At 44.4% G+C, this 121,896-nt stretch overlaps 13 protein-coding genes and 7 long non-coding RNA genes across 60 annotated transcripts; 10 read left to right on the forward strand and 10 right to left on the reverse strand.

Moving 5' to 3' along the window:
- Nucleotides 1-8,645: 8,645 nt before the first annotated feature.
- LOC117184815 (uncharacterized) lies at nt 8,646-11,101 on the forward strand. The gene is made up of 3 exons (XR_004470287.1): nt 8,646-8,831; nt 8,885-9,036; nt 10,814-11,101. It is a non-coding gene; the product is annotated as an uncharacterized lncRNA (long non-coding RNA).
- Nucleotides 11,102-27,961: 16,860 nt separating this feature from the next.
- On the forward strand, nt 27,962-34,356 carry LOC6901887 (uncharacterized). Of its 3 annotated transcripts, XR_004470412.1 has the most exons (5): nt 27,962-28,346; nt 30,167-30,384; nt 30,446-30,511; nt 33,509-33,688; nt 33,752-34,356. It is a non-coding gene; the product is annotated as an uncharacterized lncRNA (long non-coding RNA). The 3 variants fall into 3 exon arrangements; XR_004470411.1 differs by having other exon boundaries at nt 30,167-30,511; XR_004470413.1 differs by lacking the exons at nt 30,167-30,384; nt 30,446-30,511 and having other exon boundaries at nt 27,966-28,346.
- Nucleotides 34,357-34,758: 402 nt separating this feature from the next.
- LOC117184434 (uncharacterized) lies at nt 34,759-36,752 on the forward strand. Its single transcript, XR_004469787.1, has 3 exons — nt 34,759-35,588; nt 35,645-36,182; nt 36,244-36,752. It is a non-coding gene; the product is annotated as an uncharacterized lncRNA (long non-coding RNA).
- A 15-nt stretch (nt 36,753-36,767) lies between these two features.
- On the reverse strand, nt 36,768-40,621 carry GCS2alpha (glucosidase 2 subunit alpha). Of its 4 annotated transcripts, none has more exons than XM_015185468.2 (5): nt 40,501-40,621; nt 39,862-40,038; nt 39,054-39,797; nt 37,514-38,999; nt 36,768-37,439 (listed from the first exon to the last, which is right to left on the reverse strand). In XM_015185468.2, the coding sequence occupies exons 2-5, from the start codon at nt 39,966-39,968 to the stop codon at nt 37,008-37,010; spliced, it is 2,769 nt and encodes a 922-aa protein (XP_015040954.1). In that variant the 5' UTR covers nt 39,969-40,038; nt 40,501-40,621; the 3' UTR covers nt 36,768-37,007. The 4 variants fall into 4 exon arrangements, with proteins under 4 accessions (XP_015040954.1, XP_015040955.1, XP_033237685.1 ...); XM_015185469.2 differs by having other exon boundaries at nt 40,528-40,605; XM_033381794.1 differs by having other exon boundaries at nt 40,451-40,579.
- LOC117184433 (uncharacterized) lies at nt 40,255-40,969 on the forward strand. 2 transcript variants are annotated; one of them, XR_004469785.1, is made up of 2 exons: nt 40,255-40,396; nt 40,486-40,969. It is a non-coding gene; the product is annotated as an uncharacterized lncRNA (long non-coding RNA). The 2 variants fall into 2 exon arrangements; XR_004469786.1 differs by having other exon boundaries at nt 40,309-40,396; nt 40,467-40,969.
- LOC6901886 (tektin-3) lies at nt 40,886-43,414 on the reverse strand. The gene is made up of 5 exons (XM_033381796.1): nt 43,091-43,414; nt 42,308-42,660; nt 41,647-42,234; nt 41,276-41,584; nt 40,886-41,216 (listed from the first exon to the last, which is right to left on the reverse strand). Exons 1-5 carry the CDS (start codon nt 43,397-43,399, stop codon nt 40,988-40,990), a joined length of 1,788 nt encoding a protein of 595 aa, XP_033237687.1. The 5' UTR covers nt 43,400-43,414; the 3' UTR covers nt 40,886-40,987.
- A 440-nt stretch (nt 43,415-43,854) lies between these two features.
- On the reverse strand, nt 43,855-45,154 carry LOC6901885 (NFU1 iron-sulfur cluster scaffold homolog, mitochondrial). Its single transcript, XM_002133384.3, has 3 exons — nt 44,846-45,154; nt 44,528-44,784; nt 43,855-44,460 (listed from the first exon to the last, which is right to left on the reverse strand). Exons 1-3 carry the CDS (start codon nt 44,911-44,913, stop codon nt 43,925-43,927), a joined length of 861 nt encoding a protein of 286 aa, XP_002133420.1. The 5' UTR covers nt 44,914-45,154; the 3' UTR covers nt 43,855-43,924.
- A 1,498-nt stretch (nt 45,155-46,652) lies between these two features.
- DIP1 (DISCO Interacting Protein 1) lies at nt 46,653-50,704 on the reverse strand. Of its 2 annotated transcripts, XM_015185467.2 has the most exons (5): nt 50,539-50,673; nt 48,443-49,121; nt 47,905-48,232; nt 47,230-47,822; nt 46,653-47,154 (listed from the first exon to the last, which is right to left on the reverse strand). In XM_015185467.2, exons 3-5 carry the CDS (start codon nt 48,032-48,034, stop codon nt 46,960-46,962), a joined length of 918 nt encoding a protein of 305 aa, XP_015040953.1. In that variant the 5' UTR covers nt 48,035-48,232; nt 48,443-49,121; nt 50,539-50,673; the 3' UTR covers nt 46,653-46,959. The 2 variants fall into 2 exon arrangements, with proteins under 2 accessions (XP_015040953.1, XP_001355294.2); XM_001355258.4 differs by lacking the exon at nt 48,443-49,121 and having other exon boundaries at nt 50,539-50,704.
- A 1,418-nt stretch (nt 50,705-52,122) lies between these two features.
- LOC4815926 (solute carrier family 35 member E1 homolog) lies at nt 52,123-54,354 on the forward strand. Its single transcript, XM_001355257.4, has 4 exons — nt 52,123-52,706; nt 52,834-53,042; nt 53,101-53,226; nt 53,519-54,354. Exons 1-4 carry the CDS (start codon nt 52,376-52,378, stop codon nt 53,987-53,989), a joined length of 1,137 nt encoding a protein of 378 aa, XP_001355293.2. The 5' UTR covers nt 52,123-52,375; the 3' UTR covers nt 53,990-54,354.
- On the reverse strand, nt 54,162-55,608 carry LOC4815633 (uncharacterized). Its single transcript, XM_001355256.4, has 2 exons — nt 54,818-55,608; nt 54,162-54,752 (listed from the first exon to the last, which is right to left on the reverse strand). The coding sequence occupies exons 1-2, from the start codon at nt 55,525-55,527 to the stop codon at nt 54,545-54,547; spliced, it is 918 nt and encodes a 305-aa protein (XP_001355292.3). The 5' UTR covers nt 55,528-55,608; the 3' UTR covers nt 54,162-54,544.
- Nucleotides 55,538-57,199, forward strand: LOC26533412 (uncharacterized). 2 transcript variants are annotated; one of them, XR_001452481.2, is made up of 3 exons: nt 55,538-55,651; nt 55,708-56,276; nt 56,330-57,199. It is a non-coding gene; the product is annotated as an uncharacterized lncRNA (long non-coding RNA). The 2 variants fall into 2 exon arrangements; XR_004470622.1 differs by having other exon boundaries at nt 55,708-57,122.
- Nucleotides 57,200-57,426: 227 nt separating this feature from the next.
- Nucleotides 57,427-61,958, reverse strand: wap (DDB1 and CUL4 associated factor wap). 2 transcript variants are annotated; one of them, XM_033385017.1, is made up of 7 exons: nt 61,858-61,958; nt 61,390-61,528; nt 61,030-61,291; nt 60,751-60,943; nt 60,230-60,689; nt 59,978-60,159; nt 57,427-59,885 (listed from the first exon to the last, which is right to left on the reverse strand). In XM_033385017.1, the coding sequence occupies exons 4-7, from the start codon at nt 60,939-60,941 to the stop codon at nt 59,687-59,689; spliced, it is 1,032 nt and encodes a 343-aa protein (XP_033240908.1). In that variant the 5' UTR covers nt 60,942-60,943; nt 61,030-61,291; nt 61,390-61,528; nt 61,858-61,958; the 3' UTR covers nt 57,427-59,686. The 2 variants fall into 2 exon arrangements, with proteins under 2 accessions (XP_033240908.1, XP_001355291.3); XM_001355255.4 differs by having other exon boundaries at nt 61,743-61,938.
- Nucleotides 61,959-63,063: 1,105 nt separating this feature from the next.
- Nucleotides 63,064-77,888, forward strand: Usp2 (Ubiquitin specific protease 2). Of its 8 annotated transcripts, none has more exons than XM_033385013.1 (11): nt 63,064-63,155; nt 65,572-65,846; nt 65,912-66,508; nt 69,814-70,800; nt 74,879-75,077; nt 75,535-75,681; nt 75,758-75,971; nt 76,043-76,365; nt 76,432-76,581; nt 76,649-76,727; nt 76,800-77,888. In XM_033385013.1, exons 3-11 carry the CDS (start codon nt 66,062-66,064, stop codon nt 76,870-76,872), a joined length of 2,619 nt encoding a protein of 872 aa, XP_033240904.1. In that variant the 5' UTR covers nt 63,064-63,155; nt 65,572-65,846; nt 65,912-66,061; the 3' UTR covers nt 76,873-77,888. The 8 variants fall into 8 exon arrangements, with proteins under 8 accessions (XP_033240904.1, XP_015040945.1, XP_001355290.3 ...); XM_001355254.4 differs by lacking the exon at nt 63,064-63,155 and adding an exon at nt 63,174-63,259; XM_015185459.2 differs by lacking the exon at nt 69,814-70,800 and having other exon boundaries at nt 63,069-63,155.
- Nucleotides 63,324-65,438, reverse strand: LOC26533878 (uncharacterized). Its single transcript, XR_001452480.2, has 2 exons — nt 64,905-65,438; nt 63,324-64,833 (listed from the first exon to the last, which is right to left on the reverse strand). It is a non-coding gene; the product is annotated as an uncharacterized lncRNA (long non-coding RNA).
- Nucleotides 77,889-79,747: 1,859 nt separating the features above from the next.
- On the reverse strand, nt 79,748-81,494 carry LOC6901883 (uncharacterized protein C18orf19 homolog A). The gene is made up of 3 exons (XM_002133382.3): nt 80,773-81,494; nt 80,553-80,698; nt 79,748-80,491 (listed from the first exon to the last, which is right to left on the reverse strand). Exons 1-3 carry the CDS (start codon nt 81,219-81,221, stop codon nt 80,340-80,342), a joined length of 747 nt encoding a protein of 248 aa, XP_002133418.2. The 5' UTR covers nt 81,222-81,494; the 3' UTR covers nt 79,748-80,339.
- A 102-nt stretch (nt 81,495-81,596) lies between these two features.
- On the forward strand, nt 81,597-83,096 carry LOC4816017 (tRNA methyltransferase 10 homolog A). The gene is made up of 2 exons (XM_001355253.3): nt 81,597-82,620; nt 82,689-83,096. Exons 1-2 carry the CDS (start codon nt 81,879-81,881, stop codon nt 82,859-82,861), a joined length of 915 nt encoding a protein of 304 aa, XP_001355289.1. The 5' UTR covers nt 81,597-81,878; the 3' UTR covers nt 82,862-83,096.
- A 718-nt stretch (nt 83,097-83,814) lies between these two features.
- LOC4815952 (uncharacterized) lies at nt 83,815-93,543 on the reverse strand. Of its 3 annotated transcripts, none has more exons than XM_001355252.4 (4): nt 93,357-93,543; nt 91,602-92,045; nt 86,847-87,157; nt 83,815-86,784 (listed from the first exon to the last, which is right to left on the reverse strand). In XM_001355252.4, exons 2-4 carry the CDS (start codon nt 91,679-91,681, stop codon nt 86,024-86,026), a joined length of 1,152 nt encoding a protein of 383 aa, XP_001355288.2. In that variant the 5' UTR covers nt 91,682-92,045; nt 93,357-93,543; the 3' UTR covers nt 83,815-86,023. The 3 variants fall into 3 exon arrangements, with proteins under 3 accessions (XP_001355288.2, XP_015040944.1, XP_033240907.1); XM_015185458.2 differs by having other exon boundaries at nt 91,602-92,048; XM_033385016.1 differs by lacking the exon at nt 93,357-93,543 and adding an exon at nt 92,270-92,614 and having other exon boundaries at nt 91,602-92,048.
- A 528-nt stretch (nt 93,544-94,071) lies between these two features.
- Cp110 (Centriolar coiled coil protein 110kDa) lies at nt 94,072-97,703 on the forward strand. 2 transcript variants are annotated; one of them, XM_001355251.4, is made up of 6 exons: nt 94,072-94,245; nt 94,322-94,538; nt 94,602-96,419; nt 96,803-97,021; nt 97,083-97,218; nt 97,304-97,703. In XM_001355251.4, exons 1-5 carry the CDS (start codon nt 94,232-94,234, stop codon nt 97,212-97,214), a joined length of 2,400 nt encoding a protein of 799 aa, XP_001355287.4. In that variant the 5' UTR covers nt 94,072-94,231; the 3' UTR covers nt 97,215-97,218; nt 97,304-97,703. The 2 variants fall into 2 exon arrangements, with proteins under 2 accessions (XP_001355287.4, XP_015040943.2); XM_015185457.2 differs by lacking the exons at nt 96,803-97,021; nt 97,083-97,218; nt 97,304-97,703 and adding an exon at nt 96,566-96,727 and having other exon boundaries at nt 94,073-94,245.
- A 263-nt stretch (nt 97,704-97,966) lies between these two features.
- On the forward strand, nt 97,967-118,991 carry l(1)G0196 (inositol hexakisphosphate and diphosphoinositol-pentakisphosphate kinase). 22 transcript variants are annotated; one of them, XM_033384999.1, is made up of 14 exons: nt 97,967-98,373; nt 105,181-105,613; nt 105,688-105,930; nt 106,331-106,829; nt 106,907-107,178; nt 107,236-107,416; nt 107,477-107,674; nt 107,953-108,970; nt 109,446-109,827; nt 112,896-114,590; nt 115,497-115,952; nt 117,357-117,444; nt 117,503-117,773; nt 117,831-118,991. In XM_033384999.1, exons 1-14 carry the CDS (start codon nt 98,152-98,154, stop codon nt 118,836-118,838), a joined length of 6,966 nt encoding a protein of 2,321 aa, XP_033240890.1. In that variant the 5' UTR covers nt 97,967-98,151; the 3' UTR covers nt 118,839-118,991. The 22 variants fall into 22 exon arrangements, with proteins under 22 accessions (XP_033240890.1, XP_033240901.1, XP_033240891.1 ...); XM_033385010.1 differs by having other exon boundaries at nt 114,357-114,590; XM_033385000.1 differs by having other exon boundaries at nt 106,343-106,829.
- LOC117185110 (uncharacterized) lies at nt 100,579-101,093 on the reverse strand. Its single transcript, XR_004470623.1, has 2 exons — nt 100,985-101,093; nt 100,579-100,915 (listed from the first exon to the last, which is right to left on the reverse strand). It is a non-coding gene; the product is annotated as an uncharacterized lncRNA (long non-coding RNA).
- Nucleotides 118,992-121,896: the final 2,905 nt, after the last annotated feature.

Below are 121,896 nucleotides of genomic sequence, written 5' to 3' on the forward strand. Positions count from 1 at the left end.
TTATTCTTCGTCGCGTTTTAAGATGAATCGCAAACGTAATTGTATTCCGCGTGATTTTTTTACATTCCACGCGGAAAGTAATGTTTCTGAGTGTAAAATTTGCAAATTGACTTTGAGTGGAAATTTTGTGTGCAATCTAAAGCGGCACTTAGAAAAGAAGCAGGCGAATATGAAACCTTGGCCGAAAACAAAAAAACCGAAGTGCCCGAAAAGAAAAAGAAGTTTTCGGGGGTAATGGGGCAAGATGATGTCAAGAATGCCTGAATTGACCTGGTGTATTGACAATACACAAAAAAGGGTATCAGAGGTCATAGATGGTCTCTCCTCTTGATTGACTTTTCCCTGCGTGTCTCGTCTATCACACCGTTTCTTTTGTGGATCGCTATGCCCAGCTGGGTCTCGCATTACATTTTTAATTTGCTTTCAATTTTTTTAGTTTATCTCTTCATATATATATATATGTATGTACATATATCTAAGCCTTAGCCTCTTACTTAATTATTTTACCTTACTCTACTTGTTTAGAATTAAGTCTTATTTAATACCCGGGGGGAAAAACTCATGAATACTTTGCATAATGAATAATATGCTCGAGTGATTTTATATTAGTGGACTGTGTTTATAATGTTCTTGTCCGGTTCGATGTCTATTTGGTACTAAAAATGCCGTCGCAGCGGCGAAAAGAATTTGTGTGTATACAGATTTGGCGTCTCTTCCATTTTCTTCTCGCGATTGGCGTCTCTTCCATGTTCTTCTCGCTCCCTTTTCGTGATTGATTCTTCGCCTAGCGATGGACCTTTTTCTAAATATGGGAAGTCAAGAATATCGTCTGCGTTCCTCAATAATTGGGAACCTGAAATATTAGTCATAAGGAATTAATCAATGTTTATAATGTTTGAGTATATGTTTTTTTGTCAATTCTTGAACGGACATCGTGTTATGAAACTGACAAACGATGGGGGCTGAACTGGGGCTGTATTTCTTCCAAAGGTGTTGGAGAGCTGCGCATTTTTACGGATATTATGACCAAAGAGTTTTATTTGCTTACTTTAAAGAATAAACTGACAAAAATTGCGCAGAATTTTGGCTTTGTTGATCCACAAAACACCAGCAAACTAAAATACAAGTTCTACCAGGACAATGATCCAATGCACAAATCTTTCCTGTGCCGCACTGCTGCTTTATAATTGCAGGAAAGTGATCGACACGATACAGACATACTGTATGTACATCAAGCCCAAAAACGTTTTAACTTCCCTAATAGTTGTCGCAAAGGAACCACTTTGGTTTTATTCCATCACCGATTCGGGGTCGTTTTAGTTCACGGCCACGACCACTAATTGTTGGTGCTTTCGCTATATCATCTTCATTGTCTACTCCTGCCAAGGGCATGCATTTCTTTGTTCCCTTCATTGTACACGAACTCGATCTCGTATTGCCTTTCAATTTATAGCGTTTGTTGTTTTAATGATGACGTCAGAAGCGCACGAAGTCGAGAGAGAGCGCCAGCAAGAGCACCGTCTTCTGATCCAGCAGCAGCCGAGCGAATATCGAACAAAGCGCAGATCGAAAAATATTGTTTTGTTGTTGTGACGAAGAGGATTGCTAAAAATACAACAACGGGCTGTTGCTCATAGCAAAAAGGCGAAAAAGTGCGGGCAGAATATGCTGTGGAGAAGCGGCGATTATAAAACCAGATGCGCCGCTCACTGGGTGTTTTTTGAAGTGGATGGAACTGGAGCTTTCTGAGTAGCATTAAATGTCATCACTGTGGCACATTACAAAAACATACAAAAAATTCGAAACAGAATAAACAAGCTCAGCTTGCAACATCGAGCCACGGGTTCGCGTTCATGATGAGCTCGGTTTTATACTCGATCGGACACGGACGCTACAGACGTTACTGGCTGCGCGTTCTCCGAGGCGATAAGTTCGGTTACCGAATCTGCATCACTAGCAGCTGTCGTTGCCCTTGGAGCGACCAACGAGATCAACTGCTGCACACTTGGAGTGGTCGGAGTCAATTTTCCGGCAACCAGCGACTGAGTGAGGTTGGCACTTGCAGATCCCGCGGAGTACCATTTTTCGAATCGGGAACTCATTAAGCAGTTTCAAACGGCTAAACTGAGACTCCATGGCTACGAGCCGATCGTACTGCTTTTTAATGCTTTTAATGTCAGATCCTTAAAGCCCTACCACGCAGAGCCAGCACGGGATACTCGGCTGATCATGGGTGATATTTTTCCTACAAGTTTTTTTGGCACAAAACACAGTAAACTCCATAAAATCAAACAAAATCAAAACAAATAGATATCAGACCAGTGTGCCAAACAATCGCTAATATCGGAATCGGTATGAATTGAGAGAGGAGAGAAGCGCAGTTGCAACCGCAGCTAATGAGAGAGAGCGCTACTGAGCAGAAAGTTTCGAGAGCGAGAGAGGGAGAACAGTTATTTAAGTTTCGGTGATAGGGAGAGAGTGATAAAGCAAAAAAAAAGCTGCATGATGAGAGGGGGCTGTACAAGCAACAACCCAAACACGGCTAACCGACGCACAAAAATAAATATGTAGCTAAATTATGTACATAAGTTTTTACCAGGCACCGTAAATAATGATTTTTATTGTTTTTTACATAAAAAAAGTCTTACTTTTAATGGACCTAGAAAAAACATTATTTACACCAAAATCTATATTTATGTACAATCTCTGCATTGCCGCTATGATTTGTATGTTTTGATTTTGATTTTTTACGTTTTTCTACACTGATAATCATTATGTTTGAGTAATTTGATAAAACTTAGATTTCATAATCTTACTTGATAAGAAAATAAAACTGAAAAATAATGATTATTGATGATTTATATTTTGTTCGCTTAAAATAAAACTCAACCGGAATTCACGGCTTACCACAAAACTACCCACTGCACTAAAAAGTTCTTTTTGAGTATACATACCTATGTACATTACATATTTTTTTATTTTTGTTTTTGTTTTCGGAAATACGTTTAATTAATAAATATTCTTTAATTTTACAAAAAGTTATTTCGACAATGATTCGTCCGCGAGGTTTTGAGTGCCGAAAATTGTCACTCAACACTAACTTGAGTCGCAGGAACTGAGTGCTCTACTTTGGCCAGCTGGTATAAGTTATGGAAAAGGTATCATTGCTCCTCCCAATACTCCATAATATTGGAGGTCAAGCAAATTGGCTTTGGGGCATAGTCGTCAATTTCGGCATATCCTTTCTTGATGAGGTCTGCTCGCTCTCCATCCTCAGTTTCGTCTTCTGAAGTTACCTCAATACTATGCAAAACCTCGTTCAATAGCGAGTGCTATTGCAATAGTCTGAAATATTAATTTTTAATGTGTTATGTTATATGTATATAAATGATATAAATACTTACGGGCTCTTTCAAATTAAAAATTTGCAAGAAAAGCTGCTTTAACTGAGCTCTGGCGAGCATCAGGCTTATTGGTTTCTGCAGCAATACTCGTCTTATCCGTGGATCCAAGTAAATACTGCAAACGATTGCATCGCACCCCAAAAGGCTCTCCTCCCTGTCACGGATGCACTGGCTCAAAGCTTGGCTTTCACTAGTACTTGCTGCTGCCACAGTGAGCTTGAGCTCCAGCCATAGCTTGTAGAAGTCACCCATGAATAATTGAGTGCTTTGTAATTTTACTGTTGCAAGGTATGCCGGTTCCAGGGTATTAACAGGCCTTTTCAAGTCACTCCACTCAGCTGCAGTTAATTTTAATGAGCTTTTTAGGCGCCTTTCGCAAAAATCTTCGAATTATTGCAGCTTGCTCAGCATATTGTATTGTGAACTCCAACGAGTCGCAACATCTAGCACTGGTTGTGGCAATGACTCCTCAGTTATTAAATACCTACATACATCGCAGTAAAAAATTACATAGTATAAATACATTTTTTGGTTTTTCTCTGAGCTTATATGTTAATAATAGGTCAAGAAAGTTATCTGCATACCGGCGTTCTTAAAAGCTTAGCAATTCGTCGTGCCTTGTCAATAAACTCAACCGATTCCAGGCGAGGTAAAGAATCCTTTGAAGGATTGAAGGGTGTGTGCTGCACATTTCATGGACTTAATGGAATGGATTTCAAAATTCTTGAGCAGCTCTTCTTCATCCAAATCCTCAGCACCTTCTTGTTCGTCATCATCTTCATTCTCGCAAACATTTAGTAGCTCCACTGCCATGATCATGTTTCGACCATTATCTGTGGTGATGCTATAAATTTGTTGTTTCGCTATGCTAAAATCATGCAATATGGACTGTATTTCAGTACAGAGGTTTTGGGTTGTGTGCGATGTTTTGAGCTCTATCAGGCCTAAAGTTTGTACAAATATTGCACAGTGATCGATGAACTGGACATTAACACCAAGAATTCCGCGATTGCATCTTGTGGCCGTGTCCATTTTGAATGTTTTGACCATGTCGCATTTAATTTGGCTGTACTTTTCCTCGACTAAGCTCATAATATTTCTGGAAGTTACAGTGGGCATATCCAAGCCGCTAAATATGTGAGCTGTTAACGCCTTAAAGCCCTTTGAGTCTAGTACAGCAAACGGAACTTTTGCGGCAGTCACCAGGTCAATTCAGGCATTCTTGACATCATCTTGCCCCATTAGCCCCGAAAACTTCTTTTTATTTTCGGTCACTTCGGTTTTTTTGTTTTCGGCCAAGGTTTCATATTCGCCTTTGTGCTTCTCTTCTAAGTGCCGCTTTAGATTGCACACAAAATTTCCACTCAAAGTCAATTTGCAAATTTTACACTCAGAAACATTACTTTCCGCGTGGAATGTAAAAAAATCACGCGGAATACAAATACGCTTGCGATTCATCTTAAAACGCGACCTAGAATGATCACCAAAAACTAAGTATCAATGCATCAACACTCGCGGCTTAAGATAAGCAATTCTAAAAATAGATAAAACAATGGCATAAGCGTAGTCAAGCGCAAGAAAGTCTTCGTAGGTCTTCTTCCCCCCTCAGGTACGACTTTGAGTAACTAGCTTTCCATATCTTTTATTTGGTATTATTATACCAATTAAAATATTATATTATTTATTTGGTGGCATCGAACATCTTTCGGAATTTGTTTTTGTACTGTAATTGTGCTTCGGAACGTGTGGAAATGCCGAGAAAACGTTGCACAGTGGATCCAAAGTGTTTTTGTTACGTTTGTGGCTTTTATATGCTCCGAAAACGTGGGAAAATCGAACGACGAGCAAGGAGAGCGGCCACATCAAGATATAGCGAAAATCGAAAGGCGATACCAAAGATTTTGGACGAATGCTCGAAGAGCGACTACTGTTGGACCCTTACGGGTGAAAAAGATCCCAAGAAATTTAAAAGACTCTGTTAATTTCTGATTTATACTTTTTAATTCAATAAATGGCCCTTAATGGCCAAGAATACTAAAATAATCAATTTATTGAATATTTCGAAACCTGGAACCAATTTTAAAAAACGGGCTGCTGATTTGGATTCAGCCTCCGAATCTACATTATAAACAGCTTTTGATTGCTCAGGTCAAAAACCGTGTAAACTTGATAAACTGATAATTATCAGTGAAGAAAAATGTTAAAAATTGAAATATAGAATGTAGTCATTAGTCATAACTAAGTAATTTTTATTATATAGCTTATAATGATTACGGTCCCTGTTGTAAATAATAAATTTTGATTTTTAAATGATTTATTTGTTTATTTTTACAGAAAATAACTTTTTGCATCGACTTCGATGAGAGGTTGCCTCTCAAAAATGTACTAATTTCAGTGAATCGTGAATGCACACTTGTGAAAAAAGTATATTTTGAGTTTTAAATATACATACGAACAACTGGACTATATGCAAAAATATCGGGCTTTTGACCTCAATGCACTGGGTGGAAATGGGTGTCTTTCACTCCCACAAAATCAATCTCCTCGATATTGAAAACGAGAAGGATTCTTGGGAATGGCCCACCATGTTGGCCCCACAGCTGACACTGCTTGGCCTGACTCCTGTGCTTCTCTGTTTGTGCTCTCTTTCTCGCTCTGATGGCGGCACCATCTTTCCCGGCCCTTTCCAATGCGAAAGTGAAAACAATCGAAAGGCCAAGTGTGTGTCCCCGCACACACACACACACACACACACACACACACGCACACACACAAACTTTGACAATGCCAATTGGTTTCCTAGCCACCGTTGTTCTTTTTTATAATTTTATTGCTTGTTTACGAGCTTCTTTTCGGCTTTGGCCAGCTCTTTCCTCCCTCTTTGCCACATCTGTATCACTCCAATACAAACACCGCCGACAAACACCCAAAATGAGAGGTTTAGCTTCCCATTCGAAGCTGTTGTTGTCGATGTGCGGCTAAATTGCGGTTCGGTCTTGCCCCACCACGACGGCAGGCGGCTGACGGCTGCTGCAAGGGAGTGGTTGCTCAAACACCGAAAAATGTTCGCAAATCGAAAAAGTTTCTCCTTTTTGGGGTACAAAATCTTAGGTGGCCCATGTTTGTTGTTGTTAGTTGTTGTCAGTTGTAGTGTTTGTCGAAAACCGAGTGTTGACATCGACAGTCGCACCGCACGGATCCATGCAGGTAGAGCTGCAAGTCAATGCAAATGGTTCTGTCTTCTAGTTGATTCTATCCGATAGTTGTAAAATCGTGAATCGTGGTAGATGCAAATATTATCAATACAATTATAAATGTCCCACGTGGCCTCGAAGCTAATATTGCGGATGGTATCCACTGCCTTGTTCGTTTTCAGGGCAAACTTTGCAGACATCAGACAGATGTTCCGTTGTTAATATATTTACTTAGAACCTGTCCTTCAATGTAATATTACGAGCTCCGTACAGGTAGCTGCAGCCAAACATCGCGATGACATAGGTGCTCCCAGATATTTCGGCCCCAAGGGTGATTGTTTCAGACTGAGTTGAGTAAAATTGTCTCAGATAAAGACAGTTTAAAATGTTGCGTTGTTATGCCACTTGGATCATAGTAACCAATTAAGTCGTTAATGACTAGGATTTATGAAAATTATCTGCAACCAATGAATAAATTAATTTCCTAAGAGCGGCTGAAGTTTTGCTTTTGAAGCTGCTTTAGCGTGAGGAAATCCGGCTCTAGTGTTCGTTTTGGCTGGAGTGCTGGCACAGCATCAGAATGTTGCCAATTAAGTGACCGCAGGCTGAAGAGGTGGCAATGATGATGATGCTAATGGCATCCAATTTACAGCTAATTAAATCAAGGGGCTTAGAGTCGAGAGTCAAGTCGAGTCGAGTGGATGAAACCCAGCGGATGACCTGCAACGAAACCATTTGGGAGTAGAAGTACGTTGCCGCAGAGCTTAATGCATTTTCTCACTCCAAATAGACCAAATACTCTCAGCCCGCACTGGCTCTGTTCTACTCCTGCAGAAGAAGTAAGGAAAAACTTGGCACATCCTTTGACTTAATATTTATTGCAGTTGACTGCATGTTGCTCTACACAAGCAAACTAGACTAAAACAGCATCAACAAATGCAACTGCAGCAGACGGGCCATTTCAAAGATGAGAATACCATACATACCCTAAAAATTTCAGTGAGAGGGTTGAGCAGGTGTAAACAAGTGTTTTTTCAAAAAAGAATCTAGAATATTCCATACAAATACCAACAAATAGACCAGTCAAGAGATACTGTAATAAAAAATGATCACTGAAGACAGGTAAGGCAGAACCCACAAAGAAGATAGATGCCAAAATACTGAATCAGTAAGAATAGGATTTCCAAAAAAAGCCTGGCTCTAATTAAGGAATTCGATGCTCTTATCTTGACTTAGGATCCCATCTTTGACCACATATGTATGTATGTATGTACGTGCAAATGCAGGATGTCATCTTTCCACGCCATACACTCGTATTCGAGAATGTCCAACTTCATCCGTTAGCTATAGGACCCGGCCTACGTGGAACTAAACGAGCTATAAATGCAGGCAAATACACATATTAATGTGTGTGTGTGTGCGTGCTTTTGTGTGTGTGTGTGTGTGTGTTGCCAACTGAAATGACAAATTACTTTTGCTTTTGTTTTGGCTTCTTGTCGGTTGTTGGTGTTGTTGTAGTTGCCCCAAGTTAAGTTAAGCCAACAAGAAAGTTAAACACTGACAATGAGATTTATGATGGAGCTCGCCCACACACAGGGAGGGGCAGAGGGGCGGACTCGGGGGGAGGGGGGACTGTCCTGCCTGGCTGCACGTATGTTGATATGCATTAAAGCATGACTAACCTAATTCAATTGTGCCCCAGGATATGCACACTGATGTGATGTGCTTGCACATACCCACAACTGCCCGTGGTTGCATTGGCATCGTTTAAATAATGTCTTACCGCAATCATGGGTGGCTGCTGGGCTCCAGGGGGGCTCCAACCTGCCAGGGGCTACCTGCCAACTATCAGCTCTTTGCCGACACTGGAACTAACCTCAAATTCCCAAATCAAGATGGAGTGTCTTTAGTCTTGAGTATCTTTACGAGTATGTTCATCAAATTTGGATATTTGTTATATCGAACTGCTCATGTTTCATCCCTCTCCAGGTGGGTCTCTGACCCTTTCAATCATTCAAACAGAGCTAACAGCTCCAGTATGCCAGTATTAAAGTTTCAAGTCTTCACCAAAGATTCAAGTCCAACTTACAGTAAATTATGAAATCCGATCAAAGTGTTTTCCTTGATCGAAAAATTACTTAACTTAAGCCCATAAATAGTTGGCAACTTGGCGCATTTGTTCAATATTTTTCTAAATTTTTCTCTGTTTCTTTCTCCCACCCCATATCTATATGTAAGCGCTCTACATTTTCTGGCATTCAATCATTTGTTCAATCATATTTCCAGCCATCCCAGAGGCGCTCAAATAATCGACTTCATTTAACTGAAAAACACTGCTCTGGGCTACAGCTGAACGTAAACCATTACAAAGGGGACTGAGGCGGATTGGAGGAGATTGCCGGAGTGGATGTGGAGGCATGCTTGGTGAATGGTGAATGGTATTACGATGTAATATTGCATTAGATGATAGATTTATTCCCAGCACAATTTTAACTGCCACTTTTGCTGTTTTCCGTTATTTCCGATTCCCCTGACCCCTGTCCCTGTCCGCTGTCCCTGTCCCTGTCCGTGTCCGCTGTCCGCCCGCCCTGTACCGACCGAACCCCAACCTCTTGTTCTTCCATCTAGTTCCTTCGGTTTCCTCCTTTGGCCGGTTTACAACGTCCGCACAGTTTTTGGCCCAATGGCCGATTATGTCCTTTGGGTGCATTTTGCCATTATTCCCCTATCCCCTATCCCACCGATTCCGGATCCCACCACATCACTATTTGCGAGAATCCTCGTTTGGCTAACGCTTTCCTCTTCCCTTCGCCAGTTGGTTATTTCTTTCGGTTTATTTTTTTATTATTTCTCTTTTTAACACTCGTTTCATGGGCAGCAGAAGGGCATGCTGTGCTATTCCAAATGTATAGCGAGTGATATTACTTATTAAATATTTATATGTGTTGTGGGCAGTATTACAAAATCACGAGGAACAGTGCACCTTTAATCGGTGATTTCATTGACTACTGGTGCCATTTCATACGGTTCTCTTAGGGATATGCTGTAATCCAACTACTGGGTATATTCTAGCTGAAATTCATTTTGTTCCGCTTCCACTCTCGTTCCATTTCGCTACTTCATTTCTGTTGCTGCTTCTGATTCTACCACTTTATCTACTTGCGAAATCTGTATGCAGAAAATATTTTGTCCATCACCCTCGACGACATCCACTCTTCGAGCCAGCTGTCCCCCGCTGGAAAAACTTTCCGAGTGAAAATGATAAACATCTTTGTGAAAATTCTGTGATTTTTCGTTTCATTTCGTTCGTTCTGCTTCTGCTTCAGAGGGTATTATTATTTTTTCCAGATGCTTGCAACGTATAGAAGAAATAATTTCCAGTTCTATAAATACTCGTAGAGAAAAATTAACAGTCGATTTATTATTTCTGACATCTAGTGAAATCCTTGAATAGAATATAAGTTTTGCATCCACTAGCACTAGCATAACTAATATGTGAAATATTTTCATTTTCCTTATTTAAATATTCTAATCGATCCCAGAAAATGTCTGTTAAAAATGCATTTACCCAATATCTATGAAATATATCCTGTAGATGCCATAGGAAAAACCAATCGAAAATCAAATTAAGATTTCTTTATATCAAAAAATGCAATAACAAAATATACTTACACCTATACATACATGTGCATGTACGAGTATGTGTGGATTACATGGATACCAGCGAAATTTTTGATTTGCAAGGGTAGCTGTGGGTTCGGCCTCAGAACCTATCCATCCTTCCTTTCCCATTTTTCTGAGACTTTTCCACCAGCTGACGTAGTTTTTCCACACACACAGACATACACACTCGCTAACACATACAAAACTTATAACCATCTCGCTCTAACCATCAAGTGCCTGTCCATTCTGTGGCTTGTTTCTCCCCCAGTTCTTGGGCCCCTCCTTCAGGGTCGCTTCATCAATGGTCTGGTGTGAAATGTAACAGCCACTTATTGTGATTGTGTGGGTGGGAGGGAGATAGCGCATCAGGCGTATCTGATGGGAGCAGTCTTCCTCCAGCCTCCTACCTCCCCCCCCCCCCTTCGTCCACTCCCATGGTGATGCTTCAGTTCGACTGGCTTGTAATTTTTGGTGTCCCTTTCTTCGATTGCAACATCATTTACACGCTCTGCCGTATTTATCAATCAAATTGAAATCTGTTTGTTGTTACAGCACCGCCTCATACTCCAGCTCCCAATGTGTGTGCCATAAAATAATTGAAAAAGAAGGAAAAATAAGAGGAAAGGCAAAAGGCAAAAGGCAGAAAGAAGGGAAAGGAACACGATTGAAAGGATATGTGGGGCATCAGAATGAAACACGGAAATGGAGTTACCACTGTGATGCCTATTTTTAAGGCTCGTGCGAATACATGTTGTGGAACTTTTCTAGTTTTTATTAACCTTCGATGTCCTCTCAACTTCAGAGATAAAAATTTCATGCTTGATTTTCAAGTGATCGAAACTGAATATGATATTTAATGCACATATGTAGGTACATATAGTATATATGAAAAAGTGAACATAGCTAGAAAGTTGAAGCTTGGAAAATTTCAGTTCATTAATTAGTCAATTTTGCATTGATTATCTGACAGGTTATATATTTTTTGGAAGACTCTTCTTGGGGATTCACCGGAAAGTACGTTCCCCCTTCCTTGCATTTTTGATTTTTCTACCCTAGCACTAAAATCATATTACTTACTTCAAATTGGGGCGCTAGTCACAGCATTTGAGCTTGCACGAGAACATGGTGCTACAATGTCCAGAAGCTTCGCAATACATGGTAAAAGTTGGTCTTAAAAATTAAAGTTGCTAAATTGTATTTAATTTGATTTTGTGTCGATATATGTACGTATGAGCTCTAAGGTGGGGTACAGCCGAGGTATAAATGCGATATAACAGATACATTTTTAGACTCGGGATAGGGGTCTTACTTACTTACTAATCCCATTTAATATACTATTTAATATCTTGAAGCTGAGGTATGCTGGGTGTGTACTCATGTATGTGAGATCACAGGATTTATCTGGAGGCACAAATTTCACAATCGATAAGTTATCGATAAATACTTTAAAGCTTGAAAAAAGCATTCCGTCACCTCAACACTGATTCGGCTCGTCTTTCAGATCCCAAATTTAATAGTATATTTAGAATTTATAATAAAAGCTTTTAAAATCAACAATCAACAAAACTCATCGTATCTCTTTTTATTCTATCGAAGTACAGAAGCCGTGGGTTCCAGCTCCCAGTGTATAAGAAATTATTTTAAAATAAAATTAGAGAATTCACCTTGAGTAAATAAAAACATTGCTGGTTCGCTTTTTGTCTCGAAAGGATTTTGTGATCCCCACAAAACTTCTTGCATTCGGCGCCGTTATGCAGTATTTTAATATGCAGTTTCATTCAGCTACTGTTCTTTTTCAGGCATTAAAATATTTTTTTTCCTACCGGCTCTCAATGCAAATCTCTATTTAGTACCTGTCCCATTTCGAGTACCGACTGACTACAAAATAATTTCCTCTTTTCATAATAAATACCTTTAAAAACGTGTCCTGGAAACCAAAAACTTTCTTGCTATATTAACAATGAATAAATCTATGCAAAAACAATTGTTTCATATAAATCGGTAAGTTGGTTAAAAAGATTTTGACTTTGGAAAATTGTTGAACCTATTTAGTTGAGCAGCACTGTATGTACATATGTACATATTTTAACCGAACGTGTCGGTATGGGTTGTTTCTCCCCGTATCTTTGTAGGCCAGCACCTCTGCCCAAAACTTAATATTATTGTCGGTATTTTCCCAATTTGAAAAAATGCATTTTATCGTACGACTTTATACTATCAATCAATACTATCATCCATAATATCGCTGGTATTTTGTGCCGCAGCACGTTGCCAACGGAAAATATATTGAGTTTCTTAAGAACTTCAAAATTATAGGGTAGTTGGAAATTGAGCACAACCAAAATCTTGCTCTTATGACCAAGCTAGTCCTCCTTTTAAAAATGCTAGATCTAGCCTGAAACGGGATGAACTGGCAACACTGGACCGTACCAGAAAAATGTCTAAGCATGCTTTGCCTCTATCGAAAAGGGTTTAATTCTTTAATGACATTTTCTTTGGAAGCCATTAATTTCTCTCAGCTGATATATCTGTAAATATAATAACATGGTTTTCCCACATAATTTATCTATTTGATTATTAGGTTTTTTCTATTTATTTATGCCTTGGACCATTTGAATTCCGTTACTGACTTTTCTGTGTGTGCTACCGTTACCGTTACCGTTACCATTACCTTTACCGTACTCCACATCCGAGGGGAGTGGGGAGTGGGTAGCTGTTGGGGTGTGTGTGCTTTCATTTGATTTTCCAAGCTGGCGCTTTCAGTTTTCATTTCTTTGTCAAACACGTTACGCAAATATTGTTCCAGTTCCACGGCGACGGCCGTGCAAACATTTGGCGCTTGTGCGGTTGCCACTACGGGAAATGAATGAAATCGGCGAGTTCCAGGGACCGGGACTACGATTGGGACTTTGCCTACGCCATTTGTTTGCACGCTGTCCATCCTCTGCTTTGTACCTCAGGTACCCATACCATACCCACATCGTCCCACAAAGATTGCACAGTCAATTGCCGGCGTGGGCGGGGCAGCGCGTTTATCGGATAGGTGACAGTTTTTTGAGCTCGTTTCCAGCTACATTGTTCCCCCTCAGGGTGCGAGTAGTCTAATTCCCCTGCGTTTAATTTCCATAATTCTTTCACAACTGGTCCATTGTCATCTGGGGCTAAATAGTGCAAAATGTTTCTTATGTTTCTTTTATAATGAGCACATATGTACATATGTATGTATTATCGTCAATGCTCTTCTCCATATTCCCAATTGAGTAATGCATGCATCTAAGTACTGTTCCACTCCATTAAAGAAGCTTTTCCTATTAATTTCTTGTTTACGCCACTGAAAACTGAAAACAAGTTAATTTGATGGCATCGTCCTTCGGCAAAAGCCTTTTTTAGATGGTTTCTTCCTGTTTTCCATTCCATTTCCCACTCTATGCCACACCGTTTTGTGGCCTCACCCAACCGAGCTGTTTTGGTTGACCCTGTTCATCCCAATTTAATCATTTCCCGGGTACATTTGCAGCATTCGATGTAGGCAAATTACACAGATGCCTTCTCATTGGATTGGCTTAGCCTCTCATCCTCCCATCGATGCACTCCTCATTCAGGGCAGCCAGCCATTGTCCGGGCACTCCACATCCGCCACACCCTCCCCATCTCTGATCATTTGCAATGCATGCCACAGCGCGGTTTTTCAGCACGTTCCGCTTCCACTCGTTCCAGGCGTTGCGTAGAAATGCCCCATGGCATTTGTTCTGTTCTGTTCTCTCGCCACTCGTTGCTCTCCGCCACAGTTCCTCTCGTCTCTGATCCCTCCATAAATTATTCCAGTGCTGCAAATTAAGCGTACGTCATCGCCTTTTGATGGCCGAGGGTTCTCGGCGCGTCGTCCCCCTCACAGTCGATTTCTGTTCAACTTCGCTTTTTTCGTTTCTTTCTATTTTTTTTGTTTTGTGTGTGTGTGTGTGTTTTTTTTATCTTGCTTGCGGTATACGTGTGTGTGTGTTTTTGGCTCCATGGACATTCAACAATTTGGTTTTTCTCCTCCCTCCGACCAAGCCCTGGACCTAGCCCTGTTTCTGTTTCTGTTCCTGTTCCTGGATCAGATGCGGATGCTGGTCCTGTGGCTCGGCCCACTTCATGTTGTCCATTGATTTTACATGTTGTGAATAAATAATGAATGGCCATGATGTGGTAAATTGAATATGGCGTGAAATTAGCTTAAGTAAATGGAATTAAGTGGATTTCACAGCCGACTGACTGTGACACTCCCAACCCCCATCCACCAGCCACCCATCGTTCTCTCTAGATTCCGGTAAAAAGAAAAATCTGTAGAGTGGACAGGGGAACCACTGATTTAGTGGCCTATAAACTGGGGAAACTTCGCTGCGCAAGAGCCCAAAACCCAACTTTAGAATTTTCGATAGACAATCCTCTTGCAACCATAAAACTTGCTCGAAAAAGTCGCAAAAGGAAGCCAAAAGGAGATGGGTGTATAGTCTGAGTTGTCGTGTCATGTCATGACCTCCTGAAACATTTTATGGCCCAAAGGGAGTGGGTTCCAGGCTCCAGGTTCTGGGCTCTGGGCTCGGGCTCGGGCTCGGGCTCTGGGCTTTGAAGAGTCTTAAAATCCACTCAGCAAATCGCATCGTATTAACCTTCAACATTTTCATTTTCAGCATTTTCAGAGACAGGAATTCATTTCCGCCCAGGCAATTCCCTTTTCATCCGTCCCCCTCCAACATCTATCCACTTGATCCGCATTTGATTTGTCAAATGTTCGGCTTGGCCCAGTCGTCAGAGGTTTTGGTATGCAAAGAGCAAAAAATGTTGAGAGAAAAAAGGGGTCTCCACATCGGGCTCACGAGCAATGTAGCCGACAGAATCCGAGTCGTGTGTCTTTGGTTTAAACACTCTAACATATGCAAATTTATTTGACTTCAAGATACCCCATCAAATTAGCATAGAATAACTCTCTATAGTTCTTCGGACCAAAGCAAATATTTCGAGGTTTAGAGAAGTAAAAGGAACCTATTTAATTCTGGCAAGACACACGGGCTTCAATCACAGCCCGGAAATCTGAATCTGCGAAAACTGTCTAGAAATGGACTCACATCGAAAGGTCAGCTTATGGCAACACCAGATAGATACTCGGTCAAGTATCACACCCCTCGTAGAGCATCGGGTCTTCGTTGTGCCCAGAGCTCATCCGATTGTTTCAGTTTGAAAATTTCCAGGCATGTGGGCTCGTCAGGGATGTGGAGATAGAGCCGAAGGATGCGGGACCTTGGGAATCAAGTGTCTGGATTTTGACTTTGCCTGCGACTCCGACTCCGACTCCGACTCTGACTCTGGCTCTAGAGCTAAAATGACATTCACTGACACTGAGCACTCGTCGCCAGGGAGTATTTGCAATAAAAATAAAACGTTTTTCAAATAAGCGCTCCGGGAGTTTTGCCACTGGAGCGGAGCTGTCCTTTCACTGCCACAGCTCGCATATCTTGTCAGCTTTTCGCCAAGCGATAGCTTTATATACTCGTACCTGGATACATAAGACATACGACATACGACATACGATATACGACCTACGAATATGCAGATCGAGAGGGTGTGTTTGGGACGAAGTGTGCCACAAGGAGATGATTGCGTCGAGAGCCTTTTAAAGTTCCTCAAGTGCTGGAGCGTATATGCAGAGTCTGCTCCGATCCAGCTTTAACCTAATATCGCCTAATCCCAGGCTCTTTGTCTCAATCCTCTATCCAACCCATGTGAGGACGGGCATTCACTTGGCTCGCTTAAAATGCTAATTATGAAAACAATTTTCAGCTGATGGCAGGCTATGACGCCGGATCTCGTTGCTATGCATGCGCTTTTCCACTCTTAACAAGTTTCTTTTGCTAATTTGTCAAACACTTTGCATAATTTGGCATGAACCCCCATCCTCTCTCTCATGGCTAGTGCGTGTTGATGGGGATAATGATGTGGCAGAAGGATCCGGAACAGGAACGGGAACGGGAACGGGATCCGGAGCGAGGACGGAGGTCGGAGGTCGGACGTCGGAGGTCGGAGGACGTAGGACGGAGGAGAAGCCGACGTAGCAGCTGGGCTGCTGCGTGTTTGTTAATTATTAATTTTTTCAACCCAGTTTGAAGTTGGCTTCAACCCGTCGCATACTTCCATCTACCGTCGCTTCTCCTTCTCCATCTCAAAAGGAAAATTTCAATTTCCAAAACTGTTTGGCCCTTTAGCTTTAGGAGCTCTCCACCAGATAAAAGCCAGCGCTAAAGCCATCGATCCATTGTAAAATCGAAAAAATGCAAATAGAACTCGGATACATTTGTAGTGAATATATTAGTTATTTTGGTTAACATTTTTAAAGGGGTTTCGGTTAGTATTACATGTTTTGCTGCTGTTCACTGTCCTTCCCTCCTCCTCGCCCTGTTTCTGTACAAAGTTCCCATTTCATGTTACCATCAGTAACAGATCATATTTCAAACTTTGTCTCAGTGTTGCCCCGAAATTCGGTTGAATTTTTAATGAGTTTTCTGTCAATGCCGACAGGGTCCAGCTCCCTTAAATCAATTAGCAATGCCTATACGAGTATACTATCCATTTCTATCCACGCAAATCCTTCAAGAAAGTGTTGCATTTTTCAAAACCTCCCACTTCTTCAAAAATGAGTTATGCCTCAAACATGCGGTAAACGAAAGTTTTTCCTTTCGGAGTTCGTGGTGGTGTGGGGTGTGGGGTGTGGGGTGTGGGGTGTGGGGTGTGTGGGGTCTGGGGGATACGTGTTAATGTGTGCACTGCGAGAGCATTTTCCACTCATAAATTAACGTGCGCGCGAACATTTATTTTGTTATTAAATTTAACAATTGCCGCCCCAGAACCCCTTCCCGCACCCATCTAGCTCCCCTCTTTTATCTTCTCCTTCCCCTAGCACACACACACACACACGCATATAGAGAGAGAGAGAGAGAGAGAGAGAGAGTCTGTTATTAATTTGCCGTTGCTCAGTTGGGGGTCGCCTTTTGTACCCTTCCAGCAGGTACCCCGGAGAAGCAAGCAGTTTCAACCATAACCATAGAGTACAATATTGATAACTATAGATGTATGTAGCTATGTTCGGGATCGGTTCAATATATACGAATATGTATGATAGAATATAAATACCTATAAATTTATCCATCATTATTTGCTGTTGTTAATAGTTAATTCAATTCATTCGTTCGAATGGATTGGCTAAATAAATGATTGAGTACGTCGGAAACTAGGCGGATACTTTCTTTTCGTTTGATTACCGACCGTGGAGCTGCGTTTCAATGGATCCGGAAGGGTATCTAAAGCCTCGGCCTCGAAGGGGGCCTTCCTGTTGTGTTGGCATCTTGGCCAAAGCCAAAGCTCCAAACTTTTTGTCTTAAATTGCTCAATTTCGTTTCGTTACATTTCGCACTTGAATACAAAGTTGCCAGACGCCTCAACACCTTCCCCCTTACAAAAAGGGTAATTGCCAGTGAATGTGTGTGTGTGTGTGTGTGTGTGTGGGTGTGTGTGTGGGTGTGGGTGTGGGTGTATGTCTACGCGTGTATTGGGTGGAAGGCACTGTCGGAGGAAGATGGCATCAGAGGTAGTCCCTTTGGCGTTATTAAGCAATTTACAAGATACTTAAACAAGAATTATGTGAAACATTTCCAACAAAATGATTCGAGGAGCTGAATTTTAAAATAAACAAAACTGACTTCTGAAAATGAGATCCCACCCCCACATTCCGCGTGTGTGGCCTTCGTTGGGTGAAAGAAAATTAAAAATAAATGCCTTCTTCCTTCCGCCTCTCGGCCGACCTTCTTGAGGTTTCTGGTCACGTGGGTGCCCAGACAAGGACAGCTCCAAATAAATCTCCAAATTTTTCATTCTTTAATCCTTTTTAATGCTTCTTTTTAAGCATGCATTTAATATTTCTGCTTATAGACAATCAAGGTATTCAAAACATTTAAATTATTGCATATGCAAAGTCAAAGGCCAAATCGTTATGTACATTGCACATACGCACTTATGTATGTGCATATGCATATGCATATGTACATATATGTACATATGTCTTACTACAAGTCAGTAGTAATCCGCTCCAAACTCCACATGTCGTTGTATTGCGTTATCAGGTATAATATTTTTTCTTGGTTTCGAATAGGTTACTCATTAGTTCCTTTTTCCGAAGTCGAACTCTTACTATCTTACTACCACTATCGATATATCGACTATCCATAACGACAGATCGGTACTCATCAGGTGGTTAAAGGGCTGCCAACCCTACATATATTTGTATGTGTAGTGGGTACACAGAGAACATCTAGCTCCTAAGTTATTGAATATAACTTAAATCTGGTCTTACAGAAAGATGTAGAAGTTTTTTGAAAAACAAGAAGAATTTAAAAACAAAATGTTTTTTGATAAGTTTTTCAATAAATCCACAGCTAAGTAATACCAAAAAATATGTAAAGATTAATTATTGTCACTGTGCAGACCAGGATACCGCATTGGGGTATCACTTGTTCGAATTGCCTGCTTTTCCTGGTCCTTAAATTTACTTAAATGACGACGCTTACCAAAATATATGTCTTTAACGGGGAACAATTATGTAGTCTATGTTCTCTCTATACGGAAAATTAAATTCAATTTAATCCAATTCAAGGTTAGCAGCCATAGGGAAAAGGTTTTGTGTATCAATAGTCACAAAAAGCGAAACTAATAGGATATACATTCGAATATGTGTCTCGCGTCTAAAGCTTTCTAAAGGTGCAGATCACAATCGACAAATAATTACTATTCGATATTACATACCTCGGATAATACAGAAAACTTTTTCCTGCCACCTGCGAAAAACCAAAATCTCTTGGAGGAATTCTGAATTCATTCCGCCAAAAAAGATTTCGAAACTTGGCACTTCACAAAATATGTTTTCCTCTACTAGATTGGTCATTTCTCTGTACAATACAATTTAATAAATTCCATAGTAATGACACATTAATTCCTAATCCATTTTACAGCATTCTTAAAGACCCTGAATATAAATAAATAAATATATATATACTCTATAAATAGAGTTAATTGTATTGAATAAAGTCAGTATCGGAATAAGTACCGCCACTGCCTGTCACTCATCTTCCATCGCAATGACCAGAGGCTGGCGCCGAGTCCTTGCGCACTGTGCACTCATGCACTCATGAGTCCTCATGCAGGAATAAACGGCGTACCACAACACCGCTTCTGTTGCTGTAATACGGCCAGGCTGGATTGGAAACTTCCTTGAAGGATCCGGATAAGCACAAGGCTGACGCCTCATTTATTAAAAGGGGAAACGATAAGGTAACTGACATTTACATATGTATCATACATTATACTATATATAATTATAATTATTCCACTTAAGACATGTCCAAGGTGTCAAATCTACCAATTGTAGATTTTTTTCCAGGGAATCTTCAAAGCTTACCAATTCTTCAGCAACTACTTCACTCATCTCGATGTCCTTATGGGTACTGCCAGGTCAAAGCTCTGCCTTTGGAGAGCTTTCGAGTGCGTTCCACTATTTTCATCGCTGCACAATGAATCAATTAAATGACTTCAGTCCAGGCAGACCAACTGCTATGGGGTGTACACTGCACAGGGTATACCTATAAATATTACATATCATATATGTACACACGTGTGTATGTATGTTCTGAGTTGGACCACAAAAACTGCGTGACAAAGGCATAAAAGTCGGCCCTTGGCTCCACTATCAAACTTCAGACCAATTGAAAATTCAACAGCCCGTATTTTTCATATTAAATGAAAGAAAGACGATCCCCTGCCAGTACTCCTGCCCTGCCCTGCCCTGCCCCGTGAACTACTTCAGCCCCTACATGCTCTGTGCCTCTGCCTCTGCCTGTGTCTGTGTCTGTGCCTCTGCCGGTGCCGGTGCCGGTGTCGGACTTTACAGCGGCAATAAACAAACAATTGCGACGCGAGTGCCATACGAGTGCCGGGCAGGTGGATGATAAGAAATGGGACAATCAGTGGGTGGCATCAGGACCAACCAAGCAAAGTGTTGAAAAACTTCGAATATTACCCTGCCTCATATGACAGCGGTACCCTGTAACTGGGGACCTGGACTAGAGAGTCCAGATAGAAACAGAGCTAGATGTCTGTACATAGATGGAAGTATGGAGGGGCTTTATAGTGAAGCCGCTAAGGATCTGTCGCAGAGCAGCTCTTTTAAGAGATCGAAAGTATCGAAATCTGTAATATGCATTATATGAAAGCCGATTACCTTTGTTAGAATTTAGCTGTAAGAATACATTAGCAATAAATGGACAGACACAACGCAACACGCAGCATCATGAGAAACTAACACGCAACATTTATTTGCATGGCTGTACGAATGTTCTGCATACATATCTCCAATTGGATTTCCCTCTGCAGGGACAGCCCCAACAAACTTTCAAAGTCTGCCAATATTCGTGGCTTATTTCCGATACATTCATTCAGCTGATTTTAAATTTGCAGTGGATATAGACAGTTTTATAAAATAAACATATTTTGGCCTTTAATAGTATATATCGGGTGCTTCAATATCATAGTGCTTTAATATATAATTGACGTTCAGTACTGTGCTGTACCGTTTCCCTTTCTCAAGATATCTTTTGGTAGAAAAATCCGCGAAACTTGCAACAACAAAAGAATACAGAAAGTCACAGAAAAATGGGACAATCCCTCCCATATCATACGGAATATCAAATGTACATATGTACATTCGCGTGTTCATATACTGTTGTCTGACAACTTAAAGTTTCCCCGTCTTTGGCCATGGCCCGGGCAGCTACCCACGATCCCATCGCTTCCCTTGTAACCCCCACTGTCTTACCACGCACTTTGACAAAGTGCAGTAAAATGTGCAAATTCAATTTTCTGTCAATTTCGTTGCCACGTCCGCCACGAGTGGGGAGAGGCTTGAGGCTTGGAGCTTGAGGGTGGGCAGTGGTGGGGCTTGCGAGGAGAGGTCTTTAAGGTGCAGACTTTGATGCCATAACAAAGTCAAACAAAGCTGGCAGCAACAGCGCGAGATCCGGCTCCAACTCCAGCCATCGCTCCAGCCATCGCCTCGTCTCCGACTCCAGCCGGGCCATAACTCACATGAAATCTGTAAGGGCACACGCATCCTGCAGCGCTCGGGCAGCATTAACATTAACCCGAAATGAACTCCTGCTCGCCCCGACTCCTCCACTCCTGGCTGCTTCGATTCCCTCTCCGAGCAACTCAAAATCACGCGAAACATCTTTTGGCTGACTTAGCCGGCTGGATAAACATTATGCTCCAGGACCAGGACATCACCCGAGACAGAGATAGGAGCGGGAGGAGCAGCCTGGCAGGGGAGGTCTGGCATCGACTTGACATGTTTGCTTATGCATAAAACGATGCCAGGCAGCGGCAGCGGCAGCGGCAGCAGGCGAAACGCGATGCTGCCACTTTCCACTTGAGGCAGCGCCGCAGCCCGAGAGCGACCGACCAAGTTATCATTTGGCGCCCAGGCATCGGCATCCCAGGGCATTTTCGGGAGCTTGGAGCACATCTGGGAGGAGCCGTGAGTAGCCAGTTTATTGCATGTCGCCCCGTTGTTTGGCTTTCAATTTTTATTTTAGTTTTATTTATACATTATTTTTTTACTGACACAACGCAACCGAAACGCGGCAGTGTCGCCGAGATAAGGGAAGCGCCAGGCATGCGGCACCGCCACAAGGCATAGGGAGGGAGAGGGCTTCGAGGCGAGCAATGGGTTGCGCAGGCTCTATCTCTATGTGGCTAGTTCAACACTCTTAAAATTCCACCGATTTGCTTCCTAGGTATAGGTTATTGGAAAAGATCGAATACACATAAGTACATAAATATGTGCCACGTACATACATATATATTAAGACATATGTACATATGTATATGGCGATAGCTTACTCTAATAAATTAAATGCATCCAATTTTAAAGAAATTCCTTCGATTGAAGACTTAACTCATATGGAGTTGAAATCGACCGATCGGGCCAAGTGAAAAGTACTTCCACACGGGGCAGTGTATCAATTTCAATATTTTCAACCAAATAGACTTCAGCAGAACAGCCCGGTCCCAAAGAAATGCAATCCAATTCCCGATAAGGCCACGCTCTTCTCCGCTCCGCGCGGATTGCAATTAATTAGATGGCCGCATCGGAAGCGGTGCCAGGCACACAGATACGGGCATGGCATCAATAAATATTATTGCAGCGTTCGACTTTGGCTTTGGCCGTCAAAGTGCAAGCTAAACAAAAGCCAAAAGCTGGATAAACACGGCGGATCTAAGGCCAAAGGAGTGCGCTGGAATGAGCCCATTTCCCAGCCACGTCCCACAACCGCCATTCCCACGACCAGTCCGCAGCCATCCCCCGTTCCCCGTCCTCTCTCTTTAGTCCCCGCACTGCATGCAGTTGCGGACAAACGCGACCGCAGTAGTTCGGAGAGAGACAACTAGAGAACTTACTTGTATGTATGTCGTAGCGATGTTTACGACTCTTGTCTCGCTTTCCGTCTCGCTTCGGTCTACCTTTGGCCTGCCCACCGATCGGCTTGATTCCTCATGTGCTCTCTTTCGCTGGCAGGGCAGCGTCGAAGTCGCGCAAGGCGAAGTCGACAACAGAAATGCTGAAGTAGAAGACAAAGAAAGAGAGAGAAAGTTCCAGCCGGGCCAGGAAATCGGGAGATCGAGAGGAATTGGAATGGGGACTTTTTGAACATAATACATAACAACGTGGCGCCCTTCGATGCATTCGCCAATGCGAAACCAAAGGATGACCTCGGCGGTGTTGGGTGGGCTTAACCAGTGCTTCACGAACGGTAGGGTTCCAGTTTTAGCACCCTTCTTATCAGTATAGCCAATGCTCTGACGAATTGAGAGAGCTGGTGCTGGTGGCGTGTCTCAAGAAAACATCGACAAGGCTGAGGCCTTGCCTGAACAAGAAGCCTGCTTACAAGTCCCGATCCCTTTGGAGCTGTACTCGCCATATTTTCGTGTAATCAAGTCAATGCGCGCTGAAGCCTCACTTCAGTACACTTAATATAGCAGAGCTCTCTTCACAAAGCAAACCACAGGAGGTGAACTTGAGCAAATATCATTCAAGTTAGTGCTCATCACGCAACAGCAGTGGGGCCTGTAGATGGGGAGGAGAGGGGATTCAGACGAGAGAGAGAGAGAGAGAGAGAGAGAGATACCTTCAATTAAAATAAATGCAACAAAATGTGTTAGCCGAGGAAAATAGCACAAAAGAAAATAGGAAGGGGGGAAAGAAGGAAAGAAGGAGAGGAAAAATGAAACAATAAACTTTGACTTGCTGACGCTGGCATTTGTGTGATGCCCTCTTGTGTCCCATGTCGCCCGCCGCCCGTCCACCATCCACCGTCCACCGCCCGCCGTCCGCCGCTCTTCGTTCTCTCTCCCATCTGGTGTGCTATCCTAGTCTGCCGCTGTGTCTATTTGCACCTGCATCACAGATCAAAGTGACGCAGCATGACCCACTCTCTCGCACACCCCTCTCGTCCTGGTCAAGTGCTGCACTCGTATGCGTGGACCCGTGATGAAAAAGCGGGACGCGTATGCTTGAGAGCGGGCATCGTGGTAGAAGGGGGAAAGAGACAGAGTGATAGTGAGAGGGTGGGAGAGGGTACTATGTGACTTTTCTTTTCCTTTATTTTTCCTGCTCCTGTTGCCACAATTTCATTTTCAATTTCAATTGCTAATCCACCCTCCACCCCCCGCTCTCCAGCCACTACTGCTATCCCTGAAGCAAGTCCTAGTCCTGGTCCAGGTCATCATGTATAATATTTGTATTGTATGGTCAAGCGCTGACCAAGCGGACCATTCGCCTCCGCATCCGCGAGCTGAATCCTCTTTGACAAATTGGAATGCAATTTGTTGGGTTTGTTCTAATGCAAATAAAGAAAAAGTCGCTTACACTTATTTACCCAGCCATTCCAATCCAATTTACGATGGGAAAAGTCTGTCGCCACGACACTTATCGGATAGATTGGGTTTATATTTAACCGGTCGCTTCACGCAGAGGGGATTTCGAAGGCCTCACTGATCCAATACGATTAATGTAGAGGTGTGTACTGCATGACGGCACCATCGGAATGACTTCGCATGCAAGACAGTGAGAGGTATTAATAAGAGAGAAAGAGAGACGGGGACAGATTTTTCAGAAGATAACCTGACAGAACCTGTACAGAAGACTTCCGCCTTCCACCACGTTGGCGGCCCCTTTCAAAATGTTAGCACATCAGCAGGGGAAGCATCGACGGATGACCCTTAGATTATCAATACGGATATACCGCATAAGAAAAAACCACCGCAGGAACCACTTATGTCGAAAGCGAGCGAAACTTTGTTAACTAGTACTCCCTCAGCTCTTAATTTATGTCACCTATAGAAAATATTGTAGACGATATTATAGGTAAGCGCTTTAATAGGTATCGCAACTGATTATTGCCGCATGCGCTCTCTTTATCCCTCTTTTTCTTTTGGTATCGCCCTTCGACAAAGTCTGGCACAAGGGACTTTTATATAAATTAAAGATGCTACTACCCGCCCCCCAGTATTCAGTCATAAAGTCATTTTTGGGAGAAAGAACGTTTATTGTCACAATCAAGGACGCTATTTCAGACATAAAAATTATCAGAGCTGGAGTTCCACAAGGCAGCGTCCTTGGGCCAATCCTGTACACATTGTTTACACGCGACATGCCGCTACCGCACGTCAACCCAAGCAACTTCCTGGTCGCCACTTACGCTGACGATACTGCTATTCTTTCGTCATCCACCTGCTACAGAGCCGTTGCTGAACAACTTCAAATCTACCTCGAATCCGTGGAAAAATGGGCAAAAAAATGGAACATCACAATTAACGAAACAAAGTCAGTTAACGTAAATTTTACTCTAAGAAGCAAGCACCCACCAGACCTAACCCTCAACGGAAATATAATTCCGCGCAAGAGCAGTCACTGCTACCTCGGTGTCCACTTCGATAAAAGCCTAACTTGGGGACCGCATATCAGAGCTACAGTCATCAAATGTCAAAACAAACTCAAAAAGTTGCACTGGCTCATGAACTCAAAAAGTAAGCTTCCCCTACGCAATAAAGTCATATTGTACAAGGCAACTATAATCCCTATATGGACATATGCCATTCAAGTCTGGGGATGTGCAGCGAAGACGCATCTGAATAAAATCAGAGTCATGCAAGCGAAGGCTCTAAGGGCGATGACAGGTGCCCCGTGGTTTGTTCGGACCACAATGCTGGAAAGAGATCTCCTCATCCCAAAAATTGGAGATCAAATAAACCATCATAGCAGTCGATACAACGATAGGCTCATTAACCATCCAAATGAAACAGCTAGAGGATTACTGCACCCCCAAATCCCACGCAGACTCAAACGTCTCCACCCACTGAACATAAAAAATAGAAAAATTTCCTGAATAACACATCATTAAAATGTATATATAAACCTAATCATTAAACTCTTATAATATGTAGTAAGCCAATGTAAATATCACTAAAATTAGATCATAGTTTAAGTAAAGCTGATTTCTAATAAAATAAAAAAAAAAAAAAAAAAAAAAAAAGGTATCGCCCTGCCACCGCCCCCTCGAATAACCAAAGAAACTTAAACATTTTGCGGCTGCTTTCACTCTCCATTGGGCGGAATTCTTCCATACATTTCTTATCCACGCAGCTGGAGAGGGAAAAGGGAGTTAAACAATTTCCAACAATTTGCTCGAATCTTTGCTCAACACCGCGCGGCTTATCCTTTTCTTTCTTTCCTTCTTTCTTTTTCTTTCTCTGGTCATGCGGGGCGTATGAGTAATTTGCAATGACCGTTTTGATCTCTACTGCTGCTCCGATATCTACCAATCTCCAACATCCAATCTGCATAATTAGCTAAACAATTGTCTGCGCTGGCGCATTTACCATGAGATTAATGAACATCCATCAGAATAGGATGAAAACTGGGCGTTCCATCTCTCACTCTCGGAAAATACGTCCATATAAACCTGTATACATACGTATATCCATAGTTATAGCTGTGGACAGCGTCCTCTGGTTTTCGAAAAATTAAAACCAATTACCTGCAGCCCCGTCAACGACAGCGGCTATCATCACCCATCACAGCCCCATCGACGAATCGGGGTCCCAGACCAGACCAGACGACAGCCACAGAAGAAAGAAAGATGAAAAAACGCTCTACCAAGTTGTACCTTATATTTAATGCACTAGGCACAAGAAAGATTAATTTATATTGATTAATATATTAAATATTTCCTATATTCCTATAATTTTGGTTCTAATATTTAGGTTCTTTTTTGGTTTTCATTTTGCACAAAAAGTGAATCCATTTTGTTAATCTTATCTCTAAAATTCTGTTTTCGCTTACAACTTCTATTGCAGTTTGCAAATAACTCAACTCCATGGAAAAGTGTTGGTACTCGTATTAAGATTGTTTTAGAAAAAAAATTGTATCATGTTTAATGTTCTTGGCAAACCATAGTTTCTACATACGACTTGGATGACAATCGTTCCAATTAAGCAAGTGGAAGAGCTGTTGAAGAGTAGACCCAGCACTTTTGCTTTTGTTGTGGATGTAATGGTGCTGTGATTCATTTTTTTTCTGGTATGTTAGTAATTACTACCTTCTTTTTTAATACAACTGGGAATTTGGGTTGGCTTGGGTTTGTCCCTAGTCCGTTGGTAATTGTTTGTGCAATTGTTTATGTTTGTTAATTCTCTATTTTTTAATATTGCACACTCATTTATTTTACTTATGGGACGGCACATTTGGACGTCATCAGCATGCAAATGGACTTCACAGTCAGAAACTCAGAATAATGGTCCAAGGATAGATCCTTGTGGAACTCCTCGCGTGGGAGAAAAAATAACGCAGACCCAAATTTCGTTATTACGGATTGTATTCGATCTGTCAAATAGGAATGAATCAGTCCGATTGCAGTACAAGCCGGTTGCACAAGCCATACAATCTTTAAAGTTTTGAACACAGAACTTCAAGACTGACGGTATCAAATGCTTTGCAATTAGACTATAGTCTAATAATGACAAGAATCCAACCTGGCCTTCGTCATTGTTTTTACGAATGTCTTCAGTGACTTTATGAACCACTAAGAACTCCACTTTAAGAACTCCTGGTTTTTTTTTTAGCAGTTTATTACTATTCATATCGTTGTAAATTTGCGTGGATAACAATCGTTCAATAACTTTTGAAAGGAAATGCAAAATAGAAATTGGTCTGAAATCACTATTTGATTTCGATATTAGGAAATATTGAGATCATTATTGCACTATTGATGGCATGTGGTATGTATAGTATAATCTTTGGTAATAGTAGCTTGAGAAGCTTAGGATTTATATCATCTGCTCCTGTTGCATTTGATTTAATTTTAAGAATCGATTCAACAACATCACATTGGGATACTCATGCGAAACTAAATCCATTATCACAGTAAAAATCACAGTCAAGGTTATTTATCACTCTAGGTGCAGTAGATTGCATACTTTTTTTTCAGATCGGCCTTAAGTGCCATTTTTGGTTTGTTCACCAAAACTTCCCCCGACCGAGCCGAAGGATAAAAACAAAGACGCCTTCTATTTTTTAATCATCTCCCTATTTCCCAAATTATAAAAGTATAAAGAAATTGTTTTTCCTGAAAGATTAAATTAAATCGTATAACGCTTTCCAAGTAAATCATGCCACCAAAATCAAGAAAGACCAAGGCTTCACAACAACTTCGAAAAGGAGCTAGTGGTGCTGCCAACCAGAATGACTTACTTATTATCCAGGCTCTTATACTTAGATCTCAATAAACCTTCGAACCTGATTGAGATTACTATCTAGAACAACAGAAAAGGCGGTAACATGTGGATTTATTCAGATCATAAACAAAGGCTTTTACCTCTTTCCCACAACCGCAACTGAATCTATAAAAACTGAAATATTTAATGATAGCTTGCGTCAAGATATTGCCAGGTACTTACGTTCTTTTTTTATTAAACCCAGGCACACATAATAATATGAGGTAAATAGTGTTCGCATTCATGTGTTTTTATTTGGGAGCAACACAACTCGTGACAACTATGGGATAAGGATGTAGCCTGTAGTTAGACATGCCGAGTATATGGCGGAAAGCCATGTGGTAATCACCTCTTTGGTCACCTGCATCATGTCTGGGAATATTCCGTCCAGTCCAGGTGTTTTTATGCCCGCGAAGGAATCTATAGCCCAATGGATTCCCTTCGAGGTTATCAGATCTGTTGGGGGTTATTGTTCCTCGGTTGCTTGGTCCTGATGCTCTTTGGCAACAGTGCTTTCGGTACATCCAGGGAAAGGCGTCTTCATTAGTGCTGTTAGGGCTTCTTTACTGTCCTCTGCCGTCTGTCCACTGTCCGTCATCTAGCTTTAATTGACTTTGTAAGATGGGCTGCTTTGAAAACAGCTTTCGGAGTCTTGATGTTTCATGTTTTTTCTCGATGTTGGAGCAGAAGTTTCTCAACGAGTTTCGTTGTTACGTGTTTCCTTCTTGTAGCTCCTAAGTGGGAGTTTGTGTTCCTCATAAACGATCTCTTCGTTCGCTTGTTTGGCGATCTTAAAGGATTCCTTGAGGTTTTTCCTTTGGAGAGAACTATCCCGGTTCCACCAGAGTGGCTTCTACCTCTTCTTTATTCGTGAGGGGATTCCTTGGATTGGGTCTCTAGGGACTTCTCTATATCCTCCGCAGATTTCACTGAGCCCGGTTTCGCGAGCTTCGAAGTAACTTTCTTTTGAAACTTTTCCCAGTTTTTATTCCGGGGGTTTCTGTAGACTTTTATCTTCGACGATTGCTTTAGAAGCAATGTCCACCACTCTACCAACGGCGTCGATCGTAGATGTAGCCTTGCGGTAAGAGGTCGCCAGCCTCCGCGATGGATCAATCCTTTCTTGAGGATACCACTTTCTCAAACAGTTTGCCCGCCTTGTCGAGCATGCAGATTGGCCTATACGACGACGCTGTCCCCGGCGGCGACGTTGCTGACGAATGTGATGTCAACGATCGATTCGACTCCTGCTCTGGAGAAAGTATGTTGCACACCCTTATTGAGAAGCAAGATGTCCAGAGGTATATGCCCACGCGTCAAAATCGCCTCCTCTGGGCTACCACTCTCAGAGCTGTATCCTGGACAAGACGATGGTCCACGTCGTTATCCTTTTGACCAGCTAATTTTCCCGAGTACCCAAGTTTTTTGGCAGCTCTAGTGGTTCAGAGTGCGGTCGCTCCTTCTCCTTGCCATCAGGTCCGAGCTGGAACATGCTTTCGCTGGTACAGACGGTGGTGGGGATCTAGTAGGGGTAAGGATCTATCTATCTATTAAGGATCTCGAGTCGAGCTCGTTGTTCCTGACCGCAGTGCGTAGTCACTGTCGCGATCCCATGGGTGGCTTTCCGTCGAGTGAGGTCCATGCGAGGGTTGACCTTGGGCCTTATGAGACCCAGGGTTCAAAGCCAGATCGGTGCTAGTTGGGATATGGATTAACCAAGCCAACGCATCCACCTGGGACGACCAGGTAGACTATGAGATAGTCTACCTACCATGGCGCTCGTTTCCATCTGGGCTTATGGCACCAATGGTCCACTATTTTAGCTTATCTTGGGCGTCCAGCGATGGCCGGGAATTTATTCCGGACCGTAGTCGCGGGGAGTTATAGGAGGCAGGAGGTCAGATCCGGGTCCGTAGTGTGCCCGATTACTCCAGAAAACGCCGTTGTGGATTTTTTGGCTCTAATGTTCTGCATCAATTCTGTTTCATTCTATAGGACCGTGATGTAGATATAGGAGATCGAGAGGTCGTGGCCTACTTCTGGGATGTTTGAATTCGCGACTTGTAGCCCTAGTTGGCAGCTGATGCCCTGGCTAGGAAAATAAACAGGCAACAAGAACGCGCGGTGCTGGCAACTCAGTTGCGAGGCCCGGCATACTCGTCGCCAACCATCTTGAGTCGAAGAGAGGAGGAAAAACTATCCCCGGGAGCTTCGTGAGTGCGGCGAGTTTTGAACGTTTGAGTGACAAACCACAAATGAATTTATCCATACCAGATTGCTTTTCAATCCTGTTTGTCGAATTCCTTGGCTTTTGGAGGCACTGGAGATCGCGCCCACAGGGTAAGAATGGGTGGACGTACACTCGCTTTCCCGTGCTCCACGACAGACCGGCCCCTGTTTCACCCGCGGCAGCTTTCGCTGACCCACGGAACGCAGCGCAATAACAGGAGCCACGGAGCGCTCCACCGACCCGTATCTGCACTCAACTCAACTCAGTCATACGTACATATGTATGTATGTGAGTGTACACATGTGTACAGATAGCTGACAGAAACGATCGATATCCCACGGTATCGAAAATTTAGGCTCCAACTTTAACTTTTTCTCATTGCCCTGCATTTTACTGGTTGTTTGCTTTTAATTACAATTTATTTAGAGGTTATTTTACGTAATTTTTTCAACCCTAATGCAGTGTTTAAAACTGTCAGTGGCTTTCAATATCACACATTCTTCTCTCCCTAAGCTCATGTGTGAGTGCGACATTGAATGCAATGTCAGCAATAGGACAAACGTCAGCAGCAATGTCCCGTCCCCCCTATTTCCCAGTCAGCGTTCCCGTTTCTAATACCCTTTCCGCCCTGTTCCCCGTTGATAGTCCATTCGTTGACGCCACACGCATCCCATTCTGGCGAGGCACAGTGGGGCCGTTTCGTTTACCGCGGAATACCGTTCAGTACCTTGGAAATACAACATTTCTATATTTCATAGACGGTAGGTAAACTTAAGCTTTAACGTTTTCAGGGCCGATTGATAGTTTTTCCTGTCATACTCAAGTTAAGTTGCAATAATCAAGCTTACCTCTGATAAAAAACTTTGCAAAAAACACCGTTTAAAAAAAACCTTAAGATAAAATAAACATGATTATGTAACAATTTTAGAGTCTCAAGCCTATCAGAAAATGTCGGGTTTGATGACAGGGGTATTTTTTTTTTTGTCTATTGCAAAATGGTAAATATAGATAAGAATATATTTAAGTCCATGATTGAAGCAAAACAAAAGTGATTTTTGCCTTACTCTGGTCGCGTACCCATTGTACAATGTACAATCGTGTTCATGGTTTTGTCACCAGCAATATCTATTGCTATAGTTGATTATTTCTTTAAAATATATAGTAGTATTTCAATAGATTTCAACAAACTTTGGTAGCTGACAACTCTGAATGCACCATTTTACCATAGAGGGAAACATTTGAAGAAAAATGTTGTCAAAATTTTCCAAATTGTCCTTGAGATTGTGCTACTTAACGAGCTTATACTGTGGCTTCGTTACTTCCTTTAAAACAACCCAACAAGAATTGGCCCTTAGCAGCACATAAGATTCTTACCCTTGCTGATTAAGTGGAAAATCTGCCCCTCTTATATCGGCTATCTTCTTTGCCAGTCACTTGTAAACGTAAACGATTGTGCCAAGTGGGACCAGTGTCATTCGCGAATGCGGATGACGTGTCAAAGGAATCAGGAGGCTTTGCACCGCTGCATTAGCTTTTTTCATTTCCCATGTCCATAGGAACAGGGTACATAGTTTTGGTAGTCACTGTGCGCCAAAACCAACTGGGAGCAGAGTGACGGAAGTGAGACAGGGATAAAGGGAGCAGCGAAGTCACTGACTGGCTGACTGAATGACGACAGCATTTGGCTTACTTGCTGACTGTCAAGTTAAGTGCGGAACATGCACACACGTACCAGAAGGTTTTCAAACAAAACGTCCGCCAACGCCCCCTGTCGCTTGCATTGGTAGAGTGGGGTTTTCGGGGGTGCACCACCCGGGTGGTGGCGCAGCGTTAGTTTCGGGAGGATACGGCATGGGTTAGGCGGCCGCAAAACACAGTAGAACGCGCAAATATTTATAACGCAATGCTCAATTTAAATTCCCATCAATCTTGGTCAAATGCCACACGCACTCACACACATCAAGAAAGAGAGATAGACACTTTCACGCACACAGACACCTACAATCGGGCTCAACATAATAGCACTGATTGCCATACTTTTGTGTCTTCCGAAGCCTAAAATACTGAATACAATCTCTTCCGAAACGTTGAAAAGCTTCTTAGCAAAAAAATATGGAATATGGAAAATTTCATCATCAAACTTAATAACACATACCAGTGCAATCGTAAAATATATACTCATTCGTTTATAAAATATGTTTAAAATAAGTATGTAATATACTTTTATGAAAAAAAAAATCCAAAAAATCCAAGATATCACCGGAAATGCCGCTAGATTCATGTGTGATCCCTATGAAAACGAGCAGGAACATTTTGTATGTAGGCTTATGATTTATGTAACTTATACTTTCCGTCCCCATAGTGTACATATACATATTCCTGATCAGCATCAACAGCCGAGTCGATAAGCCATGTCTGTTTATCCAGCCGACTTGTTTGGGACTCATTTTTACAGAAATATGTATGTACGGATGGACGAACTGCAAGAATTAAAATTCGCTGTTTATCACTATTTTTACACCAATCATGACAGTTGCAAGAAAAATTGAGAGAGATTACCGCGCATTAGTAGATCGACTAGTTACGTACATAAAGTATACTATAAAATTAGTTAATAGCTTATTATTCAGAAATTAAATATTAATGTGGAGCACAGAATATTATTTAATTTATTTAAGTATCCCAATCGGTTCAATACCTCTTACGTGTTTATTTGTATAATGCTGTTTAATTTTCGTATGAGTATTAAATATTAAACTGCTTTTAGTCTGCTCGCTTTAGTAATCGCATAAATCAATGTGTAGTGTTAACACACTGTACAAATTTCAGTGGATATGGCTCCTATTTATCATGAATATATGTGATGAAACATAATAATACCTGATTTTAATACGAATAAATGTTTTTATATTACATATTTCAGTGTTAGAAATAGGGCGTATTAAACAGGTCCACGGTAGCTGTCCTCACTATCCGTGTTTCGTTTCCAGTCCACTGCTGCGACCGCCGCACGTACCGACTCGTTACTCGCTACACTTAACTACACTCTCGACTATTAACACACGCTGCTTACTCTTATCAAATTTCGTTCTTTCTCCATACTTCAGAGACTACGATCCCGCTAGGTCCAAACGAATCCGGCGCAAGCTCCCGAACACCGGCACCACTATTGCGGGCCTTACGATCCGTGATGGCGTCATCATTGCCACCCACATCAGGGAGACAAGCGGCTCCATGATTCGCACAGGTCGTTCAAAGAAAATATTTCGCCTGCACGATAACATCTAGTGAGTATTTCTTGGGTCTGTTATTTAATTGAATTGCCCCAGAATTCCTTTGTGACTTTATAGTGCAGCTGGAGCTGGCACCGCCGATGATATATGTAGATGCCGTTGCACGTCTTCTTCGGGCACAGCTTAACCATATTCGGATGACAATGTGCACAGAGGTGCCAGTTGTGCGCGCTAAACATATAATTAAAAGGCTGATTTACCGCTTTAAGCACGTAAACAGGATGAACTGGATAATCGCCGCCGTAGACAGGGGTCGAGCCTCGATTTATAGTATCCGTTTTAGCGGCGCCAGTAATCCTGTCCCCTACGTATTGCTGGGACTCTGCTACGCTAGAGTCGCGCTGGAAAGAAAACCTGGACGAAAAGGAAGCGACGCGCTTGATTATTGATGCGGTTCGCGCTGCCATCCAGACCGATCGTGGCACACAGAGACAAGACCGTCCGGGTCTACCGTCCATTTCTGCGTCATCCGAAATGACTACGTGGTAAGGCAGGGATACAACGTCGTCGTCGAGATTTCCCACCGTATACGGTACAAGAGGGTGTCTGGGAAGTAGTTCACAAACAATGGACAAAAAAAAACAAAATGAACAAAATGCAGTTTCAGCCGAATTCGGTTAACTAATAAAATTTGGGAAACTTCAGTGGTTCATTTGTATGTATTTTATTTGTTTATTTTTATTTTTCCTCAAAACTCAAAACTTATTATTATTATTCAGATCTTACCAAAAACAAATTTATTTTATAATCTGGTTTGAAAAAAACATAACTATCATTTTAGTTTCCAGATAAAGCGGGTTTCCAATCGAAATTTTTTTTAAGTACTACTCGTGGACGGCTTTGTTCAGTTTTTAAATGGGATGGTTTGGATTGTTGTTCCAAAAGTTTTAGTTTTTAATTGTAATGCTTTCTTTTGCTCGATTAGCATACCCTTTCAAAGGTTATTCTGATTTTTATTGGGTGTTAGAAATCCAATAATGTTCTGGCCAGTCGATATAGCACCTTCCTGTCCTCTGATTCTATGCAAAATATTCCCAAAGATAGTCTTACTTTCTTGTTGTAGTCTTACACAGGGCCCACGATATAACCAGGGGCGAAGAAGGAAGATTAACTAAATGCCGGCTAATTTTCTAAATTTCGCAATGTAATGTGGTTGGGTCCTGTTTGGGCACAGGGAGGAATGGAATTGAAAGTGGCAGGAAAAGAGCTCAAGGCTTCCGAGGATGTGTCTGTTCTTTTTATTGCTTTAGGCCGTCTCCCTTTCCCTGATTCCCTCTTACTGTTTCTGGCTCAAATTCTTGCAGAGCGCATTAAAAATAATTATGCTTATGCTGCTGGAAAATGTGCTGACTTACATACAAGTATTCATATGACCAAATGGGTTACCCACCCATAAAGGAGTACGTTGTATGTTACATATACCCACCCATATACATACATATGAGGGCAGTCAAATGACCACACGAGAGGACGAAAGCGGGAGGAACCGAGCTGCAAAAATATTTGTACAACATTCTTAAGCTCAACCGAAACGAAAAGTTATGAAAAATGTTATGAAAATTTATCTTTGGCTGTCCTCTCCCACACTACTCAGCGGACACTGGACTGGTCCTGACTGTACTGGACTGGGAACTGGGAACGAACAGCTTCGCTTTCGCCTTGGAAGCTCCTTGGCCTGGGCTAGGGTATCTAGCTGGCCTGCGGTTTATGTGGCCACATTTTAATTGAAATAACTTTGATAATGTTGCCAGCAGCTGAGAAAACAGCAAAAATAAATGCAATGAAAATAGCCAACAAATTTAAAATGGTTTTCCGTCGAAATTAACTTTTCGTCAATGCACACGCAATCGAATGACGTAACAGAGCTAAAAATTCTGTACTACTGTGTGGGCAGGTAAGTATTTACATATGTACATACATATATTCAATTCAACTTTCAATAATTAACAGAAACTGACAGAATATGAATCTGCAACAGAATCTGATCGAGATATGGGTCGTTCTATGTCCGTATGGTGTCCATACAGGGTTCGATAGGACCTCAATGATTTGTCCCACTACCAAATATTTATTGTGTATGTGAAAAAATATATATTAATATTCTCCAGTTGAAACTGAGCCCAGCCTAGAGCAGTCTCTTGGTTGACGAACTCCAAAAGATCGAAGCAACCCATGTGGTTTTTAGCGTTGGTCCAGCACAGATATTGCATGTGACGCTGCGTCGCTGATACCGACGTTCGTACTTTCGCCCATGATCCTAGCGATCAAATCTTCAGTCAGGTGCCAGTCAGGAATCCATCAGCTGTGTGGTGATGTCGACGTGGCCTTTGGGATTGTTTAGCGATAATCGTAACCAGATGAAAATGTTCCCGGAGTCCACGTTCAACTGCTGCATGTAGCTGAGGCTCACAAAAACGGTGCCGGCCCGGAAGCAAGTTAGCTTTCATCGCCGGACCAGCCTCGTCGGACGTACCAGCTCACAGACCAGGTTGGCGCTTACAATTGCGAATCCCAAGTTGAGTTAAACACATCCATCTCTGTCCCCACAGGGGGTTGCCCATCGCCAGTTCAATCTGATCTTGTTCCACAACCTCCATTTTTTCCACGTCTTCGACGAGCTCTATGGCCTCAGTATCCCCATGCGGAGTGTTCTTAATATTAAAAATATCTTGACCAGACATTTTTCGAATATTGGTCGCGTTCACCAGCACAACTTATCCATTACTGGATTGCATACGATACTGGCGACTATTAGTGATTTTCATATATCCATCATATCGATATATGTCCTCCTTTGGATGTGAATTTATGGAGATAAATCATGTTTCACAAGGTAGTGTAGCATCTGTAGTGCAGTTTTGGCGCCTCCTAGAATGTGGCAAAGCAAACTGACGCAAATCTTAGTGCGTAATATTATTAAAAATTCCAAGACGCATCATTTTTTTTCTCAACCTTTTTTTCACTATGTTTCTGCAGTGTGGGCTTAGAACATGCTATCTGTGTGCTAGTCGTACTAATCGTATGTACTTAAATTTAATTATTTTGGTCTAAAAGTACATCGGAGAACAAAATGTCTTCTTAAAAACCTGTTTTTATTATCGAACATTGGATTTCGAGCTGAGTCGCAGAACAGAACAGTCTAATCGTAATCCGATTAGATATAAAAAAAAGGACCGGAAATCTTCAAATTTATTCTACATGGAATAATACTGCTAGGCAGATGGGACTGACTTGCAGTTTGGGTTACTTAAATCGTTTAACAGAAATATCAGATTTGTGTAGCTTATACAGTTAATACTAGTCTGAAGACAAACTATTCATAGTTCAGGGTGAGGACGAAGTCAATGTCCATTTTAACGGCCGGTTTGCGCACGACCACGGCACCCCCTTGACGCGTCACCTCAAGCGCCTGTTGTACTCCGTTGACGGTGATCTTGGCACCGCTGGGCACACGCTCAAGTCCGGCAATGACGATGCGCTCAATCCAGGCATCGGACTTGTACTTGGGCTTGCCAATGAAGTTGTTGGTTAGCTGATTGTCGGCGAATTCGTAGCTCACATAGATGTATTGGCCCTCACGATAGGCGTAGGATTTCTCATCGTCCAGGTAGAGTGTGCCGACAGCTTTTCTCTCGCGATCCAGGCAAATGATCAAAGTGTAGGGGTCGTGTAGCATCAGAGTAGATGCCCGACGCTGGCGCTCCTTCTTGGCCAGAATGCTGCCACCGCGTTGCCAAACTGGAATCTAAAATGAAGAAAAGTTAAGAGAATGGTGGAGATGTGTATACAGAAAGATGCAATGTGATAAAAAAATATTACCTTGTATTCAGTAACAGGAACAGTCACATAACCGACACGGTCCTGACGCTCATACGTTTCCACATCGTACCACAAGTCTCCGTTTTTCTTATCATCGATGGCCGGAAAGTATACATCTACCTTGCTGACACCCTGCTGCATGACCGGTTTGACCAGTAGGCGATCCTGTACCAGCAGTTGGTTGTCGATGCCAAAGGTCTCCTTATCGAACGGATAGTGTGTGAGCAATGGGCGTATCACCGGCGCCCCAGTCTGCTCTAGCTCGAAGAATGCGGTGTACCAGAGCGACAGGTATGAGTAGCGCTTCCTGATCGCGTTTTGAATGACAAGACGAGTGCGCTCGGGGTAGAGCCATGGCTCCCGGCGCTTGGTGTCGATATGAGCATGGGCACGGAAGAAGGGTAGAAAGGCACCGGTCTGATACCAGCGCTCCAGCAGCTCGCTATCGGGATTGCCGAAAAATCCCCCGACATCGGCACCGCAGAAAGAAAATCCGGCCACGGCCTCTGTCAGGCACATCTTGATCGAATGCTGCAGATGCGTCCAGTCGGCCAGGTTGTCACCCGTCCAGATGGCCGCATAACGCTGGGAGCCAGCAAAGTGGGCCCGAGTGAGAATAAAGGGACGCTGGTTCGGATCGCGCTGCTGGAGGCCGGCAAAGGTGCCCATCAAATGCATGTGGCCGTAGAGATTGTGGACATCGCGGTGCTCCCAGTTCCCATAATGAATTAGATCCTTAGGTGCCGTTATCTCAGGACCATTGAAGACGGACGGCTCGTTCATGTCGTTCCACAACATCACATCTGCGGTGACCGTCTGGAACCGGGATGTATCAAACTGGCTGGCATAGTACTGCCGCACGTCCGGGTTGAAGAAGTCCGGATAGCTGGCAGATCCCGGCCAGCACCAGCCCTCGTAATCGTTGCCCTCCCGCGTCTTTACATAGTAGCCCTTCTCTGTGCAGTCTTGGTGGAAGAAGTAGCCATTGTCTCGTTTGATATGGGGATCGATAATAACCACCAGATGACGGCCCAGCTCGGTGAGATTCTTGATCATGGTCAGCGGCTGGGGGAACTTGAATTTGTCCCACGTGAAGTAGCGCTTGCCATCGGTATACTCGATGTCCAGCCACATGGTGTCCATGGGTATATTAAACTCATCGAACTTGGCCGATACCGCGGTCACATCTCGCTCGTCATTGTAGTTCCAGCGACTCTGGTGGTAGGCCAGTGAGAAAAGCTGCGGCAGCTCATGGGTGCCGGTGAGGGCCGCGTACTGCTTGAAGACATCCAATGGCTTGGGACCCAACAGGATGAATGCATCGACTATGCCCGATTCGGATATGAAATGAGCCCCCGGCGGAGGTGTTTTCCTGGAGCCGGAAACAAAGTTAACTAGCGAAGAGACAACATTTGTCTCTGACGTCTGGATGTCCACCCAGGTCTCTGCTGCATTCTGCCAATAAACGCCAGCAGTGCGTTGTGCTCTGTAGATAAAATGATTATCATAATGGTTATTTGATATTATAACTAGCACATACCCATGGCCGTAGATCACCGGAACTGAGCCATACAAGGCCATCTTGCTATCCACAACGTACTCGAAAACATCTAGATTGTACAGACGATAGGGATCCGTGCCAGACGTCGATTTCAACACAAAACTGTCTGCATGCTCGGGTATGCCAAAGAGAACCTCAGCAGCGGGGAAGGAGAAGTCTAGGGCCACTGCCTCTGGGCCGTAGGGCTTGGAGTCGTGATGCGATTTAAAGTTCTCCTCCCAGGCGCCGGGGTCGTCGATTGAGTCGGATAATTTTGGTGTCTCGACAGCCCCGTCCTGGTCCTCCTGATCGCCATCGCGGTGCTCGGTCGGCTCTTTGGGCTTCTGGCGCAGATGCTCGAAGTAAAGCCAGTTCTTGGAATTGACGGACACAACCAAAACATCGTTCTCGTAGAAATCAATATGGAAGGGATCTCCGTGTATGACAGCCTTGGTGTGTTTTGAAGTGATGATGATCTCACCATCGGTCTCTTTGTGGACGTGAATGTGCCCGGCCTCAGGCTGTCCCTTCAGGGCATGCTCAACCTTATAGCGGGGTCGCAGCGGCTGCTTTTCGTCGATCTGCAGGCGGAACGTGCTGCCCGCCAGCGCCTCCAGCTTGAAGGAAAACAGATGGTGGTTTTCCTTGTTAATCAGATCGCCCGTCAGCGAGTCCATGTAGGAGTTCAAGGTGCCTGGTATGAGAGCATACTTGCTGCCCGTGCTCTGCACCTTCCGCGAGCGGCTGCAATCAAAAGATGAGTCAAAAATGAAGATGAAGGCCAACAATTGATGGTCTTGATACTGACCGACAGAAGCTGCTTTGTTCGCATGTCTTGAAATTGCTTGGATCGACGCCAGATGCATAGGCGGCCAAGGCGCAGGCAACGGCCAAAATACAGAGAGCGTAGCCCATTCTGATGTTATTTTTATTGCCCTTCGGGCTCTTCTCTGATTCTTGACCGCTGAGAGATAGATTCAAATCGCTGTGCAAGTTGTTTTCGTATTCGAACATGAAAATATAGGATACATTTAATTATGACATATGTATATATATATATCTATATATATAAATCTAATGCTTTCAGGTTAAATCAACTGGTTCGTTGACCTACTAAGTTTGTAAAGTTATCTAAATGTACACGTCAGACAACAGCCCCAAACAATTGACCTCCAATTGAGAGGCAAATGTACCTGCAATACCACCCAATCACTGGGTGACTCCTATGTAACCACCAAGCCAGCCACTTAGCCAGAAAATGTTTAGTGTCTGGCGCGACAGTGGTCTCTAATGACACTTGAGTGGAAAAATGCGTGGAAATGGCAATTAAAATATGGTCGCCGGTTAGTATTTCATGTTACTCTGTTATTACTGCAATAATGATGATTTTATGCTACCTCCTATTGAATTCAGTTTTATATATTAATTTTAGATATGAACCCAGCACCTTTTTGGCGGAAACAAAAGCGTTTACCGTACGAATTATTATTTAGTAAAGTGCACTAAAAACGGCAAGACTGGTGCTACACGTACGTAGAGATGGCCAAGTAGCGATGACACTTGTATCGAATAGATATCGGCTACGAGAGTTTTCTCTGCTAATATTAGGCACTGATTTTATTGCAAGCTAAATTATAGTTTGGCTAAAAATAAAATACGTCACACCTAATGGTTCATATAATTTCCTGCTTTTATTTGTTTTCCTGCTGCACTTGCACCAGTCAAGTCGATAGTTGCAGCAGAGTTGCCAGATGTCTATGACACTAGAGGTTAATTTGAATGTAAAGTAGCACGGCACCAAAATATAGCAAAAACAAATCGCAAAGTATATCTGATGTAAATAAATGTATTACTACTGCTTCTGAAAATTTATGTAATACATTTGAGTGCAGAATAAATGATTATTGCAACCTAGAGTACACTTTTCATAGATTTTAATAGCGAATCAAGTTGCTGACTGGGAAGGAGCGACGCAGACTCATGCACTTCTCCCGATCGATGAACAAGGCATTGACCTTGTTGCGCAGGTCCACTTCCAGAGTGCAGCGGGTCTTCAGCAGGCCCTGGTGTGTGGCCTCCGACTCCTGCAGCTTGTGGTGGAGAGAATCCACAGCGCCTTGAATGTCGTACACCTCTTGAACCAACCGATCCTGGGCATGATCCCTAAAAGGAATTGAATCACATGAATAAATCAGAGGTGCCAAATCCTAAACTGCACTTACTTGCAGAGCTCGACGCCCTCGCGATGGCACCGCGCCTCGAGGCGCGTCTGGGCCACCTTGAGCGGCATAGACTTGTCCTGTATGGCCTTCTGGAGCAGAAACAGGTGCTTCTCCATGTCGAACAGCTCCTGCTGCACCTTCTGCAAGTGCAGCTGTACGCGGTTCTTGGCCTCGGCCATCTCCTGGGCCCGTCTGTCGAACGCATTGTTTGTGTTGCTCCAAAAGTCCCACACGGTGGTAGCCACCGCATTAACCACGTTCTGGGAATCACTGCGCAACTGGGACAACTTGGCGCGCTCAGCCTGCGAACTGGAGTGACAGGAAAAAACCTTTATTAATGTCCAACCCGACCCAGACCTTAGCAAACTCACCGTCTAACATGCTCGCTGCTGGCCTGAGCCCACGACTCCTGGGTGCTGATCGAGGGATCGTACTTTTCGATGCCGCCGTAATAGGCGATGCCACGACTGTAGTTGTTCAGCTGGTGACACATCGAGTCGATGCCTAGAGACGACTCCTTGTGTGACACATCGTCCTCAAGCAGGTGCTGGGCGCCACGGCAATCGAGTGCCTGCTTGGAGATCTTCTCATGTAACCCACTGAGCCGATCACGCGACAGCCTCAGATTGTTAATCTCCACCAAAAGGGCCTTTTCCACGATATCGTGTACCTTCTCGGTGCCCTGGCGCGACTCCCGGTGGAATAGACACTCCTGGGCGATGTGAAGTGGTATTTCCAGATCTAGCAATGCCTTGCCGCACTGCCGCTGCAGCTCGTTAATGTCGGCCATCTCGGCGATCAGCTTCTCCAGCTCGGCATTTAACTCGTTGCGCCAGAAGGTCAAATCAGTGATGCGTTCGCCTAGGCGGCGGCCTGCATCTCGCTGCCCTGAAGTGGCCTTCTCGTCAGCTTCGCGCATCAGGCGCACTGCATCATTCCGCATCCGCTCCGACAGATTGCTAATGGAGTACAAAAGGAAACCATATTTAAACCATATTCATATGACATATGTAGCTTTCTTCAATTACTCACCGATTCATGTTGGACTCGGAGTACTTGGTCATGTTATTGTTATACCACTCGTTGTTGGTATATCGCGTGTAGAGGGCAGCCCGGGCGGCATGTTGGGGATTCCGATCGAAGCCGGTGACCAGATTTGGAAAGATCATCCCGTCGGTCTTCATGCCCTTTGGCACGAAGCATTGCTTCGTCAGTTGATTGGTCACCGGCTGCTCTGGCAGATGCTTCACCTGGATCAGCTCGAAAGCCATGGCCGGGCGCCACGGATGGCGCTGTGAAGTCTCGTAGGCGGCGCCGACACGGGGTGGTATTGTCGGTCCGCTGACTGGTTCCATGCAGGGCGGAGCACCCGCATGGCTCCAGGGCTGTAATTGGGAATACATAATTGTGGTTGGCGGTACACCGGAGCTGTTGCCCGTATTGCCATTGTGCTGTTGGCTCATCTCGATTGAATCGGGAGCTTAGATCGAGTGCGCGTGAAGAACTGGGAATTTGTGCCACTTGTAATTTTGTTGTAAAAATGTAGGAAATGTAAGAAACTACAAATTTGTGATTTTTCTACGAAAACGGAAAGCGTAACAATCGATCTCGATGTGTGCTCGTGCTGTGCTGTTTGAGGAATGACTGAATCTACTGACAGAGCCTGAAACCAAAGCTGCAACTTTTCCTGTGCCTGCTTGATGGATCAGACTTTGTACAGCAAAGTCACCCAGCTGGGTGTGCTGGGTGCTCGGTGCTGGATGCCAAGGTGCAAAATTATATGATATGATATGATTTGATTGAGTTAGATGGTACATAGGACTCCATGAGATTGCGATGATCCTTGCGCTCGTGGTACTCGTTCATGTCAGCGGTGGGCCATTTGTCCAGCAGATTGTCCTTGACCAGGCGATGATCGAAGATGCGATTTTCGAGAAAAGAGTGCTTGTGGAACTTGGTGACCTCTTGCCCCTTCAACGGTGCCATATCGGTGCTGTCTACCCTGTCACTCACAATGGGCACGCTGGAACGCAGGAGCAAATTCTTGAGCGTCTCAGGTGCCTTTTGCTGCGGATTTGGATAGCGTTGGCTCAAAAAGTGATCCTCGTTGGCCCAGCAGAGCATCGGTTAAGCTTGAGGGTATGTATTATGTATGTTCGGTCCCGGTTGGCGTTCTGGCTGGAGCAAGTACGGTCAGTGGTCTGCTCCGGACTGCAGTTGCGCGGAGATTAGGACTCGCTAGTCGCTAGTCGCGCTTTGCTTTTGGCTTGTCAATTAATTATTGATTAAACTTGGTTGCTGTAGCAGCGGCTTTGGTTGGCATTGGTTTGCTCTCTGTTCTTGTAGAATCAATGGCAATAAAATGGGTTTATTGACCCACTTGTGAGGTGGTGGCGGGGGGTTGGCTTAAATTGGGACAAGACGGGTTGGGAGTATGCAAATTATTGACCTTGCGCAGTCCCCAATCGATAGTGCACCGCTTTATTGCGATGGCAAGGAACCTGCACTCTGCTTGGGTGTTGGGTCTCTAGACGAGCAACAGAGAACGAACTTTCCTCAAAGAATTAAAGCTAATGGACTTACATATGTGTATAACTAGGATTTTACTACAGAATTAGCAACGCAAACATTATAACAACAGATCGATGACTAATTGGGGCCACCGCCTATGCCCACCGGCGCCCCAGCGGGCTCCTTTTGTTTAAGGTTCTTTTCGAAGCGCTCGAACTCCTTATCGGCCATCCTGTCGACGTCGTCGAAGACCTGCTCCACGGACTCCACCTCAGGTATGTAAAACTGCAGCATATTCTGCACGCCGTTTTTTAGGGTGACAATCGAGCTGGGACAGGATGAGCAGGAGCCCTGCATCTTCAACTTGACGACACCGTTCTCGTAGCTTATGAAGACGATGTCTCCACCATCTTCCTGCACTGTTGGTCGGATGCGTGTGTCAAGCAACTCTTTGATCATCATTACTGTCTCGTCGTCGTCGTCGAGTATCTCGGTATCGGCATTGGGTCGAGCCTCATGCAATATGGGCAATCCGCTGGCAAAGAAGTCCATAATGACGGCAAATACCTCTGGCTTTATCAGACTCCACTCGGCACTTTCTTCCTTGGAGATAGTGATGAAGTCAGAGCCAAAGAACACTGCCCGCACGCCCTCAACGCGGAATAGCAATTTGGCTACGAAAAAAAGAGTGTTGAGATGGTTACTTGCTTTGACCGTCCTTCAGTTAGCAGTGGCACTCACCCAATGGACTGCAGTGGGCAGCCGTTCCACTGGGGAAATCATAGGTATTGCCCTTGCCCAGCACCTCGACACCGGGCAGAAACTTCAGACTGTCTGGATTCGGTGTGTCCTGCGTCTGAATGAACATGCTACGCTTCCCAATGGACGATACCATCTTCTGGCGCAAGAGTCCTGGTACTGGCCGACCATAAGCCGGCTGCGGCGCATTACGTTGCCCTGACACGAAACCCGCAAAACCTCGGACACCTTCCTGGCCGCTGCGTAGGGGAATCGAATAAAGATCATCCATGGTTGATGGAAACGCCAAGGAACACTTACAGCTGCCTGACGGTGGTGCGTGAGTTACGCAAAATAATTCTTGCTGTGTACGAGAGTAATTTCGACATTTCGGTAGTTTTCGTCGTAATTATGAATTGAAACGTAGAATCAGCTGTCACTGGCCATCTGGCTATGTGACAACTCTGTTAGTTTCCTATCGAATGTGATTGCCACCACTAATGTTATGTATCGAGAATGTAGAGACAGGCGCTGCCAGACTTCCGTTACTCTTCGGTTTGGCGCAAAGCTCAAACGAAAATAATACAAATTGAACTTTTCTGTGCCATTCAGTCATTATCTTTGCGTTAGAATCCTATAGCTGCACATTCCATATTTGGGCGAAACATTCCCGTCGCACAGTCGGCCCTTCGCTGTTGTTCGTTAAAAGTTGGTCTGATCATTTTTATTCTGTGTTCTTTTTATACCTGCGGCAGCGCTATTTTGGTTGTTTTTATGCGAAATTGCGACTCTTAAATCTATCTGGAAGCCACATTGCACTATATAGCCAGTTGGGCTTCTAAGCTTAGGTAAAAAATGTACAAAGAACTTTGAAAAGAAAGAAATTCAGGGATATTTTTTCTGAAAGTTAAGTCAAAGTGGGAAAACTAGCCAAAAATAAAAGATGCTTTGGAAAACAGTTGTTTTTTAAAAACGGTAGATGCAACATACCATTTTTATATTGATAATAATGAATACACACAAGAAAAGATAATCATCATGATATATAGTCTACTTTTTAATCTACCATAAAGATGCAGTGTGTGCAGAAATTGAGTATAGCGCCAACCACTTTGAAGTCTCATATGTCCCAAACTAAAACGAGGGGGAACGTTGTGAGTTGCTGCGGAGACCGCAACTCTACATTTATACCCGATACTTAGTCAGTATGGCTCTCCTCCAGCAGACGCCGCAAATATTGGACGACACGACGACGAGTGCGTGCGAGAGAGACAGAAAATCAGTCTGAGCGTGACGTCGGGCGCTGCGTAGCCAGTGCAAATTGATTTGTTCCTTTTGGCTATAAAAATGATCTGATCTGATCCAGATTCAGCAATCTGATAGATATGGTCATTATCTATGATTCTGCGTTTTTAGTTTTCTTGAATCTGCAATTTTGTGCATGCAATAGATTTTCGCTCTTTGTGGAGGCGGAAGCGGGCGGGGCAAAGTTTTGAAATATTTTTGTAGGAGTGACATATCACAGAAGTCTGGATCCAAAACATCGTTGCTCTAGCTCTTATAGTCTTTGAGCATTAGGCGCTGAAAGGGACGGACAGACGGACGGACGGACAGACGGACAGACAGACAGGGCTCAATCGACTCGGCTATTGATGTAAACAATAAACATTCTCCATTCATGAATCTGCCTTTGGGCTCCTCCCAAAGTCTTGCGAAAAGCACCCGTAAATAGTCGTTTGGGGCGTATAGGAGGTGCAGCTGGAGCTTGACGAGTGGTATTCACACCAAAGGATTACCTTTGTGTTCATTAGAACACATGAACAAAGACATGTTACAACAAATATTTCGAGTGACAATTTTTGTCCAAGTGCCATTCAAATTGGGCATAATCTGAAGACATTCTGGTTCCAGTAAAAACAAAATACGCCCCAAAAAATGCGTCTTAATTGGATACAAAATTGGTCATTTACCATTGCATGCAGCTGAAAACTGCAAAGGTCCCATGTACAGTATTTGTGGAACTTTGGAAAAAAGGATACGGAAACTCAAAAGTGAATAGAATAGAAGGAATCGTTGGCACTGGTTTTTCAGTGGACCCATAGGAGGAGAGTAACAACAGCACAAGTTCAACAGATATTATAAATGTTTATCTTGAATATGACATACATTTGTTTTGTTTAACTTATTCGTACAGGAGATTACAGATCAGATGGTACAACTTAAATGGATACATTTTAGACTTTCGATAATGTTCAATATACGGTCCAATGCTGATGGATGATGTATCGCGATTCATCCAGAGTTTAGGTTTTGACGAAAATTAGATTTAAATTTAATTGAATTGAACAACAGAAGCATATTGATGCACATATGTACATCGAACAATTAACTGACTAACTATACATAGTAGTTAGTCTGCGTTAGTCTGATGTAGCTTAATACTCTTCATATGTGAAATTGGTGCCGAACAATGTGTTGCAAACATTCACGGCAACATTTCGACGTGCTATTTTCTTTGAGCGTCCATTGGCCGTAAACTCCTGGTTGTCAACAATCACACCGAGACACTGGGGCACGTTGGGCTTGTCGCCAGCGGTGCCATAGTCCTCATACGCGATTCCAGGGCGCATCTAAAAAGGTAACAAAAAGAACATTGGTCACGTAAGTTCGAGTTTTACTACGTTCTCTGATCTGAGTGAACCTACAATGCAGAGCAATGTGGCCGGGTGCATGGTCTGCCAGTTTGGGGGCAATTCGGCACGCACTGGTGGCTTCTTCGGCTCCTTGGGGACGACGGGAACTGCTGCATTGGCGTCTCCCTGCTGCGGCTGTGCATTTGCCGATGGATGCATTTCGGGCACAACGTAACCGTCGCGCTCCCACTCGCTGAATAATTTATATATTGCAAACGATGCCAAATTGAGCATTGGCAATTCGTCTTCGGGTGATTCAGTGTCGCTTCCATTGGTGTCCATGGGCTCTGGGCCAGTCGATGCTTGGTTTTCCACAGCATTATTCTTCGGTTTGCGAGGCTTTGGCTTCATTTTGGCAATTATATAATCACGCAGTGCATGCTCACAGGCCAAATTTTTCGCCGCCATCTTGGAGACCCCCTTTCCATGGTACTGGTTCGAGTTGACCGTGAGTATGGCAGTGAATCCGCCATCAGGATTGCTATTGATGGTAAAATCACTTATGTTAACGCCCTTGAGTTCGTTGAGAGCCATTAGGGCATTTTTCGGCAACATCGACTTGCGTAGCTGGCGATTCTGGCGTTGCTTCTTATCGCGAGTGCGTTCTGAAAATTCAAAGCGTATCAAACTATCATTAGATTGCAAGTGAGGTTGAAGACGTGTCGGATCTGGGATGCCGGTGCTTACCCGATGACTTCTTGCGCTTCTGGAAGATCTTCTTGAACGGGATTTTCCCTCCGTTGCCATTATCGGCGCTTATGTCGATGTAAAACCCTTCGCTTGCGCTTTCGATGGGCGACGACTCGTCCTCGGCCATGGCAACGGGTTCATCCTTGACAAATATTGGAATGGGCAAGGCACTAACTGATGGCGGTGCATCTTTTTTCTTTGCCTGCACCTCTTTGACTGCAACTGGAGCCGGCACTGGAGTCGGGGTAGGCGCCGAGACTGGAGATGCCTGCGACAGAGCATTTGCCGGCGGTTGAATCAAGGGCTTGGCCGGGACATTCGGATTCTATATTATTGAAAAATTTCATTATTCCTCAAGAAAAAGCAAAAATGGGAAGCAGTTTTGTTTATTTTCTTTTGTATGTGGTTTGTTCTTCTAAGAAAAAGAGAGTATCCAGTGCCTGAGCTAGATTCCCGGGAAGCTTCAACAGTGATGCTGTGAGGCTGCCTAGGATCAACCAAAAAAACATATCTTTACCAATCAAAATCGTCTTACATGCCAGTCAATCGATCTACTACATCAGAAGTGGGTGGCTCGCGGGAGACTCACGGGAGCTCGGTCCTACTAAAAACCATAGTTCAGGAATTAGCCATGACCATTCCTGCAACCAAAGTGACCCAAAACGAAACTCGGCCTCAGCGAAACCATGTGCCGATCAAAGGATGGTTTCTCTCGTATCTGGCCAAGGGCCTTCCGGACCCCAACGCTGGCGTTCAATGCGACGTTTGTGCGTATTGAACGCCATGTTGGCTCATTCGGCCCTTGGCTACTGGTGTTTCGTCTTGGGTACTATCAGTGAAGTAAATGAGCATTGCTATCTAGCGCAAAACTAATAATTTTAAGTTACAATTTCGTGTGAATGAATTTTCAGTAGCCATAAAAGCCTGCGAAAACCGCAAGTCCAGCTGAATTCTATCGTAATTGCTGGCTCCAGTCGATTCGAGTCTCTTAAATGGAACTCTGTGGGTTTACTTCGGATACTGATATGTGTGTGGAATTGGATGGGATGGGATGGGACGGGATGGGACGGGACGAGACGGGATCCGATACGGATTTTGATTCTGGTGCTGATACAGCTCGGTGACCTGTCTGCACTTTCGATTAACCCGCTTTTATGGCTATTGCAAATAAATTCACAATTGGGGGCTGAACACACACATTTTCATATTGTGCGCTGCAAATTATATAAATAAAAAAACAGAAATACAGTTATTACAATAAAGGTTTTCTTAAGTTTTTAAAGGAGTTCAACAAAATTATTTAAACACGTATGTATGTATGTATGTATGTATGTATGTGTGTATGTATTTGCGTGTGCATGTGTAGTATGGGAGTAGTGGTGGGTTTTTGTGTAAGGATGTATGTACATACATATGTATAGTCACATAATGTATAGATGCGTTGGCGCTTGTACCAAGACTTTACCTTGAAAAATGATGTACATATTTTTAATGCACACATTTTTCTCCTCAGAAGCTACGTTATTGCCTAGAACGCAGTTCATTTTTCGACACCGCTCAAACGAAATGAAACAGCATGATCTATTATTTAACGACGTCGAAGAAAAACAACTTTTCTAACTTGAAAAACGTTAGCTATGTATGCATATACATATGTATTTAAAAATGCACATTTGCATGTGTGTATCTATTCCTTATGTTTACATGCATACATATGGATGAGAGGTCTGCATAAATGGCAAAACCCCGGCATTCGGATTACCAATGCGCAAAACGAATTGAATTAATTCGAGTGCTACGCCGATAGAGTTTGAATGAGTGAGTACGGTGAAATTCAAGTGCATTCTATATTTTTGCCTGTAAATTTGGGGGGTAATCAGTGTCCTCAACTTTTGAGGAACAGAGCTTAACAAATATATTGAGTATTCAGCTTTCCGGTTAACATCAATTTTCAAATTTGTATACAAGTCGAACTTTTAAAATAGCCAGAACTAGCTAAAAAATAGCTGATTTGGCAACGATATCAGCAATAGCCTTTCAATTGTTGTTGCTTTGCTGTGCGTAAGGGAAAAAAGAGCGAGAAGAACGAAAAGCCCAAGCAACGAATGAATGCATAGAGTGCGCATGCAAAAATTCGGGTAATCCGAATGTTTGAGGCTATTCCGTCGCATTCACTACTTTTTTTTTATTGGACTTACATATGTTTTGAATGGAGCCATGCAATTGTCTAATAAGTGCATATGTATGTACAATGTATCTACTTAACACTATACTCATATAAAAATACCCTTTGTCTAACAAATTCGGACCCTTTTTAAACGGCTGCAAAGCTGAATTTCTGGCAATTGATGTGGTGAGTGCGTAAGTTGGTGTTTCATGAGGCCATCACAATAATACACCAGTGCAGCAGTGGGCACGCTTTTGAGCTTAGGAAGCAGAAAAAACAGAAAATAGCACTCATGAGCGTGACACTCATGAGGTATTGCTTTTGCAATCTTGGTCCCGAGCAACGTACACGCACACTGTTTATTTAGTTTTTTCTTGTTTCTTGTGCATCCACCTGGCCTCTTAGGCCTGCCCACCCCTGAACCAGAGCATAAGATTCTCTAAGTAATTTTTAGGCAAACTTACATAAACTCCTCCGGAAACAAATGCTTTGCTATTAGCTGAGGTGGCTCGGCGAGAACGCTTCATCTTATTTTTGTGTGTTTATCCGATCAAATCGTAGTTTTCAAATGAAATGAGTCAATTCTGTATCTGCTCATCAGTTCGGGCTTATCGATAAAATATACCGCCCGACCCTCAGAAATATACCGAAATATACCGTCTCAATTTAAAAATATACCGTAAATATACTGACAAATTCAAGTTCTATTTTACATATTCCTCGTTTTTGATATTGCGTGGAATATTACCAGCTATATAGAACATTTAGCCATGCCCACATAATTTTATTCGATTAGTGAAACTATTTCTTCTGACCCTCAGAAATATACCAAAATCTACCGTCTCATTTGGAAATAATTATAAAGCTGCGACACGCATCTAAATTTTTTTCTTTGCACATTCCCATCGGAAAGCGCGCGATTGACCATTGATTTGAAATGTATGTACATATGCATAATGTATGCATATTTATTTTAGTATATATATATTTTTTTTAAATCGCATATTTAAAAAATGGCATTATTTTAGTTCAAATTCCTTTTTTATACATATGTGATAAACACAGAAGTCGAAAGCCGGCGTTTACATAATATTTGTATAATTTAATCAACCTGTCTAAAATAAGGATATTAATGTGTATTTTGTATTGTAATATTTTATATTGTGTAGTATAAACCAAAAAATAACAGCTTTTATTTTTTTCACGCTCAAGTGTCCCTCAAGCTCACCCATCCTGCCCATTCTTCATTTATTTTTTGACGGTCAGGTCTGTTCATCAATAAGCTGAAGACTCAAAAAAAAGCCCAACTCAAATTAAAACGACCTGGAAGCACAACAGACATCAAAGCAGTAATCAAAGCTCTGAAACGGAAAAGCATACAATCAGATATTTTTGTGAAAACATTTTTTGCGTGTTATAATAACACATTCAAAGCACTTCTCTGCTGGCTGGCTCATGATAACGCGGCGGTAGCCGAACGTCAGAGCCGTAGACCCTGGGATTTAGTTTTCTGTGTTCGCTTTTTAGCATGTTCGCAGTATGAACTGGAACATCTATATACCGTTTAGTTAGTGGCTACACACACACAAGCCACACTTGATAGCTAACATGAGTTATGTTACCCATCGATAGTTGAGCTAGACAAATCAGAATTCGTGCTTACACTTGCACAAAGTCGATTTATTGAGTTTGAGTTGATACGTGTTTTTCCAACAAAATTTTATAGCTCAACCAAATTGTTAAAATGGTTGATCTATTAATAAAATGAGTTTAAAGTATTTTTTTTAACGATTATATGTATATTTACACCACTTCCCCCAACCATAATATTTACGCGCCAAATCTTAATTTTTGATCTAGTAGTATTTTTTGGTACTAGTGGGGATAGTTGCGACGATATTTTGTAAGGATTTTCGTATATACAAATGTTATCCCAAGTCAAAAAACAATATATTCGAATTATTACTTATATCTACATGCTAATTAAATAATCGATTCACATTTTATATTCCATTTTTCACCAGACTTCAAGACCAATCTACAGTTCAAGATAGCGATAGCACGCAACGAACCGATAAATTATTGGGGCATCTGGTTACACTGACGGGTACACGTAGAAAACAAACAGACGACGTTTTATGTTTAAAACCAAGTATCGCAATGCAATAACGTGCCGAAATCAGCAACAAATCCCCACCCGCCGGCTTCCAAGTGTCCGGGAACAGGCGACACATTCGTGTAACTGCGACAAAAGCAGGCAAGGGCCAGCGACAGCTACGACGATCCGATCCGGACACCAACATGTTGGGCGGCAAGCGGACAAGCTCTCGTCATGTTGCCGTTGTATTGATGATGTGCCTGTTCTGGTACGTCATCTCGTCAAGCAACAATGTGATTGGAAAAATGGTGCTCAACGAATTCCCCTTCCCCATGACCGTCACCCTGGTTCAGCTCTGCAGTATCACGCTGTACAGTGGTCCCTTCTTTAACCTGTGGCGTATACGAAAGTACCAGGAAATTCCGCGCGCCTATTACATGCGCCTGATCGTCCCGCTAGCTATTGGCAAGCTCCTCGCCTCAGTCACCTCTCACATATCGCTGTGGAAGGTCCCTGTCTCCTATGCACACACTGGTGAGTAGCCACATCCATGCATATCAAAAAAAAAAAAACCCTCGTTCAACACGTCAGCAACACTGGTGCCAACATTAACTTAACCCTCTCACACGCACGCACCCGCACGCACCTCTCGACGACCCAGTCAAGGCGACGATGCCTCTCTTCACCGTTGTGCTGACGCGCGTCTTCTTCAACGAGAAGCAACCAACCCTTGTGTACCTGAGTCTGCTACCCATCATCACTGGTGTTGGCATTGCCACAGTCACGGAGATCTCATTCGATATGCTGGGCCTAGTCAGTGCCCTCATCTCCACCATGGGCTTCTCCATGCAGAACATCTTCTCCAAGAAGGTAGGTCCATTGCCACTTCTCAAAGTCCCATGCTAATGAATTCTTATCACACTTTCAGGTGCTCAAGGACACCAACATTCATCATCTGCGGCTGCTCCATCTGCTGGGAAAGCTGTCGCTGTTCATTTTCCTACCCATCTGGCTGTACATGGACAGCTTAGCTGTCTTTCGCCACTCGGCTATTGTAAGTACTTCTTGGCTCGCTTCAGTGTGGAGGATGGCAGACATAGAGAGCGATCTCCAATAAAGCAATCAATTATCTTATCTTAATTGAAGTGGTCTCTTCCGTTTCGTTGAATATTTGAAAATAGAACTCCCGCAGAAATATGTACGAAGACGGAAAAAGTTCATTTTAATCAAGTGAAGTAGAACATCCAGCTGCTGATGTTTCCAACTCGACTTTCCATTCCATTCCCGTTCATTTTGACCACTATTTTAAATTTCATATTAAAAAAATTACAAATTTTCAATTGCAGAAGAACATGGACTACCGCGTGATTGCCCTGCTGTTTGCTGACGGCGTCCTGAACTGGCTGCAGAACATCATTGCGTTCAGCGTACTGTCGTTGGTCACACCGTTGACGTATGCAGTGGCTAGCGCCTCGAAACGGATATTCGTTATTGCTGTCTCGCTGGTCATACTGGGCAATCCCGTAACGTGGGTCAACTGTCTAGGCATGACGCTGGCCATTGTCGGTGTTTTGTGCTACAATCGCGCCAAGCAAATCACAAGGTCCAAAGAGCCGCCGACGCTGCCGCTATCGCAAAGCAATCACATTAAGTATACGCCGCTACAGCAGCAAACCGATCCGTACTACCGCGGTGCCTTGAACGGCAAGATGTCGAATGGACTGCACAAGCCGGGCTCGGCTTTGAGCGGCAACAGCCTGTTGGCCAACGGGAGTGGAATGCCCAGCGGGACGGCCACACGCTTGCTCTTCGTTTAGTTATTAGTTAGAGAATCTATTCCCCACTCCCCCTAGGCTAAAAGCTAAATAGTCTAGTAGGATTACCATAACCAGATTTACGATACCGATCCCTGGTCACTCCGATCCCCACTCAGCTCTCTGTTCCCCCAGCTATCGACTATGCGTGGATATCCACAGCCGTAATCCCTAATTAATGTTGTAAATTGTATTTTTGATAACTTTTTGATGCGTTTTTTAGTGTTTTGTAAATAAGTAGCATGAGACCCCTCCTCCTTCCTTCTCCGTCTTTTTGTTTTTGAATTTGATGCAGCCTTAAAGTGTATTCAGAGAGCGTGTGCGCATGTTAAATGCCACAATAAAATGTTGACCATGTACATACATAGACATAGAAATTGCAAATCACCTTGTGTCCTCATTGAAAAACTCCGATCCCAAGCAGAACCGAACCTCGGTGCACCGCACCAAGCGACCCTTGGCTTACGATTAGCATGATGTCTACATAGGAACTAGTCACTAAGCCAAACAAACACCGAAAGCCCCGAACAACCCAACAGCAAGCCTCGGCCTCTCCTCCTAAGGAACTGGCTCCAGCTTGATCCACTCGTTGATGACGTCCTGGTGGTAGCCAATACGCTTTAGTAAAGCCTCGGAGCGCCAATTTGTAGCCACAATCCAGGCGGTCAGCGTTACCTGCTCGACTCTGGCTATCCTTCTGGTTATGGCAGCGGCCAGGAGTCCACCCAGGCCTCGTCGCTCAGCCTTCGGCAGAACCTGCAGCATTCTTGAATGAAGAGAAGCAGGCCATCGTCAGTCGAGATGAACCACGCTGTTTGGGGCTGGACTTACCCCAATCCAGAGAAATCGTTCTGAAAGATCCAGGCTATCAGCTCGCCCGTGTCGCTGCGACAAGCGCCAATCGTCTTGTTGAATTTGATGAGGGCCCTCAGGTAGGCCAGGGAGCCCTCCCCCTTATTGGGCCATATGGCGTGTACCATGGGGGCGTCTTCATCCCTCAGCGGACGCAGCTCGAACTCAGACAAAAGCTCGGGCACCTCGGCGGTACAAGCCCTGGGGTGGGACAGCACCATTCCGAAGCATTGACGGGCATTGATCGTGGTGACGCCTCTCTGTGCGGCCAGAGCCTTGACACGTTCGCAGAAGGCAAGGTCTACGTTGGTGAGGAGAGCGCCCCGCGTCCACTCAATCCGTTTCGTCCGCTCCAGGCACTCGAACAGCTCCCGAGCACCCTCCGGCTGCCAGCTGAAGAAGGACACGCTCTGCACTATGTCCCGATGGAGGCTCACGTAGGTTCCAAACCGTCGAAAGTCCCCCTGGCGATGCGTGTAGAACTGTTTCCTCAGCGAAATGTAAGCGGGATCGTTCCTGGCTATACCCGCCGCCGCCAGTTGGCAGTCCCATTTGCGCTGATTGTAGAGCAGAAGATAGTGGAAATTCTGGGGCCCGTATTTCCGCTCGTAGAGACCGAGCAGCTCGTCGACCTCGTTATCGCTGAGTGGCCGCAAAATATCGATATCCTTATCTGCATTGATGCCCATGCTGGTTCTGTCACCTCTGTGTGGTCTGGCTGGGACTGTTGTGGTCTGATCGGACTGCCCGCTCGACTTTCAATGTCTCGATGACGGCTTGCCCCGCAGCTAAAACGTCGCAGTTTTCTAATTTGTAAGTCAAACTACTAAATTCCAATTCAGCTGATTAGATTTCTCTCGCTCGGCCAGGTGCGGACTTGAACGGCTCATGGGGCTCAGCAAAAGCAGCACAATCGTTTCAAAGACATCGATGTGTTCGAGTGGTCTGCTCAACATAATGGATGCAGAAATACACTGTAGTATTACATAGGGGCTCATAAGAAATGTAAGAATTTCGTTGAAGAATAAGCTTATTTTCTGTTTAAATGAAGGATTCTCGTAAAGCCAGCCCTTGTTCGTTTTAGGACGATAGACATACATACTCACATATGTACATATGTACACATAAATCACATAAATGTAATTGTTAATGTGTTCCGATTTTGGATTTGAACATTTGATAGAACCTTTCTATTGGCATACATTTTCCGCTCCACTTTCGAAAAGAGCTCAAATACTTGTGATCGTGTGTTGGAGCCGCAGACGCTCGTGGTTGTGGGCTATTTATGATACAGTCAACGCTAAGTTCAATAGCATGCAAATCATTGCCCCCCGTATAGTGTTGTGTTGTGTCGCATATCGAGAACGGCGCGCAGTTATAGTTATTCGTGTGTTATTCGGTATATGTAAATATAAAAACCTTATGGGAAAGCATAGAGGTATACGGCTATTGGTAAATCTCATCATGATCTCCAACTGCTTGTTGTCTCAGGTAAGATGATGCGCATGATACACAATGAGCGACACAAAGAGATATCGCTGCACCATATGAGGACGTCCTCCATTGCAACCGGAGAACCGGAACAAGCGACCGTACACCATCAACGCTGCCATACCATACGTGAACCTTATCAGGCCAAACCTGAGCCGCTCATTCAGATTTCTTACATTCAGGAGCAGCAGTGAGCGTTTACAGATCACCGACACACCGACACACCGACAACGACAGGACCATAGTTCACCAGACTCTACTCAAAGAGGAGAAGGTCAACAAAAAGGTGGCCATAGCGTAGTCCGAGCAAGGGGAAAGCCACGGCATCCATTTCGATGTCTGATCCAGGTGGTCTTACCGAATCTCGCTGTTTGTTCCCCCGTCTAGGTCCAGGAACCAGAGTCGAATCCAAAGTCCCTCAGCCGATCACCGGATTTGATTAAGACGCAAATTCGTTATTTAAAAATGGTTTATTTAAATATTTGTCTGTTTGGTTTGTTTCTTTTATTTTGTTTCGCCCACCTCTGATGTGCGACATCATACATCATACCTTTTCTTTTCCCGTCTCGTCACGAGTCGTCACGTCTTGTCTCGCCTCATGAATCAATCAATCGGCGTCCTACCATTCCTACTTCTCCTAGTGCGCTTGGTTTAACTACCAGCCTGGTACAGATGTCTATATACGATGCTATGTGTGGGTGTTTGTGTATGTATGTATGTATGTATCTATATAAATGTGTATCATGTCCATAAATCAGTTGGATAATATAATAATGAAATAAGTATAACAAAAGCAGAGAAAGAAATATATGTACATATATGTATGTATGTACGTACTTATGTATATCGTATGTATGAGTAAGAAAGTAATACATATGTATCTGTCTGATCTGGATTTTCTACATGCATGAATGTGAATTTTTTGTTCTTGGAAACCATTTTGCAAAATCAATGAAGATGTTTCGTACAAAGTATCAAAAACGGTTCAATCCGATTACAGCATCTCTTTATGATGATTTTTGTGTCTTTTTCTTGTTTTGTTTTGTTCTGTTTTGTTTTATTGTGAAGAGCGGGAGGAGTAGTATTGTTGTATTTGGTTGATTCAGGGTGTAGGCAGGTATCTTACATGTCTATAAAAAATCATGCGCTAAGTCTTGTTCAAAATTGTGTTCTTATTTTTTTACTGGCTCTGATTGTTGGTTGGAGTTTTTGTTAAAAAGAGTGGTTCCATATTGTATTTACAATACATGATCATCGGATTACACGGCATCGGTATATCTAACACGCCTTCCGCAATATATATGTATAATTATATATATATATATATATCTATATATATATATGTATATATCTATGTATATATAAGTTGTGAAATTGCTATAAATTACAAGTTGCATAAAAAAGTCATTCGATTCTTGTTTGGAGAAGTACACAGAGACGTGGAGGATTATCTGTGGGAGTCGGTTGGGGTTCGAGTGCAAAATGGAGGCCCCAAAAGCTACGCAACGGCATTCAGTCTCTCTCTCTCTCACTGCTGTTCGCTTTCATGCAGACCGCCTGCAGACTGCCTGCAGACTCGCTGAGGCAGCGAGAGATTCTTACAGTTGCCCAGCAGTATTAGGAGGCGACGCTCTAAAATGTGTCGTCCTGTCCTGTCACGGAGGATTCTTGCCTCCTTTCCCTGCTTATTCACGCTGCGAGAGCTTATTACATTTACTTTTGCAGCTCTCGTTGCGGGGCAGTAGTGTGTGGTGTGTGGTGTGCGATGTGAGTGTGTTTGTGTGTTGGTGTGATAGGACGATGGCGAGGGCTGTTTGAAAAGTCTGTCTTAACGCTTTACTCTTGAAATTATCATATTTCGCTTGTAGTTTGGTTTCTCTTTATCTTTGTGTTTCGTTTGTGTTTTTTTCTTCTTTTTCTTTCGCTTGGTAAATGGATATAGCAACAATCTTGTATTCTCTCTCGCTCATATATTTCGGTTTTTTTTTCTCGTTTTAATTGTTTTGTATTTGCGTTTGCTTTAGTTTGTATTTTAGATAGTATTGTGTTCTAGCTGTGTGTCGTGTGCATTTGGTTTTCTGATTTCAGTTTTATTCGGTAATATATGTAAGTATCTTTTCGCCTATTTAACTTATTTGTTTTCTCTTCTCTTCCTTTTATTTTGTTTTGCATTTGCTTAAGTCCATGGTTTTTCTTTTACTGCTGTTTTTCTTTCTCTTTGTTTTTCGGGTGTTTGGTTCTCGTAGAATTCGTACAAAAAAAAACGAACAAAGTAAACATATTTCGAAAAAGCTTTTTTTCTCTCTTTTTTGTTTAATGTGTTTTTATGTGTGTGTCTGTGTGTGGGTCTGTGGGTGTGTTGCTGTGGCCAGACACATTAACGGTAACCACATTCTGTGTGGGAAAACGAGGTAGGACATTGTTTCATTTTTCTTTCATTTAAATAACTGTAGGTTCGTTTCTTTCACTCTCTTCTTTATACTTTTCTTTCCAAATTATGAAATTATTGAAGGCGCCTTTGATTTGTTCTGGGTTGCGGGCATATGGCCTTTACCAATATGACATTTAACTTTGCTAACTAGCTGCGGGCGAAATATATGCGTCAGCTGGGAGCAGCGCTGCGGGCAGAGATTATTGACATTATTTTGTCCCAGTGCCTCGACTGATAGTCGGGAGAGATGTCGTGTAAGGAGACGGCTACGAATACTAGTTTTGCGATTTGTCTCTGATGCTATCTCTCTCTCTCTCCCTTCGCCGCTAAGTTAGCAAAGTCGAATGTCATATGGCTAAAAGGGGGGTCTCGTCAACGGTTAAATAAACTACAGTTAGAAATACATCTTTTGGTTATACCTTATAGATTCCCGACTTATATACTCGTATAATCAACTAAGCTAAGATATCTAAAAATACATACATCCTCCAATCAGAGCGCGACGCTCTCTATCTATCCTTCTTTAGAATCCTCTTGATCTGTCTCTCTCTCTTTGCCTCATTCTATCCCTCTTGTTCATATCTCTCTCTCTCTCTCTCTCTCGCTCGTTCTGGAACAAGGCAAACTACAGACAAAAGCTTTCAATTAAACAAGTGACAGATGCGGAGGAACCGATTTAACATAAATCCACTCTTACATAGCCTTCACTTCAGGTTCATCCGAAATACCAACAGCAAATGTGTGTGTGTGTGTGTGTGTGTGTGTGTGTGTGTGTGTGTGTGTGTGTGTGTGTGTACATGTGAGGGTGTGTTCTGCGGATGTGTGGTTCTTGTGGTTGACTGTGCGTTGTTTAGCAATTACATCCAAGTGCTTTAGAGCCACAGCCACAGCCAAAGGCAGGAGGCAGGCAGGGATAAAATTGACTCTTAGACTCGGAGGATCTCGCACGCTTTGTTGTAGCAAATGGCTATCCAATCGGGCTGTGTGGCGCCCCATTGAATCTGATTGACTTCGCCCTCGGCAGCTGTATAGGCTAAAATTGGATCCTCGATTGCGCGTGGCATTTGTTGTATATCCCAGATCAGTGCTTGGTGATCATCACCGGCAGTGCAGATGTGACAGGAACTGCAAGCAAACAAGATCAAATTAGTGGGGGGAAGCCCAGTCGAAGATCCAGGAGCAGCCCATCAATATCGTCTAGAGCCGACAGTACTTACCTATGCGGCGCCCACGCAATACCGTTGACGCACGCTCTGTGATTGCTCAGTCTTGCAACGGGAGTACAAGGAACACGAACATCTAAAATAATAACTTCGCACGAGTCCATGGCAACTGTGGCTAAGTAATTCGGATCTTGTTTGTTCCAAGCCAGACGCAGTAGCGCCGTGTGGGCAGGATCCTGCAAAAGACAAGCAAGGGCATGACGTTAAATGGGATTCTTGCCGGCCGTCCCACTCAGGTCCACGTACCTCATAAATAATGGTTGAATGCTCCAGATGCCTCAGATCGAACATGCGCACCGATCCATCGGCACCCACGGAGGCGAACATGTCCCGTCCACCGCCAGCACGTGAGAATGCGATGTCATAGACCTCCTTGTCGTGGGCTATCAGCTGCGTCTTCACATGTCCCGCCACATAGACGCGGGCGTGCGGTTGGCCCGTTTCGAGGCCCCAGATGGTGCATGTTGTGTCTATGGAGGAGGTGCCCACCAGATTGGGATCCACCTCGTTCCAGTCGAACGACGTGAGCGGAGCACAAAAGTCGCTGTTCTTGTTGTTGTTCAGAACGCACTCAAGTCTTGTATCCGGCTCGCCGGCACGCCACACGCGCAGATAGTCGCCGCTGGTGGCTAGCAAATCGGGATAAACGCCTTTCGAGTCCGGTATCCACATTATTTTTGTCGTCGGATATGGATGATCAAAGGTGCTGAAGGAAACAAGATTATCAATCGTTCAGCGGAGAGCAGCCAAAGCCAAGCCAAGCCAACCTTTTAGCACTAAATTCGCTGGTGTCCTCGTCCAAGCTGATGATTTGCACTTTATTGTTATACTCCTCGATGAAGCTGCCCAGGGCAAGGCGGAACCGCTTGTCCGGTCGCACACTCCAGTTCATGGAATAGAGCGGCCATGGTGCGAGATATTTGTAGATCTCCTTGCGTTTTCCGGCAGTCGATGACATAACTGGAAAAGAGTCGTATGGGTCCATGAATACGTCTGTTCTTGGCCTGGTTTTGGGTTCCCCCAAGGGAACGGAACGCCTCACTCACCTGAACAGTATATTGGAATATGACGACTGAGAGATGCTGAGGAGATGTTGCTTGAGGTGTGGGGCTCAATCAATGCTGCACTGGGAACGGGGTTTTGCCAAAAGGTGTCCCCCACAAGACTGTCGAAGATGGTGGGAGGGTCTGAGCGGGTGGTGGGCGACAATTGACAATGGCAATGACGATGACGATGGCGATGGCGAGATGACGACACGAATCAAAAATTGCGAAAAATTAACAAAAAGCCAACGTGCACTTTGGTTTACTGCCAGAAACATGGAACAAAAATAGCAATCAGTATTATATTATATGAATTCGAAGAGTTTTCTTTTGTAGTTTGTGTTTAAAGCAGACTTTTCTCACTTCATTTTGCCCGAGTATTGTGTCGGCGGCGGCTCTGGCGACTGCAGTGTTGCCAGTTCAGCCTTTTTCCGGCTAGAATTGGGTGCTTGAATGTCCAACAAGCTGATTCGGTCAATTTGCAGCTGGCCAAGACGGGTAGCTATAAAAGATCATTTCCAATTAGTGTTTTGCCTATTTAATACACCCCAAGTCGCCACTTCAGTGTAGCCAACTTTTCGCATTTCGCGGAAAATCTTCAGCCAGCTATTCCCCGAGTTGGCAACACTGAATGTAATGCGACGCGACAATTTGCGGCCTGCGATTTCGATTTGTTTATAAAATGAATGGTGCTGTGGCACGCCGGCAGGCACTACCTGACACGAGGGGCATCAGAGATGCGGTAACATTGCTTTTCACTAACAAATCGTTTGGGCACAACTGCAAATAAATTCCAAGCGAATTTTAGAACGAAATTTTCACACTAGATACCAGAGAATAAATTTTCACTCAGAATGTATATACTAGAGATGAACAGGTCTATCGATTGTTTGATGGCCGATAATAGCGATGATTATAACAGCTAGAGTTGGTATTTTGGTAATAAACATTAATTGGCATGTTTTAGCTATTTAGGACGGTCACACTGGTAAAAAAAATCAGATTGTAACGTAATTTTGGGTAAACATCGTAAATGTAATATATTCGCTAGCCCATTGTTTTAGTTCGTTCAATTTTGTTCCCCCTCTAGGTCACATACCTTTCCATGTCTTAGATAGTATCGATAAACTAACATAATATTGGAAAAAAATACTACAAAACGCGTTTTTGGAGTAGTCAAATTTTGCAAAAGCCTGGGGAAAAAGATATTTATCATCTTATAGACTTTTCAAACTGTCTTGAGAATAGATATAGATTTGTGTGTTTGATGACGAGGAAAGTAACCGAATTTTGGAAATCAAATTGTGTGCTATTTTTGTATGTTATAGTAGTTGGTTACTTTTGTAGGGTCGTGGCCATTTATGCTCCTTGAGTTCCAGAATCTCTTGCACTCGGGCCACGCCATCCATCACGCAGATCTTATGGTTCATCACTACGCTAGTTGTAAAGGTTGTTGTGAAAGGTCCGCGCACGGGCAAACCGCAGGCAGCCAATTCCAATATCTTCAATATCTTAGAATAGGCCATTTCGTGATCGGTGATAATGCAAATGGACACTCCCCGCTCCAGTGCTCGCTGCATGGCCAAGAATAGATCCATAGAAGTGAATGTGTATATGGCTATATCAATAGAGTATTGAGTCATATCGAACAACTTTCTGAAGCTGTGCTTGTTTACACATTCAACAGTTGTGGCGGCTAGCGCTCATGCTTCTTGTACCAAATTACTCTAAGTTCATTGAAAAAGAAAGCCTCGTGGACTCGACGGCGTCCATATTTTAATGCTTGAAGTATTAGCTTTGAGGCTAAGGTGGTTCTAGCAAAACTTGTGATGGTGGCCAGAATCGGGTGCCACTTTACCAAATCAAACATTGCAACAATATCCATTATTAAATATTTTTGTTCTTGCCGCTGTAAACGAGTCCGCAATAGTGGCGTTTCGAAATCTATACTTTCCTTCTGATAAAGTTTCTCAAAGATCTAGTTCGTAAAACTCGAACTAGTTCGTAACACTAGAACTATCGGACGATAGCTTGTATCGATACCTATTCTGATAAGTACGATATTTCATACAAGGTACATAGTAAATAATTTTGTATGTTAACACTAATAATCATAAGTTAGCAGCAAGGTAAATACAAATGTAGGGTTATAATACTAATACAGACCAACAAAATTAATATCCCTACACTACTGTAATGCGGGTTCTGTGGCTGTGCTGGAAACGGATTTTAAGTAAATATATGTAGTTTTTGCCGTGTAAATTGACAAAGCTTATAGTGCAACATACAGACAAATATTTCATATTGTTTTTTTTTTACCCTCGCGACCTTGTTTGCTCGTGATATCTGCTTTGCGTTGTAATTTTATTTGGCTCCCGCTCCAATTTTAGTCGTGTCCGCGCTCTGGTTTTGTGATCAGACGGTAGAAAAATTCACAATAGCAATCGTCACTTTTCCACTTTCCATTTTGAGAAAGATATTTGACTTTGCGTAATTCGTACATTGCCTGTTTGCCTATGTGAGTGAACGTTTGTGTGTTGCGCGAGAGCTCCCGCTCGGTTGTGTGTGTGTCGGTGTCGCCAATAGTGCTATCCTTTTCGCTCGTATACGCTCATCGGCGTTTTTACTACTGCCGTCCCTTATTCCCCGCTCCCCATTACCCGTTCGCTCTACTCATTTCACTGTCAAACCGACAGCCCCAACACACAATAATTTCATGCGTGTGTGTGTGTATGTGCTTTTAAGCGCTTTTATAAATAGATTTATTTCGTTTCGTTTTATATTTTGTTGTTGTTGATTATAAATATTTCGATTTTTGACGTTTGGTAAAGCATTGAAAACGTATATTTAATCGAAAAGAAGCAGAAGCCGCAAATTGGTGAATAAATGAAACGTGGTAAACGATTGGCAAAAAAGTTTACAACGTAATGTGCGTATGGATGTGTGTTTGTGTGTGTGAACTTGAAGAATTTCATTTATTTCTTTTCGAAAAGGCATTGCAGTGCGTGCGCGTGCATTTGTATGTGTATCCAATGGAAACGGTGCGCCTAGGTGTGTGTGTGTGTGTGTGTGTGTGTGTGTGAATGGGTTGTAGTTGTGTAGTATTTTATGAACGAAAGATCGATTTGATAGTGTGGCCATGTGTCGCGGCGGCCCATTTTATAATAGTTAAGCCCTACCACTACCCTATGTTGTAGTTGTAGGGAAGTCAACGGTATCCTCGGCTACAATGACATCGTGCGCTTTGTATGGTACTGTAGACAGCTTGGCGGCGTTACGTTACACACACTCCTACACGTACATATAACTTCATTTTAGTGTTACCGAATAAGGCTACGCTATTTCTCCCCCCCTCGACGTCAGGTTTTCAACGACTAATCCTAACGGTACTGTTTGTTGTTGCGGTAAACAAGAGCCGCAGCTGATGATCGGTGTGTGCTTGTTCGTTTGTGTGTGTTAGTAATTGTGCGTGTGTGGGGATTAGTAACTGATTTTTCCCGTGTGCCGCAGCCAACCAAGCGCAGGTGCTGCAAAAACATTTGCAATTTTTGCGACATTTTCCTTAACAGCTAATTAATATTTAATTAATATAATGAATTTATTTGCGGAAAAATCAATTTTCCCGGAGAGATACTCGTATAATAGGCATGTTCTTCAGTCGGTCAAGCATTCAATGAACAAGTAAAGCTTAATAGCCTTGTCTTTTCACACATATTGTAAATAGATTTACATTTGCACATAAAAGCGAAAGACCAGTCAGCATCCGTGGGCTAGCGTTTTTGCGCCCGGTACCTTTGTTGGTACCAACTTGAAGAGTAAAAAAATACCAAAAATAAGGTTATTAGAATAGCCAGACTAGAGGAAGAAGTTTCTCGTACCTGACTCTCCTGCCTTGCGCTCGATCTCTCTCTCGCATTAGGTGTAATAGACGGCGTTTACGTACAATTAAAAAAATATATATGTATTTATATGTATATATACATATATATGCACAAAAATCATAGGTTTACAAGTGTTGCCGCTACTCCACACGGTTCGACTGGTTTATTTATCTCATTAATGCACCCTCGCACATAGACCTCGCAAATAACGGTTGACACTTTTGGCGTGTCTGATAAAAACCTCTCATTGACGGACACATTGAGAAAAGGGACTGAATGGACCCGATCAAATCTGTTTTTGCTCAACTCGCTCTTCGCTCAAGCAAAGACCGATTTCTTCACTTCTCTTTTGTTCCTGTTTTTCACTGAGCATCTTGTCGCGAGTGAACGAGCAAAGTGTCTTTTGCGTATGTATGCGTGCTTGTATGTGTGATGCTTATGGAAACGATCAATTTTTGTGAATTCTATACGGTTTGACTATTGGAGCTTAAAATTAATCGTGAAAAGCAAAACGAAAATGTTCGTATGCCAATTTTGCAACTAAATATACATATTACAATACAATAGCCCAAAAGATGCGGAAAACATGAATAAATAAACATATACACGAAAAAAAACTAAAAACACTTTACTCATACACTTTTTTGGTTCTGCTCATCTAAAGACACTTTTGCTGTGAGCGCTTGACCAAAGTGTCTCTCTAAGTTGTTATTGTGAGACACGATCGTGTGTCGGGCTCACCCGAAAACCCGAAACACATAACACAAGTGAAGAGACAAAAAGTGTACGAGTCGTACACAGTCGCCTCTTCAGCTTCACTGGTCACAGCTATCCGGATCCTCAGATGTAGCACTTAAGCAGCATTCAAGTCGATTGGACAAATACAAAGGAATCGAATGCGAACGAAATACAAATAGTCTGGAAAACTGAATAGACAAGGTTGGTAAGGGGGGTCTACTTCCTTTGTTCAGGATTGATCAGTTCTTAATTGGTTTTTTTTTCAGCGACAGTAAAACGCGTGGAACAACCAAACATCAAATCAGCCACCGCCACCTTCAAAAAAGCAGCCAAGCAACGACGGCACGCACGGTCTGAGGAGCCCAGCCCAATTGCGGTTAGATCGGATCACTGCTGCTGCTGCTGCTGCTACTAATATGCGTGTCATCGCGCCGCGTGGATCATCAACGTCAGCGGCGGGCAGCGGCAGTCTTTACGGCACATCGTCGTCGACCAGCGGCGGCAACGGCGCCGGCAACAGCAGTTCCGGCTCCGGTGCTACAGGCAGCGCTTCAGGTGGGGCCACCACCAACGGTTATTCGCGCTGCAACACATACTACGATCGCGGCAGCAGTCTCTCAAAGTTTCTGCCTCCGTCCGGCGGCTCAGTCTCGTCCACAGGCTACAGCAGCGCCAGCAGCTGCTATCCCAGCTCGTACTTGGCCGCGTCCTATGCGCCACGTTCTACCTTGCACCGGAACAGCGTTGGATCCACATCAGCGTCTTACCTAAGTGGAGGGTCGGTCTCGAGCCCGTCCTATCGCATTAGTTCAGCGTATTTGAGCGGATCCACCTATGATTCACCTACTTACGGCAGATATGGAGTGAGTTGATACGTAGGCTAAGCTAAATATATGGATTTGATCCCTACACACTCCCTCCAACTATCCCCGAACGGATCCTTGAATTGGGATCGGTTACTTTTGGGGTTTAATGTTCCATCCGTAGCTGATCTATCGGTTCCCCTCTAGATATAGGCACACATTTGTATCTACTCGCACCACAATTGTCCCTGTCGCACACCATTCATTTGTATCTATCCCCTTCACTATATCTCATGATGTCCATAAGATTTAACCTAACCAAATTCGTGTGCCCGTGAGCATGCGGAGAGCTTACACGCAAGTCACTGATTTTTATTTAAGTCGTAGTCTTAAAGTACAGGCTCAATGATTAGAACCCTCTCAAGATTAAGCTCCACAGTAAACAGTAGTGCTTGAAATAGAAACCCCCCTTTAAAGCGTCCGCACACAATGGTGAAAAGAAACATTTCTAAAAGCTCCAAGAAAAACAAACACCTCACCGATGCTAGTGCGGACACGGAGCTTTGAAATATTACCTCAGACAAGATAAGCTCTGCTTTATTTGATCGATGCATCATTTGATCAGCTGAAAGTGTGTCGGATATCTACCATCAATATTGCGCAACGAGCCGCTATATGGTTATCCGATTGGCACCAAATCTTTGTAAGTATTCAAAAACTTGTAATTACACAAACTTTTGGTTAGACCCCCTTAAAAAAAACAAAAAATTATTTTATTTTTATTAAAAAAACTTGAGTTTGGTTTAGATTGCTGATCCGTGAATCCGTGAATCCGTGATTCCGTCAAATGAGTCGATGGTGACTAAAAATAGGCTCAGATTTACGGCTACGGCCTAACCGTAGTCCTACCTGACTTCCAGTGGATGCTGAGGCTTAACCGTGAAGGCTTCAGTGACTGAAAAATTTAAGATTTCGTTTCAAGCTCTACATTATAAGCCTAAAAATGGTGGTCCTTTGGTGTTGGACAATATATTATCATATATTGGGGTGACATATGTACAATGGTTGTGGAAATAATCAAACAGTCGGGGAGTCAAGCTACACAGTTCAATGGTAGACAATCTGGTAGTCTGCGACAGAGGTGCAAATGTATACCAATATGTAACTGAGATCGCCCGAAATGTTGAAAGAAGGCTCCATAATAGACGCTCCATATAACATATAAGAGTAATCTCGTATTGAGGTATGGATCTGCCACAGAAGCTAACAAAATATACCAGCGGCTCTAGGTTTCCTACAGTAAAAGCTCCAATATTAAAACCTATTATTTCAAACGCTTTAAAGGCAAGAAGCGCGCCCCATTGTCTCATCTCATTTCTGTTGCTTTTTCATAATTTACGTGTGTGTTTTTCATGACTATATGAATACAAGTATGTACGTACATCAATGCATATGTACATCGATAGATATGTATATTTATAGCTTCAAATATAGTCTATATATCTGAATGTATCTATGTGTGTACCTATGCATATAGCCCGCTTTCGGTTATTGGCATTGCCTACCTCAAAGAGTCATCCAAACCATGGTGTATTGATACAAGGTGAGGCATTACCGGATAGCGCTCTCAAGATTGCAGTGCCCGCGAACATATGTAGATCGCGGGGCTGAGCGGTAGATCGGGAATGCCTCATTTTGGTCCTTGATCCAGGACTATGATCTCATTCGAACAGACACACTCAGCTACACCCCCATGTCGCATATATGATGTGTATATATGAACAACCACACCCTAGTTTTGTGGTGATGCTCTTCCCCCTTAGCACCCTTTAGTGTAGCCCTTTGGCAGTTTTCGGTGGCATTTCGAAGTTTCATTTTGGACGTTTTTCTTTTGCTGATTGTCGTTTTTATGTTGTTTGTGATGTGTATTTTGTCATTGCAACAACGAACCACCAACCCACCACAGTCCACGAATCAAACGCCCACCTATACCAACCACCCACCCAGCAGCCCAGCCAAGCCATCCCATTTCACAACACGCCGACACACACGACAATGCAGCACTCTAACATATGTACATGCGATAATACACAGATGCCGATACAGATGCAGAGGCACTGCTCAAGGTATACTAATCTAAGGTAAGGCCGCTTGAGAGGTAGTATCATGTAGTATGCCAAAAAAGTATGCTACGTGGAGAGCCGGATGGGACTTACCTGATAATTAGTATACCTTGAGACAGAGTAAAGGCAATGGAATGCGTTGTGTGCTCTTGTGGGTGTGTGTGAGTGTGTGCTCGAGAGCGAGTGGAGCCGAACCGACCCGCGCGAACCACTTGTTGGCACCGATCCAACACCAACGAGAGCAAGGGAAACAGCAGCAACTGTGTCATCCCCTTAAACTTGCTGTAAATTAAATTCGCAATGAGGTTAATGGAATAGCATTGTCGGCATATACATATGTACATATGTACATATCTATGTCGGTTGTGCAGTTTTGTCCGTCTGTCAATGCGTGTATTCACGCTGCTTGTCATCATTTTCTCGAATGTTTAGCTGATGTATGTATGTATGCACGCATGTATCAAAGAAAGATCACGATTTTCATATAAAAATCGATCAGGCCTATCATCATTTTAACTTTTCGCCAATTCTTCTGAAATGGTACTAGTCACAAGACCATCCCGTTTAGAAAGTACTGATCTTTAGAGCTGTCATAGGAGCAAAAATATACACACATATGCATATGTACATCTATGTGTGTATGTATGCACATATGTACCTAACATTAAAATTTGAAATTGGGGAAAAAGATAAGGGTGAGGGTGCGGCATCCCCTTATAGCGTGGGCACCTTGTTGCCTCACGTTCAGTCGCGAATCATCGTCATTGGGCTTTGGTCAAGCTCTTGAACCCCCTCTCCCTCACTGGCAGATAGTGTATGGGTGTACCGGGTGTATTCGCATAGTCGTATCGTAGCGACTATATAGCATAATTTTGTGCCTTTAATTTCATTTATTTTTTCAAAATTTTCTTACGTTTTCGAATGTTATTTCCGTCTTCATTCTGTACAAATCAGTCATAAAACTCATCATTGATGTTTCTTTTATTTTGTTTTCTGTTACTTTTGAAATTGGTTTATGTTGCGACACCATGAAACATGAACAAACTTGTTCACCGTTACCGTTAACGTTATCGTTACCGTTACTGCTACCTGCTACGTTCCCAAAACCAAAAACCACCACCGATTGTTGCCATCTCGCTCATTTAAAATCGACACACTTGTAAATGTTTCGCCAACCACCAACGCCAACCACCAAATCAAAACAACAACAAAACAAAATTCGAATTCAAATTCGAATAAAAGTTGCCGCGCAAGACAACAAAAGGATCCGTATCCGGATCTGGATCCGCCACCAATGGCGAGAGCGGATTGAAGAAGAACGACTATGGACTGCGGCGTGAGGCTAAGAAGCCGCCAACAAGTGGCGGTGGCAATGGCAATGGCAGTGCCAGTAGCAGCAGCTACAGCGAGAGCGCCATTAGCAACGGCCATTCGAAACGCCTGTCCAGCTCATCCTCATCACCATCCCTAGCACGTTTAGTGGCCACCTCGGGGCTGGACATGTACGAAAAGTACAGTCCGGCCAACTATAAACCCAACAGTGAACCATCGTCACGTTCTAGATCGGGGCTCAGTGAGACGCCGTCGGGCGATGTGGACGGCAACGGTAATGGCAATGACACGACCACCTGCACGGTCACCCTGGACCGCTCGCGGACCAGTCGCTACAGCCGGCTCTACAGCAATAACAGCGACGCCGGCGACTCCACGCCATCCACCAGCACCGGGACAAGCACGAGCACAACATCCTCATCGCGGCTGGGACAGCGCAACGGGTCGGGCCGGTTCACGTTGAGTAGCAGCAACAGCAGCGGGGACGTGCCCACGGCCACCTTCACACTCAGAAGCAACAGAACGCGGCGCAGCATTGCGGATGCATCGTCGGCAAGGGATACAGAAGCAGCAGCAGCAGCCGCAGCCACAGTAGCCGCAGTAGGATCAGTAGCATCTCATACAGCGCCTCCACCACCGCCGCCGCCACCTCCACCGTTAGCCTTAAAATCAATCAATGGTCATGGGGCGGACAGCAATGGACTGGACACAAAGCTCAACGGCCTGTCCTTGCTGTCGACATCGCCGAAGAGGAACGCAATCTACGAAAGTCGTAGTGGGAGTAGCGTGAGAGCCACTCTTGATACGACAGATGATGCGGGACCGGACGTGGAGGATGCGGACAATGGCGATGTGAGCGCGACAGCTACATTCAAGTTAACGGAAGCCGGCAGCAAGGTAAAATATCGATATGTGCGACGCAGCGACAGACAGCGCTGCCAAGACTGCCCAGAGTGCCCGACTAATCGCATGACCTGCCAACCCGATATACCCTGATTAAGCGACTATCGATAGCAGCCTAACCATCCCACCCTCTAACCCTGAAATTTGATTGCCGAAATTCGTATGTGTGTGTGAATGCCGCAGGCTCCGCTTTGCCAAAAACACTCGCCACAATCCAATCCAATCCAATCAAATCAGTCCCCACATTGCGCCACTCACCCTCCAGCAATCAATCGCCCAACCATTGCTTGCACCGATACATGATTCTGTTACTGATACTGATATACATATGTACATGCGTTATTTCTTTTGGTATCATTTCATTTCATTTGATTGAGTTTGAATTGAAAATTGATCTCTCTGTGCTCTCTGTATTTGTGCCTAGGCCGCCGCCATTTAATCCAATTTACATTTCTATGTATTTTTAGCTTAACTCTTGCAGATTGCGCCCCTTCTAACTCACTTAACCAAAGCAAAGCAAAGAAAAAACCAAAGCAAACTCCCAACTCAACTAAACTAAACTCTAAACTCAACTAATCGAACTACCGAGTACCGAAACACAACAATAACTATAATCTCTGAATCGCTGACTAACCCCGACCCACGACCAGTTCAGTCCCAGCCCCACCCCCTATCCCCAACAGCCCCAGCAATCGCTAGAGACACTACATGACTAGGACTAGGCGAACCCCCATTGGCTAGGAGAATTCTCCTTCCGCCTCCCCTTTTTATTCTCGCCCAAAAAAAACTACAGCAAAAATAAGCAAACAAAAAAAAAAACAAACAAAAAACAAAAAGAAAACACTGCCCCCAGTATATAGGGATCAGTATGTAAAAAAAAAAAAAACGAAGCAGTTCGTGACTTTCAAAATCATCAAAATTTGAATCCCTTTCGGCCAGACCTCAGTTAAAACTCAACTATCAAACGAACAAAAATATACTACAAGCAAACATTAAGTGAAAATCGGAACTAGCAAAAAAAAACACCAGTCCAGGCAGATTGGACAAGGATCTGGAAGTGAAGGGAGAATCCAGATTGTGCAGACGACTGTCAGCTGATGTTGAATGATGTTAGACGTTAAGAAGAACAGAGGTTTCCACAAGACTCCATCATCCAGACTGCAACGCGGAGGTGAGCCAGCAGTAATAGCAGTAGCAGCCCCTTCCGCAGCAGCAGCGGCAGGTGCATCCACAGTAGCTGCATCCCATCCGGGAGCAGGAAAGGCAGCAACCGCCACTGGTACCACATCAGTGGCATCCGGCAAAGGAGCAGGCGGCTCCAAGCGAGGCATCCATAATAGCACGGCACGGGGCCGGGAGGGTAAATCGAAATACTCCACGGGACCAGGAATCCCAACCGGAGGCGGTGCTTCACTGGGAGTGGGCAAGGGGCAAGGTAAACACGGCTCATCATCAGCAGCAGGAGCGGCAGGAGGAGGAGGTGGCCGCTCAGTGACGACGGGAACAGCGGGCGGAAATCCCGTGCGGACGGCCAATCAGCGCTACTTCCTCGTGCCCAGCTTTAAGGACCCCACATTCCTTAAGGAAGAGTGCGAGCTGGCCCATGCCCAGGTGACGGGTGCTGGTGCGGGCAAGTCCAAAGCCACCCACGGCAAGCAGCGCTGTAGGGTGGGTGAGGATAACAAAAACAATAATAACCAGCACAGCAGTCATAACAGCCACCAGAACCACAACAACCACAGCAGCCACAAGGCACAGGGCCATGTGGCAGGTGGTGGACTAGGACCACAAGGAGCATTGAATGACATGCCGCGTCCGCCGATGTTCAATGGCAATCAACAGGCGGCAGGAGCAGCAGCGACGACGACGACGACGTCGAGCTACAACAGAAGCACCATTAACGGTCCCGTCCACAAGCACGGCAGCATCAGGGCCTCTAGCACCCAGGAGCAACAGCTAACGGCGGGACAGAAGGCGCTGCAGGCAGCCACAGCCTCACACACGGGAAGGACCCTTGGCAAGCTGAAGCCACTGACCTTTGGCAGCAGCTCCAATAACAATAACAACAGCAACAATAACAACAGTAGCAACACTAACAGTACCAACAACCACAGCAACCACAACCAATATCAGAACCACGGCTACACCAGCCACACGATCATGAACGGACACAATAATAACAACAGCAACCACAGCAGCAGTGTCAACGGCAGCAACAACAACATGCAGCGTGGACAGAAACTGAAGCAGCAGCCACAACAGAAGCAGGAGGCGCAACATCAGCTGCACCAACAGCTGCAAGACGATGACATCAGCTACATAGACAGCGACGATACGCCTCTGCCCTCCACATCGGGAGCAGCAGCAGCTAAAGTAGCAGCTGGTTCTGGTGGAGCAAGAGCAGGAGCCGGAGCAGGAGCGGCTACAGCTGCAGCTGCAGCTGCAGCTGAAGCTACATCTACAGCTGCAGCCAATCAAAGCGATCCCATGTTCAGGAACGTTGGCTACCACAAGCGTCCTAGGTCCACGATAATCACATCCCACTCCAACTTTGCCGCCAGCTTGGAGAAGTTCAACAACCCGAAGCTAGTCAATGGAACACCTTCGGGAACAGGGAGGACAACTGAGGCAGGCGGTGGCCAACCACAATCCGTGCTATCCAGCAATGCACGTTGGTATGGCATCGATTCAGTTAGCATTAAAGCCTCGATTGAAAAATTCAACAATCTCAGCTGCCAGAAGCAGCGTCAGGGGCAACATTCGGGCAAGGAGACGACAACTGGCTACTCCACGTCTCCCGCCGGAGGAGCCAGAGGAGCCATGCCACGAAGTACTCACATAGCGCAGACCTCGTCCATCGGGAGCAGTGGAAATCTGCAGCAGCATCGCTACAGCGGCGACCTGGATAATGTTCGTTTATCGGCGGGCCATAGCAGCTCCCTAACGCGGGCCGCCTACCGAACCACGGCCCCCATGAACTGTGTCGTCGCCCCGTTGCCGCGGGCAGCGCAGCCCGTACTAGTGGCGTTCAATCCACAGGTAAACGACTCCAAGATACAATCAACCACTGCAGCGGCCACAACAACACTAGCTACAACCACGTCCGCCACATCCGCCACATCAGCCACATCGGGCACTGTTTCCGCTTCCGCCTCCGGTTCGTCGTCTTCCGTCTCCACAGCCACGGGCACGGTCACGGTCACAGTCACGGGCTCGGCGGCAGCCAGCGATAGTGTAAGTCGTCCTCTGGCAAGGCTCCTCCAAGGTGCACTCCCAGTGCACTACACAGGGCAATGCAGTCGAGTACAGTACAGTTCTGTTCAGTTTATATTTCTCTCTCTCTCTCTCTCTCTCTCTCGCTCTCTCAATATTTCTTAATATCTCGCCATTCCGTTTACTTTGTATACTTTGTTCTCGTTTTCCTTAAGCGGGCTAGATTAGTTAATCCAAAATTGTTGTCGCTAGAAATATGAACATTCAAAAAGATGCATTTTATTCATCATCCTTCGCCGATCGCGCTCGGTTGCACGCCACTCTATTACGCCCTAGTACTCCCCATCCTCGCCTCGCTCCCTGTTTGTTTTAATTACATATTGTGTTGTCTCTTTATTTTACGTTACCTTCGTTAGTTGTTATTTGTTTTTGTTCGCTCGCTGTCTCTCGTTGTCCCTGTCGCACTTGCAACGTTTTGTGTTCAATTTGTTATTGTATTTCGTTTTTAAGCTCCCGCATGATACAGAACTCACCACAAAAACACATGCATACTCACCACATATCAGATATCACATAACACAGCTCCGCACCTCCTCTCCTATCCTCTCATCCTCCCATGAGCATTATATTATTGTTATCGTTTACTCTTCTAACTGCTCGATTGCTAACTGTGCTTTGATTATAATTATCGATTACTAATCGAGTCGCATCGATTGCCAACTGTCGGAGAACGCAGCTGCTCTCCTGCTCTGAACAGCTGGCCCCCTCCGGACAGTTGCCAATCGACGGGATTTCGGACACACACTGATATCAGTCGAACTTATATCGCCATCGAATCTCTTTGTTGTAAAAAACGTAGGCCAGGAACGTCGTCAGCACACGTAACGTCCTGCCGCCCGTGTCGCCAACACCCAGCCGCTACTGGGAACGGGACAGCAGCAACACCACCAGTCGCCAGTACTCCTCTTCCAACTCCTCAGCTCTGAGCGGCAGCAGCAAGTACAACACCGACGAGGGCTACCGGAGCGCGGCGACGCAGCGCGAAGAGAAATCGGAAGGTGAGTAAGTCGACAGGCGTGCCCTCAACTGGCCTGGCCTGCCCTGCCCTGCCCTGCCCTGAATGGAGTGAAGTTAGGTTTGTCGGATCGGAACAGAGAGGAGGCTGCGAGTTTTGGGGAACGTGGGAACAAATCAATCGTAGGAAAACAGCAGCCGAGCCCCGATATTCATTTAAATTTCGAGTTAAAAATTTTTGCTACCAAAAACGAGAAACGAGGCAGGAAACTTTGCGGGAAGAGCGGGAATCGTCGCTAAGCCAAGAGCTAAGACTTAAATCAGAAGAGGAACGGGTTGGTGGATTCGTTGGCACTCGCGAATGACATTGCTGAAGCGCCTCTGGAGCCAACAACATTCCGATGTATCCGAATTGGGGAGTGCCACACGCCGTTGCCGGCCGGGCGCAATATCACTACCAAGTATCATTAATCTATCCCGTTTCCGAATGCTATTCCACAGGTCTGTGCGGCCTGAGAAACATCGGCAACACCTGTTTCATGAACTCGGTCATCCAGTGCCTGAGCCACACGACTGAGCTAACCCGCTTTCTGCGCACACACCATGGCTCGCGCTCGTCCGCCACCAAAGATCAGCTAATACTCTTCGGTAGGTCGCGTCTAATCATACAATACGATACGATCATAAGCTTATGCCACTGCTGCCCTTGCTGCCATTTCTGCAGAATTTGCCAAACTCATCCAGGAGATGTGGACATCAAGCGTGCACACCGTAACCCCCATGGACCTCAAGCGGGCCTTCTCTGCCAAGCATCGCATGTACAGCGACTACAATCAGCAGGATGCGCAGGAGTTCCTGCGCTTCTTCCTCGATTCGCTGCACTCGGCCCTCAACTCGGGCATCAAGGGCGAGACCCTCAATATTGACGATAATCTCAGGTGGGTTTTTCTCACGGCCTCCCGATCCCCCACCGCCAATGGCTAGGCTAATCACTATCCCCCATCTGCAGTGACAATAAGAAGGCCGATCTAACCTGGGAGTGGTATACTCGGCATGAGAACTCCTTGGTACGCGATCTCTTTGTGGGACAGCTGAAGAGCACTCTGAAGTGCACAACATGCGGCAACACGAGCGTGACCTTCGATCCATTCTGGGACTTGAGCGTGCCGCTGCCCTCCTCATCGCGCTGCAAGCTGGAGGCCTGTCTGGATCTTTTCATTCGCGAGGAGATTCTAGATGGCGACGAGATGCCCACATGCTCTAAATGCAAGACGCGCCGAAAATGTACCAAGAGCTTCACCATTCAGCGTTTCCCCAAATATCTTGTCATACGTCAGTCAAAAAAACATCAAAAGGATTGTAGATGAGAAAAGTCTAATATGTGTGTCCCGATTTCAGATCTGAAACGCTTCTCGGAAACGCGCTGGAGCAAGCTGTCGAACATTGTCGAGTTCCCCACTGCTGACCGCGACCTCAATATGGCCTCCTATGGCGCAAACTCAAACTCAAATGTGCATTACTCTCTCTACGCGATATCGAATCATATGGGTGAGTGGCAGAGAGTCGGAGCGTATCAGTGCATAGCTCATATTCATATATCTTCATATATCTGCAGGATCAACTGCTGGAGGTCATTATACGGCCCTTTGCAAGCATCCAGTTTCTCGCAAGTGGCACGAGTTCAATGACAACATGTAAGTGCAGCCGATCTCCAGCTTTACTCCAGCCCGCCGTGTAACTTCTGCCCTTTTCTCTCTTCTTTACAGTGTGAGCGATTCCGTTTCCGAAAACTTTCTCGTTTCATCCAGTGCTTATATACTTTTCTACGAGCGTACGTAAGGCTCAGTTCTCAGTCCAAAAGGAGTCCTTGATCTGTGTGGGGTGGCTTCTGGGCAGGGACAGGCAGGGGACAACTACAACGACAACAGCAAACAGATCAGATCAAGGAGGGAACAGGGACAGCTTCAACCCCACTCCCAGGGCAACAAACATCAGTAGAAACGCTTCGTAGAATTGCAAATAAAAGATTTATTTTATATCAAAAACAAAATATTGCAATATCAAAGCCCAGCTGAAAAAAACAGACCCCAAGAACACAAGCAAAAAATTTCGGAAAAAGTTGAATTGAAAAAGAAGAAATCAAAAGAAAAAGCAGCGAGCCTGTACCCGGTCCCCGGTCCCCGACATTTAGTGTATATAAAAATCCTGAACTTCGTGGCCTGAAAAGCGGTAGAAAACTAAAAATTTGATTCAACAACATACAAAGAATTTTTGCAAATACATAAATAACTTTCGGCAAACTTATCCCCTGTGCAGAGAACCCTTAAGCAAATGCTGCTCCTTTAAAACAAAATTAAAAAATTAAATTAAGTCCACACATCCATTACTCAGTGTTTCGATAATTCTTTATTATATATATGCATGTGTGAGTGTTTCTAAATTCGATAATTTGGACTTAATTATTGGTTTGCCGGGAGAGGTCGATGTGTCCATGTGGTTGTGTGTAAAAAAAAAGAACAAAAACTAAAAAATAATTTAAAAAGAAAGAGAAACAAGAAACACCAAAACTTACAGCGAAAGCGAAGTGAAAACTAGTTCTATATTTAAAATTCGTCTTTCGTGTGCAATATATTTCATCTAGACAAAGAGCAACAACACCAATACTACTTAACGATAATCGCGATTAACGATAACGATAACTGATAGCTGGAAAGGAGGTAATCGCCATCGCACCATAAAAAATCACTTAAAAACAAACTAAACACTAACTTAAATTAAATTAAAGCTACGAGCTACAAACGGCTTTTTAGAGACTAAGATGAAACCCCACAAATAAAAGAACTAACATAATTGAACCATAAAAAGGAGATGACGAACACAGAAGGGAAACAACGCAAAGTGAAGCTGAATGCTGCATTGTGAAAACGTACTTATGATAAATGCTAAATATTAGTCAAATTAAACAAAAACCAAACGAAAGAACAGAAACAATTACACGTGTAAAGAAGGCAAGAGAGAGAAAATGTGAAAGCGATATACGAGAAGAACACCAAACACCAAACAAGTTCCACATCTACATATGTTGTTCCGTTACCCAGCGAAAGGGGGAATACCCTAGGGAATTATTTGTCCTTTGTTTCCTTCTTCAGGTCTTTTGTTTGGTCTGAGAAAATCAGAACTAGTCTCAAAAAGTTTTACAAAAAGCAAAGGATCTACTTAAGGCCATCCAAGCACCACTCTTCTTCAATCTGGGGGTGGCGGTGCTGGACATTGGCGAATAATAAATATCTCAAGTTTGTTTAATTTTGTGCGTATTTTCTAGTTTAAGTGGAGGATCCCCTGACTCCTGCCCCCGCACATCAACCATCTCCTCTTCCTTGCCCACGATCCCCCTGCCACGCAAAAACAGCGAAAGCCAACCAACCAACCAATCAATCAACCAGCCAAGAAATACTTGCTATCTATATATATATATACATACTTATGATATATATATATACTTTTTGTTGCCTACATTGTTTTTATACCTATATATATGTATATGAGATATATATTATGTAACTTATTTATTTATTGTATTTATGTAAATGATATATTAACCAAACACACCCACACATACCGCGCCCCCACACACATAAACAGACTGCGACAGTACGAGTAAATATGTGTACATAACTCAATTTGTTTCCAGCAGAAAAGCAAAAGAAACAGCAACAAATGTGCAAATAGCCACGCCCACACAAAGAACAACAAATTTTTGGAAATGCAACGTAAATACCAATAAAAGTGTAAAACAAGACAAATTATTTATTTATTTGTAAATGAGAACAAAGAACAACCTACTATATATATTTCTTCTGGCTTAACTATTAGTTAAAATTATAATTGTTGGATATTTTACTAACGTTAAAAAAAGCAAACAAAACAAACGCAAAAAAGGCAAACAAAAAAAACAGGAGAAAAAACGAAAAATAAAATGCAAAAATAAAATTGAGAACAAAAAATTGCAATCCTTTCTTTTGGCAACAAACTGCCAGCATCGGTGGTAATCCTTCCAAATTCATAGCCTGTTCACACTAGGGTTGCGTCATGCGTCTTTGTTTCTAGTCGGAGACGCAGTCACCTGAGGCCATAAAGAAACTGCTGGATATATGGGAAGAGATCGTCGACGGTTTTAATGGTGTGCGGAAGAGCTCCCACACTCTACAAAGAAATGGTTGAAAATAATAGCTCAATTTGAGCATCAGGCCTCTTTTGTCAATTCCCGCCTTTTTCCATAATTTCCATGTTGATTTCATCTTCAGCTGACACGTAAATCAGATCTTCTCATGACACCATAACCTACGGACTCCCGTGGAAACGGTTATTTTGTGCCATTGTGATTTCGATATCGTGGCAGTGTAAACAGGCTATAGATCTGCACTGAAAGACAGAGACAGCATGAGACAATTCGATAAATAAGTGTTGGTAGACTGCACTGATAGCACTTTAAAGTTAAAGCACCATCGACCTTTAGTTAAACAAATTGTTTTACTTGCAAAGCACGATTCTGGCGCTTCGGGAGCGTTGAATTACTTTTATTTATCTCACCCTCGCTGCTTTTCCCATAAGGTTTTCACCAACTATTAGTTAGTTTTACTGAAGTCTAGTGGAATCCGAACGTTTGCAACAATCGGATTCGTGCCAGGGGTCTACGAAACAAAATCTTGGAATATTCAGTTTGGCTTTCATATATTTTGATTTTCATTTAATAAAAGTGAACTTATTATTGTTTTGCGACAACTCACTCTTACATCTAAAAAATATATAACTGCTAAATTTTATTTACTGACGCCTGCCTTTATCTGTCTACACATGTGTGTGGGTCGTGTGTGTGTCTGGGGAGGTGTGTCTGTGGGTGCCTCTGCGGCGACCTCAAACGGTTTCATAACTAACAGAGAACTATGCAAATATATGTAATTACAAAATATTTAATTTTGCACGGCTCTAAGCGTGGTGGCGGGGAGTGTTGGGGGTATTAGTATTAGGCCTCATTTTAGGCGGCCACCTGGCGACGGCTCCCCGGATGAGCAATCACCAGAGGGTGGCTTTTGTGTTATATGTTTGGTTTGGGACGGGCCAGGGCGAGGTAAAGTTAAGTTTGTAGAGCACCGGTACCCCCGTCCGCGTCTGCCAAGCAAAAGGCAACAGTTTAACAAAAAAGGCAACAAGTCAACTGAGCGCCACTTGCATGCACTGAAACGTTTCGAGGTCGTCAAGGACAATGGCAACAGCTGCCAGAAGGCAGCGTTGCCACTGTCCATCGATCATTTGTTCCCGTCCTTCTCGGCCTTGTCCGCCTTGGCACTAGCACGCGTTGCCTTCTTGTCCTCGTACATCTTGATCAGTTCGTTCTTGCTGGGAATCGGCTTGATGTGTCCCCGTTGCACCAGATACTTGATGGACACAGTGGTGCCGCCTGCAGGTAAAAAGGGTAAATAGATTAATGGAGCGGGCCTCCAAATCGGGACTAGCCTTACCCAACGTAAGAGCGTATCGCAATGGGGTAGCCACTTTATAGCACAGATAAGCGATGGCATAGTGTCCCATGTCCGAGGACTGTACCTTCTCAATAATGGTTTCGCTAAGATGCACGTACTGCAGCAGCGAGGGCACATCTACTCCGCTAAGACGAGACAAGACAAGACAAGACATTTACCATCACTGAGTCCTGAGTTTGGGGAATTCTCCAAAACGAACCTCTTCGACAAATAGTAGAAGCCGCCGAACCAGCCGATCGAGGTCACGCAATGGACCGGGATCAGCACATACCAATACTGCTTGTACATGTGCCTGAACTTTGCGAACAGCCCCTTGCTTGCTGCATCCCCAAAAAGGTCTGTGGCCGTTGTGGATGAAGCGTTGCTGTCCGTCTTGTTGGTGGCAACTGGAGCTGGCGTCGGCTGTGTGGACTTGTGACCAAGGCTTCTGCTTCTCGTGAATAGCCACGGGCTTTGCAGGTAGCGTGTAGCTGGGGTTGTCGTGCAATGAGGTGGTGCTAGGTCGCGGTTCCTCCCGCTCCAGTTGCTGCCACCGAAAAGGCATCTTGTGTTGGATTTCGTAGTCAAACTATGCGTCAAAAAGCGAGCAAATGTGCGCTGCTGCGCACCATGCCCAATGAGTCGTGTGAGCTGTGACATGGTTGCCATGATTGAGCGCGTGTCTTCTGGTCAGGATTGACCTGAAGCGTGCAATGCTACCAAGTAAAGTACGGTGCCAGCAGAAGCTAGCCGTTGTTCTATTGACTGTTGAGCTGATGAATATTCTCGCTCGTTCCAAAAAGAACGAACTGTTTGATGTTGTCGACTGGACGTTCGCCTGCTTTTCGTCTAAACTTCACACAGCCACTTCCATGAACCGGCACAATACAATATATCTCCTGATGATGAATATATGTTGATTTATCGATATACATGCTATTCAATAGTGTGGTGAAAGGCAAATAAACGTGCGTTTTTGGGCGCAGCACGTAGACCATCAGATGGTGATGGCCGTATGACATTAGCTGGCTGTTCGTGTTGGAAAATATTTAATTTTGTCAGAAATAGTGTCACAGCTAATCGGGTTTTGGAGTAATTTAGCGTTCTGTCCCATGCAATCTCTGTGTCCTACAAAGTCCTACATCCTGCATCCGTCGTCCGTACCTGCCATTTCGGTTATAAACGCGGCAACTAAAATAGACTAAAAATAATGTCATGCGGCCACAATGATTTCGGCTATCGATCTCAGTTAGTTCACAGCTGATGCTGGCTACCGCCAATACACGTTTTTTGAGCTGATCTTTAAGGATAGCGAACAGAAGAGCCATGGAGGCCACCGAACAGTCCCAGACGCCGCTGCAGCCGGCAGTCCTCAGCCTAAACAACTGTCCCGGAACTACGCCCGGCACCCCGCAGAGCAAGAACCAACTGAAGAAGCAGAAAAAACTGGCCGAGTTTGCGGAGCTCAAGAAGTTGCGTCGGGAGCGGGAGCGGCAACGCAAGAAGCAGAAACGTCGGGAGGCTAAGGAACAGGGATTGCCCGTGCGAGTAGGACCCTCGCGCAAGGAGCTGAAACGGCGCCAGGTGGCCAGCGCGGAGAACGGGTTGGCAACCTTCAGCGTGGCCATCGATCTGGACTACGACGACCTAATGCAGGAGCGGGACATAGCCAAGTGCGTGAAGCAGTGCTTGCGAATCTACACCATTAACCGACGGAGTGCGCAGCCGGGACGTCTCCACTTCACGGGGATTAAGCGGAACGGACACATCCACGAGTGCTTCAAGAAAAACGACGGCTGGGAGAACTGGAACGTGGAATACCACTTTGATCGCACCCACGCCGACTTGTTCGAGAAGCAGAAGCTCGTGTACCTCACCTGCGAGTCCGACAAACTGCTAGACAAGGTGCAACCCGACTGCACCTACGTTATTGGCGGCCTGGTCGACCATAATCACTTCAAGGGCCTCTGCCACTCCCGGGCCACGGAGGCGGGCTTGACCACGGCCCGCCTGCCGCTCAGCGAGCATGTAGACATGAAGACGCGCGCCGTACTTAGTACCTACCATGGTGTGTATTTGCATTTCCTATTCCCAATCCGCCAGGTTCCATTCTTAACACTATCTTTGGCTTTCAAGTGTTCGAGCTGCTTAACAAAGTGGCTGCGGGCCAGGACTGGACCTCGGCCATTCTCGAAACGATCCCATTGCGAAAGGGCGCCAAGGCCAAGACGACGACCAACGAGCAGGAGCTGGATGCCAACTCCGAGTCAGAGACCGAAACCCAGGTCGACCTGAAGGCGGACAGTTGACCCCGATCAAAGCGTTTTGAGGTCTTTTTTGATTTTTATTTTAGTTTCTCTTGTTTTTATAAAATCACATTTAGTTTTGTTTCGAAAATTAAATTACAACTTAAAATACATAGTGCAAATAATAGTTATAATAAAATATATTTTTACATTTCGTTCTACAACGTGCGATGATGGCCTCAGCGACAAAGATCGCCAGTGAAACACTGATGTTTTCCTAATTTGCTCCACTCTTCCACTTATGTGTTTGTATACCCTTGCAGAGGGGACGAGTTCAATGTTACATTTAATTGTATAAGCCTCTTTTATCCAGACGGTTATAGTAGGGCAGTCCAGAATCTGCACAAATGGTGAGGATCACCCGTGACCGAGAAGGATGGATCAGGTTCGCTCCATCAGTTTAAAAGGAACAGAAAATTAGCACGACAGATTAATTGATCAGTTGTTTTGAAGAAATCAAATATATGACTCAAAAATAATGATTATCAAGAGTTTCTATTTTTTCGCTCAAACAAAACCAGAAAAGGGGAGAAAAGATGTATACAAATCATAGCTCGCAAACAACGGTCAACACTTTTTCCCTTTGCTGTCTCGTCACTGACAAAACAGAGAAAGACCACGCTGACAAGGCTCTCCCTGAGCAGAACAATTTTTGTCTCTTCGCTTGTAGTAAGTGTTTCTGGTTTTCGGTTGAGCCGTCACACGATCGTGTCTCACAATAACAACTTAGAGTGACACTTTTGATCAAGCGCTCACAGCAAAAGTGTCTTTAGATGAACAGAACCAAAAAAGTGTCCGAGTAGTGTATTTAGATTTTTTTCATGTATATTTTAATTTATTCATGTTTTCCGCATCTATTGAGCTATTGTTTATTCGTTCGCTCGCGATAAGATGCTCAGTGAAAAACAGGAACAAAAATTAAGTGAAAAAGAGCGAATTGAGCAAAAACATATTTGATCTTTTCGGGTCTTTTCTGTCCCTTTTATCAGACACGCCGAAAGTATCAATCGTTATTTGCGAGGTCTGATAAAAATACTTGGATCAACCGTCTTTGCTGAAGGATGGATTACTGAATCCTCTTGTATTGTCTATTGCCACTGCAGCCGACTTTTGCAGATCCCTTTTTTACAGAACGGTTGCTCGTCGGCAGAGGCTTTAAGGCTCTTTAGGGGTTAGGTTTTAGGAATATTCATTGGTGATAATTACTACTTTTGAGTTATATTTATAATAGCTATTCATACTGTTTATGTTTGAGCAGTTTAAAGTAAAGCTCAATAATAACGATTATCGCACAGGCTATATATATATATTTTTTTGCTGCTTTTAATAATTTCAAGTTAAAAATTTGGTGTAGCACAAATGTAGTTTTTTGTAGATTGGTTCTGGGTAAAAAGTTAAAGGGTTGAAAATCCTTTCGCGATTGGCAGGTTGGATAATAAAATAATTAATTATACCCTCTGTATTCATATTTAATATCTTAGTAATATGAATTAATTTAACTTTGAAATATCTGCTTAAATTCGCAAAATTATTTTCGCCCCCACGTCAGTTTTAGTAAATATTTCAGGCTTCTGAGCGCTCTCGTTTGGCTTTTCAACCAAATTTTACGACAGCCTGGAGCCAGCTCCAAAGCCAGCCCAAAAAAATAGTCGTGTACCATTGTAAAGTTTGGGCGTTACCCATCTGACCATTTGTATTGTCTTTGGTTGTGCACATTGAATATGGTTTAATACATCTAAGACGAATTTCATTTAAATCGGACGACCCTTTCGAGAGATTGGCAAACTAACAAGCACCACTTTGAATTTGCGGAAGATGTTTCAATCGAATTGTACAGATTGCAGCTAGTATTATTAGTTATTATAGGCATTACTAAACCGATTAACAAAGTAGAGACCTGCAACGACATGGATTTAAATCCGGATTACAATATTTACTAATCTGTTCTGGTCGTCCGACTGCAAGGGTATATATGTAAGCTTCGGGGTGCCGAAGTATGCTATAAATTGCCGTTATTTTCGTTGGTTTTATTCTCTTTTCTGTGTATTGCATAGGTATATGTTTGTGCACGTACATGTATATGGGCCTATAGAAAGCAGAGGATCTTGAACTCAAAAATACATGTGACACGGGTGTGGAAAGTGGGCTTAGACTGTCCCTAGCCACTGTGTCTAGACCTGCACCATTTTGTTCTTGCTCTTCTTTTGATTAATATTTTGTTGGTGTGTTTTGCATTTTGTTGATGTAAATGTAGATTGGGTTTTTTTTGTGTGTGTGTGTGTTTTTTTTTTGTCATTTCGAATCGGAACACAGATTAAGTAGCTAAGGGCCTTACATTGTCATCTACAGATATACATATAAGAAACATACATATATATTCATACATATACATATACATACATATGTGTGTGTCTGTGTGCATGGGGTGGATATGTACATACATGTGGCATACTGTCTTTCCTGTCCCATCTCTGTTTCTGTTCTAGCGTTTAGCGTCGTTAGCGGGCGGGGAAGGGGGTGGAGGCAGGGGGAGGCAGGAAAGTGAAACACAAATAGATGTACAAACTAAACATAATGTATGAAAGAAGTAAGTAAGAAGAAGTAAAAGCACATCTTATTTAGTGGACAAACAAACAAATTTGTAAATGGCCGTCGAAAAAGGCAAACACAAAATATTAAACGTTGCAACGATTACGCTTAGGGGTCGCATTTGGAGGACCTATCGAAAGTCAGCTTTAATCGAAAATTCGAAACAAGATTCTTTCTGTTCCGATCACTGGAAACTGGAAACACTAAAATTTAATTGTACATACATATACAAATATACTCGTACGTACATATGCATGCATGCATGTGGCTGTATAGTATATAGCAGTAGCAAAATATATATGACCATCAGGTCTGCAGATCTGCAGTAAGAAATATGGCATGCCAATCTCCACCAGGGATATATCTTTTCCATCAGAGTGTGTCTGTTTCTGAGGCTGTGTCTGTGTGCATTTCTGTCCGTTCCGTCTTGCGTTGTTGTCTGTCTCCTGGTTGTTTGTGTGTGTGTGTGTTCGTGTAGGTTATAGTATATGCATTTAGTTACTGTAATAGCTTTATAATACGGCAAATCGGTGCTGGAGCTGGAGCTGGAGCTGGAGCTAGGACCGGAACCGATAATTACTTAAAGTCATCCGTTTCGAGTATCTCAAAATCACTCTCGTCGGACGAGTCCAAGGCGGTGACTATGCGCCGCTGCTGCGGCTGCTGCTGCTGAGACCCAGCATCCACGGCCTCCACAGCATTGTTGCCACCCGCTCCCCACTGCACCAGGCCGGAGACAAGGCTAGGCAGCAGCTTGCCACTGCTGGCCAGTAGCGCCTGGGCCTGGCTTTTAACGGCCAAAGCCACCAGCTCGCTGGCCGGGTCAGAGATCTGGTGTGCGGGCCCGGAGGTGAGTTGCCGCAGCTGGGGTCCATCGCCGGCATCGACGGTGGTGTGATCAGGGAACTGCAGGCCCTTGGAGAGACTCTCCTCCGACGAGGACGAGGTGGTGGACAGCGAAGAGTCGCGCTTGAAGTGGCCCTTGCGGAAGTCCATGTCTGAGGAGGAGCTGGCATCCGACTGGCCCCGTTTGGGGTTGGCTGCCAGAGAGGAGACAGAAGCCCCCTCCCGCCTCTGCTGGGCGAGCGGGGCCAGCTCGTCGTCCTCGTCCGTGGAGTTCTCATCAATCTCGGGTATCACATCTGGTATGAGCAGCTCCGAAGGTATGTCGTCACTGCCCTCGTCCTCCTCCTCGACATCGGTGGGTGAGCTGATGGTGGCCACATCGCTGGCCCGTTCCAGAACAAACAGATTCGACTCATTCACATCGGGCAGGAACTCGTCCTCCACCTCCGACTCCAGGTTATTGTAGTTGAGCTTTTCTGACCACTGGAAATCTGCAAGGATATTTTGTTCAGTCAGTTGCTGCATTGCCCCAGGTCTACCTACAACCACTCACCTTGCACCTTGTGCTCTATCTTCAGCAACTTAAAGTTATACTTGGTGGAGACCAGTGCGGACAGCACTAGAAGCGTCAGCACCACCGTGGACCCAGATATGATGTGGCCCAGCACGGCCAAGGTGGCAAGGCAGCCAGTGCTCACCGCGCAGAACATGCTCGGGCTGTTCCTGCGCCAGTCGTCTGCCCTCCGTCCCCAACTCTCGAGCTTGCTGCGCACCTCGGGCGTAAGTACGATGCGGAAGCTGCAGCGCGTCCAGTACAGCCAGTAGCTGAGAAGGCCAAGGAACAGCACTCCAAGGGGTCGAACCCTGCAAGTAATAGGACTATCAGTGCCAGCTGAAGAGCAGTGGAGCAGTAGGAGTGTAGATTTCGACTGTAGATGCCAACGACTCGATCGGAACTGCACAAAGAAGCCCGAACATCTCTCAACTCTATTATTACGTTTAGGGCAATAATTAATAACTAATGTGTCTAAGCTTATACTAGATTCCGTATGTGTGGGGTTGTGTATTGTGTTGCGTTCGTGCAAAACATGTTCTAGCAGGAAGCATACCCAGTCTTGTTCCCCAGATCTGGTCAAACCTGGTTGAGCCAGCGAGCGTATTTTCGGATACATTGGATTGTGTGTTTTTTGGATTGCTGATTCTCATTAGCCGTCCATGTGAACCCGTGTGTGAACTCTGTGGCGGCTGCTGGTGGCGGACCAGACTCGTTCGCAACAGCCGGAAGTACCAGTTGCCTCCATAGTCGATATCGACGCCATTTGCTAGCCAACAGATGGGTTCGATCACTGACGTTGATGCCCCAGTCAGTCTGGTATTCTCTATAAAAAATACTAGAAAGCTATCGATACTTCGATAAAATGGGATATCAATTTTGTAATGGTTTAATCTGATTTAATTGGGCAGAATGAGGGTTTTTTACAATACCCGAGATACCCGAAATCCATCAATTATTTACTTTAGATTTAGATTATCGACATAAGCTTTATTAGACGAATTCTTCCATATTCAAAACATACATAAATGTGTACCTATGCGGATCACACTATTTATACGTACTACTAGCTCACTCGAGCTAAGAGTTGATCTGGCTTTATGGGATTACTACCTAACATTATTGGGAATAAGGTATTCAAAATCCACCTTTATAAAAGCATTCTGCAAACCCCCTAGCTTTGATTAGCTTGTATCGCATTCCGTCTAGTAGGTGACGGAGACAATCGAATCGATCTGTCCTCTGTCCCTGTCTGCTTCTCTGCTCACCTCAGACAATAGGGGCTACCGTAAGGGAACTTCCCTGTTACGAGGCTCCACTGCCTCTAGAGTTTCATCACTGTACACCATCGCGGTACTTTGAACTGTACGCAGCTCCAGCTGTTGGTTATGATACCCGGTACGTGCTGTGTCTGCCATGTCACCCATGTTCGTCTGTGCAATATTTGATATGTGACGATATTATTTGGTAGGTACCTGTATTACTGATATCGTCTAAACAATATTAACATATGTTGCCGTGTCATCCGCTCTCCCATCATTGAGGCGAGTGTTACATCACACACCTGACCTGCTTGAAGCCCAAGCATCGAATGATCTGAGTAGCGGCTATCTCACAGTCGGAATGTATGGATGGGAAGCGGTCCTACTTCTTTTCGGTATTTGTTTTGTTGTATTGGGCGCTGCTGTTTTGTTTGTTTATTTGTCTTGCCCTACCAAATGCTGACGACTTGTTTTGTTCTTGAAAAGCGTCTAATTTATTATCTCTCGCGATTTCTGACTTTTTCCCCATTTGATTATCGCGCTGCAGGCTTTGCGGAAGTGAAGAAGCGGGAAAACGGGGAAGCGGGGAAGCTGCAGATGGAGATAGAGCTGAATAGATGGAGCATTCTAGAACTGCTGATGCGATCGACTGATTTACGGCTGTTGCAGATACATACAGAATAGAATTGCTGAGTTGCAGCAACAACAACAAACGCCGCACAATTGTCCCGTTTAGATACGCCAGCAGAGAGCGCTAAGAACTGGCCAAACGAGGAAGCAGCTGCATAGGAGCACCTCTTACAGGGTCCGACGCACGACACGGCCTTTAGCTTCAGGCGTTCAAAAATTGTTTAATTCGAGAAGGGTCAAGCTTAAGTGGACTAGGACCACGGATTATCAGCACATCGATGACGCTGACAAGGCTGGGAGGGCAACGGAATCTAACGATAAGAAGAAGAGAGTTGGTTGAACACACCAACAATTTTAATGAGATGTGTCATCTCTCTGCGTTCCAAAATCTTTTGTAGCACAAATCTCTAGCAAGCTAGAGATTGAGCAATTGGCGGCATTATATTAGCTCGCCATTGGAAGAGGACGTTTTCTATCATCCACTGCTCACACACCAAGCCCCAACATAATCTTCTTTTTGAATTCAATTGTTGACCAAATAGAATATTTAGTTTGAAAGGTCTATTTAATCCTCGCAAAATATATTCAGGTAAGCTCCGGTTTTCACTTTCCCAAAAACTTTCCGATCTTTTTGAACTCTTTTAACCCAACCCCAAATTCTGCTTTGAAATAATTGGACAATGCAACAACACACCGATTCGCTTATCAATCCATCGGTAAAGACACATATACACCGAATTCTGTTTTTACACGGTAGATTGGTAGATTGGTTCCTGAAGAAACCGCGTAAAAATGACATTGTTTCGTATTCAAAAATAGGTGATTGTTTCCGTATCTCTAAAACCTGCTAAAATTAGGGGGAAAATTAGGAAACGCTGGGAAAAACGAAAGGGAAACAAAAATTTACATTTGTTTCTATGTGTTGTGTTATTTTGAACCGTGCTAAATGGAATAAAAACGTATTATTTCTAAACCGTCTAAAAAAAGGACCGTTTAAAACAGAATTAGGGGTATACTGTTAACATACAGTGTACTGTATGGTTTGTGACATAGCAGAGTATTTCCTGCGTGCAATACACTAAATGGTGCGCCTAACAGCACTAAAGTGTGACGAAAATTGCGAAAGCAGGATCACCTAACAAAAAAAAAAAAAAAAACGAAACCTTTGGCCTGAGCACGCAAAACACAGCTATTAAGCTGACCAAAAATTAAATCTTCGTTTCGGTTAAGTCGACAGAAAACTGACTTAATGAGATGCCCTATTCAAGTGACGCAGATTGTATGTAATGAGTAAATTCTGGCCTGGTTTAGCCAGTACTTAACAAGCCATATATTCACGTATGCAGTATTGTTTTGATCACGTATGTCCGTAACATGCATCCACATATGTGTGGTGCATGGTGCTTTTGTGTGGCGAGAGATCTAGATCTTCTCTGTTTCCGTGCAAATCATTCTCTGTGTTTCATTTCATTTAATTTTTTGGTTAATTGCGCCACACAGAATGCTTTAAATGCTCAACGCGATGCCTTTCAAAAGGGGCTGCTCAGTGGAGGAGGACGATGCATGGAATGACATTTATGTACATACATATATAAAAGGCACTCATACTTACTGCACTCTATGGCAATGTGAGGGCAGTGGACTGAGAGGAGGCACTAGCCAGACCGCCAAAATGAAGGTGCAAGCACGTAAAAAGAGATCAGGCATACATATATGTACATACGTATGTACATAAGTACATTGTAGTATGCATTTACATACATATGTACATTTATTCTTAAAATAACACATTGCAACTTTTCATACATATATTTTTTTCGGAATTGGGCACGCGTCGTTCTTTTGGCTCCATTCCTCCTGCCGCCTGCTGCCGGCCCCCGTTACCGTAAGCGTTTGTGTCACCGGCTATATAACTTATTTTCGTCATTCTGCCGGCCCCTCCTGCCCATGAGTGAAATGCTCGAAGCGTTTAAATGGGCGGAGTGGTCCAACGGGCTGCTGCATGACCCACTTAAAAGTTGAAATGTTTACTTATGTATAAGTGCGTCGCGATTCGAAGGAATTATATTGAGTGACCAGAATGACTTTTATTTTCCGTCTTTGGGATCGAAGTTTTCTGAGACTGTACATTGGGCAGACTTCGTATTTCCGATGGGCATATAATTGAATTATCTTTCATCTGATCTGCCTATTCAAATAGGCAAAAGTTGTTCACTTTTTCGGTATACAGTAGACGCTCGGAGATTAGAACCACTTTGTAAATGACGTGGTCCTAATTCTCGAAAGGTAATTTCCGAGCGTTTACTGTATATAGTCATGTTTTCTTTAGCTAAAAATAATAATAATAAATAACTTTAACTTTTTAAATTTAAAAAACACCAATAGAGATATTTTTTTGGGGTAAATACTCGATAGAAACCTACACTAATCTCCTTTTAAAAAAAATTAATCGTCAATAAACTTCATATGTCAACCTTTTATGAAGGATTCTGCAGTTTCTGGATTATATACCTATTCTATAATCCTATGTCAATCCTATTCTATGCCAGCTACTTTCATAAGTATCTACATATGTATGTACATACATATATTCCAATAGTTTTACCAAAAACCCACTGAAGAACTTTGATTCGATTGATCAAAAGTTTTCTCATGTTTATCTATGAAATACAGGGACGAAATAGGGATCCTCAAGTCTCTCCGCTACATCATATTTTTGTGCCTGCCTGAAAAACAGAACTCCTGTGCACCATTCAGTATGTGCACCTAATAACAGGCTAACGGACCCTCGGACTGGGCTGGGCCAAATGACATGATATGTGGTTGTGCATTTTGGTATGCTTTTGTCGGGAAAACAACTTACCAGGTCATTAGCAGGACTGTAATCAGGGCGGCCAGACCACAGTGCAGCGTCGACCGCGATGGGCGGGGAAGCTGTAACATTTTCCCTTTGCGTAGTGTTTGTGTTCTTTGGGATGCACTCTTCTTACTCTTCCGCTCTCCTTATTTCTGCTTTGGTATTGTTTCGTTGCTTCCTGACTTCTCCCGCTATTAGCGGGGGATGAGGGAGTTCTCTCTTACAGTTTTTTGTGGTGATTACGATTTCCGTTTCGATTTTGATTGGAGTGGAGGAGAGTCAATCCGTTTGCCGTTAGGAAAGGTTCTGAATCAGCTGTGCGCATGGGCGTAGTTTTCACTTGATTCCTGATATCGGTACTGTTACCGCTACCGTTAGTTATAGATGCTGGCTCACAATGGTCTGTAGTGTGGCACCCAGTTCACGTTCACAGTGAGACCCCTGGGATGGCTGCTGCGTAGAAATGAAAATACATAAAAATATGGCATTTTACCAAAACAACAAAAGTCCATAAGCGTCCGAGGGAGAGAGGAAAAGCAAAAAAAAAAAAAAAAAATTGTTGTTTTTATTTAAAGGGGATTTTGTGCAAAAATAATGAAAACACAAATCCATATTTCGAGGGCCCGTCTCTCACACAGTCACACACGCATACACAAATGTACATGCATACATACATATGTTCAGTTGTGGTGGGGTGATTGCAATTTTCTTTTTACGTGAACGTCGACATTTTCTTGGAAAAACAAAGAAACAACTGCGTTGTGGCACCATCGAAGGTATAATGTTATTGCGATTCTTCAAGGACTTGTGAAATGATTAACATTTCCCCTTGTTTTTCATTTGTTTTTTTTCTTATTTTTTGTTGTTGTTGGTCTGCTACGTTTAACGTGGGAAGCGGGGTTGGGGGCCGCGGCCAACGCAACGCGTCGCTGTCACATTACACCGGCTACGAGTGCAAGGTATGTTAGTTAAAGGCAAGGCATTTCTGGGGGGGCACTGTAGCGATATTCACATACATATTTTATTTTCGTGGCAAACGTGTTTGGGAGACGAAGAGAGTGAGAAAAGCAGTACCGTCCATACCTTCCAGTGAATATAACTTGGGTGCCGCCTGTGAGAGAGTGAGCGTGCGCGCGTACCAAGAGTAGAAGTAAAAGCTCTCTCGCAGAGCCCTAACCAAAAAGAAGTTGTGATAATAGCAAAAACAAAGGAAACTAACAAAAAAAAAAACAGCAACAACATATGTACATATAAAAAGCAAAGTTGTTTGGCCTTCGATGTCTTTTCAATTGCGTCGCAGAATATACACACACAACCATGCAAGTGTGAGTGCCTGTATGCATACATATATCCAAGTATATATGTGCGAAACTTGGCGCTTCTTGATTTTCCTTTTTACACTTGTCAGTGGGGAGTGGGGAGGGCAATGGGAAAGCGTTCCATGTCAAGTGACTATGACTTGAGTCACCCGCTCGATCAAAGGGAGGGGGTATTGCGTCCATGGAACGCATCTACTAGACAAAGAGCATTTTTGCGAAACTAAAGTCAGCAAGACCCCCAATACCCGCACACACACATAGAGTCACACGCACACACAATGGAGATACAGTTAGAACGTAGTTTACACCTAAAACTCCCCGACAAACAAGAGCACATGGGACAGTCCATTTTTCCAGCACATGTGGGTGGCAATTTTCTGTCTCTCGTGCTAGTTTCATTTTGTTGATTATTTGCTTGGGTAAATTTGTTTGGGATTCATACATTTGGTTTGGCTATTATATGCTTATATACACTTTATTTGGGGGCAGTTCTGGCGGCAGTTCTGGCAATATACATAATATTCGTAACAGCAATATTCGCGCAAAAAACAACAAAAAAAAATACACTTCGCCACAACCGCGCAGTTCAAAAGTTATTGAAATATTGAGACAATGAAGAAATACTTCTACATTGACGCTCACCAGTGAAGCGCGAAATTGAGCAAAAACAATGTATGTAATCGATGTGTGATGTGTTCGGGCTATCGAAAAGTGAACGAGTACTGAACACGCATTTTTCTACATGCATGAACTTGTGATCTTTTTATCAAATGGTGTATATTTATAGAGAGAGATCTAACAGGGAAAACTCATGTTGTGGGTAATTTTCTGTAGGGTGGGCGGAAAATAAAGCGCGCCCTCTACACTAGAGATGGCGTTTGGAAAAATATGCTCTCGATTGTAATATTAGCATGATATCGATAGCCCATGTAAAGACATTATGATCGCGAATTCAAATTGAAATTTGAAATAAAATATGTTATCCTGTCCTCTGGTTTCGCTAACCCGCAATATGTGTGAAGGCTTACTAAATGGTTAACATGCATGCCAACGTTTATAATAAAGAGCAGACCAAATGCCTTTTGAATACAAATTAAATAATTAATTGATTTTTCAACGTAGTTCGCCGCCCATTCATCTTATCGATATTGTATATGTTTTCCATCGAAAGATTTCCATATCTAGTAGCAACTGAACGAAGTGTTTTGTTAATTTTTATTATTTTTTTTTTGTTCAGTTGGCTTAGGTCCGGAGTCGGTCGATTTAGTAGTATCTCTCAAAATTTAAGTAGCTATAATTTTAAGTTAATTTTCTATCATGGATAGTACTCGGTAAGAAATACAAAAATGAAAAATTAAATAACTTAGTGATATACTTCTCGTCACGGCATTGATTGTCCCCTCGCAGAAAGGCAATGGAGAAGCTGTTGGCAGAGGTCGAAGAGAGCCAGACCCAGTGCCAGGAGGGGACTGAAACCACAGCCACGACCCCAACTGAGACGACTACCATATCCGGTCCCAACACACCCAGCCAACACAGTCCAGATGCCCTCTCTGAAACGAGCTCTAACAACAGCATTGGCTCTAGGTTCCACATCGATGGTCAGCCCATTCTGGCGCCTCTGGTGAGTATTTATATGTGTGTTTGGAGGTGCGGCGCTGCTTAAGCATGACTTTGCCCCCATCAGATGACGGAGACTAAGCGGAGCGATTTGCAACTGTCTAAGCATATGGCCCTTCAGCTGGAGAAGAAGTTGGAAACGGTCAGAGTCCCTGGAGGCCAAGAGGATAGTGAAAATATCGGCAATGCTTACACCCCCATGGAAGCACGGCGAGTTGTGCCGCTTCTGCAGCAGACGAAAACGTACATCTTTGACCAACCTCCTAGCACCATCAAAATGCCGCAGCGTCCCCAGTCCCTCGGAATTGAAGTGACAGATGCTGAAGATGCGAAGGATGCCAAGATACCCACCATCCTGGTGAACCCGCCCACCCCTCAGCAGCAGGAGCTTCAGCCAGAGGATCTCACGTCGCTTGGCTGTTCAGTGCTGACGGTCCATAACCGCAGGTTGAACAATATCACAAATCGTATCCTCCACTTTGAGCGGTCAGGTCTGGGTAAAATGCTGCCGCCCGCATGCGACTCTCTACCATCCGCGTCGACCGAGCCGGCAACTGTGATATGGCACGGCCAGGACATGGAATACGACACAAGTGCTAAACCCTCCCTGACACAGACCCTGTCGAGCCTTACGGTAAAATTGAATAACGAAAGAGCCGGTGCTGGTATATGTACCGTTCAACGATCGCGATCGTTTACACTGGAGGAGCCCTCCCAGGTGCTTGTGGAGCACATGCAGCGCACGGCGGATGCGGAGGCGCGAGCACTGGCCCACTTTCAACGAGAGACGGTGGAGTCGAAGGCAAAGCGGGTGAGCCGCAGTCCCAAGAGCCGCAACAGCATCCCGAGCAGAGGCTGCCTTCGGATGCGTCCCGTCAGTCCCAACCAGCAGGAGCAACCACCACGCCAGGTGATGGAAATGTTGCTTCAGGATCAACCGAACGTGGACCAAGAAATCGACCTCATGATCGAGCGCACCTTGAACGATCACAAGGTGGCCGCCAACAATGTGGATGGGCTGAGAAACTACCTCCGGACCCACAGAGACAGATTCAACCAGCTGGTTCAGTACCAGCATGACGAGCGCCTGCGCATGCAGGAAGAGTTTGAACGCCAGCAGAAGTTCCTCATCAACCAGATTTGCGCGGAAGTAGACTTGTCGGTCTATCGCGACGGGCTCTCCAAACAGGTGACGGTGTACACCAGCACCCAGACACTGCAACAGCATCTGGCCAGCAGCTCGCAAGGCGATGAGCTCATTAGCAGTAGCATGGCCACCACAAGTGGTGCCACTTGCACGTCGCCGAGCAACACAATAACCATCTCACCCACAGTATTGTCGCCGCGCACCCCAGACGATTCGTACGGTTCCGTACCTATGGTAGACATCTGCGTCCCTAATCTCCCTCCGCCCCAACACTCCTCTCGCAAGTGCCTTTTCGGGACAGGCGAGGGGCTTCCCAAGAGTGTGAGTCTGAGTTCCGACTATGAGCCGCAGCCACTGTCCGGAACTAGTGCTCCAAGCACGCCGCGCTCCTTCGAGATGCCCCTGCGCAACAGTAATCTGAGCAATAGCAAGCGTCCAGCAGTCAGCGCTCTTGCGCCCCGAACCCGGACAGCATCCAATGCCCAAAAGAACAACGGCAGAGCCAGCCTAGGACCGGGATCCACCAAAGGTTTAGTCCAGCGCGTCGTGGGTGGCGGTGGAGGAAGTGTCGGCCGCGCTGGTCCTAAGAAGACTCCCCCAGGAAGCGGCAATGGAGCCGCAACAAGGACCCACAGCACTGCCCGCCGTCTACCTAGTCGTGGTCTGCCCCAGGGGCAACAGCAGGGTAGCGCATCTACAGCTAGGAAGACAACGTCAACGCCCACGCGCGGACGCAATGTGAGTTCATACAAGACGACGGAGAAGAGAATCTCAAATTAGTTGGCCCGGGAGCGAACCGAACCGAACCTAACCTCTTTTTCCGCCACCAATGGCCTTCTCTCCTTCTCTCAATTGCTCTTTAATCGATACACTTTCGCATGCAGCGTTGGGCGGGCGAGAAGCCATAAGAAATAGCGGTAAACCGAGAGAACCACGTGCCTTAACAAATACTGCCGGAATCAAAGGGCACAAAAATTCTGATCTAACAAAAATTTTGGTTGCAGAAAAATTACTAACCAATAAATAGTATATATTTTTAAATCGATCAATCAGGTGCCTAAGTAGCTAGCAAACCTTATTTTTTACCCCACCCCCCAAATTTTGTATATGATCCCCGTTAGGAGGAGGAGGAGACTGCTGCGGCCAGCCGTATCACTGCCGGTGTGCGGGGGTACCTCGTGCGCCGTCTCTTTCGCACAGAGCAAGTGCAACGTGTGGTCCAGACCATACGCGACACCCTCATCTTTGTTCTTAATCTGCACCTGGAGACATACGGCACCAGTCTTGACGAGGAGGAGGAGCCCGGCAACATACGCCTGAAGGCGCGTCTCCTGCAGCAGGTAAGAGATTGATTCTCACTATCTTCTCGAATTTTTATTACTCTCTTTCGCTCTCGTCCAGCTCTGTTCGGCAAGCCGCACTCTGCACCTGATATTTTTCCAGACGAGCGTCAAAGAGCGCATGGAGATAATATCAAGGGACCGCAAACGCATCCGAACCAAGCTCCTATCCATGCACCTCAAGCAGCGCTGACCGGGTAAATCCATAGCGAAAGCCTACTTCGAGCGTTTATCATTTCAATCTACATATGAACACATGTACGTACATACATATCTCCTCAGATCACCGCATCAGAAGAACTCGGCAGCTGGCGTTTCGAAGCTTTCGCTTGCCGCCAAACTTGCGCAGAGGCTGAAAGCTTTCGCCTCCCTACAACCGCGGCGCAAAAAGCCATGCGCTGAATTCGCTTCAAAAGCTTACCAACACTTGTGAACACATTTGGCAGCGAGCGGACGTCGTGTGCGTGCAAAATTGTATTCAATTAATAGTTTGTAATCCCCGAACCCGCCTGCAACACACACTTGCATCACCACTACCCCCCGCCGACCCACATGATTGTTCGCGTGGTGGCTATCCAGTAGTAATAATAAAATCGTTAAAAAATGCACAACAAAACGAAATTCTTTCGTAACTAGAGTGAAACGCAACCAAAAAATTCAACAAAAAATAGAGTACAGAGAGGAGCAAAGAGAACCAATTCTATTCTAGAAAATCGAAGGCCAAACAGAGAGGAGAGTGGGCTTTCATTATTTTTGTGTGAAAAGAAACTATTAAAAGAAAACAAATCAAAAGAGAGAAGTGAAGCAAAAGATTATTAATAAAAATACAAAACACATTTTAACACGCGACAAGTGCGTGTGTGTGTGTGTGTGTGAGAGAGAGTGAGTGCATGAGGGCATGAGAGCTGTGCTTGTCCAATTTGATTGTGTTATTGTGTGTCTTGGTGGAAGCTGCTCTGCGAGAGATTCTGAGTGCGTGGGTGTGTTTGGTCTCTGCATTGCAGCAGAAAAGCCGCAAAAGCTGAAGTAGTGCAGAAGCAGAAGCAGCGCAGCGGCAGCATTATTTTCCCTGTCTAACCAAAACGCCAACGCACTAACACTACAACAAAATCCACGGTAAATTCATCATAATGTCCTACACGGAGTTGGAGTCAGGATACCAGGACTTGCGTCAATCGAGCCAGTGCAGCGCTGCTGCAGCAGCGGCCGCCCACTATAAGCAGCACGCTGTCCCGGAGCAACAACAGACGCAAAACCCAACGCAACAGCAGCAGCATACCCAACCAGCTGAGAATGGGCAGCAGCAGACGCAGCAGCATCGCGTCGGCTTCTATTTGGGTCAGGATGGAAATGTATGGGCTTTTCTTAAAATCTTAATAATATACAATTATATACATATATCCATTGTTATTTTTTGAATGCTTTACATCATTATGTGCATATGTATATGTGTATGTAGAAGTTGACCCTGAACTTTTGTGAGTTTGTTGCAGCAGCGGCAGCACCTTCCTCTACTTCTTTCCACGAAACAGCTGACTGGTCAATGTCAATGTCAAAAGCTTTCTCGCTCTCGGAGGGTTACTCTCCCACTATACCACTTTCCCTCTGACTTCCCATTTCTCTCAATCTCTCTCTCTCGCTCTCTTTATCTGGTCGTGCGTGGGTGCGTGGTGTGCTTGAACATAATTCATCCTTCTCCATCCCTCTACAGTTTTAAAAATGGGAAATAGCTTTGAGAAGTTTGCTGGCAGCGGAGGTGGAAGGAATGATTGTAGAGGTGTCAGCAACAGCAGCCGAAGGAGCAGCCTGCGTCGCCGCGGCTGGAGAAGGCAGCGCCGCTGCCCAGCGCCAGCAACGTCAGACGAAGTAACTGCAGCTACGTCAGTGCAAACAGCAGGAGCCCTATCGGATGGACGGGGACAGGGACAGGGACAGAGACGTTGGCTGACGCATGTGAATTCAACGCCGAATTTGGGTGGTGCGTCTGTGTGTGCCCTGTGTGTATGTGTGTTTGTGGGTTAATTTTATCTCTGCTTCTTTCTCCCTTTCAACCTTTCTACCACGTCACTAGAGACAGACGTAGACGTCAGCGACCTGCCGATGGAGCCTCGCTCCTCTTCGTTCTCCCATCCGGTGATTTGAATTATTTTCTTTGCGTTGCACGACTGCCATTCTACCGGCGAGTTTATGCCATCGGTGTACCTTGGCATTCACACGTTTCGCATCGGTTTCCCTCGTAAAACTAGGCGGAATCAGTTGTTACAGAATATGGTAAACATTCTCATTGGCTGAAATGAAGTGCAGACTAAAACAGTATCGTGAAAACATACATATACATACATACATACAATACATATGTATGTACTGTCAACTTCAAAATTGCACTTATACATACATATGTACATAGTCCGAATAGCGGGACAGGCGTCTGAGCAATATGGAAATTATGTATGTATTTATTTATTTTTTTTTTTTAAGTGAAATTTCAAGTAAAATTTAGCAAACTAAAATTTTACCAATGCATTGATCAAGGGCGTACCCAATACTTTTCGAAGGGAGGAAGCCGGATTTTTTTCCATGCGTGAGTTTTACGCGTAAGATGATTGTATGTTGTATGTATTTAGAAGGATGGGTGCGGAAAATCATATCAACTCGATTAAGCAACAACTTTTTATTTTTTAAATATGCAGCGAAAATGAAATGAAAATTTGTTTTCTATCAATAAGCATGCTGAACGGGGTGGGGCAGCTGGCCCCCTTCCTCCCCCTGGGTACGCCCTTGGCATTGATGAGTGACAACGGATTGATTTACGCCCGGGCAGCGATGGGAATAGTGCGAAAAAAAAAGGGACTCGAACTAAAAAAAAAAAAAAAAAAAAAACGTGAAAAACGTAACAGTGTTATTATCTCTTATGTTCTATTCATTTTTTTAGATATACATTTACATTGTCTTTGTGTTGGGCTTGTATTTTATATTAAACCGCTTCCGGCTGTTTTATTTCGTTTATTTGTTTTCGCTTTCCTTTGGTAATCCCATATTGATACCCTGGCAAGTGTAACTACCCATGATACCCATGAGTAGGAATGTCCGTCCGACTAGTTTGTAAAATTAGTGTGGCATTTGCGATTCTTAGAATAATAGGAGCCAACTTTTGAATATTATTGAGAGTGATTTGGGTGTGCTCTTGACTTTCGTAGCATTTTGTGGAACAGCTGTTTCACGTTAAAGGCTCTACAGCACCCCAACTGGTACCCCAATCAAACAATAGTATCGGTTCCATTTTGGATTGTTGGATTGTTTATTACTTAGTTAAGTCTTGATTTACATTAAGCAGTAAAAAGATCATCCGACCAGCTGTCCGATTAAGCTGTTCACCTACACAGCTGTTTAAAACGAAGTGTGATATTTTCCTGCAAAAACCATGATTACCGTATATTTGGTTTTTGCTATTAGAGATATGTAATTGAGTCGAACCTTAAAAACATACTCGTAAAGACGAATAGTTCTGCAAAAATGTATCTGCAAGGGTGTCATAGACTTCGGCGCCCGAAGCTAGATTTTCTTTATAGTTTTTTTATTTGTTACCGTTTCCAGTGCGCTTCGATTGTTTGCTCAATTGGCTGCCGCCCCGAAATCTAATTAACTTGTGTTATTATGCATTAATTAATTATCTCGTTATTTGTTCAATTCGGTTGTTTGCCTTTGCTTGCTAGATTTTGGTTTGGATCTGGGTCTGGCGAGATAATTGCACTGCTCTTGGCCAGTGCAGATCCCAGTTGTGGTCCGACCTCTTCGCATAGTTATTAGGCGCTCGCTGCCACTCTCACGCGTTCTCTTACCGGTTGCCGATTGTCTTTTTTTGGGGTAAGCTTTAATTACATTGTACCCAAGTCCCTGATTACCATCAAAAAAGGATACAAAATTAACAATTTAATTTACCAACAATTCTATAGCCAAACTGACCTGACGACGCATTCGATTCAGTGAACTCGTTCGATCCATCAAAAACCTTCTGTAGTTCTTTTCAAGCGATTCGGATTCGATGCAGATGGGAAATACGTATTCCTATATGAGCGGCAAATGCTCCAAGTTTGTATGTGACTTTCGGCAGAGGCCCCAAAAGCATGCCCCAAACGAACAAATCACAAAATTGGCTCGTGTCATTTACTACATTTACTTGCAAAAGTTGCGGCACCATCTACCGGTAAACGAATGAGTTCGGAAACACCGTTAGGACCGTATGTCTACTCAGCTTATGGTGCCTGCCCCCTGCTAGTGCACACCCTGGGAGCTTCGAAAGCTCACCGCAGATAAGATAAGCTCAGCTCTGTTTGATCGATCAAGCATGATCGATGGCCCATAAACATTTTACTAGGATACAGTGATCAGATTTGTCAGTTATGTGCAGATGCGTATGTACATTCATGTATTAAAACTTTTGTTCGGATCATCTTAAGAAAGAAATAAGTATTTAATAGAAACAGATGGATTCAGATCGGTAAGATTCTTTCGTATAGCTGAAGATAAAGATATGAAGATAAGTAGATAAATATCTACAGAGGTACCAGTTCGTAACTGGGAAATGGTGTGGTTGCATAGATACATACATACATACATACATATATAGAGATAAATTGACTATAGATGCTCAATGCTTAACGATAGAATGATAGAACTTATTATTTTATTTGAATGATCTATGGTTATCCAATTCGGGATTTCCCCTAATCTACGACCCCCCTTTGCTGAGGGCTCTGCCTTGCAAGGGCACGATTTTTTGATGAATTTCTCGTGTAACTTGGAGGCTGACACCTCCATTAACGACTTGTGGTGTGGAGTTTAGTCATGAAATGAAAATTTCTCTGGTTATACCCGGTACTCAAAGAGTATGGGGGTATTTTAGGTTCGTGTAGACGTATGTAACACCCAGAAGGAAGCGTTTCCGACCCCATAAAGTGTATTTATATAGTCTGTCTGTCCGTCCGTCTGTCTGACCCATTGACGCCTATTTCCCAGAGACTATAGAAAATCGCTCGGATCATTATCATAGTCTGAATTAAGCAATTAAGTCCCACGACGCTTCCCGGCGTAGTGATGGAGATATAACTGCCGGATAGTACGTCGTTGGTGGGAAAGGAGAGACAGAGACAGAGAGAGATGGAGATGGAGAATATGCAAGAAGAGCTGGAAAGAGGATAGTCGGATGTATAGTTTACATATGTAAAGCATAGAAACTGAGTACTGGGTATCATTGTGTCTTCCAGCTTCAGGGCAGAGTCGAAACTATACCTTTTACTTTATTCCTGATTATCTCTTCACACACGTACATACAAATGCAGACTTTACTTGAGTAATTTTGTTACGGTGGGATTGCTGGGAGATCTCTCAGCTCCAAGCGTACCACCGCCTATAATTCTTATCACCTGGCACTGAAATTCTTATCGTGTTTGCTTCTCTTTGCACCTTAACGTTTCCACCGTTTTCTTTGTGCTGCTTGTCCGTTGTCGTTGTCGTTGTCCGCTGCTCGCTTTCCGCTTTGGTTACTGTTCGTTGTTCATTTAGTCTCTGTCGGGGCCGGACGTGTACGCTAAGTTGTCGTTAAGTCGTTTTGTCAATAGTGGAAACGACAATAACAATGACAACGACGACGACGACGACGACGATGATAAGACGGACGCACGCTTACGCTTCCAGTATGGCGAAACAATTACACAAAGAGAGCGACAACGACAGCAAGCTGCTGGCGCCTCTCTGTTGGAGTATCTGTGCACTGCTCCTCTGTGCTTCTCTGTGCTCTGCGAATGAGTGGGCGCAGACCAATTGGCACACTCGGGGACCTCACCCGCCCGTCTCTCCACTCTGATCCGTCTGATACCATACGATCAGATCCGATTCGATACGATTCCATCAGATCCGCTGTACGAGTACTCACGTCAGTTGATTGCCGTACACGGAACAGTTCGCGACCCCCGTCCGGCCCACGTCGCTTGCAACGCTTCAAATTGTGTCGGAATTTACGTGCTTGGGCACGTACCGTACCGTACCGTGTCGTATCGTTCCGTGTCGTGGAGTGCCGGTCGAGTGGTGACCCCGACTCGTAGTTTCCTAATGGAATGGACCTGGTTCAAGGACTGGTGGCGCCTCAAAAAGCTACGATCGCGTCACCAGCGCCACAAGAAGAAACTCGAAGCAGCAGCGGCGGCGGGCGCCGCAGTTAGCACAGCCGCCGTCTTGCCCGGATCAGATCCAGGGGCGGGTGGCGAGAGCCTGAGTCAAGAAGATCGCCGGACCAAACGCCGTCATAGCCTGGATGCAATCACAGGGGCGGACTTAGCGCATGCGCAGCGACGCGGTCGTGTCCGGGATCGACTGCGCCGCAATCGCTTGCTGCAGTGTCAGCGGAGAAGCCAAAGCGCAGGCGTCCACGCCAAGCAGCTGGACAATGGCAAGGATACGGCTGAGGATGACGATGACGGGGAATACGGACCCTTTAACGTCAGCGATTACGAGGACTATGGACCGAGTCATGGCAGCGATGGCGAGAGCGACGACTTCTGCTACTGCGACATCTGCCTGAATGTAGGTCTCATAGGCCTCGATAGGTCCCAACATTACCTCTTACTGGTTACTGGTTACTGGTTACCGGTTACCGGCTACCGGCTGCCGCTTGCCACACAAAAAACGACAATGAATGAGTGGCTGAGAGGGCAAAGCGATAGAAATATGTACATATGTGTTGTATTTGCTAATTGAAATGTTTTCCAGGTGACAGAACTGGTTTATTTGGTTAAGATTTTAGTGTATGTATTTAATGGTTTTGAGTATTTCAGTCTCTGTCTATGGAAATTATAAAGAAGAAACTTCAGGAGGAATAACACAAACTCTATCTTAACCGATTCAAAAAAAAAAAAACGCAATTAATGGTTTGAATATCAACCGATTCGATGTACATATGTATCTATGTATGTATGCACTATGTACATACATACACTGTACAAATTTTGAATCGGAATTTGAATTCTGATGAATAACCGCTTAGGTGAAGTACATGTGTCCACTTACAAATACAAAGCTGTGTATGCGCTTAGCTCATTTCGGTGAAACTGGTGGTGGCTCTGCCTCCAAACCGATCAGCTACAACCGATTTATACTTGCACCGAACTGGGATCAGTTCCCACATGACGCGATACATTGATGCTCGACTCAAGGCGCAAAACATAACGTCTGAGAACAATATACATTGCGTGTGCTTGATGAAACTTCATGCATACCATATCTCCTACAAGAAAGATAATTACACACATAGTCTCCCATACTTAATGAACTACCTATGGAAATTTCTAGAATAATGAATGGCCCAATATTGGCTTTCGGTATACATATTTGTTAGACTGTTAGTACATATTTGTCTATACATATGTACGATTTCCCTTTAATGGAAAAACCACAACACAAAATCTGTCAATAATCACGGGTAATTTCCGATAAGTCAAGCTTGCATTTAATTAGCTGGCTGAAATGATTGGATACTCGTTTGTAGGAGGGCAGCTGTATTTCATCTTGGTATGTACAATGTACATTGTCAAATTATAAAGTAAGCTCGGTTTTGAGTTTTAATAATATATATACATATATATACTCTATACCTTGTACTCTTTGACCATACCCTCCTTTCGACCATAGTTTCTTGGTCTTAGTTATGAGGCCTTGATCATAAACGATTTCTGTCCGGTCTATGTACATAGACTGGTCCACTGTGAATAAACCCTCAAAGCCGACACGACAGGTGTTTGATTCTAGTGTCGAAACCAGACTCTAGACAAAAACAGACAACAGACTACAATAAGTACACCCAACAAAAATTTTGAACGGCATAGAGCCAACGTGGAAAGTGGGTTTCTAGAGGCGCGCATATGAGTATCCTTAAGACGTTCGCGACGCCCTCCAGGTCCGTGTCCGTGTCCGTTCGCCCAACGCGCCCAAGCCCAAGCCCAAGCCCAAGCTTTTGCCTGCCGTCCCGCCCCCCCCCCCCCCTCCCCCTCTAACGCCCTCCTTTTAGTTCTGAATTGTTTTGTTATTTCTTTTACCTTTGCGAAATGCTCCGGAAAGTAAAGCTGGCAAACCCAATAATCCATACACGGATCTTTATAAATTCGAAGGGCGACACGGACTTCGGGGAAAGCAATGACGGCATGGACTCCGACACAAGCACCTCCTCCAGCAACAGCAAGCAGGTGATGGTCGGCATCTGTGCAATGGCCAAGAAGACGCAGTCGAAGCCGATGAAGGAGATCCTCACGCGGCTCGGCGAGTTCGAGTTCATCAAGCTGGTCACGTTCGAGGAGAACGTGATACTGCGCGAACCTGTCCAGAACTGGCCCACCTGTGACTGCCTGGTCTCGTTCCACTCGAAGGGATTCCCCCTGGAGAAGGCCATCGAGTACGCCCAGCTGCGTAATCCGTTTGTCCTCAATAACCTTCACATGCAGTACGACATCCAGGACAGGCGGCGGGTCTATGCCATACTCGAGAAGGAGGGCATCGAGATACCACGCTATGCGGTCCTCGATCGCGACTCTCCCGATCCCAAGCGTAAGCATCATGATTATTTCGCATTCGACGATATACACCCTGAAATATCTGCCTTTTCCATTTCCATTTGACAGATCACGAGCTGATAGAATCTGAGGACCACGTGGAGGTCAATGGCATCACCTTCAATAAGCCGTTCGTAGAGAAGCCAGTCTCGGCGGAGGACCACAACATCTACATCTACTACCCGACGTCGGCGGGGGGTGGAAGTCAGCGTTTGTTTCGTAAGATCGGCAGTAGGAGCAGTGTCTATTCGCCGGAGTCGCGGGTACGCAAGACGGGCTCATTTATCTACGAGGACTTCATGCCCACCGATGGTATGCAACTTGCTCTCTATGCTCCCATGCTCTATGCAGCTGTAGGTACTACCCGAGATCCTGACTTCCTGCTCCCAGATCCCAGATACCAGATCACACATCCCTGTCCCCATTCCCCTGTCTCCTCTCCTGACACGTTAACCCCGATATGGATGCCTGTTTTTGTTAAAGGCTTTGTTTGGCTAGCTTAATCCCCCCCACCTCCAGCTTAACAAATCGCCACCGCCAAACATATCTCATTTGACCATTGTCTTGCGTCTTCCCACTTTCCACTTGCCACTCGTCACTCGCCACTCGCCGCCCCACTTCTCGCCGCACGCCGCTGTGTTCAGCTCAGTTCAGCTCATCATACTGGCCGCCAGTCGAACGCACTGAATCCAGCATTACCTTTACAACTTAGTGTACTTTTCAGGCACCGACGTGAAGGTCTACACCGTGGGACCGGATTACGCGCATGCAGAGGCCCGTAAGAGTCCTGCGCTAGACGGCAAGGTGGAGCGTGACAGCGAGGGCAAGGAGATCCGCTACCCTGTGATCCTCAATCACTCCGAGAAGCTAATTTCCCGCAAGGTATGTCTGGCCTTCAAGCAGACGGTCTGCGGCTTCGATCTCCTGCGGGCAAATGGCAAGAGCTACGTATGCGATGTGAACGGCTTCAGTTTCGTGAAGAACTCAAACAAATACTACGATGACTGCGCCAAGATCCTGGGCAATATGATCCTCAGGGAATTGACGCCCACGCTGCACATTCCCTGGTCGGTGCCCTTCCAACTGGATGATCCGCCCATCGTCCCCACCACCTTTGGCAAGATGATGGAGCTGCGTTGCGTGGTGGCCGTGATCCGGCATGGGGATCGCACGCCCAAGCAAAAGATGAAAGTCGAAGTGCGGCATCCAAAGTGAGTACTATACAGCCCTCCTTCTGCATGCAAACACATGTCACTGAATCTAATCTGTCTGCCGGTTCGTTGCCCAGGTTCTTTGAGATTTTCGAGAAGTACGATGGCTACAAGCTGGGCCATGTGAAGCTGAAGCGGCCCAAGCAGCTGCAGGAGATCCTCGACATAGCCCGCTTCTTGCTCAGCGAGATACACACCAAGGCACACGCGGAGATCGAGGAGAAGGAGAGCAAGCTGGAGCAGCTGAAGAACGTCCTGGAGATGTACGGCCACTTCTCGGGCATCAATCGAAAGGTGCAGATGAAGTACCAGCCCAAGGGACGACCCCGCGGATCGAGCTCCGACGACAGTAAGTCTCTTGTAGTCTCCAATCCTAAACGCGGTCTTGTGCTGAAGCCCGGCGAAGCCAATCTTCCAGCGGAATCCCCTGCAGAACCGTCCCTGGTACTCATCCTCAAGTGGGGTGGCGAGCTAACGCCGGCCGGACGCATCCAGGCCGAGGAACTGGGCCGCATTTTCCGCTGCATGTATCCAGGAGGTCAGGGACGATCCGATTACTCGGGCACCCAGGGATTGGGTCTACTACGGTACACATATTCGTCCTGTCGTCCATTTGTTCGCTCATTAAATCGAAAATTCCTTTCCAGCCTGCACTCCACCTTTCGGCATGACCTGAAGATCTATGCCTCGGACGAGGGTCGTGTCCAGATGACAGCGGCTGCCTTTGCCAAGGGTCTGCTGGCCCTCGAGGGAGAGCTGACTCCCATTCTGGTGCAGATGGTTAAGAGCGCCAACACGAATGGGCTGTTGGACAACGATTGCGACTCCAGTAAATATCAAAATCGGTGAGCATTCAATTTTCATCTGTACTATGCTGTTATGATGGCTTGAAACTGGATTTCTGGATTCGCAATGCAACGCGATCATCATCTTTTCGAGCTGATGGATAGGCAGTCGTGATAGTGATCGTTCAGGCCATTTCTATAATTCTGAAGGATCTTTAAAGTCTGTCGCTATTCTGTCTGATGTTATGTTTGTCATTGCTCGATCGCCTAATGATCTCTCCCTCATTTAAACAATCTACGAGCAATGTATCCTAATCCTGTATCCTCTATGCCAACAGGGCCAAGGGTCGTCTACACGAGCTAATGCAAAACGACCGCGAGTTTACAAAGGAGGATCGCGAGCATATCAATCCGTGCAACAGCAAATCGATTACTCAGGCCCTGGACTTTGTGAAGAATCCAGTAGACTGCTGTCACCATGTGCACCTGCTGATCCGCGAGCTGCTGCACATAATCAGCATTAAGAAAGACGATCCCAAGACCAAGGACGCCATACTGTACCATGGCGAAACCTGGGACCTGATGCGGTGCCGCTGGGAGAAGATCGAGAAGGACTTCAGTACGAAATCAAAGCTCTTTGATATCTCCAAGATACCAGACATCTACGACTGCATCAAATATGATCTGCAGCACAACCAGCACACGCTGCAGTACGACCAGGCCGAAGAGCTCTATATCTATGCCAAGAACCTGGCCGACATTGTCATACCGCAGGAGTACGGTCTGACGCCACAGGAGAAGCTGGCCATTGGGCAGGGTATCTGCTCGCCGCTGCTGCGCAAGATCAAAGGTGATCTGCAGCGGAACATCGATGAGGTCGAGGACGAGTTTATGAACCGTCTGAACCCACACTACAGCCACGGCGTGGCCAGTCCCCAGCGTCACGTCCGCACCCGGCTGTACTTCACCAGCGAGTCCCATGTCCACTCCCTGCTCACCGTACTCCGGTACGGTGGCCTTCTTAACGTGGTCACCGACGAGCAGTGGCGGCGCGCCATGGACTACATCTCCATGGTGTCCGAGCTGAATTACATGTCCCAGATCGTCATCATGCTGTACGAGGATCCCACCAAGGATCCCACCTCCGAGGAGCGTTTCCACGTCGAGCTCCACTTTAGTCCGGGCGTCAACTGTTGCGTCCAAAAGAACCTGCCGCCAGGGCCCGGGTTCCGGCCCCACTCCCACGGCGACAATGCCTGCAACGTGAGCATGCAGTCCTCGGACGAGGCGAATCCTGCCCGAATCGAGGAGGAGAACGACAACTCCGGCGAGGAGCAGAACACCAAAAAGGCAGGGGTTAGTCCAGTATCTCTTCCCTAGAATCTTATACACATTCAGTGAATACCTGAAGCAAGCCTCTAAGCATCTGAACAGACTTTGTGTGACCCTACTGTTCATCTCTTTATCTGATCATGAGTCCGCGCGTCCGTTAATCCGTTCATAGTATATGGACAGACATACTTCTGGGTGTTTTGCTTAGCTCCGTTCTCATCATGTTCTCATCAAATCTGTACTGTCTGTAATAGAAATCTGCGGAGTACGCACACAGAACACTCATTTGAAATGATAAGAGTAGCATAGCATATAATGATTAGCATTGCAATCCTTAAGGATACTTTGGCAAAGGATCTTGTGGACATTTAGTTTCAAGATGATATTTTTTGATCTGTAGAAAGGAAGAACCATTTGATCAGACAGAAGCTACGGTACCCCGAGGCTGCTTGCTTTCCTTTTTGATTGGTAATAACTGCTTTCCCCCGCTCTCCCGCAGAGCTGCGAGGAGCACATCTCCGCTTCTGGCTCCAGCAGCAATATTTTCAATGCCGGCTTCAACCGGCTGGAGCTGCGCACCAAACATCTCAAGTCGAAGCCCATTCCTATCGGCTCGCACCACACGGTAAGCGGGCACGAGGCGATGGATCTGGCGAAGCGGCTCAACGAGGAGCTCGCCTCCCAGCAGCACCAGCTCTCCCATCAGCAGCAACAGCAACAGCAACAGCAGCAGCAGCAGCAGCAGCAACAGCAGCAGCAGCAGCAGCAGCAGCAATTGCGCCCCATCAGCCCCGATATGCGGGCAGTTAGTCCGGACTGCGAGCCGCGATCCCGCAGCTTCGAGCAGCGTCCCACCGCCGGAAACTGTTGCAAGGAGACGGGTATGTATACGAGGATCGGGGGTGGACTAGTGCTCTTGCCTGTGTGTGTGTGTGCGCGTGTGAGCGCGTGTGTGTTCAGCGCTTGCAACAGCCTGTGGCTCAGCGCTTTAACTACTTCTCCTTCAAACTTAACAGGGGACGTCGTGCTCGTTTCCGTTTTCGTTTCCGTTTGCGTATCTGTTTCCGTTTCCCGGCTTCCCCTTAACATAGCTTAAGTAACACTTCATCACCGATTGGCCATTTGCAGTTTTCACACTGATACGGTTCCCATCTCGCTGCTTAGCTATAACCTGGAAGGGGACTTTAACTGGTGGAAGATGGCAGGGGTTATTTGGAAGGATATACATATGTACATATGTATTGTATGTACGTGTTGGCAGAAGTCTGGGGAGACTCACTGGGGAACGAAAATAGGAGGGACAACACCTAAATAAATCATCCAGAGTGTTCTTGTCATTCATTTCTTGTCTGCCAGTGAAAAAACATAATAAACTGTGAACATTGAAGACTATTGATCCAATATCGCTTCATCTGTAAATTGGTGAGGCTATCAGTACAAGCACCTCTCAGACAACTCCAATATCAGTCCGGGCATCTATCCTTTCATGAATCACTCCACACTATCTATCAATGATCAACCCATCTACCCATATCAGTCTTTGATCACGGACCATTTACATATTTATAGTTTTTTTTGGGTATAACTTCCAAAATCTTTTATCGTCCGAACAAGCTTTGTTGATAACATATTCAAGGGAAATAGCATAAGTTGTGAATTAGTTTTGATGGGTTTCCAAATGATCTTCCTACCAGGTTATACCATCTTCGGCTGTTCCGAAGCTGCGCTTCCCTTTGCACTTACAGAAGTTAAAATGTGTTGCATTTCTTTCCATATTTTGTGGTGTTTTAATTTCGGCTCAAGCATGCGGCTCCGTTCCTTTTTGTTTTATGCCTGCGTTTCATGGTTTCCTTTCCGCACCGCCAGCTACATGATGCCGAAAGGGAACCGATCCCCCAACCAAGCCTTAACCCAAGAGAGAAATCCCTAAAACTTCCCAGAGATCACGCTCCCAGAACCCAGAACCCTTCAACCCAGAGCCCTACCAAAGTTTTTATAAAATATTTATTTGATTACGTTATTCGTTACCTCTCCGCCCGATTGTATCTGTATCTGTATCTGTATTGAATTGACTCCCATTTTTCCAAGTATCTTTAGATAATATAGCGCTATCTCTCTTTTTGGAATGGTAAACGAAAAATGTTTAGTTTCATAATTTCTCAACATGTATTTTGGAATGTAGAAGTGACGGAAAGTTTCGAAGGAAGTTTCATGCCTTTTTTTAGACTTCTCCCACGAGCTGTGCCCAACATTTTTGGTTTTCAATTTTTCTGTTTCAACGTTGTGTCGATGATATACATACATATAGTGTGGACGATCGATGAGATGACATATGAGACATGCTCACACATCCACATCCACACCCACACACACACATCTCGCCCTCTCTCCCAATCTCAATCGCAATCGCAATCTCACTCTCAATCTCAATCTCAATCTCAATCTCAATCTCACTCTCACTCTATCTCGCTCTCAATCTCAATCTCGCTCTCTTTCGCTCGTTCTCTAATTTCCACATGAGAAAAACGGAAAATCTATAAGCATCTGGCCGCGGAATCCCGTGTACTTGGCAATGCTGGTCACACTGTCTCAGGCACACAGCCACTCTGGTCAATCTGGCGCGGCGTTAATCTCGCCCTCGCCCTCGCCCTCGTCTTCGCCCTCACCACAACCACAACCAAAATCAGCCCCCGCAGGCAGCTGGGCCCCGGGAAATGCCTCCGAAGCATTTCCTCTCGTCCAAATACAAAATTCGAAAGAAGTGGAACTGTGTTGGGAAGCTTTTGCCGGGCTCCAGCTGCAGAAGGGTCACACTTTTTCTTGCCCCTGCTCCTGCTCTATATCTCTGTCTGTATGCTTCTCTAACTTTCTTTGTGTACATAACCCCTGTTTCCCTCTGTTCCTGGTTATTTGTCTGTCTTCCCCTGTACCAACCTTGTCTACCTTGGTCTTCGTGCATGAAAAGCGAAGAATTGAAATGAAGAAAAAAAAAAAAAAACTTGTCAACTCTTGTAAAGTTATTGTCTGTGACTGTGTCTGTTCGTTGCTCGTTGTTGTTGTTTGCAGAACTCGTAACCCATAACCTTTAACCCGTACCGCCAAAGCCAGCCAACAGACCCAGAACAATCCGAATCCTACACACGCAGACACGCCGAATCACCCACACACGCGTACACAAAGACCTAACCGGACTCGCCTCAATACTAAAAAAGAACACAAGCTTTTCCTAATCCGCCGCGAGCCGCCCGAAAGCTGCATGACAGCTGTTGCAGCCAAAGCTTGAAAGCTTTGAGCTTTTTAAATGTTCTTGCAAGAAGGGGTCTATTCCATGATCATTGAAGTACGAATGTATCCATCCGTCGTATGGCAAACTCTAGATACGTCCGTTCATATGGAAGTTTCAAAGAAATGTTTATCAGGAAAACAATCTGCGAGGATCAATCAATCAATCAATCAGAAAATTTCAAAATATCTTTACAATTCGAGAAGCTGTAGGCAGCAACTAATACAAATGTTAATCATTGGGATGCATTTGAGGAGACTTGGACTACTTTAGGATGAGCTTGGTTCATCATTAAAACAGATTTAGGAGAAATTTAGAGGATACTGCCTGCAAGAGCATTTTCCATTCGGCAAGCCGAACTTTCTAGTTGCTCCTTTTTTGTTTTTTTGTTTTTGTTTTCGAATTGTTTCTCTTGCTTTTTATGAACCTTGATTAAGCGTTTTCTCTATTCGTCCTCCAATTTGTTGAGTATACCGGCTAATGACTTTTCTATTTGTACACCCACAACAATACTCCGATACTCCGATACTACGATACTCCAAAACACCGACACACACTCACTCCGACACGTGGCTGACTCTTGACCGACGGAACCCTATCATCCGTACTAACCCTTCATTATCCACCGACTCGCTTTGCGCCCACAACCACCCCGAAATATCGCAGCTCCTTACTCGAGCTTCGGAGAGATAGATCATGCCCGAGTCGGCACCGGAGAAGGGGCTTCCAAGGGGGGCAATCGCACGGCCTTCCAGATCCGCGTCACGGACAGTCTGTCCTTTTTTAAGATCGACTCGTCCACGAACGAGCTTCCCCTGTCCGACATTGATTTCTCTTTGAACCCGGGTACACCCCAGTGCGGCCCGGCTTCGCACAAGCGACTCCACGTACTGACCATGCGCCGCATGGAGAGCTGCGATGAGCCGGATGACCTGAAGGCGGGTCGCGAGGTGCCCCAGCACCTGCAGCACCTGCCCCAGATCTCGCCGCTGGCCACAAACGAACGACCGCTTAGCTGCAATTGCACCAGCTCCTCGCCCCTGGCGCTCCATTCCCAGGCCCACTCACACTCAAAGAGTCTGATGGATCTCGGCCAGGCTGTGGGCAGCACCGAGGTGGCACACAGCCCGGCGACGGGCACCGAGCGAGCAGATGCCATCGAAGTCGGTGGCAGCAGCTTCGACGATGACTTCCAGCTCTCTAGCTCGGCTCCGGCTTGCCTGATGACCGTCCCATACGGGCGGCGACTTCCTGCTCCGGCAGCTCTCTCGCCCATGAGCCATGCCACCACCTCGCCCACCGCCTCTACACTGAGGCTGTGCAAGGACATGGACGAGACCCATTCAAAGGCACCAGCTGCCGCTAGTGCTGCCGCCAGTTCTGGCCACCGCAGGGCCACCAGCCACTCGTGTGGCCAGCTCTCGGTGTTGCCCAGCTCGGCGCCAGTTCTCCAGGAGAATCCCCTTCGCTTTTTGGTCTGCTCGGTGCCAGCTCCGCCTGGCGGGTGTTTTGTGAGCTGCTTCGAATCCATAGCCGAGAATGTCAGTCCCAATCTGAATCCAACAACCACACCCACACCCACACCCGATCCCGAACCACCAAATAAAACCACTATTGTACCCAATGAAAGACCGTCAGAACAACAGCCACAGATACAGCCACAGCCTCTGGTGGTCTACAATCTGCCCACTTTGCTTGTTACTGCCACAGCAAGCCGAACAGAACTTAAACCAATAACTACACCGACAATTACACCAACTCTAGCTATAACAACAACAACAAACAGAACAACAACAACAATAGCAACTTTGTTCAATAATAATACAGCAACAATGTCTTCTAATCAAACATTTACTAACCAATTCAAATCGATCGATCCTTCCTCCTCTGACGCACACCAACACCAACACCAACATGAATACGCAATCTCATCAATACCAACGTCAACAACAATTCTACCAATACCAAAATCAACTTCAACGACAATCACACCAATCATCAATCAACCGATCATTCAACATAATGACACTAACACCAACACCAATAACAACACCACCACCAACACTGATACAAACACAACAACTACCACGACCACCCCGTCTTGTTGTACCAATACCATCGCCACAGATAGCACAGTTTCGGTGTCGGTATCGGCCTCGGCCTCATCGGCCAACTCGTCAACATCATCGCGTCGCCAAAGACACAGTATTGCCGGCCAGATGTCCTATATGAAAATGTTGGGTTTCGGTGGTTTTAGCAAAAAGATGGCCACCAGCGCTAATAGCCTTTTCAGCACGGCAGTGATAAGCGGTAGCTCATCTGCCCCCAATCTGCGGGACATGATACCGGTCTCGTCTTCCGGTGAGTACTACACATAGTCGTAAGCAAAAGAATACCGACGTTGGGTTTGAATTAAGCGGGAGAAAGATCTAACTCCTTTGAAGGAGCACAATCAGTAGTTAAGCGAAACCCTAAAATTATGTAAAGCCCCTCAAGATTTTCATCGACTTTGGACAAAATAGAGATGGTAGAGATCAAAACTATTTAAGGTCCTGCAAGTTTTAGAATCGACTACTAAAGGGGTGATATAGTGATATCAAGTGTAGGGAATTCAAAATAGTTCAAAATATAAATGTACTTATGTAGATGGACATAGCAGAACCTTTTTATGGGCTTTAAAAACCAGAGGATAAACCTTTTATTGAGCAAAAGATTATGTAGGAGAATAATTCGGGATCCCAGAAGGATCCCAAAAATCGATATTACTTCTCCAATGGGTGTGTAAATTGAAAAGCTAACATTCAACACATGAGGGAAATTCTTTGGTAGCTTTGAACCAAGCATATTGATGTGGTTAACCTTCTTTATGTGTACATATGTAGGTAACCAAGAAAGTATTGAATGTAACTTAACTATTAATGCCGTAGAACTTCTTCAGGTGTCCTTTTACTATAAGGAAACCAAGTCTTGGTTCAAATTCTTAACGGAAAATATCTATTGGCGAAAATCTCTAGAAGCTCGTTACGATTCGAGATCCTCTATCTCCCACCCTTTAAAGTCCTCTAATTGGATGTCTTTCGGTTATCTTCTTTTTTCTGTTTGTTCCGCAGAGAATCCTTCACTGCGGCGAACTTACCTTCATTTTAAGTTCTTACGTTATTTTATTGTTTTTATTTTGGGGAGGGGTCATTGGCTGATTTCCTTCCTGCGTTAATGATATTTTAATGCTATTTTTTCTCATCTCAACCCCAACTTGGGATCGTACAGGATTTGGCGATGTACCACCAATACGGCCCCTCGAAACGCTCCACAATGCTCTGTCGCTGCGCAAGCTGGACTGTTTCCTGCAGGACATGATCCTGGCGCAGATATTCAAGACACCAACGGGCTCTCCGCCGCGCGTCCTCGACCACGGCACTATGCCGGCCGTCTCTTCAATGACGCTCGCTGCACATGTGGATGTCGCCGCTTCAGTCGGTCAAGGCATTGTCGGCGCTGGGGACATCCCGAGCACGCCGACGGGGGTGATGGTGAAAGTGGATCACTCGCCCCTCAGTGTGACCTTCCAAGGAGGCTGTAGCGAATCGGGCTCGATTAACGGGCTCTCGGAACGACACCAGGAGAATAAGCTTCTCTCAGAATTGGCGATGGAAGAGCTAAATAAAATCCAGGATGCGGATGATCGGAGGCAGTGCCGAACCTTTTTGGCCGCCAAAAAAGAGCGTAAGTCAAAGAGCACAAGATCCTGAAGGGATCCCATAAAAGATTTATATAAAAATAGCCCAGGAGGTTTTTTGCTTTTTTTGGATAAGCTGACGAAATTTCAAAGTATTTAAAGCGCACATTCATTTGATTCAATTAAATTTTTTTAATTATTTCGTGCGAAAAATAGTTTTTTTTAATTAACAGTATTTGTCTGTGGGGAAGAAAAGGCTCAAAATGACACCAGAGCACTGTGCTCGTTGTTTTCCTCAATGTTTATTTGTTGAAGAGCGCAAAATTGTATAATAAACTCTAGCTTGAAAGTGTGACAAAGTACCAAACCACTAGCTGTAGTATTTAAAGAATCAAAATAGATTTTTGAGGTGTTAAAGGATGTACACGTATCTATGATTTTGCCAATCCAATCTTTTATTTGCCTGGAGCCTGACTAATAATCATTCAAAATCAAGTAACCTTTCTACTGTCTGAGTCACTCGCATTTGCATACATAATCGTGTACATTGAACTATATTCGTCTTGGGGTCCACACTTAAAATTTTGTTTGTTAAAACACCGTCCTGTACCCTGTGTGTAAGTTTACCCTATCGGAGTAGCAAAGAATGGAGCTGGGAACTAGGAACTAGGAGTTTTGCAATTGGAATTTCCCGGGCTGTAAACCCATGCCCAAATGTCTGTTAGTCTTATTTGATTGCACTTTAAATATCATTTGATTTATTTATGCGTTCTTTTTGTTCTTAATACTTTCAGTGGATTGAATTGAGCCAAGCATTTAGAGAATGCAGCTAACATTTTGTTTACCACTATATATTACTATATTTTACTATGTATGTCCATAACCGATTAATACGAGTCAATATACATAGATATATGCACATACATATACACGGATAGATATATTTTTTGTGTCATTTGTGATTTAATTTCAATTAATTTTTAAGTCTTTTGCTCAACATTGGAATAAAAATGACGAGAAGTAAACACTTTTCGATCGATAATATATACATAGATCATACATTCATCATGAATTGAATCGAAGAATCGCTTTTCAATCAAAAATTTCTCACTCGCTTTTTGATCAGTCTTAATTTCCTTACATTTATTCCCTGTTCCCCTTGCCCCTTCTCCATTTTCTTTTCTCCACTCGCTCTTTGATAACTCGCCTATTCGCTTGTTACTTTTATCTCGCTACCATTTCTCACTCGTCACTCATTCTTCACTTGTTTATTCTTTCTTTTCTAGCTGTTTTATTTTTAATTTTAATCTCGTTCACTTTTCAATCGCTCATTCCCCATTCGATTCGCCCATTCATGACTTGTTTTTGTATCATCTTTAACCCCTTTCGATTCCGCTTAATATGTTAACGGTTGAATTTAAAACTTTAACCATTTGGCCAACCCACAAAAGAAATCTGGCAGCAGCAGCAGGAGAGCCTCCAGGCAGCCGTGGCGGATGAGGAACCACAATCCGAACCAGAGCTGAAGCAGCTGTTATTGTGAGAATGAGGTTGCTCTACGTCCCTCCTCCATTAATAAAGATTTTCCATTCCACAGCGATCATTTTTCCGCACCCATCACGCCATTTGCGGAACTTGAGGGACAAACGCCAGATATCTACCTGAATGTAAGTGGACAGACGCACAGCCTCACAGAATGCCACCCTCCCTTGAGTGGCGTGGGGATGAGCATGTCCGGAGAAGGTCTTTTCTTCGGCGCCTGCGGGGAGACGGATAACGCCATCAACTGCCTCACCCCCCTGAGCTTTGGCATGGACCTTGACCTGAGCATGGTGGCAAACAGGGGCTCCATGACGCTCTCCATGGATGTGAGCATGTTATTCTTTTGCACTGTACTCTTCTAATTGGGTTTCAAATCTCCTCAGGGCTTCGAAGATGACGAGGATGCCACCCTTTCGGCAGCCACTACTCCATCACTGCCACCTGATGGGGAGCCCAATCTGGCGATTTGCTACTGCTGTCCCAGTCACGCCGAGGCTCCGCCGGACGTGGCCAGCGATGATCCTCGCTTCGGTTTCTCCCTGCCCGTCCACATCCAGCAGCCGTCGCCGGAACACACTCGTCCTCCAGTGCGCCGTTCTCACGATCCAGTCTCACCGCGCATCCAGAAGCAGATCAGCGTCTTCGAGGGCACAGGGCAGCCGGACAAGGACGGAGCGGCACTGCACGCCTCCATCAATCTACCGGCTGCCGCCCAGCAGCTGCGCCAGGATGCCCGGCTGCGAAAGTTTGAGAACCTCACTCAGTCCACTTCCAATTCGAACTTTCCCTTCGAGAGCAACACCTTGAAGCGCGCACCTATGCAGGCCACGGGCGACTATGCAAACGTGTCCCACACCCAGAGTTGTATCAACCTAAAGAGCACCAGTGGATCACCGCAGCACCAGAAAGGAGCCGCAGCCGGAGCTGGAGCAGGACCAGCAGCAGCAGCAGTACCAGCAGCAGCAGCAGGAACAAACCGGGATCGGCTACGGGGAGGTGGAACAGGGCACTTTGGGCGACTGCCCAGTGCACTATCCGCCTGCCACTCAGCCTCGGCATCACCCTCGCCATCACCATCACCATCTCCTCGACCGGGGGCGTTGATCGTGAAAGAGCGGTTCATAGAACCGCCCAAGCGAGGCATTGTGCGGGGCTATCACCCTAAGACTCAGTCCATGGACGCGGACTTTTTGTTCAACGAGTTCCTGCTTTTGCCGGCTAACGCTCCCGCTAATCTTTCGTTCGATTGCAGCGACACCGAGTTCGAAACCGATACCGAGGTCGCTGTCGGTGCCGATATCGATGCTGGGACCGATGCAGGAGGCGATGCCGATCGCAATGACCGCGACGATAACGAGCAACCCTCGACCTCGTCTAGGAGGAACCCTTAGCTCTCAACTCTTTGCACTCGCATTTGCACTCGCAGTCTCACTTTAAGCTAAATATTTCTCCGGCGCGTAAACGTAAACGTTATTGAATTCTTAATCTTAATTGTACTTGTTGTTGTTGTTGGGCCAAGCAAATAAAACTATCCGGCAAATGTATATTTTTCTGTCCACAAATTAATTTGGTTTGGATGTCAGAAAATATTTATAGTTTCCATGTAGATCCAATTTGTACAGCTTAAGATGAATGAAAGGAAAAGGGAAGGAAAAGAGTAAAAGCCACTAGAAGGCTCCTCAGAGGAGGATAGCTTCTTGCACATTCATTCGTGTAAGTATGCACGATTCATTGTACTCTTTTAGTCAAATTTGTCTGAGTTCTTGTATAACACAAGTGAATGATGTTGTGTGCTGGATCTTGCCAGCTCCGAATCATGTACATATCTACTCAGAATATCTATATATTTTATGTGTACATTGTATGTGCTTTTTAAATCTATATCTTCTTGTATTTATGTTTCTTCTCTGAAAAAATCAACCCAGAGATCTAGCACGATTTAAGGCATAGCATAGCGACATAATTCAGCTTTAATCCTATTTCATACGAAAATATTTTGCTCTCGATCAATGAGAAAATTAGTGGATTTTCTATAGTCTCTATAGTGAAGGAATCAAACGATTACATATAGGAGGAAACCGCCAGTACTTGCTAGACAGGTAGCATATGACGATACGGGGCAGGCGGTAGCAGAATGCGAAGTACATGGATCACAGGCGGCTCGGCTCTTTCGTCTACGACAAAAACGAGCACAGTGTCTGGAATTTAATTTTAATAAAATCCCAGAATGTTAATAAATCTTCAAAATGGTTGAGAAGCAACTCCAGCAGATGGCATAGAGAACAGTCTGTGAACTTTTCTTTATGATACATTTGATCACAAAAACGAACCACATGCACGCGGATGAACGCGCGCACCATCGAAGAAGCTCTACAACCTCCTTGATCGAAAATAAAACAAAATTACCTTAAATCACTGCCAGTAACGCAACCGTAGTATAACAAATGGGCTGATTGATGTCCATTTAAAAGACTATATACCACGAAAGGTGTGTTAGTCGATCAATTTATTTTTATCTAATGGGGAACCACATATTAGGCACTTAAAGAATACTTCCAAGTGCTGACTAAGAATTGATACCTGGAAAACTGTTCCACTGATGAAATGGCCACCAGGCCTCAATCCCATAGATCACCTTTGGGTATCTTAACGAAAAGCTCGGGTGGCCGTAAGACCAAAAATAATATGACTTGGGGCAAAAAGATAATCTGAATGGTACTCCATAGATCTATCCTTTTGTGAAAAACTGGGGGATTCCATGGGTCGTAGATGAGCCGAAGTCAGTTAAAGCTAAAACTTAATCCACTTGCCCTTGAAGCTAAAAATTCTTATCTTAGCTGCCGTTTCTATTTTATTTATAAGAAAAAAATATGGCATTTCTATTATATTCTCCATGACTCTGTATGTATGAACGGACGAAAACTGTATTGTCCGACACACATAAGTATGTATGAAGTATCTACATATAGATATATGGTCTTTTCTCAAAGTGTGAGTATGTTAAAAGACACTTATTTGCTGACAACGAGAAACGGTCAACAGCTATCTGGAAGCTAGGATATATACTAAATATATTTAGTACCAATAAAATTAAAATTAACAATTTCCTGGTCTCGGAAAAAGTCAACACGCTTCGATCGGCTAAGGTTCTTTTATCTTCTTAGGACGTTAGACTTGGCTAACTTTACTGTAAAGAGCGATATGGCATGGAGGCCCTAAAAAAACTAATAGAAGTGGATGAAGTTCTCTTGGGGAAAGAGCCCAAATATATAAGTACATTTTATTTATCTTCTCCGGTTTTTGCTCCATGCTCCGGTTTTTGCTAATTTGCAGTAAAGCTGCTTTTTTTTATTAATTTATATATTTTAGTTAAGGCAGATGTCTTTGTTTTGGCAATCGCATTATACAATGAAACCAGAAGAAAACGAAAAATTCGTGAATTAAGCAATACACGACATCTGTAATCTATGCCAACTATTGATATCTTTATTTGATCTGTCTGTGGGAATTCGAAATTTGTTGTTGATTTTGTTAATTTGGGTAAGGTACAATTTGAGTTCTAATAAAAATAAATTTTTATTAATATTAATATTAAAACATAAAAAATTTCCAGTTGTTTTAACATCAGACAATCTGTTTGTCCTTTTTTCCGCTAATAAAAATTTGTACTTAGGTGCTCTGTGCAATTCATTTTTGATATCGCGAGCTTATTAACAACTGCAAGCACTTTTGCGATTTGCGATAACCGGAGCATGGGGATGTACATATATACAGGTGCGGCGAAAAAAATAGCACCGTGGTGCTAATGTGTCTATATTGTTGGATTTTGCTGAAATATTGGTTCTAATGATTGTTGTTAAGACTAAAATATAAACTTGAAGGTATAATTTACATATCCCAGAGCATTGGTATTTTTTTCAAACTCCAAGTGAAAATATTAAAAAAATGATTTAATTTTGAAATCTGGGCACCTACAAAATTAGCACTGATTTAGAAAAAACTATAAAATACAAAGAAATGGTCCAAAATTTTGATTGAACTACGTTATTTAATTTGGGTTTAAATTTTAATATTTAGTTGTAAACACTTTGCCAGCAAGAACAGCACCAAATTCTCGCACCTTTACTTGGGGATATTGTTACAAGAATACTGCACGGTAGCCCAAAGATCTTTGTTACTCTTCGGTTTGGAAACATTCGAAACATATTTTTTGACATCGGCCCAAAGATTTTCTATATGGTTTAGATCTGGGGACTGAGCAGGCCAATCCATTATATTAATTGAGTTGTCCCGAAACCACTTCCGAGCTTTCTTGCTGGTACGTTTTGGGTCGTTGTCCTGCTGGAAACCAGCGGCATTTTGAACGCCGCATGAGGCAGCATTACTGTTTCCAGTATTTCGATATAGATATGCTTATCCATTATGGACTTTATCCAATATATTGGACTC

Source organism: Drosophila pseudoobscura, chromosome X (assembly GCF_009870125.1).
Source record: "Drosophila pseudoobscura strain MV-25-SWS-2005 chromosome X, UCI_Dpse_MV25, whole genome shotgun sequence".
NCBI classification, from domain to species: domain Eukaryota; kingdom Metazoa; phylum Arthropoda; class Insecta; order Diptera; family Drosophilidae; genus Drosophila; species Drosophila pseudoobscura.

What these genes read in the sequence shown, in the direction of transcription:
- LOC4815926 (XM_001355257.4), top strand. Translation starts at nt 52,376, where the DNA reads ATGTTGGGCGGCAAGCGGACAAGCTCTCGTCATGTTGCCGTTGTATTG. An exon ending in TGTCTCCTATGCACACACTG is followed by an intron (nt 52,707 to 52,833) that starts GTGAGTAGCCAC and finishes TCGACGACCCAG; the next exon opens with TCAAGGCGACGATGCCTCTC. An exon ending in TCTTTCGCCACTCGGCTATT is followed by an intron (nt 53,227 to 53,518) that starts GTAAGTACTTCT and finishes TTTCAATTGCAG; the next exon opens with AAGAACATGGACTACCGCGT.
- GCS2alpha (XM_015185468.2), bottom strand. Translation starts at nt 39,968, where the DNA reads ATGGGCTACGCTCTCTGTATTTTGGCCGTTGCCTGCGCCTTGGCCGCC. An exon ending in GAACAAAGCAGCTTCTGTCG is followed by an intron (nt 39,798 to 39,861) that starts GTCAGTATCAAG and finishes TTTTGATTGCAG; the next exon opens with CCGCTCGCGGAAGGTGCAGA. An exon ending in CCGGTGATCTACGGCCATGG is followed by an intron (nt 39,000 to 39,053) that starts GTATGTGCTAGT and finishes TTTTATCTACAG; the next exon opens with AGCACAACGCACTGCTGGCG.
- LOC6901883 (XM_002133382.3), bottom strand. Translation starts at nt 81,221, where the DNA reads ATGGCAACCATGTCACAGCTCACACGACTCATTGGGCATGGTGCGCAG. An exon ending in TTCTACTATTTGTCGAAGAG is followed by an intron (nt 80,699 to 80,772) that starts GTTCGTTTTGGA and finishes GTCTCGTCTTAG; the next exon opens with CGGAGTAGATGTGCCCTCGC. An exon ending in GCGATACGCTCTTACGTTGG is followed by an intron (nt 80,492 to 80,552) that starts GTAAGGCTAGTC and finishes TTTTACCTGCAG; the next exon opens with GCGGCACCACTGTGTCCATC.
- LOC6901886 (XM_033381796.1), bottom strand. Translation starts at nt 43,399, where the DNA reads ATGCTCTGCTGGGCCAACGAGGATCACTTTTTGAGCCAACGCTATCCA. An exon ending in TCCGAGTCCAACATGAATCG is followed by an intron (nt 42,235 to 42,307) that starts GTGAGTAATTGA and finishes GTACTCCATTAG; the next exon opens with CAATCTGTCGGAGCGGATGC. An exon ending in AGCAGCGAGCATGTTAGACG is followed by an intron (nt 41,585 to 41,646) that starts GTGAGTTTGCTA and finishes CTGTCACTCCAG; the next exon opens with TTCGCAGGCTGAGCGCGCCA.
- DIP1 (XM_001355258.4), bottom strand. Translation starts at nt 50,601, where the DNA reads ATGAAGCGTTCTCGCCGAGCCACCTCAGCTAATAGCAAAGCATTTGTT. An exon ending in GAAGCGCAAGAAGTCATCGG is followed by an intron (nt 47,823 to 47,904) that starts GTAAGCACCGGC and finishes TTGAATTTTCAG; the next exon opens with AACGCACTCGCGATAAGAAG. An exon ending in CGGCCACATTGCTCTGCATT is followed by an intron (nt 47,155 to 47,229) that starts GTAGGTTCACTC and finishes TTACCTTTTTAG; the next exon opens with ATGCGCCCTGGAATCGCGTA.
- LOC6901885 (XM_002133384.3), bottom strand. Translation starts at nt 44,913, where the DNA reads ATGTCGAAATTACTCTCGTACACAGCAAGAATTATTTTGCGTAACTCA. An exon ending in CGCACCACCGTCAGGCAGCT is followed by an intron (nt 44,785 to 44,845) that starts GTAAGTGTTCCT and finishes TCCCCTACGCAG; the next exon opens with CGGCCAGGAAGGTGTCCGAG. An exon ending in TGCCCACTGCAGTCCATTGG is followed by an intron (nt 44,461 to 44,527) that starts GTGAGTGCCACT and finishes TTTTTTTCGTAG; the next exon opens with CCAAATTGCTATTCCGCGTT.
- LOC4815952 (XM_001355252.4), bottom strand. Translation starts at nt 91,681, where the DNA reads ATGTTACAGCTTCCCCGCCCATCGCGGTCGACGCTGCACTGTGGTCTG. An exon ending in ACAGTCCTGCTAATGACCTG is followed by an intron (nt 87,158 to 91,601) that starts GTAAGTTGTTTT and finishes TATTACTTGCAG; the next exon opens with GGTTCGACCCCTTGGAGTGC. An exon ending in GATAGAGCACAAGGTGCAAG is followed by an intron (nt 86,785 to 86,846) that starts GTGAGTGGTTGT and finishes ATATCCTTGCAG; the next exon opens with ATTTCCAGTGGTCAGAAAAG.
- Usp2 (XM_015185463.2), top strand. Translation starts at nt 71,911, where the DNA reads ATGATGTTAGACGTTAAGAAGAACAGAGGTTTCCACAAGACTCCATCA. An exon ending in TAGTGGCGTTCAATCCACAG is followed by an intron (nt 73,846 to 74,878) that starts GTAAACGACTCC and finishes TAAAAAACGTAG; the next exon opens with GCCAGGAACGTCGTCAGCAC. An exon ending in CGCGATATCGAATCATATGG is followed by an intron (nt 76,582 to 76,648) that starts GTGAGTGGCAGA and finishes ATATATCTGCAG; the next exon opens with GATCAACTGCTGGAGGTCAT.
- LOC4816017 (XM_001355253.3), top strand. Translation starts at nt 81,879, where the DNA reads ATGGAGGCCACCGAACAGTCCCAGACGCCGCTGCAGCCGGCAGTCCTC. An exon ending in CGTACTTAGTACCTACCATG is followed by an intron (nt 82,621 to 82,688) that starts GTGTGTATTTGC and finishes TTGGCTTTCAAG; the next exon opens with TGTTCGAGCTGCTTAACAAA.
- wap (XM_033385017.1), bottom strand. Translation starts at nt 60,941, where the DNA reads ATGTCATCGACTGCCGGAAAACGCAAGGAGATCTACAAATATCTCGCA. An exon ending in AGCGAATTTAGTGCTAAAAG is followed by an intron (nt 60,690 to 60,750) that starts GTTGGCTTGGCT and finishes TGTTTCCTTCAG; the next exon opens with CACCTTTGATCATCCATATC. An exon ending in ATTGCGTGGGCGCCGCATAG is followed by an intron (nt 59,886 to 59,977) that starts GTAAGTACTGTC and finishes GTTTGCTTGCAG; the next exon opens with TTCCTGTCACATCTGCACTG.
- Cp110 (XM_001355251.4), top strand. An exon ending in AGCCCATTCTGGCGCCTCTG is followed by an intron (nt 94,539 to 94,601) that starts GTGAGTATTTAT and finishes TGCCCCCATCAG; the next exon opens with ATGACGGAGACTAAGCGGAG. An exon ending in AGGCGCGTCTCCTGCAGCAG is followed by an intron (nt 97,022 to 97,082) that starts GTAAGAGATTGA and finishes GCTCTCGTCCAG; the next exon opens with CTCTGTTCGGCAAGCCGCAC.
- LOC4815633 (XM_001355256.4), bottom strand. Translation starts at nt 55,527, where the DNA reads ATGGGCATCAATGCAGATAAGGATATCGATATTTTGCGGCCACTCAGC. An exon ending in AACGATTTCTCTGGATTGGG is followed by an intron (nt 54,753 to 54,817) that starts GTAAGTCCAGCC and finishes TCTTCATTCAAG; the next exon opens with AATGCTGCAGGTTCTGCCGA.